The sequence below is a fragment of the Panthera onca genome, chromosome A1 (assembly GCF_046562875.1).
Source record: "Panthera onca isolate mPanOnc1 chromosome A1, mPanOnc1 haplotype 2, whole genome shotgun sequence".
NCBI lineage: Eukaryota > Metazoa > Chordata > Mammalia > Carnivora > Felidae > Panthera > Panthera onca.
Genome location: NC_138339.1, coordinates 151,860,694 through 152,004,872, shown reverse-complemented (window position 1 = coordinate 152,004,872; position 144,179 = coordinate 151,860,694). Strand labels below are relative to the sequence as shown.

The 144,179-nt window shown below is 43.4% G+C and overlaps 3 protein-coding genes and 1 long non-coding RNA gene across 6 annotated transcripts; 3 read left to right on the top strand and 1 right to left on the bottom strand.

The window, feature by feature from the left end:
* The first annotated feature begins 37,150 nt into the window (after positions 1–37,150).
* LOC132675408 (butyrophilin subfamily 1 member A1-like) lies at positions 37,151–85,150 on the top strand. Its single transcript, XM_078433392.2, is given in 13 exon segments — positions 37,151–37,378; positions 45,988–46,088; positions 71,622–71,626; positions 75,996–76,171; positions 76,914–77,038; positions 77,997–78,188; positions 80,181–80,437; positions 80,906–81,184; positions 81,517–81,529; positions 82,289–82,479; positions 83,193–83,258; positions 84,037–84,605; positions 84,607–85,150. Coding segments are annotated over 13 exon segments (2,292 nt in total). The 3' UTR covers positions 84,697–85,150.
* LOC144612758 (putative butyrophilin-like protein 10) lies at positions 79,716–118,219 on the top strand. 3 transcript variants are annotated; one of them, XM_078452514.1, is made up of 8 exons: positions 79,716–79,797; positions 107,633–107,826; positions 109,220–109,312; positions 109,612–109,965; positions 110,559–110,837; positions 111,928–112,107; positions 112,821–112,844; positions 117,166–118,219. In XM_078452514.1, exons 3-8 carry the CDS (start codon positions 109,222–109,224, stop codon positions 117,762–117,764), a joined length of 1,527 nt encoding a protein of 508 aa, XP_078308640.1. In that variant the 5' UTR covers positions 79,716–79,797; positions 107,633–107,826; positions 109,220–109,221; the 3' UTR covers positions 117,765–118,219. The 3 variants fall into 3 exon arrangements, with proteins under 3 accessions (XP_078308640.1, XP_078308634.1, XP_078308642.1); XM_078452508.1 differs by having other exon boundaries at positions 109,201–109,312; XM_078452516.1 differs by lacking the exon at positions 109,220–109,312.
* Positions 118,220–131,219: 13,000 nt separating this feature from the next.
* Positions 131,220–133,505, top strand: LOC132681757 (uncharacterized). Its single transcript, XR_009611231.2, has 2 exons — positions 131,220–131,754; positions 132,821–133,505. It is a non-coding gene; the product is annotated as an uncharacterized LOC132681757 (long non-coding RNA).
* Positions 133,506–136,988: 3,483 nt separating this feature from the next.
* On the bottom strand, positions 136,989–140,635 carry RNF187 (ring finger protein 187). The gene is made up of 5 exons (XM_060634156.2): positions 140,611–140,635; positions 139,392–140,173; positions 137,878–137,970; positions 137,455–137,676; positions 136,989–137,313 (listed from the first exon to the last, which is right to left on the bottom strand). Exons 1-5 carry the CDS (start codon positions 140,633–140,635, stop codon positions 137,311–137,313), a joined length of 1,125 nt encoding a protein of 374 aa, XP_060490139.1. The 3' UTR covers positions 136,989–137,310.
* Between the last annotated feature and the right edge of the window lie 3,544 nt (positions 140,636–144,179).

Below are 144,179 nucleotides of genomic sequence, written 5' to 3'. Positions count from 1 at the left end.
CCTTGGGGAGGCAATATACCCTCTTTCTGAAGTACTCCATCCAAGAAGGGGACTGTTCTCTCCCAGTGTTCCCTAGAGATCCCTACACCAACCTATGCACTCCGGGGCCAGGTCCCTCCTCCCCAGGAGAATGTGCCACAGCTCCACTCTTGAGAAAGTTGTACAAAACCAAGAGTTTGAGGTCTAGACACTTGAAAAAAGAACTGGGACACTGGTCCAGAGAGGTTTTCCTCTTGTGCTAACTCAATGCTGCATTTTATAACCCTTTTTCATTCTCTCCCCTTTGCCTCTCCACATAAGGAGTTCCCTCCTTTCTACACGACGGCCACTTTTTCTCTACCCCCGTACACCATACCCCCGTACATCTCGCACCTGTCAAACTGTGTCCTTCCAATTATGGAGATCTTTCTGAGTCTACAGATTGATTTCCGGGGTATTCCAAGTGATCTGATCTCAGTACAGCTGTGTTTGAGGGATGAAGAAAGTTGAGGGTCCCCCTACAGATGGAGGGGTGGTGGAGGGTCCCCCACCATCTTAACTCTTCCTAGACCATTGTGTTTTTATTTTAATTTGTCTCTATATATTTTTAAAATTTACTCTTTGCTTTTTGGCTGACCCATTCATTGTTTAGCAGAATGTTATTTAGCCTCTAGGTATTTGTGTTCTTTTGAATTTTGTTCTTGTGACTGATTACTGGTTTCATACAGTTGTGGTTGGAAAAGATGCTTGATATTATTTTAATTTTTTGAGTATGTTGAGACTTGTTTTGTGCCCTGATATTTGCTCTGTTCTGGACAATGTTTCACGTGCACTTGCATAAAATATTTATTCTGTATTTTTTTTTTTCTACGGAATGTTTTCAATATGTTTGTTATGTCCATCTGGTGCAGTGAAAGACACTGTTGAAAAACACTGTTTCTTTGTTGATTTTCCGTCTGGATGATACATACATTGATGTATGCATTAATACTGCAGTATTAAAAGCCCTACTATTATTGTATTACTGTCGGTCTCTTGTTTCACTTGCTTCCCATATTTGGCTGCTCCCTTTTGAGTGCATCAGTATTTATCATTATATCCTCTCGCTCAGCCATTCACTTTATCATTATTTAGTGTTCTTCTTTGTCTCTTGCAACAGTGTGTGTTTTAAAGGATGCTTTGTCTGATATAAGTATTCCTCCTCCAGATTTCTTTTAGCTTCCATTCTCCTGGAGCATCTTTTCATATACCTGCTTGCCAAGTGGACATTTTCTTTTGAAAAGTATTTATTCATGTTTGTTGCACATTAAAAAAATGTTTATTTGTTTATTTGGAGAGAGAGAGAGAATCCCAAACAGCCTCCCTGAGTCAGTGCAGAGCCAGATGCAGGGCTTGACCTCTTAAATGCTTGATCAACTGAGCCCCAGGTGCCCCATTTGTTGCCCATTTTTAATCATTTTTATATCTATCTATCTATCTATCTATCCATCAACCTTCTGTGTATTATGTGTCTATCTACTGGTCTTTTTGTTTATTTATTTTTTGTTTTGTTTTGTTCTGTTTTTTTATGAAGAGAGCTCTCAGATTTCTAAGCATTCAAGGAAGTCACCTGAATCTGAACAATTCCATCTCTGTCCATGAGGTGGCAATCAGCATTTCTCTCTCAAGCCCATTTCTTTTGTTTTTGTTTTTGTTTTCGTATAAATATTTTAAAATATTTTCTCAAACACTACTTTTTTAAGTTTTTGTCTTAATTCCAGTTAGTTAAAATACAGTGTTATATTACTTTCAGGTGTACAGTATAGTGATTCCACAATTTTATACAACAACCTATGTTCATCACAAGTGCATTTCTAAGTCCTTATCACTTATTTAACAAAATCTCAACCCCCCTTCTGTGAACCATCAGTTTGTTTTGTATCATTAAAAGTCTATTTATTGGTTTGTATCATTCCTTTCCTTTTTTCTTTTGCTTTTTTGTTTTGATTCTTAAATTCCACATATGAGTGAAATCATATGGTATTTGTCTTCCTCTGAGTTACTTATTTTGCTTAGCTTTATACCCTCTACCTCCATCCATGTCATTGCAAATGGCAAGATTTCATTCTTTTTTAAGGATGAATAATATTCCATTATGTGTGTGAATATACATATAAACATATGGCATATATATGTGTGTATGATGTATAAACACAGATATATATGGCACATCTTTTTTTAAAATTTAGTGATTCATCACTTATACATAACACCCAGTGCACATCATAACAAGGATAACACAGCTTCTTTATCTACTGACCTAACTAATGGATACTTGGGTACCACTGCTTCTTTACCTACTGTTCAACTGATGGATACTTAGGCTTTTCCACATTTTGGGTACATAAAAATGCTGCCATAAAAATAGGAGTGCATGTATCCCTTTGAATGAATGTTTTTGTATTCTTTTGGTAAATTCCAAGTAGTGTGATTGCTGGATTATAGGGTAGTTCTGTTTTTAACTTTTTAAGGAACCTCCAAACTGTTTGCCAAAGTTGCTGCACCACGTTGCATTCTCAAAAACAGTGCATGAGGGCTCATTTTTCTATACAACCTCACAACACCTGTTGTTTCTTCTGTTGTTGAATTAAGCCATTCTGAAAGGTGTGAGGTGATATCTCATTGTAGTTTTGATTTGCAGTTCCCAGATGCTAAGTGATGATAAGCATCATTTCATGTGCCTGTTGGCCATCTGCATGTCTTCTTTGGGGAAATATCTATTCATTTCTTCTGCCAATATTTTTTTAACAAAAAAATGTTTATATATTTATTTTGATAGAGACTGAGCAAGTGAATGGGGAGGGCAGAGAGAGGAGAGATAGAGAATCCCAAGCAGCTCTGCACTATCAGCATGGAGATCAATCTTAAAAACAATGAAATCATGACTTGAGCTGAAATCAAGGGTCAGTCACTTAATCAACTGAACCATCTAGATGCCCCAATATTTTTTTTAATTTTTAACTTTAATTCCAGTTAGTTAACATATAGTGTTATATTAGTTTCAAGGGTACAATATAATGATTCAACACTTCTATACCACAACACACCCTTCTATACCACCACACCCAATGCTCATCACAACAAATGAACACCTTAATTACCATCATCTATTTAACCCATCCTCCCACCCATCTCCCCTCCAGTTACCCTCAGTTTGTTCTCTAAAGTTAAGAATCAAGAATCTGTTTATTGGTTTGCCTTCATTTCTCCCCCATCACTTATTTAACCAACTCTCAACACCACTTCTGTGAACCATTGTTTTGTTTTGTATCATTTACAGTCTATTTCTTGGTTTGTGTTTCCTCTTTCACTTTTTTCTTTGTTTTTTTTTTTTTGTTTCTTAAATTTCACATATGAGAGAAATTATATGGTATTTGTCTTTCTCTGACTTATTTTGCTCAGCATAATATACTCTAGGTCCATCCACATCATTGCAAATAGCAAGATTTCATTATTTTTGATGGCTGAGTAATAGTTCATCATATATATATATATATATATATATATATATATATATATATATATACGTACATACCACATTTTCTTTATCCATTCATCAGTCAATGGACACATCAGCTCTTTGAATAGCTTGGCTATTGTTGATAATATTGTTATGAACATTGGAATTCATGTACCCCTTCAAATCAGATGTGTCATTTGCAAATATCTGCTTCCATTTCATGGGTTGTCTTTTAGTTTTGTTGATTGTTTCCTTCACTTTTGAGAACTTTTTATTTTGTTTCCAACAGATTATTTTTGCTTTTGTTTCCCTTACCTCAGGAGACATATCTAATAAGAAGTTGCTATGGCTGATGTAAAAAATACTGCCTGTGTTGTCCTCTATGGTTTTAATGGTTTCCTATATCACATTTAGGTCTTTCGTCCATTTTGAGTGTATTTTTTGTAATTGTATAAGAAAGTGGGACAGTTTCATTCTTTTGCATGTTGCTGCCCAATTTTCCCAACACCGTTTGTTGAAGGGACTGCCTTTTTTCCACTGGATATTTTTTCCTTCTTTGTCAAAGATTAATTGACCATGTAGTTGTAGGTGCATTTCTGGGTTTTCCATTCTGTTCCATTGATCTATGTGTCTGTTTTTGTGCCAGTACCATACTGTCTTGATCACTACAATTTTGTAATACAACTTAGTCTGGAATTGTGATGCCTCTAGCTTCGCTTTTCTTTTTAAGGTTGCTTTGGCTATGAAGGGCTGTTTTTGGTTCCATATAAATTTTAGAATTGTTTGTTCTAGCTCTGTGAAAAATGCTGGTGGGATTTTGAAAAGGATTGCATTAAATGTGTAGATTGCTTTCAGTAATGTAGACATTTAAACAATATTTATTCTTCAAATCAATAAGCATGGAATATTTTCCATTTATTTGTGTCTTCTTCGATTTCTTTCATAAGTATTCTATAGTTTTCAGAGTATAGATTTTTTACCTCTTTGGTGAGGTTTATTCCTTCGTATCTAATACACACACACACACACACACCACCTCTTCTTTACCCATTTATCAGTTGATGGACATTTGGATTCTCTCCATTCTCCATAGTTGGAGATAATGATGCTATTGTTGATAATGTTATAAAAATTGAGGTGAAAGTACCCCTCTGAGTCTGCATTTTTGTATCCTTTGGATAAATATCTAGTATTACAATTGTTAGGTCATATGGTAGTTCTATTTTTAGTTTTTGTGAGGAACCTAGACACTGTTCTCCAGAGTGGCTGCACCAGTTTGTATTCCCACAAACAGTGTAAGATGGTTCCCCTTTCTCTGGATCCTCACCACCACCTGTTATTTCTTATGGTGTTAATTTAGACATTCTGACAGGTATGAGATGGTGTCTCTTTGTGGTTTTGATTTGTGTTTCTCTAATAATGAGTGAGGTAAGTATCTTTTTACATGTCTGTTAGCCATCTGGATGTCTTCTTTGGAAAAGTGTCTATTCATGTTTTCTGCCCATTTCTTAACTGTGTTGTTTGGTTTTGAGTGTTAAGATATTTATAGTTTTGGACACTGACCCATTATCTGATGTGTTATTTATAAATATCTTCTCCCATTCTTTAGACTACCTTTTAGTTCCTTCACTGTGCACAAGGTTTTATCTTGAAGTCCCAATATTTCATGTTTGCTTTTGTTTCCCTTGACTCCAGAGATGTGTCTAGTAAGAAGTTGCTCTGGCCAAAGTGAAGGAGGTTGCTACCTGTATTCTCCTCTAGGTTTTTGATGATTTCCTGTCTCACATTTAGGTCTTTCATCCATTTTGAATTTGTTCAAACACCACTTGTTGAACAGACTGTCTTTATCTCATTGGATAGTCTTTCCTGCTGTGTCAAAGATGAGTTGACCATATAGTTGTGGGTCCATTTCTGGATTTTCTATTCTGTTCCATTGATCTGTGTGTCTGTTTCTATGTCAGTACCATGCTGTCTTGATGATTACAGCTTTGTAATATAGCTTGACATCCAGAATTCTGAAGCCTTTAGTTTTTTTTTTTCTTCAGGATTGCTTTAGTTATTTTCTTCCAACCCAGGTGAATTGAATCCTTTTCCATTTCTTTGTGTCCTCTTCAATTTCTTTTCTAAGGTTCTATAGTTTTCAGAATAGAGATATTTCAGTTCTTTATTTAGGTTTATTCCTTAACATCATTGTTTTTGGTGCAACTGTAAATTTATCAATTATTTTATTTCTTTTACTGCTGCTTCAGTGTTGATATATAGAAATGCAACAGATTTCTGCACATTGATTTTATATTGTGAGACTTTGATGAATTCATGTATTAGTTCTAGCAATTTTTTGGTGACGTCAGTCTTCTACATACAGTAGTATGTAGTATGTAGAAATCACATCTGCAAAGAGTGAAAATTTGACTTCTTCATTGTCCATTTGTTGCCCTCTATTTCTTTTTGTCATCTTATTGCTTAGGGTAAGACTTCCAGTACTACGTTACATAGTAATGGTGAGAGTGAGCATCCACATCTTATTCCTGATCATAGGGTAAAGGCTCTCACTTTTCCTCATTGAGATGATATTACCTATGAGTCTTTTTTTTTAATAGTGTAGTATTGGTTTCAGGAGTAGAAGTTAGTGATTCATGACTTACATATAACATCCAGTGCTCATCCCAACAAGTGTCCTTCTTATTGCCCATCACCCACTTGGCCCACACCCTCACCCACCTCCCAATCCAGAAATTCTCAGTTTGTTCTCTGTCTTTAAAGGTCTCTTATGGATTGCATCCCTCTATTTCATCTTATATTCCCATCTCTTCTTATCTGTTCATCTGTTGTATTTCTTAAATTCTGCATATGAGTGAAATATATGATACTTGTTTCTCTCTGACTTATTTTGCTTCACATAATACACTCTAGTTCTATCCACATAGTTGTAAATGGCAAGATTTTATTTATTGTTTGATTGATCTCTGAGTAGTTTTCCATCTTCTTTACCTCATCTTCTTTATCAATTCATCAGTCAATGGACATTTGGCTCTTTCCATAATTTGGCTATTGTTGATAGTGCTGCTATAAACATTGGGGTGCATATGCCCCTGTGAATAAGCATTTCTTGTCCTTTGGATAAATACCCAGTAGTGCAATTGTTGGGTCATAGGGTAGTTCTATTTTAATTTTTTGAAGGACCTCCATATTGTTTTTCAGAGTGACTACACCTCTTTGCATTCCTCCCAACAGTGCAAACAGATTCTGCTTTCTCTGCTTCCTCTCAAACATCTGTTGTTGCCTGAGTTGTTAATTTTAGCCATTCTTACAGGTGTGAGGTGGTATCTCATTGTGGTTTTGATTTGTATTTCCTTCATGGTGAATGATGTTTGAACATCTTTTCACATCTCTGTTCACCATCTGGATGTCTTCTTTGGAAAAGTGTCTATTCATGTCTTCTGTCCATTTTTTTCACTGGGTTATTTATTTTTTGGCTGTTGAGTTTGGTAAGTTCTTTATAAATTTTGATACTAACCCTTTATCTGATATGTCATTTGGAAATGTCTTCTCCCACTCCGTTGGGTGTCTTTTAGTTTTGTTGGTTGTTTCCATTGCTGTGCAGAAAATTTTATCTTGATGGGGTCCCACGAGTTCGTTTTTGCTTTTATTTCCATTGCCTTCAGAGACATGTCTAGTAAGAAGTTGCTGAGGCCGAGGTCAAAGAGTTTGTTGCCTGTGTTCTGCTCTTGAATTTTGATAGTTTCCTGTCTCACATTAAATTTTTCACCCATTTTGAATTTATTTTTGTGTATGGTATAAGAAAGTGATCCAGTTTTATTTTGCTTGTTGCTCTCCAGTTTTCCTAGCACCACTTGCTTAAGAGACTGTCTGTTTTCCATTGGATATTCTTTCCTGTTTTGTTGAAGATTGCTTGGCCATACATTTGTGGGTCCATTTTTGGGTTCTTTATTCTGTTCCATTGAACTATGTGTCTGTTTTATGCCAGGACCATACTGCCTTGATGGTTGGAGCTTTGTAATACAGCTTGAAGTTTAATACAGCCTGAAGTCCAGAATTGTGATGGCTTCAGCTTTGGTTTTCTTTTTCAATATTGCTTTAGGTATTTGAGGACTTTTATGGTTCCATACAAATTTTAGAATCACTTGTTCTAACTCTGTGAGGAATGCTGGTGTTATTTTGAATAGGGACATTGAATATGTAGATTGCTTTGGACAGTACCAACATTTGAACAACATTTCTTCTTCTAATCCATGAGCATGGATGTTTTTCCATTTCTTTGTGTCTTCTTCAATTTCTTTCACAAGCTTTCTACAGTTTTCAGTGTATAGATCTTTTATCACTTTGGTTAGGTTTATTCCTAGGTATTTTACAGTTTTCGGTGCCATTGTAAATGGAATCAATTCCCTAATTTCTCTTTCTGCTGCTTTGTTATTGGTGTATGGAAATGCAGCCAATTTCTGTACATTGATTTTACATCCTATGACTTTGCCAAATTCATGTATCAGTTCTAGCAATTTTTTTTGGTGGAGTCTTTTGAGTTTTCCTCATAGAGAATCATGTCGTCTGCAAAGAATAAAAGTTTGATTCTTCCTTGCCAATTTGTATGCATTTTTTCCTTTTTGTTGTATGATTGCTGAAGCTTGGATTTCCAGTATGATGTTGAACAACAGAGGTGAGAATGGACATCCTTGTCATGTTCCTGACCTTAGGGGGACACCTCTCATTTTTCCTCCATTGAGGTTTATATTAGCTGTGGGCCTTTTGTATATGGCCTTTATGATGTTGAGGTATGTTCCTTCTATTCCCATTTTCTTGAGGGTTGGTATCAAGAAAGGATGCTTTGTTTTGTCAAATGATTTTCCTATATCTGTTGACAGGATCATGTGACTCTTAACATTTCTTCTATTAATGTGGTGTATCACACAGATTGATTTGTGGATATTGAAGCAGACTTGTTCCCAGAAATATATCCCACTTACTCATAGTAAATAATTCTTTTAATGTGCTGTTTGATTAGATATGCTACTATCTTGTTGAGAGATTTTGCTTCCATGTTCTTTAGGGTAATTGGTCTGTAATTATCCTTTTTATTGGGGTCTTTGTCTGGTTTTGGAATCAAGGTTATTCTGACTTCATAGAATGAGTTTGGAAGTTCCCTTTCATTTTTTGGAACAGCACCAAAGAATAGGTATTTACTCTTCTTTAAGTATTTGATAGAACTCCCCTGGTGAGCCATCAAACCCTGGACTCTCGTTGTTGGGAGATTTTGATTACTGATTCAATTACTTTTTTGATCATAGGTCTGTTCAAATTTTCTGTATCTTCCTGTTTCAGTTTTGGTAGTTTATATGTTTCTAGAAATGTATCCATTTCTTCCAGATCATCCAATTTTTTGGCGTATAATAGTTCATAATATTTTCTTATTATTGTTTGTATTTCTGTGGCATTGGTTGTGATATCTCCTCTTTCATTTGTGATTTTATTCCTTTGTTTTTTTCCTTTTTATTTTTGATAAATCTGGATAAGAGTTTAATGATTTTGTTAATTCTTTCAAAGAACCAGCTCCTAGTTTTGTTGATCTATTCTACTGGTTTTTTTTTTTTAATTTCAATATAATCGATTCCCCTCTAATCTCTTTATTTCGTTTATTCTGCTGGTTTGGGGCTTTATTTGGTATTCTTTTTCCAGCTCCTTTAAGTGTAAGGAGAGGTTGTGTATTTGAGACATTTCTTCTTTCTTCTTCTTCTTCCTCTTTCTATTATTAGTTTATTTATTTATATTCAGATTGAGAGAGTAGGAATGAGGTAGGGACAGAGAGGGAGTGAAAGGATCCCAAGCAAGCTCCACCCTATCAGCATGGAGCCTGATGCAGGCCTCAAACTCGTGAACTGTAAAATAATAACTTGAGTGGAAAACAAGAGTTGGATGCTTAACTGACTGAGCCACTCAGGCACCCCAAGATTACATCTTGTTTGTAGCATTTTTAATTTTGGCCTGACTAGATTTTAGTTATTTTCTCTCTGCAGAAAGGTATTCTCTGTTGTCTTCTACGTTTTTTTTTTCAACCCCAGCTGGTATTTTTATAATCATGGTTTTAAATTCTTGTTCAGACATCTTACTTATATCTGTGTTGATTAAATCCCTGACTGTCATTTGTTCCTGTTCTTGCTTTTTGAGTTAATTCCCCCATTTTGTCATTTTGGAGGTAGAAAAAATTAATAAAATAAAATAGTTAATAAAATGAAACAAATCAAATAAAAGAAGGTAGATCCTAGGTATGTTTTGGTCTGCCTGTTGAGAGAAGCTTGATAGAAACTAGCAAAAAAGAGAAAGGAAATATATAGTTAATTTTTTTAATCAAAAAAAATAAAATTATGCAAAATAAAATAAAATAAAATAGAACAAAAATTTGCTATTTCTGTATCCAAGAAAGAAAAAGATAAGAAACAAAGAAGAAAGAAAACAAGAGTAAAGCAGAAACAAGAGTAAAGAAAACAAAGGAACAAGCAAATGGAATGAAACCTGAATGAAGCTAGATTCAGTCTCACTTTTGCAGCACCCTATGGTCTATAGAGTAAGTAAGTGGAAGGGACTTGTGCTGGTCTTCTTGGGGATGTGCTTGGAGGGTGCAGGTGGGTGGGGTTTGATGTAATGGCTCCATCTCCACTTGGTGGCACTCATTAGCTCACTGAGGTCATTCTGTGTGTGTGTGTGTGTGTGTGTGTGCGCTAGAGGTGAATATAGCTTCACTCTGCTCTCTAGTCTCTGGTGTGGGAATATCGTGCACTTGCAGACACACGATCAATCAGCCTTTCTTTGCTTCAGGCTTCTGTCTGCTCCCCACATTTACCTTGTCTGTGTTCAAGCTGTATACCTGCCAGGTGGTGCCTCCTTCCAGAGTTTTATCTCATATGGGGCTCTGTTTCAAAACTCACACTTCATAGACCCCTGAAGCTTGGAGTCACACTGATTCTCTGGGGAAGGGCCTCAGCAAACAATGGCTGGGTATCAACTTTTCCCAGAAAATGTTTGTGCACTTGCATGGTGGCAGAGGCTCAGAGATTATGGTAAATCACAACATACAACTGGCATCAGGTTTTGTTGCACTCTGGCAACTTGATTCCAATATCAGTAAACATAGCAACTCTCTGGGTTCTCCTGGGACTTGTGCCTGCAGGGAGGCTGTATGGCCACTACCAAATGCACTCCAAGCAGAGGAACCACTTCCCCCCTTGTGCCACACAGATCCCTCAGACTGCATATCCTGCTCCTGGGGATTCACTATAGTTCCTCACCAGAACACCGGTAGGCACTGTGCTCTGAAATTTCAGACTCTGTGCTCCAATGTATAGAAAAATGGCAATACTGAAACCCTCTCTTTTCTCCTTGTTAATGGCTTTGGGGAACATAATTCTTGTCCACTTCCCTGCGAGTTTGTTCATTCTTTCTCTCTCTCTTTCTCTCCAGCTACTTTCAGGGGGAGTGCATTTCTTATTTGATTCCGATGCACTCTCTCTCCCTTTCACTTTCTCCATTTTCTTTCCACAAAAATGGCTCCCTATCTTCTGTGGCACAGAAGTTTTTTCTCTCCCCCAATTCACCTCTCTGCATTGTGTAGCTGCCAAGTTCTCTTGCTCAAGTTATACAGAGTGTTGCATTAATCCTCAGACAAGTTTCCTAGGTGTTCAGAATGGTGCTGATCTGGCTGTGTTTCAGGAACAAGACAAGCTCAGGGTCCTCTTACTACTCTGCCATCTTAACTCCTTTCCTAGCTGTATGTCTTTCTTATGTTGCTTTTATGATGTTGAGGTATATTCCATCTATTTCTATTTTGTGAGGTTTCTTATCAGGAATTGTATTTTGTCAAATGCTTTTTCTGCATCTATTGAGAGGATCATATGTTTTCTTTCATTAACATGGTGGATCACATTGATTGATTTGCAGATATTGAGTCATTGCTGCAGCCCAATAATAAATCCCACTTGATCGTGGTGAAGAAATCTTTTAATGTACTGTTTATTTCAATTTGTCAGTATCTTGAAAATATTTGCATCGATGTTCATCAGGGATATTGTCCTGTAATTTCCTTTTTAATGATGTCTTTGATTGGTTTTGGAATCAAGGTAATGCTGGTCTTGAGGAATGAGTTTGGAAGTTTTCCTTTCCTTTCCTTTCCTTTCCTTCTATTTTTTTTTTTTTTGAACAGCTTGAAAAGAATAGGTATTATCTCTTTTTTTTCTTAAAAATATTTATTTAAATTCAACTTGGTTAAAATAAAGAGTACTTATGGTTTTAAGGGTAGAGCCCAAAGTGCCCTCCTTAATGCCCATCACTCATTTTGCCCCTTCCTTAGCCACCTCCCTTTCAACAACCCTTAGTTTGCTGTCTGTATCTAAGAGTCTCTTATGGTTTGGGGTGCCTGGGTGGCTCAATTGGTTAGGTGACCAACTTCAGCTCAGGTCATGATCTCACAGTTCATGGGTTTGAGCCCCGCATTGGGCTCTGTACTAAACACGTGCTTGGAGCCTGGAGCCTGCTGCAGATTCTGTGTCTTCTTCTCTGCCCCTCCCTCATTTGTGCTGTGTCTCACTCTGTCTCTCAAAAATAAATAAATGTAAAAAAAAAATTTTTTAAGAGTCTCTTATGGTTTGCCTTCCTCTGTTTTTATCTTATTTCTCCTTCCCTTCCCCTATGTTTATCTGTTCTGTTTTTTAAATTCCACATCTGAGTGAAATAGTGAAATCATATGATACTTGTCTTTCTCTAACTTATTTTGCTTAATATAATACAGTCTTGTTCCATCCACATTGTTGCAAATGGCAAGATTTCATTCTTTTTGATTGCGTAGTAATATTCCATTGCATGCGTGCGTGCGTGTGTGTGAGCACGTGCACGTGTGTGTGTGTGTGTGTGCACACACATACCACATCTTCTTTATCCATCTATCACTTGATGGAAATTTGGCCTCTTTCCATACTTTGGCTATTGTGTATTGTGCTGCTGTAAACATTGAGGTGCATGTGCCCCTTTGAACCAGCATATTTGTATCCTTTGGATAAATACCCAGTTGTGCAGTTGCTGGCTTGTAGTGTAGATCTATTTTTAAAATTTTTCGAAGAACTTCCATACTGTTTTCCAGACTGGCTGCACCAGTTTGCATTCCCTCCAACAGTGTAAAAGTGTTCCATTTTCTAGGCATGCTCATCAACATCTGTTTTTTCCTGAGTTGTTCGTTTCAGCCATTCTGACAGGTGTGAGGTGTTATCTCATCATGGTTTTGATTTGTATCTCTCAGAGGATGAGTGATATAGAACATCTTTTCATGTGTCTGTTAGCCATCATCTTCTTTGGAAAAGTGTCTATTCACGTCTTCTGTCCATTTCTTTTTCACTGGGTTATTTGCTTTTTAGGTGTTGAGTTTGGTAAGTTCTTTATAGATTTTGGATACCAACCCTCTGATATATCATTTGCAAATATCTTCTTCCATTCTGTTTGGTGACTTTTAATTTTGTCTATTGTTTCCTTTTTTGTGCAGAAGCTTTTTATCTTGATGAAGTACCAAGAGGTAGTTGTTACTTCTCTCCCATTTATTTGAGTGATACCAGTTATAAATAAAGTGATACCATTTATTTGAGTCCATCTCTTTTTTTCTTGTTAAGTCTGGGTAGGGTTTTTTCAGTCTCCTTATTTTTTTTTAAAAGAACCAGCTGCTGGTTTTGTTCGTCTGTTCTACTGTTTTTTGTTTGTTTGTTTCTATACCATTTATTTCTTTTCCAGTCTTTATTATTTCCATTCTTCTGCTGGCTTTAGGCTTTATTTGCTGTTCCTTTTCTATCTCCTTTATGTATAAGGATGGATTGTGTGTTTGGGACCTTTATTGCTTATTGAGATAAGCCTTAATTGCAATGTAATTTCCTCTCAGGACTTTCTTTGCTGTATCCCAAAGATTTTAGGCTGTAATGTTGTTGGTTTTTTTTTTTTTCATTTACTTCCATGTATGTTTTAAAAATTCTTCTTTAGCTTACTGGTTATCCCATTCATCCTTTTATAGGGTGTTCTTTAACCTCCATGTTTTGAGGACTTTCCATATATTTTCTTGTGGTTGATTTTGAGTTTCATAGCATTGTGATATGAAAATATGCATGGTATCCATCTTCTATACTTCTTGAGGCCAGTTTGTAACCCAGTGTGTCATCTATTTTGGAGAATGGTCCATGTGCACTCAGGAATAACGTGTATTCTGTTGCTGTAGGATGAAATGTTCTGAATATATCTGTTAAGACCATCCAGCCTAGTATGTCATTCAAAGCTATTGTTTCCTTGTTGATTTTCTGGTTAGATGATCTGTCCATTGCTGTAAATGGGATGTTAAAGTTCCCTACTGTTATTGTATTTTTATGAATGAGTTTCTATATGTTTGTGATTAATTGATTTATATATTTGGGTGCTTTCAAGTTGGGGACATATATATTCACAATTGTTAGATCCTCATGATGGATACACCTCTTAATTATGATATAATGCCCTTCTTCATCTCTTGTTATAATTTTTTATTTGAAAATCTAGTTTGTCTCCAGGACGCCTAGGTGGCTCATTCAGTTAAGCACCTGTTGATTTTGGCTCAGGTCATAATCTCACGGTTCACGAGATAAAGCTCTGCACTGACAGCATGAATCCTGCTTGGGATTCTCTCTCTACCTTTCTCTCTGCCTCTCCTCCAATATCCTTCTCTCTCAAAATAAATAAATCAACATAAAAAAATAAAATCTAGTTTGTCTGATATAAGTATGGGTAGTCCAGCTTTCTTTCGTCTTCCACTAGCATTATTGATAGTTCCCCATCTCCTTAATTTCAGTCTGCAGGTGTTTTTAGATCTTAAGTGAATCTCTTGTAGGCAGTGTATAGATAGATTTTGTTTCTTTATCCATATTTACACCCTATGTATTTTGATTGGAGCATTTAGTCCATTTACATTCAGAGTGATTCTTGAAAGATACAGACTTAGTGCCATATTGTTGCCTGTAGAGTTGGTGTTTCTGGTGATGTTCTCTGGTCCTTTTTAGTCTTTGCTACTTTGGTCCTTTTTTTTCTCCACTCAGAGAGTCCCTCTTAAAATCTCCTGTAGAACTGGTTCAGTGGTCATGAACTCCTTTAGTTTTTGTTTGTCTGGGAAAGTCTTTATCTCTCCTTGTATTTTGAATGACAGTCTTGGTGGGTAAAGAAATCTTGGCTCCATATTTTCCCCATTCAACATGTTGAATATTTCCTGCCACTACCTTCTAGCCTGCCAAGTTTCAGGGACAGTTTTGCTGCCAACCTTATGTGTCTACCCTCATGGGTTATGAACCTTTTGTCCTGGTCTACTTTCATAATTCTCTCTTTATTTTTGTATTTTGCAAGTTTCACTATGATATGTTGTGGTATTGGCCTGTTTTTGTTGATTTTGAAGGGAATTCTCTGTGCCTCTTGGACTTGGATGCCTGTTTCAGAGTTAGAGTTTGGTGAAATAAACCTTCTGCCCCTTTTCTTTCCTGCTCTTCTTCTGGAATTCCTATGATACGGATAGTGTTTTCTTGATTGAATTGCTGTGTTCCTTAAGTCGTCTTTTGTGATGTAATTGTTTTCTTTCCCTCCTTTTTTCAACTTTATTATTTTCCATTATTTTATCTTCTATATCAATTATTCTCTTCTCTGCTTCTTCAATCCTTGTTGTGAATTTATCCAGTCAGTTTTGCATCTCATTTATAGCATTTTTTTACATTCCAGCCTGACTAGTTTTTAGATCTTTTATCTCTACAGCAAGGGTTTCTCTGGTGTCTACTATGCTTTTTTTTTTTCAAACCCACTAGTAGTCTTATGACTGTTATTCTAAATTCTTGTTCAAAAATATTACTTATATTTGTTTTGAGCAAGTTCCTGTCTGATTTCTTCTCGACTTTTTTTTTTTTTTTTTTTTTTTGAGGCGAATTCCTCCATCTTCTCACTTTGGCGAAGTTTCTGTCTTTTGCATGTTTTGAAAGCTAGTAATTTTTTCTTCACATGAGAGAAATGCTATATTAAAAAGAGGTCACACACTGTCCAGGGCCTGACACTTCAAGAAGTGTTTCTGCTGTATGCCATGTGCATTATGCTGTTGAGTTTTGGTTGCTCTTTCCCACTGGTTAGTCCTCTGCACGGGTCTTCCTTGCTTGCAGTGGGAATGTTTGGACCTTTAACCAGGTGTGCTTTGATTTGTTTGTTAAAATAAGTCTGGAAAAAAAGAATAAAGAGAAAAAAGACTGATCCCCCAAAAAGAGAGAAATGGCAAAAAAAAAAAAAAAGAAATGAAACAAAAACGACAATCAAAAAAATAAGCCTGTTTCCAAATAAAAGATCTAAAAAAGAAAAAAAAGTTAGAAAAAGAAAAGAAAAGGGGCACCTGGGTGGTTCAGTCAGTTAAATGTCCAACTTCAGCTCAGGTCATGATCTCACAGTTCTTGGGTTGGAGCCCCGCATCGGGCTCTGTGCTAACAGCTCAGAGCCTGGAGCCTGCTTTGGATTCTGTGTCTCCCTCTCTCTCTGTTCCTCCCCCGCTCATGCTTTCTCTCTCTTTCTCCTTCAAAAGTAAATAAAAACATTTAAAAAATTTTTTAAGAAAAATAAAAGAAAAAAAGGAACCTGATGCATAAAAAAAGAGAAAAGGGAATAAAAAAAAATGCCCTAACAAACAAACCAAAAACTATGAGCCTAATTCCAAAAGAAGAAAAGAAGAATAAATTTTTTAAAAAGTCAACCTGGTCCTATTTCCACCAGAACTGCTGGTGGTGCTTTGAAGCACTCTATTTTCAGTGCACTTGGTCTATGTGGGGTGCTGCCTGTGCTTGTCTTCTGGAAGAGGGGCCCATTTCATTCAGTCAGAGTCAGTCTTGCCATAGTAAACAAACAGTCCCAGGCACAAGAGGGTGGGGTTTTGTGTAAGGAGATTCTACTTCCATGAAACACTGTTCCATACCTACATGGTGTGCAGAATCTATGGTGTAGTACCCCTAAAAGCAGCAATAAGGTTATATTCTTTCCATGCCCACCTCTGTCTCCTGTTGATAAAAGGCATTTTTCTGGATCCTGCAGGGTCTCTTGTCCTTGGAGAAGCAATATACCTTCTTCCCAAAGTACTCCAGGAAGGGGAATGTTCTTTCCCAGTGTGCCTCAGAGATCTCTAAACTATGATATGCATTCTGGGGCTAGCTCCCTCTTCCCCAGAAGGGCATGCCATAGCTATGCTCCAGAGAAAGCCACACACACTTCCAAAACCGCAGAGTTTGATTTCCACATGATATTTGCAATAAAACCTGTGGCAGTAAGTACTTCTTGCTCCCCAATCCATGGTCCAGAGTGGCTTTCCTTTTACCCAAACCTGATGCTGCACTCTGTCTCAAGCTCTCTCACTTTCTCTTCCTTTGGTCTCTCCTTGGAAAAAGTTTCCTCCCTCCATGGCTCTGTCATTTTTCTTTCTCCAATTTACATCTACACACCTTGAACCTGCCATGCTGTCTCTCTCCAGCTGTGGAGATCCTCCTGCCAGTCCAAAGATAAATTTCCTGAGTGTTCTAAGTGATCTGGCCTCAATACAGCTGTATTTGAGGGATGAAGAAAGTCCAGGGTGCCCCTACTTTTTTGCCATCTTAGCTCCTCCCAACCATGTTAGGCTTTATTGTAAACATGGTTCATGTATATATGGCCATGATACTTAATAGTTTATAATAAAGAATGTATAGATTCATAATAAATAACAAATTACCAAATTTCCAATAACATAAGGTGACATTAAAATCATAAAAATCAGCTGATTGAGTGTATAATAAAAAAACATAAATAAGGTTAAGTAACTTTATTCAAATATTGGTTAATCAAGAAAAATGCACATTTTTTACAAATTGAAAAAAAGCACATTATTTTCAAATATCATATATAAATATTTTAAATGGAAATGCTTTAGGCTTAAATAAAGCATTGAATTAATGACAGAAGAAATCCAATAGGTCATATCTTCTGGGCACCATGAAATGAATAGAAACTATCAATTTACAGTAGAAACTATCAATTTAAGTATAATTATAAAATACCTAGCCCCATGCAAATTTCAATTAAGACTCTTTGTTTATTTTAGATTAAACATAAAATATAAAGATAAGGAAGTGCTAATGAAGACATTCAAAGATTGAAGAAAAATACATGAATTCAAGTAAATAAATTTCTATTAGTTTAATCTTACAAAAACGCAGTAATTCTGACCACACATAGTTACTATTAACTTCACTGGAATATAATCATTTCAGAAATTTTTGCAAAGCATAGATTAATTTTCTACCATTAAGAAATTACATTCTAGATCTTATGATGATATAGTATATTCAGTGATGTTTTTCAAATGAAGAAGTTTAGGATTACTTATGAGATGTAGTTCACAAACAATATATGTGAAACATTTACTTATGTGTACACTGTTGATATTTGTGTTGGGGGAAAATATACAATCTAAAAAAATTTTTAATGTTATTAGCCAAAATCCTCAGGATATGAAAGAATATTTAAAATGGTCAATAAGAAAATATCAGAACACTCCAGGAACAAAATCAAATTCAGTGAATGATCTTGAGAAGTAATGAAACTAAGAAGTAAATTCTCCATTCAGAGGTTAGCTGATTTAAAGGTTTTAAGTCCACATAGTTTATCCAACAAACCACAGGGAAAATGCAATAAGCAAAGAAACTGTGACTGTAGACATCCAAAATGTGGTACCTTCCAAACCTGAGCACCAAATTAAAAATAATAAACAAAAGAAAAAAATCGTGAATAAAGATTCAGGAGAAATTACCTGTCATATAAACTTCAAATATTGGAAGTACATTTAATGTTTAAGTTAACATACGGGAAAATAGGAAACCAAAATAAGGTGAAAAGAACAAGAAACTATAGCCTGACAAGCCATATTTGAAACAGTCAAATAGAAATTTAAAAATTGAGAATATTTAATATACAGTATATGGGTAAACATTATATTAGACTGAGCTGATGGGATCAATAGTGAACAGAAATATTGAGCAAAATTAATTTAGCAAAATACATTAAATTGAAGCAAATTAATAGAAAATACAAATATACTTATGTATACATAAGCCTACAAGAATAAAAATAAAGTATTAATTATCTTATTCACATATACAAAAGAGAAAGGTAATGTTAAAAGAATTGGCTAGTTAATATTTCTAAAATTAAAACCATATGTGAATCTTTGAATTCAAAGTTGAAATGTTAAAAAGTTACAAATAATTAGAAGAAATAACAATCTGCATAACACCTAAGAGGAGGAAAACACTTAAAACCGGTGCAAGAGCTTGGTATAGAGCCTGAAAACAGAGACACAAATATGAATATTTCTGAAGGATTACTACTTAAGGTAGGATTGGATGCTTAGCTAAAATATCTTTAATGACAGGAAAAGAAGTGAAAAGGATTGAGGTACAAACTTTCAGTTATAAAATAAACAAGTCACAGGAATGTAATGTACAGTGTAGGGAACATAGTCACTAACATTGTAATAATTCTGTATAGTGACAGGTGATATCTAGCCTTATTAAGGTGATTATTTTGTAATGTATAAAAATATTGAATCACTAGGTTGCATACCTGAAAGTAATGCAATATTGTGTGTCAATTATAAATCATTTAAAAATTTTAAAAATTAGAAAATAACAGGGTAAATTAAAATATTTAGAAAATTAAAAACACTGAGATATTTGATTCTCAGTAGTAGTTTCTTAAGAGTATACTTGAAGAAGAAAGAAATGTTTTCCTGTATGAAGGTAAAATAAAAATGAGAGAAAGAGGCTTCTTATGAGAATATCAAATCAATAGTGGACATTGAACAAAGGAATCACATAGCCTTTGGCAATATCAACTTCAACAAATATTTAGATAAAATACACGTGTAATTTCATATATTTTATTCCAATAAGGTTTAAAGATTTTGCAGTATTTAAACAATTTAACTGATGGTGGAAAAATCTTACAGAAAACTTTTCTTTTTTTTTTTTAATTTTTTTTCAACGTTTTTTATTTATTTTTGGGACAGAGAGAGACAGAGCATGAACGGGGGAGGGGCAAAGAGAGAGGGAGACACAGAATCGGAAACAGGCTCCAGGCTCCGAGCCATCAGCCCAGAGCCTGACGCGGGGCTCGAACTCACGGACCGCGAGATCGTGACCTGGCTGAAGTCGGACGCTTAACCGACTGCGCCACCCAGGCGCCCCTACAGAAAACTTTTCTAATAGAAACTTGTTAAAAATTGATCACACTTTTGTTGCAAATTTAGCAGAATATTGATTATCTTTTTATCAGAGCAGATTTGTACCAAAGGACTGACAGTTGCATTAGCATTGAGCACAAACCTCTGGACACTCAGCAGGACTGGGTCAGATGTCCACACCAGAGTTGAGGAAGATGAGATGATGACGTCCAACCATGTACTGACATGACCACAAAAAAGCTCACCAGCAGCAAGATGACCTTAGTGGCCCTTTTTTCTGGGGAGACTCTTGAGGCGAGGTTGGTGCTGTGAAATTGTTTGGACCGTTTTTTATGCCTAAACAAGAGAATCACCATGTATGCACTTGAACACAGCGTAATTCCTACAAAGAAGACATCCCTGGAAAATGTCAGGGTGAAAAATATTCCTCAAATGATAGAGTTCATGGAGGAAATTTAGCAGTATTTACTGACATTTAGTAGATTGGTCTGGATCCCATTGGAAGAAGCTTCAGTGTCAAAGATAATGCTTCTACTGAAAAATAAATTGAGGGACCACAGAAAGAAGCAAATATGCATAATGTAATTAGTAAGTTTATGTTTAAATCTGGCCTACCAGAAGTTGTTGGGGCTCATGGTGATGGTCTGAAACACACTCAGGAGGCAGGTGGTGCAGAGGGAAAGACCTCTAAGCACCCTGTTCATGTAAAAAAACGTCTTGCATTTAAAGTTATTCCAAAAATTTAGTGAGCCAAACAAATCTGGAGAATACCCCGGTACAGGAGGAGCAACAGAATGTGGATAAATGCTAAGTGACAGGTGATCTGGCCAGCAGGCGTCGACTTGTGGTCCAGAATAGTGTGAAGATGCAGAAGAAAAAGAGAAAGGTGTTGGCAAAAAGACCAATACCAGCTTGCAAACAAGACACATTTTTAAATAGTGAAACAAATGAAAAATGATCTTTTTAATGGCATAGATAAAACATATTTTGTTTTCCTGAAAAAAAAGAACATAGACCCCTCAACATCAAAATTATTTCTTTAGTAGTCAAAATTATCAACACCATTATGACTTTTATTTTGCTAACTATTCTTCATTAACCCTGAGTATCTCATATAAATTTTTGGCAGCAGGTTCTGCATTATATTCTATATCAAATAATTTATGATAAATTTATAATAGAACACTGTTATCATAATTACAATTCTTCCTTAAATGGTATATATCATCTATACACCTCTTGCACCTGGGCCTCTTGGCTTTGGAATGCATAACTTTAATGGTTCTTTTTCTCTCATTTTATATTTAGCACCTGAGACATCCATAGGCATATTAAATTTCTCAGAACTATATTTATTAAACTATATCTAACAAAATTTTATGATAATGGGGGAAACATTACAAAATATGCAACTGAAAAAATACCTAGTTGAGTTATCCTGACATCTCATAATTTTGACATTTTTCTATTTTTTATCATTCTTATATGTTTATGGAGTCTTGGGATTGTAATGAACCAAACCTAATAATTCAAGATAAGTGTTTTATTTTAAACCAGCAGTTTAGCAAACCTAATCCCATATGAAAAATTTGCCATGAAAATAAATGGAATCCCAGTATATGAAGAATGAGACATAAACATCATTTGGGGGGGATGTTCTTGTGCCCACAAACCCTATTAATTTTACCATATAAAACTGTCTCTGGCTATAATACATCTTCTATTTTTGTCAATTGAACTAAGTGCAGTGCATAACCAGAAGCACAATGTTTAGGGACAAGGATATTTATTATAGTAAGTCATTTACTTTTCTGAATCCTTGGAGGAAGTATAAGCAAGAAAATTATCACTGCAAAAGTAGGATACAGGAAAAAACATTTGTGGGTCTTGATCACAGATCTTTTTCCATTAATTTTGGGAACACTAGAAATCCTGTGTGATAGTGTTTTCTTTTCTGATTACCACAGCAAAGAAGATGTCACCAAAATACATTTTTTTTCTAAAGGTGTTCAAAGTCTTTTACTTTTATTACCTTTTGTACAACAGTAATCATAAGATGAGAGTCATACCAACTATGTTAAATTTTGAATTTGGAGGCATATTTGTCAATTGGAATTTGAGGGATTCTGTCTTCTGTTCTCAACTTATGCTGATTAGCATCAGTTGTTCCCTCCACCCTGACTTTGTCTTCCTTAAATGTATGAAATGCAGACTTTTAACATAAGTGATTTAATTTTTCTAGTGATCATAGCATAGATATTCTCTACTGTTAAATTTTCTTGAGGGATTGATGCCTTCATGCATCAAACAAACAATTATTATGATTATGTTTTCTTTTTTTTCCCCCTTTCTGTTTTCAACCTGTCCTAACTCCATTGGTTCTGTCTTCCAATTTAAGAGACACAGGGACTAGAAGGAACTATTCTTTTTTTTTTTTTTTTAATGTATTTATTGTTTAATTTACATCCAAGTTAGTTAGAATATGGTGCAACAATGATTTCAGGAGTAGATTCCTTAATCTTACCCATTTATACCATTTATACCATCCCCCCTCCCACTTACCCATTTATACCATCCCCCCTCCCACAACTCCTCCAGCAACCCTCTGTTCTCTACACATAAGAGCCTTTTATGTTTTGTCCCCCTCCCTGTTTTTATATTATTTTTGCTTCCCTTTCTTATGTTCATATGTTTTATATCTTAAATTCCTCATATGAGTGAAGTCATGATATTTGTTTTTGACTGACTAATTTCACTTAGCAGTTCCATCCACGTAGTTGCAAATGGCAAGATTTCATTCTTTTTAATTACCGAGTAATACTCCATTGTATATATATACCACATCTTCTTTATCCATTCATCTGTTGATGGATATTTGGGCTCTTTTCATAATTTGGTTATTGTCAATAGTGCTGCTATAAACATTGCGGTGCATGTGCCCCTTCGAAATAGCACACCTATATTAGAAGGAATTATTCTTAATGAAACCACATTGTAGCTTCTAAGTTATGACAACAAAATTCAACTATATTTGTCACATTTGTGAATGTATGTTTTAATTAGAAAATTACAAGTGAAACTTTCACAAAAAAAATAGGGATGCAAAATTTACTGGATTTTTTTCTACAAAAAGAAAGTGGTATTGTGGGGGATAAGATTAGAAATCCCTCGGGCTTACACCAATGGGTTAACAAGGCATAAAGAAACACAGAGTCATAAAATGCTCACATCTGAGTTTGGGAAAAACAGATGATCACTCCAAGAATAGGGAGGTGCAAAGGCACCCCAAAATAGGGAGAGGGTGCTGAGCCCCCCAAAATAGGGAGAGGCAAAGGTCTGAAATAGAATCAGTGCAAAAAAGGTGCCCAGTACATAGGAATAACAAGAGTAGATATTCAGGGTGGAAGCACCCCAAATTTAGTACTATAGCAGAAAGCTGATTTCATAGGAGAATAGGGCCAGGTTAGGTAAATTGGTGAATTGGACTTTGGATTGCTGCACTCCAGGTGAAGCAGCCCAGAGCAGAGATGGTTAACAAAAGAAAATGTGCCTTGTCAACCCTGAGGTTATTCCCCCTGTCTCATCCCCTAGGCTGACAAAGATAAACAGGTAGGGCACCTCCTGTCTGCTGTTAACAACCATCTACTCATCTGCCAAGCGCCAGGATTTTGTTTTATATTGACCCAAACCCCAAACACTATATATCTTCAAAACCCTCTTTTTCCCCCTCATGTCCTCAAGTTAATGTTCATAGTTTCTTTGCCTCTTTGTGCACGCATACATGTCTCTTTGTGCACGCACATCATGTTCTGATCTGAATAAATATGGGGCAAGGACCCTTATTCGGGGCTCTTGTCTTTTTCTGGACATTAACCATCTCTCATTTTAATACTGCATCTGCTCTTTTGCTAGACCAAAGAGAACTTTAAACTTAGAGTCTACAACATGGTATATTCTCAAATTTTTGCAAATTATTATTTTCTTATTGCTAAGCACTATTACCCAAATATGAAAATATCTTCTAAATTTTAGCTGATAAAATATAAAATACTGAAATTGAATTTATATTAAAGAAGTATTTGAAATCATGATGAGTATTACAAGCTTCCATTGTTGTAATGTAGTCATTTTTTTTTAAGTATGTGAAAGTCAGAATTTATTGTAATTTTACTTTTTTGGCTTTAGAGAAAGACAAATTATATTTAAAATATATTTCTTAGCTCGTTTTCAAATGAGAATATTTTATACATTTGACATTGGCTCATAATACGATGACAATCTTAAATATTTTAAAATATTAGTTCATTGAATGTCTTCACAGGTTTCTAATATGATTAGTCATGTTAAAAAAAAAAATACTAAAACCAGGCCACTACCAAAATGTACAAATGAATTTTGAACAACAAACACCACTATCAAATTTTTCTAAGAATGTAATAAGAAAATATTGTGAAGCAGCTTTAGAAGATCAAAATATAATGTTGACTTTTAAAATACCAATGGTTAAGATGAAATAATGTAGTCATTTATATGAAGATTTGATAAATGGTGAAGGTTATATTTTGTGACAGTTGTGTGATAATCAGAAAAGAAGTACTGTATTAACAATTACTGTAACAGAATCAAAAAGTGATTTTTATCATATCCTGCTAAAAAGTAATTAATTTTAATGTTGAAAAAGTCATATTTCATGATATCATAATTTTAAATGGATTTCAGATATTACAATATATTAAATTTCACCAAATTTATAACAAAGTAGTGCAAGTAAACCCTTCTGAATTAGTTTATGAACCTTGGGTTTTAAATTATGAAATTTCATTTAAATATATACAGTAAGTTAAAAATGAGAAAATTTCTTTAAAATTTTTTTAATGTTTATTTTCGAGAGGGAGAGAGACAGAATGTGAGCAGGGGAGGGGCAGAGAGAGGGAGACACAGAATCCAAAGCAGGCTCCAGGCTCTGAGCTATCAGCACAGAGCCCAATGTGGGGCTTGAACTCACAAACCACAAGATCATGCCCTGAGCCAAAGTTGGACGCTTAACCGATTGAGCTACCTAGGCACCCCAAAAATGAGAAAATTTCTAAACTGAATAATTATTATATGCAATTGCAATTCAAATACAATATCACAAAATGGCAAAAGTCCTTTCAAAAATCTATAAATGTATGGCTGTATAAGATTCATTAACTTGACTTTTTCATTTGGAATACCAACTGTATTTAATTACGATTATGGTTTCTAAGATTGAAGTTAAAGAGACTTCACCTAACCTTCCACTGAGAAAATCCTGCCTCTTTTCACCACCCACCCAGAGTCCTCAGTTCTCACTGTTAGCAAATAGACACTCACCCAGATGTGTCTTTAAAGTGAGTTGTACATGTAGGTGAGATCTGTAACACATATTTATAAGAAATTAATGCTGTCATCTCATCTCCCTTCAGACCCATAATTGTCATGTCAACTGAAGAAGACAAACCCTGACTTTGTGATTGTTGCAGAAAGAAACCTCTGGAGGGAAATCTGAACTTTCCTCATTCCTGGAAAACAGCAGGCTTGGAGCAACTGAGTTTCAAACTTTTTCAAGTAAGAGATCAGTTTCCTAGGTTACCTGGGCCTGGAGTGTTTTTATGGTTTCATATATATATATGTATATATATGTATACATGTATATATATATATACATATATATATATATATATCCAGGTCTCTCAATTACACTGACTTCAAAATGAGTAGAATGCCATTTCAGATTTCCCAATATATCCCTGATGATTCAGTGATTCCTGGTAGCCTTCACACATATTCCTAAGTAGACTCTGGCTTTTGTGGCCACAATTGGACTATAATCACCTTTGTGGGAATTAGCAATGCCCCTTCTCTCGGTCCTACTTAGGTGAAGCACTAGGCACGGGGAGCAGAACGAAGACCACTTTTCACTCACTCGCCTACAAATTGTCCAAGTGTTTTTTTGGAAAGAAAGGGCATCTCCATTCAAGATAAGATAAAAGTTAGCATATGAACTGGGGCGCCTGGGTGGCTCAGTCGGTTGAGTGCCCAACTTCAGTTCAGGTCATGATCTCATGGTTTGTGAATTTGAGCCCTGTGTCGGGCTCTGTGCTGAGAGCTCAGAGGCTGGAGCCTGCTTTGGATTCTGTGTCTTCCTCTCTTTCTGTCCCTACCCTGATCTCTCTCTCTCTCTCTCTCTCTCAAAAATAAATAAACATTTAAAATAAATTTAAAAAAAAATTTAAAAAAGTTAGGGTATGAACTGCTCTCTTCTAGACACCTTACTTTGATGTGAAATATTAAGTTCTATATTACTGTATCCTGCACCACATTCCTCAGTCACCTTTGCTGTTTCACTAGAAATGTTGTGTTTCACACACTCTGAATTACATTATGCCTACCTCAGAAACTTCCAGTTTTTTGGTCTTGGAAGACCCTTCAAACATATCTCCATTATAACTAACTCTAATCTTAGCACTAATTATGACTGCATATTTGTGATCCTTTTTCTTTAAAAAATCTTTTTTTAAGTAGGCTCCATGACCAATGCAGGGCTTGAACTCATGACCTGAGACCAAGAGTTGCACACTCTACTGGATGAGTCATCCAGGTGCCTCTGTGATCCTTTTTCTTAGCCACAAAAAATCTTATAGTGATATGGAATTTAGCACGAGGAAGCAACTAAACCTGTTTGGGCTTGACATTGTGTGCTGTTACTGTCTTCTTCAATCCTCTAAAAAAACAAAAACAAACAAGCAAAAAAAAAATCACAAGTTCTCCATTCAGCCTCAGGCAGGACCACTTGCTCCATAGACTTTTTCACATTTTTATTTATTTGTTTTCAAAAATTCTTGTGTAAAACTTACAGTGCTGTAGTTTCAGGTGTACAACATACTGCTTGAACAATTCTATACATTACTCAATGCTCAACACAGTAATTGTGTTCTTCTTAATCCCCTTCGCCTACTTCACCCATCCCCCCACCAACTTCCTCTTTGGCAATCACCAGTGTGTGCTCTATGCTTAAAAGTCTGTTTTTCTATTTGTCTCTTTTTTCCCCATGTTCATTCATTTTGTCACATATAAGTTAAATCCTATGGTATTTGTCTTTCTCTTACCGACTTATCTCACTTAGTATTATACCCTCTAGATACATCCATTTGTTGCAAATGGCAGGATTTCATCCTTTATTCCATTAGATAGATGATAGATAGATAGATGATAGAGAGATAGATGATAGATGGGTGATAGTTGATAGAGATATGCATGATAGATAGATAGATAGATACCACATCTTTATCCATTCACCTATGGATGGACTATTGCATTCCTTCCATATCTCAGCTAAGGTAAATAATGTGCGATAAACATAATAGTGCATATATCTTTTTGAATTAGTGTTTTTGTTTTCTTTGGGTAAATACCCACTAGTAGAATTACTGAATGATATAGTAATTCTATTTTTAATTTTTTGAGACACACCCATACTACTTTAACAGGGTCACACCACCCAAGACCAGTGCACAAGGGTTCCTTTATTTCCACATCCTTAACAACATTTACTGTTTCTTGCGAGTTTTTAAATTCATATTCACTTATTTTTAATTCACATGTAATTAACATGGTGTTATATTAGTTTCACATGTACAATAAATGATTCAACAATTCTGTATTTTTCTCAGTGATCATCATGATACATGTGCTTTTAATCTCCTTCACCTATTTCACTCATCACTCCACACATCTCTCCTTTGGGGACCACCAGTTTGTACTCTATAAGTCTGCTGTTTTGTTTGTCTTTTTTAAAATTCATTTTCCCTTTCTTAAATATTTTTTTAATTAATTTATGATCAAGTTAATTAACATAGAGTGTAGTTTTGGCTTCAGGAGTAGAACCCAATGATTCATTTCTTACATATGACACCCAGTATTCATCCCAACAAGTGCCCTCCTTAATGCCCATTACCCATTTAACCCATCCCCCAACCCACCTATTCTGCAGCAATCCTCAGTTTATTCTCTCTCATTAAGAGTCTCTTATGGTTTGCTTCCCTCTCAGTTTTTATCTAATTTTTCCTTCCCTTCCCCTATGATCCTCTGCTGAGTTTCTCAAATTCCACATATGAGGAAAATCATACACTTTCTCTGACTGACTTATTTTGCTTAGCATAATACCCTCCAGTTCCAAATACATTGTTATAAATGGCAAAATTTCATTCTTTTTCACTTTCAAGTAGTATTCCATTGTGTGTATATACATATATATATATATACTGCATCTTCTTTATCCATTTGTCAGTTGATGGACATTTGGGCTGTTTCCATAATTTGGCTATTGTTGAAAGCCCTGCTACAAACATTGGGGTACATGTGCCCCTTCTAATCAGCATTTTTGTATCCTTTGGATGAGTTACTAGTAGTTCAAATGCTGGGTGTAGGGTAGTTGTATTTCTAATTTTTTGAGGAGCTTCCATATTGTTTTCCAGGGGGCTGCACCAGTTTGTATCCGTTTGTCCACATCCTCACCAATATCCGTTTCCTGAGTTGTTAATTTTAGCCATTCTGACAAGTGTGAAGTGGTATCTCATTGTAATTTTGATTTGTATTTCCCCCATGATGAGCGATGTTGAGAATCTTTTCAGGTGTCAGCCGTCTGGATGTCTTCTTTGGAAAAGTGTCTATTCATGTTTTCTGCCCATTTCTTCACTGGATTATTTGTCTTTTGGGTATTGAGTCTGGTAAGTTATTTATAGATTTTGGATACTAGCCTTTGTCCAATATGTCATTTGCAAATATTTTCTTTTATTCCATGTGGACCCTTTTGTTTTGCTGATTGTTTCCTTCGCTGTGCAGAAAACTTTTATCTTGATGAGGTCCCAATAGTTCATTTTTGGTTTTATTTCCCTTGCATCTGGAAACATATCAACTATGAAGTTGCTGTTGTCTAGGTCAAAGAAGATGCTGCCTGTTTTCTCCTGTAGGATTTTGATGGTTTCCTTTCTCACATTTAGGTATTTTATCCATTTTGAATTTATCTTTGTGTATAATGTAAGAAAATGGTCTAGTTTCATTCTTCTACATGTCGTTGTTCAGTTCTCCCAGAACCACTTGCTAAGGAAACTGTCTTTTTCCACTGGATTCTCTTTCCTGCTTGGTCAAAGATTAGTTGGCCATATATTTGTGGGTTCATTTCTGAGTTCTTTATTCTGTTCCATTGATCTATGTGTGTGTTTTTGTACCAATACCATCCTGTCTTGATGATTACAGCTTTGTAATACAGTTTAAAGAACAGAATTGTGATACTTCCAGCTTTTTTTTTTTTTTTTCAACATTACTTTAGTTATTCTGGGTCTTTTGTGGCTCCATACAAATTTTAAAATTGTTCTGGCTCTGTGAAGAATGCTGGTGTTATTTTGATAGGGATTCTATTGAATATGTAGATTGCTTGGGTAGTATTGACATTTTAATAATATTTGTTCTTTCAATCCATGAACATAAATGTTTTTCCATTTCTTTGTGTCTTCTTCAATTTCTTTCATAAGCTTTCTATGTTTTTTTAATGTTTATTTATTTTTGAAAGAGAGAGAGAAACAGAGAGTGAGCAGGAGAGGGGGCAGGGAGAGAAGGAGACACCAAGAGAGAGGGAGACACCAAATCTGAATCAGGCTCCAGGCTCTGAGCTTTCCATGCAGAGCCCGACACGGGCTCAAACTCACAAACTGTGAGATCATGACCTGAAATTGAAGTCGGGCACTTAACCGACTGAGCCACCCAGGCGCCCCATCTATGGTTTTGGGTGTACAGGATTTTACCTGTTTGGTTAGGTTTATCTCTAGGTATTTTATTGGTTTTGGTGCAATTGTAAACGTGATCAATCCCTTGATTTCTCTTTCTGCTGCTTCATTTTTGGTGATTAGAAATGCAACCGATCTGTACATTAAGTTTATATCTTGTGAATTTGCTGAATTCATGTATCAGTTTTAATAGTTTCTTTGTGGAGTCTTTTGACTTTTCCACGTAGATTATCATGTCATCTGTGAAGAGTGAAAGTTTGACTTCTTCTTTATCAAAATGGATGCGTTTTATTTTGTTTTGTTGCCTGATTGCTGAAGCTAGGACTTCCAACTCTATGTTGAACAGGTGTGTTGAGAGTGGGTATCCCTGTCCTTAGATCTTAGGGGGAAAGCTCTCAGCTTTTCCCCTTTGAGGATGATATTACCTGTGGGCCTTTCATATATGTCTTTTATGATGTTAACTTATGTTCCTTCTATTCCGACTTGAGGGTTTTTCTGCATCTATTGACAGGATCATATGTTTCTTATCCATTCTTCTATTAATGTGGTGTATCACATTGATTGATTTGCAAATATTGAACCAGCTCTGCAGACCAGGAATAAATCCCACTAATCACTGTGAATAATTCTTTTAATGTACTCTGAATTCGATTTGCTAGTATATTGTTGAAATTGTTTGCATCCACGTTCATCAAGGATATTGGCCTGTAAATCTCCTTTTGAGTGGGGTCTTTGTCTGGTTTTGGAACCAAGGTAATGCTGGCTTTATAGAATGAGTTTGGAAACTTGTCTTCTATTTCTATTTTTTGGAAGAGTTTGAGAAGAATAGATATTAACTCTTCTTTATTTTTTTTTTCAATATATGAAATTTATTGTCAAATTGGTTTCCATACAACACCCAGTGCTCATCCCAAAAGGTGCCCTCCTCAATACCCATCAATCCTCCCTCCCACCCCCCATCAACCCTCAGTTTGTTCTCAGTTTTTAAGAGTCCCTTATGCTTTGGCTCTCTTCCACTCTAACCTCTTTTTTTTTTCTTCCCCTCCCCGATGGGTTTCTGTTAAGTTTCTCAGCATCCACATAAGAGTGAAAACATACGGTATCTGTCTTTCTCTGTATGGCTTATTTCACTTAGCATCACACTCTCCAGTTCCATCCACGTGGCTACAAAGGGCCATATTTCATTCTTTCTCATTGTCACGTAGTACTCCATTGTGTATATAAACCACAATTTTTTTTATCCATTCATCAGTTGATGGACATTTAGGCTCTTTCCATAACTTGGCTATTGTTGAAAGTGCTGCTATAAACATTGGGATACAAGTGCCCCTATGCATCAGTACTCTTGTATCCCTTGGGTAAATTCCTAACACTGCTATTGCTGGGTCAAGGGGTAGGTCTATTTTTAATTTTCTGAGGAACCTCCACATGTTTTCCAGAGCTGCTGCACCAGTTTGCATTCCCACCAACAGTGCAAGAGGGTTCCCGTTTCTCCACATCCTCTCCAGCATCTATAGTCTCCTGATTTGTTCATTTTGGCCACTCTGACTAGCGTGAGGTGATATCTGAGTGTGGTTTTGATTTGTATTTCCCTGATGAGGAGCGACATTGAGCATCTTTTCATGTGCCTGTTGGCCATCCGGATGTCTTCTTTAGAGAAGTGTCTATTCATGTTTTCTGCCCATTTCTTCACTGGGTTATTTGTTTTTCGGGTGTGGAGTTTGGTGAGTTCTTTATAGATTTTGGATACTAGCCTTTTGTCCGATATGTCATTTGCAAATATCTTTTCCCATTCCGTTGATTGCCTTTTAGTTTTGTTGGTTGTTTCCTTTGCTGTGCACAAGCTTTTTATCTTCATAAGGCCCCAATACTTCATTCTTGCTTTTAATTCCCTTGCCTTTGGGGATGTGTCAAGTAAGAAATTGCTACGGCTGAGGCCAGAGAGGTCTTTTCCTGCTTTCTCCTCTAGGGTTTTGATGGTTTCCTGTCTCACATTCAGGTCCTTTATCCATTTTGAGTTTATTTTTGTGAATGGTGTGAGAAAGTGGTCTAGTTTCAATCTTCTGCATGTTGCTGTCCAGTTCTCCCAACATCATTTGTTAAAGAGACTGTCTTTTTTCCATTGGATAATCTCTCCTGCTTTGTCAAAGATTAGTTGGCCATACTTTTGTGGGTCTAGTTCTGGGGATTCTATTCTCTTCCATTGGTCTATGTGTCTGTTTCTGTGCCAATACCATGCTGTCTTGATGATTACAGCTTTGTAGTAGAGGCTCAAGTCTGGGATTGTGATGCCTCCTGCTTTGGTCTTCTTCTTCAAAATTACTTTGGCTATTCGGGGCCTTTTGTGGTTCCATATGAATTTTAGGATTGCTTGTTCTAGTTTCGAGAACAATGCTGGTGCAATTTTGATTGGGATTGCATTGAATGTGTAGATAGCTTTGGGTAGTATTGACATTTTGACAATATTTATTCTTCCAATGCATGAGCACGGAATGTTTTTCCATTTCTTTCTATCTTCTTCAATTTCTTTCATAAGATTTCTATAGTTTTCAGCATACAGATCTTTTACATCTTTGGTTAAGCTTATTCCTAGGTATTTTATGCTTCTTGGTGCAATTGTGAATGGGATCAGTTTCTTTATTTGTCTTTCTGTTGCTTCATTATTAGTGTATAACAATGCAACTGATTTCTGTCCATTGATTTTGTATCCTGCAACTTTGCTAAATTCATGTATCAGTTCTAGCAGATTTCTGGTGGAGTCTATTGGATTTTCCATGTATAATATCATGTCATCTGCAAAAAGTGAAAGCTTAACTTCATCTTTGCCAATTTTGATGCCTTTGATTTCCTTTTGTTGTCTGATTGCTGATGCTAGAACTTCCAACACTATGTTAAACAACAGCAGTGAGAGTAGACATCCCTGTCGTGTACCTGATCTCAGGGAAAAATCTCTCAGTTTTTCCCCATTGAGGATGATGTTAGCTGTGGGCTTTTCATAAATGGCTTTGAGGATCTTTAAGTATGTTCCTTCTATCCAGACTTTCTTGATGGTTTTTATTAGGAAAGGGTGCTGAATTTTGTCAAAGGCCTTTTCTGCATCGATTGACAGGATCATATGATTCTTATCTTTTCTTTTATTAATGTGATGTATCACATTGATTGATTTGCAAATGTTGAACCAGCCCTGCAGCCCAGGAATGAATCCCACTTGATCATGGTGAATAATTCTTTTTATATGCTGTTGAATTCGATTTGCTAGTATCTTATGGAGAATTTTTGCATCCATATTCAACAGGGATATTTGCCTGTAGTTCTCTTTTTTTACTGGGTCTCTGTCTGGTTTAGGAATCAAAGTAATACTAGCTTCATAGAATGAGTCTGGAAGTTTTCCTTCCCTTTCTATTTTTTGAAATAGCTTGAGAAGGATAGGTATTATCTCTCCTTTAAACGTCTGGTAGAACTCCCCTGGGAAGCCATGTGGTCCTGGACTCTTATTTGTTGGGAGATTTTTGATGACTGATTCAATTTCTTTGCTGGTTATGGGTCTGTTCAAGCTTTCTATTTCTTCCTGATTGAGTTTTGGAAGTGTGTGGGTGTTTAGGAATTTGTCCATTTCTTCCAGGTTGTCCAGTTTGTTGGCATATAATTTTTCATAGTATTCCCTGATAATTGCTTGTATTTCTGAGGGATTGGTTGTAATAATTCCATTTTCATTCATGATTTTATCTATTTGGGTCATCTCCTTTTCTTTTGAGAAGCCTGGCTAGAGGTTTATCAATTTTGTTTATTTTTTCAAAAAAACGAACTCGGTTTCATTGATCTCTACAGTTTTTTTAGATTCTATATTGTTTACTTCTGCTCTGATCTTTATTATTTCTCTTCTTCTGCTGGATTTAGGCTGTCTTTGCTTTTCTGCTTCTATTTCCTTTAGGTGTGCTGTTAGATTTTGTATTTGGGATTTTTCTTGTTTCTTGAGATAGGCCTGGATTGCAATGTATTTTCCTCTCAGGACTGCCTTTGCTGCATCCCAAAGCGTTTGGATTGTTGTACTTTCATTTTTATTTGTTTCCATATATTTCTTAATTTCTTCTCTAATTGTCTGGTTGGTGCATTCATTCTTTAGTAGGATGTTCTTTAACCTCCATGCTTTTGGAGGTTTTCCAGACTTTTTCCTGTGGTTGATTTCAAGCTTCATCACATTGTGGTCTGAAAATATGCATGGTATGATCTCAAATCTTGTATACTTATGAAGGGCTTTTTTGTGACCCAGTATGTGATCTATCTTGGAGAATGTTCCATGTGCACTCGAGAAGAAAGTATATTCTGTTGCTTTGAAATACAGAGTTCTAAATATATCTGTCAAGTCCATCTGATCCAATGTATCATTCAGGGCCCTTGTTTCTTTATTGACCGTGTGTCTAGATGATCTATCCATTTCTGTAAGTGGAGTGTTAAAGTCCCCTGCAATTACCACATTCTTATCAATAAGGTTGCTTATGTTTGTGAGTAATTGTTTTATATATTTGGGGGCTCCTGTATTTGGTGCATAGACATTTATAATTGTTAGCTCTTCCTGATGGATAGACCCTGTGATTATTCTATAATGCCCTTCTTCATCTCTTGTTACAGCCTTTAATTTAAAGTCTAGTGTGTCTGATATAAGTATGGCTACTCCAGCTTTCTTTTGACTTCCAGTGGCATGATAAATTGTTCTCCATGCCCTCACTCTCATTCTGAAGGTGTCCTCAGGTCTAAAATGAGTTTTTTGTAGACAGCAAATAGATGGGTCTTGTTTTTTTATCCATTCTGATACCCTATGTCTTTTGGTTGGCGCATTTAGTCCATTTACATTCAGTGTTATTATAGAAAGATATGGGTTTAGAGTCATTGTGATGTCCGTAGGTTTCATGCTTGTAGCGATGTCTCTGCTACTTTGTCTCACAGGATCCCCCTTAGTATCTCTTGTAGGGCTGGTTTAGTGGTGACGAATTCCTTCAGTTTTTGTTTGTTTGGGAAGACCTTTATCTCTCCTTCTATTCTAAATGACAGACTTGCTGGATAAAGGATTCTCGGCTGCATATTTTTTCTGTTCATCCCATTGAAGATCTCCTGCCATTCCTTTCTGGCCTGCCAAGTTTCAGTAGAGAGATTGGTCACGAGTCTTATAGGTCTCCCTTTATATGTTAGAGCACGTTTATCTCTAGCTGCTTTCAGAATTTGCTCTTTATCCTTGTATTTTGCCAGTTTCAATATAATATGTCGTGCAGAAGATCGATTAAAGTTACATCTGAAGGGAGTTCTCTGTGCCTCTTGGATTTCAATGCTTTTTTCCTTCCCCAGTTCAGGGAAGTTCTCAGCTATTATTTCTTCAAGTACACCTTCAGCACCTTTCCCTCTCTCTTCCTCCTCTGGGATACCAATTATGCGTATATTATTTCTCTTTAGTGCATCACTTAGTTCTCTAATTTTCCCCTCATACTCCTTGATATTTTATCTCTCTTTTTCTCAGCTTCTTCTTTTTCCATAATTTTATCTTCTAGTTCACCTATTCTCTCCTCTGCCTCTTCAATCCGAGCCATAGTTGTCTCCATTTTATTTTGCAGTTCATTGATAGCATTTTTTAGCTCCTCCTGGCTGTTCCTTAGTCCCTTGATCTCTGTAGCAAGAGATTCTCTGCTGTCCTTTATACTGTTTTCAAGCCAGCGATTAATTTTATGACTATTATTCTAAATTCACTTTCTGTTATATTGTTTAAATCATTTTTGATCAGTTCGTTAGCTGTTGTTATTTCCTGGACATTTTTCTGAGAGGAATTCTTCTGTTTCGTCATTTTGGATAGTCCCTGGAGTGGTGTGAGACTACGGGGCACTTCCCCTGTGATGTCTTGAATAACTTGAGTTGCTGGGCAGGGCCACAGTCAGACCTGATGTCTGCCCCCAGCCCACTGCTGGGGCCACAGTCAGACTGGGGTGTGCCTTCTCTTCCCCTCTCCCAGGGGTGGGATTCACTGTGGGGTGCCGTGGCCCGTCTGGGCTACTTGCACACTGCCAGGCTTGTGGTGCTGGGGATCTGGTGTATTAGCTGGGGTGGATTGGCATGGTGCACAGGGGTGGGAGGCGCAGGCTCAGCTCACTTTTCCTTCAGAGATCCGCTTTAGGAGGGGCCCTGAGGCACCGGGAGGGAGTCAGACCCGCCAGAGGGATGGATCCGCAGAAGCACAGCGTTGCGTGTTTGCGCAGTGCAAGCAAATTCCCTGGCAGGAACTGGTTCCCTTTGGGATTTTGGCTGGGAGATGGGCGAGGGAGATGGCACTGGGGAGCACCTTTGTTCCCCACCAAGCTGAGCTCTGTCGTCCAGGGCTCAACAACTCTCCCTCTCATTGTCCTCCAGCCCTCCCATTCTCCAAGCAGAGCTGTTAGCTTATAACCTTCCAGATGTCAAGTCCCGCTTGCTGTTGGAACGGAACATACTCCCTCCAGCCCCTCCATTTTTTCAAGCCAGACTCGGGGGCTCTGCTTGGCTGGTGGGCCACCCCTCTGCCCTGGCTCCCTCCCACCAGTCCGTGGAGCGTGCACTCCCTCGCCACCCTTCCTACCCTCTTCCGTGGGCCTCTCGTCTGCACTTGGCTCCGGAGACTCCATTCTGCTAGTCTTCTGGCGGTTTTCTGGGTTATTTAGGCAGGTGTAGGTGGAATCTAAGTGATCAGCAGGACGTGTGGTGAGCCCAGCGTCCTCCTACGCTGCCATCTTCCCCTAATTCAAATTCATTTTTATCTTAACCAGCTTGACCACGCACTAAAATTTGTTCTCAAATATTCCTTTTCCACAACACTTCTACAATTATTTTTAATTCAGATTTTGTCCTAAGTTTTCCCTCCTTAAATAATCAGCCTCACTTTCAGAAACTGCTTTTGCTTTTCTTTAACATAAAATGATTTCCTTTGATTTTCTTTAAAGCAAGCATCCAACTTTTCTGCAAAGAGAATTGTTTCCCTTATTCATTCTAGTAACTTCAACCGGATATAGAATTCTTAACCCTTAATTCCTAACAGAACTAAGTGGTAAGTAATTGTGAACTGTAAGCTGTACCACCATCTGTTCGAGGGGAAACTTTCTGAATATATCTCATAAGTCCTAGAAATGTGTTCTTCTTTGGTACAATCTTTCATTAAAGCACAAGACATGTTTACTAAGAGACCCAAATTTATCTTGAGTTTCTCTGTATTGACAAAGCCAAAAGTATGTAACCCTGTGTTCACTAATGAACATTTCATTATTTCATCTTATTTGGAAATGGTCCAGATATGCAGTAGAGAATTTAACTTCACCCTTAAATTCACCCTAATTTAAGATTTCAGGTTACCAAAAAGATGTGGGGAAATTATGTGAAAAGTGTTCCTAAAATTTTTGGTGTGATGTCAGCGTGAAGTTGACACAGAGGGCCTGGAGGTGAGTGAGGTTGTGACCACTGCTGAGGGGTGAGATGGCCCTGGGTCAGTGTGGAGGTCCCAGGAAGCAGCTGGATGAAAATGCAGGTTCGCATGTTCCATCCCATCACAGGGAATGACCCACTCTGGAGATGGGGAACGTGCTTTCACCTGCTTCTGATGGGAGCCAAGAGCTGAGACATGCTGGCAAGGACCTAGTGGCAAGGACCCACTCCACAACAGTGAGTGAGGCTCAGTCACACCAGTCTCCTTCACTTACCTGCAGGGACTCTGGGGACTCCCATCACCTGGCCCTGTTCCTCCAGGTGCAGATGGACACTGATGTGAAGACCCCTTTTCAGGAGGAAGTGAGGTGTCAAGTGAGCCACCATCTGGGTCAGCATCACAGAAGCTGTCTCTTAATCCTGGAGAACACAAATTCCATGTGATCTCAGTGCAGTGTGTTCCCTTTATGAGACCCAGGGAGTTCTTGGAAACCAGAGCATGGGGTAATCACACCTCCTTGGCACTTTCTCAGAAGGTTTTTTTCATGGCCATAAAGTGACAATCCAACACATCAGGAGGTTTCACTGCTGCTGCCAAGATCATTTACATTAATGACTTGTTTGTTCTGGAAAAGTAAATGGAAGCCACGTGCACAAAATCACTACCTTACAGAGACAACAGAGTGGGGAAGGAAACCAAGAACAAGGAATCCAGCTAATTCTGACTCATCAGCAGGCCACCTGCTCCTCCTGCCCAGTGCACCTGCATGATGACCCCAGGTGAAGTTTTTGCTCTTCAAGGTGTCAGGAGAAAGGTACTGGGTTTTCATTTAGCAGTTCATTCTGGGAACTCAGTCCAAGGATATCTGGTGCCTTGTACCAGCAGCACACAACTGTGAGGAAGAGACAAGGCCTCAAGCTAAGGATTCCAAATTCATGGTGCTCCTCCATGCTCCTTCTCCTCATGCATGCTTGGTTGTGGTGGGTTTAGGATTCTGAAAACCCAGATCTATTAGTGCCCAGAGGGAACCATGGGTTCCCTGGAGCCCTGGTCATGGCCAGACCCCTTTCTTCCTGAGGACGGAGGCTCCATGCTGGGGGACAGATTGAGAGGTATCACCACACCCCATCTCCAAATCCTCTGTCCTGTGATTTCCTGTGACCCCATCCCTGACTGCACTGAGGGTGGGGAGTCCAGGTTCTGGTGCTGATGCTGACGGTGCTGGAAGTCCCACAGTGTCCAGTCTGGGTCTGTTAGTGGATGTGTAGGTGGAGGAGTTCTGGGGGCTGAGGGTCCAACCTGGCTCTCAGTGAGACTCTGATATTGGCTCTCAGTACAGCTGAGGTCCCTTTCTCTAAGTAGAGGATTCAGCAGGGACCAGAGGCTGCAGTCCGTTTCTTACTATGTGAGCATTGCTCATCCCAGGAAGATCTTCACCCACAGCTGGCATAGCCAGCTGACATCAGCCCCACTGAGACCTTAAGAGTCACAAGGCATCAAAGACTTTCCCTAAATGATCATGTGGTTGAAGAAACGTGGGAGCAGAAATGGTGACAGGCAGCAGAAATTTAACTTATAAGATAAAGGGCACTAGAGTAGTTAAAATAGCTACCTGTTCATTACCCAAGGTGAGAAGCCAGTTAACCTGCCATTACACCCACCTTTGTCCAAGCTCTTGTTATGCCCAGTAGCTTATGTTGAAGGAGCCGGAAAGCCTGGGATGTGGGGAGATGCCAGCTCATGGACTCTCCTGTCCTGTTTGAATACAGAGACATCTCCAGCCTCATCCTGTGTCTGCAGTGTCCTCACAGCTGTCCTGGCTGGGAGAAGTGCTTCCCCAATGACCTACAAGTCCACCTGAAAAACGAGCCAGAGACTGTATCCTGCAGAGTCACCATATGATTATGGAGGGTTCTGGGAAGAAGTTACTCCTGCATCCCCAAGGCCAGCTAGCCAGAGACTCAGGGAGCCCTGGGGACTTAGGGGACTCAGGGACCTACCTGGCAGGAACTTTAGTCCCTGAACCACTAAGTGGCCTTAGTGAGCTGGCTATGCAGAGTAGTCCATGCAGCAGGCTGCAGGGGCTCAGGATGCAGGAGCTGGAGATTGAATACTGAACCCAAAGAGGGACACGAGAGCACCAGTAGTCACCTCATTCCACCTGCTGTGTTGAGGAGCATGGACTGAGATGTGTCCATGGGCAGTGCACACTTGATGTCTATGTGAAGCACTCAGGGTCTGCAATGTGCCCAACATGTTTGGTCAAGAGTCCCTCGGAGTTGTGAATTTACTCCCCAACACCTATCATGGTCCTGTCCTGAAGCTCTATCTGCCCGGTCTCATGTCCATATGGATTTTTTTCTTTCCTTTTTTTCTTTTTTTTTTTTAAATCTACATCCAAATTAGTTAACATATAGTGAAACAATGATTTTAGGAGTTGATTCCTTAGTGCCCCTTACCCATTTAGCCCATCCCCCCTCCCACAACCCCTCCAGTAACCCTCAGTTTGTCCTTCATATATGAGTCCCTTCTGTTTTGTCCCCCTCCCTGTTTTTTCTATTATTTTTGTTTCCCTTCCCATATGTTCATCTGTTTTGTCTCTTAAAGTCCTCATATGAGTGAAGTCATATGATTTTTGTATTTCTCTGACTAATTTCACTTAGCATAATACCCTCCAGTTCCATCCACGTAGTTGCAAATGGCAAAATTTCATTCTTTTTGATTGCCAAGTAATACTCCATTGTATATATATACCACATCTTCTTTATCGATTCATCCATCAATGGACATTTGGGCTCTTTCCATACTTTGGCTATTGTTGATAGTGCTACTATTAACATGGGGGTGCATGTGTCCCTTCGAAACAGCACACCTGTATCCCATGGATAAATACCTAGTAGTGCAATTGCTGAGTTGTAGGGTAGTTCTGTTTTTAGTTTTTTGAGGAATCTCCATACTGTTTTCCAGAGTGGCTGCACCAGCTTGCATTCCCACCAACAATGCAAAAGAGATCCTCTTTCTCTGCATCCTTGCCAACATCTGTTGTGGCCTGAGTTGTTCATGTTAGCCATTCTGACAGGTGGAAGGTGGTATCTCATGGTGGTTTTGATTTGTATTTCCCTGATGATGAGTGATGTTGAGCATTTTTTCATGTGTCGGTTGGCCATCTGGATGTCTTCTTTGGAGAAGCATCTAGTCATGTCTTTTGCCCATTTCTTCACTGGATTATTTGTTTTTTGGGTGTTGAGTTTGATAAGTTCTTTGTAGATTTTTGATACTAACCCTTTACCTGATATGTCATTTGCAAATATCTTCCACTCTGTCAGTTGCCTTTTAGTTTTCTTGATTGTTTCCTTCACCATGCAGAAGCTTTTTGTCTTGAGGTCCCAATCGTTCATTTTTGCTTTTGTTTCCCTTGCCTCCGGAGACATGTTAAGTAAGAAGTTCATGTCGCCGAGGTCAAAGAGGTTTTTGCCTGTTTTCTTCTCTAGGATTTTGATGGTTTCCTGTCTCACATTATGTCTTTCATCCGTTTTGAATTTATTTTTATGTATGGTGTAAGAAAGTTGTCCTGTTTCATTCTTCTCCGTGTTACAGTCCAGTTTTCCCAGCACCATTTCCTAAAGAGACAGTCTATTTCCCATTGGATGCTCTTTCCTGCTTTGTCAAAGATTAGTTGACCATATATTTGTGGGTGCATTTCTGGGTTCTATATTCTATTCCATTGGTCTATGTGTCCATTTTTGTGCCCGTACCATACGGTCTTGATGATTACAGCTTTGTAATACAGCTTGAAGTCCAGAATTGTGAATGCTCCAGCTTTGGTTTTCTTTTTCAACATTACTTTGGCTATTCAGGGTCTTTTCTGGTTCCATACAAACCCTAGAATTATTTTTTCTAGCTCTGTGAAGAATGTTGGAGTTATTTTGATAGGGACTGCATTGAATGTGTAGAATGCTTTGGGTATCATAGACATTTTAACAATATTGATTCTTCTTTTTTTTAATGTTTATTTATTTTTGAGACAGAGAGAGACAGAGCATGGATGGGGGAGGGGCAGAGAGAGAGGGAGACACAGAATCGGAAGCAGGCTCCAGGCTCTGAGCCATCAGCCCAGAGCCTGACATGGGGCTCGAACTCATGAACCGTGAGATCGCGACCTGAGCTGAAGTCAGACGCTCAACCGACTGAGCCACCCAGGCGCCCCAACAATATTGATTCTTCTAATCCATGAACATGGAATGGTTTTCCATTTCTTTGTGACTTCAATTTCTTTCATAAGTTTTCTATAGTTTTCAGCATGTGGATCTATTACCTCTTTGATTAGGATTATTCCTTGGTATCTTATGGTTTTTGATGCAACTGTAAATGGGATTGATTCTTGATATCTCTTTCTCCTGCTTCATTATTGGTGTATAGAAATACAACTGATTTCTGTACATTGAGTTTATATCCTGTGACTGCTGAATTCATGTATTAGTTCTAGCAATTTTTTGGTACAGCATTTGGGTTTTCAATGTAGAATATCATGTCATCTGTGAAGAGGAATCTTGACTTCTTCACTAATTTGGATGCCTTTTATTTCTTTTGGCTGTCTGATTGCTGAGGCTAGGACTTCCACACTATGTTAAACAACAGTGGTGAGTGGACATCCCTGTCGTATTCCTGATCTCATGGGGCACTCAGTTTTTCCCCATTGAGGATGATATTAGCTGTGGGCCTTTCATATATGGCTTTTATGATGTTAAGGTGTGTTCCTTCTATTCCAATTTTCCTAAGAGTTTTTATCAGGAAAAGATGCTGTATTTTGTCAAAAGGTTTTCTACATCTATTGACAGGATCATATAGTTCTTATCCTTTCTTCTATTAATGTGGTGTATCACATTGATTGACTTGTGAATATTGAACAATCCCCGCAGCCCAGGAATGAATCCCACTTGATCATGGCAAATAATTATTATTTTTTAGTTTTTTAATCTTTATTTTTTTAGAGAGAGAGAGAGAGAGACAAATTGCGAGCATGGGAGGAACAGAGAGAGAGGGAGACACAGAATACAAAGCAGGCTCCAGGCTCTGAGCTGTCAGCACAGAGCCCAGTGCTGGGCTTGAACTCATGAACCATGAGTTCATGATCTGAACCAAAGTCAGAGACTTAGCCAACTGAGCCACCCAGGCACCCCTGAATAATTCTTTTAATACACTGTTGAATTCCATCTGCTAGTATCTTGTTGAGAATTTTTGCATTGATGTTCATCAAAGATATTGGCTTGCAATTCTCCTTTTAAGTGGGGTCTGTCTGGTTTTGGAATCAAGGCATTGCTGGCTTTATAGAATAAGTTTGGAAGCTTTTCTTCCATTTCTATTTTTTGGAACTGTTTGAGAATGATAAGTATTAACTGTTCTTTAAAACTCTGGTAGATTGGCAATGAGAAAGAATGAAATCTGGCCATTTGCAGCAATGTGGATGGAACTAGAGGGTATTATGTTAGGTGAAATAAGTCAGGCAGAGAAAGACAGATACCATATGTTTTCACTCATATGTGGATCCTGAGAAACTTAACAGAAGACCATGGGGGAGGGGAAGCATAAAAAAAGAGTTACAGAGAGGGAGGGAGGCAAACCATAAGAGACTCTTAAATACTGAGAAGAAGCTGAGGGTTGATGGGGGGTGGGGGAGAGGGGAAAGTGGGTGATGGGCATTAAGGAGGGCACCTTTTGGGATAAGCACTGGGTGTTGTATGGAAACCAATCTGACAATAAATTATATTTAATATAAAAAATAAAATTAATTTTAAATACATTTTTAAAAAGTCTGGTAGAATTCCCCTGGGAAGCCATCTGGCCCATGACTCTTATTTATTGTGAGGTTTTAGATAACCAGTTCAATTTCCTTGCTGGTTATGAGTCTTTTCAAATTTTCTATTTCTTTCTGTTTGAGTTTTGGGAGTGTGGAATTTGTCCATTTCTTCCAGGTTGTACATTTTGTTGGCGTATGTTTTTTCATAGTATTCTCTTATTATTGTTATATTTCTGTGATGTTGCCTGTGATCTCTTCTCTTTCATTCATGTTTTTATCTATTTGGGTCCTGTCTCTTTTTTTTGAGAAGTCTGGCTAGGAGTTAATTGAATTTTTTTTTTTTTTTTATTCTTTCAGAAGACCAGCTCTTAGATTCATTGATTTGATCTAATTTTTTGGTTTTTTGGATTCTATATTCTTTATTTATCCTCCAATCTTTATTATTTACCTTCTTCTGCTGGTTTTGGGCTTTATTTCCTGCTGCTTTCCTAGCTCCCTTAGTTGTAAGGTTAGGTTGTGTATTTGGGACCTTTCTTATTTCTTGAGATAGGCCTGAATTGCAATGTATTTTCCCTTTATGACTGCTTTTGCTGTATCCCAAAGGGTTTGAACCCTTGTGTTTTCACTTTCACTTGCTTCCATGTATTTTTTAATGTCTTCTTTAATTTCCTGGTTAACCCATTCATTCTTAAGTAGGATTTTTCTTTAACCTCAATGTATTTAGCATTTTTCGATGTTTATCTTATGGTTTATTCCAATTTTCATAGCATTGTGATCTGAAAATGTGCATGGTATCTTGATGTTTTTTTAAAAAAAAATTTAATGTTTATTTATTTTTGACAGAGGGAGAGAGAGAGAGAGAGAGAGAGAGCGAGCACAAGTGGGAGAGGGGCAGAATGAGAAGGAGGCACAGAATCCAAAGCAGGCTCCAGACTCTGAGATGTCAGCACAGAGCCTGACACAGGGCTTGAACCCACCAACTGTGAGATCATGACCTGAGCCAAAGTTGGATGCTCAACTGACTGAGCAACGCAGGCACCCCAATCTTGATCTTTTTGTAACTGTTGAGGGCTATATTGTTACCCAGTATGTGATCTGTTTGGAGAATGTCCATGTACACTCGAGAAGAATATGTATTTTGCTGCATTAGGATGAAAAGTTCTGAATATATCTGTTAAGTCCATCTGTTCCAATGTGTCATTCAGAGCTGTGTTTTCCTTATTGATTATTTGCCTAGATTACCTGTCCATTGGTGTGAGTAGAATATTAAACTCCCTACAACTAAAGTATTATTATCTATACATTTGTTCATGTTTGTGATTAATAGAGTTATATATTTCTGTGCTTCAAGTTGAGGGCATAAACATTTATAATTGTTAGCTTTTCTGGATGGATAGATCCCTTAATTATGATATAATACTTTTTCATCCTTGTTACAGTCTTTAGTTTAAAATCTAGTTTGTCTGATGTAAGTATGGCTATTTCACCTTTCTTTTGACAACAAGTAGCATGATAAATGGTTCTCCATCACCTTTCAATCTGGAGGTGTCCTCAGATCAAAAATGAATCTCTTGTAGGCAGCATATCTATATGGATCTTGATTTTTTAACCATTCTAATACCTTATGTCTTTTGATTGGAGAATTTAGTCCATTTAAATTCAGTGTTATTATTAAAAGATACAGATTTAGTGTCATTGTGTTATCTGTAGGTTTCATGTTTGTGGTGATGTCTATAGTCTTTTGTAGTCTTTCCTGCTTTCCACTCACAGAGTCCCCCTTAAAATCTCTTGCAGGGCTGGTTTAGTGGTCATTAACTCCTTCAGTTTTTCTTTGTCTCAGAAAGCCATTATCTCTCCTTCTATTCTGAAAGACAGCCTTTCTGCATAAAGAATTCTTCGCTGTATATTTTTCCTATCAGCACAATGAATATTTCCTGCCACTCCCCTCTGGCCAAACTAGTTTCAGTGGACAGGTCTGCTACTACCCTTATGTGTTTACCCTTGTAGATTAAGGCCTGTTTGTCCATAGATGCTTTCAGAATTCTCTCTTTATCTTTGTATGTTTCCAGTTTCATTATGACATGTTGTGTTGTTGAACTATTTTGGTTGATTTTGAAGGGAGTTCTCTGTGCCTCCTGGACTTGTTTCTTTCTACAGACTGGGGAAGTTCTCAGCTATAATTTGTTCAAGTAAACCTACTGCCCTTTTCTCCCTCTCTTCTTCTTCTGGCACTCCTATGATATGGATATTATTTTGTTTCATGGAATAATTTAGCTAACTCTCCCTTCATGATCTAGTAATTTCCTTTCACTCTTTTTATCAGCTTCATCATTTTACATAATTAAAAATTTTTTAACATTTATTTTGAGAGACAGAAACAGGGCACAAGCAGGAGAGAGGCAGAGAGACAGGGAGACACAGATGCCGAAGCAGTCTCCAGACTCTGAACTGTCAGCAGAGAGTCCGACACAGGGCTCGAACTCAAGAACTATGAGATCATGACCTGAGCTGAGTCGGTCACCTAACCAAATGAGCAACACAAGTGCCCCATCATGTTACGTAATTTTATCTTCTATTTCACCTGTTGTCTCCTCTTTTTCTTCCATCCTTGCTGTCACTGTATCTACTTTATTTTGCCTCTCATTTACAGAATTTCTTAATTCACCATGACTATTTCTTAGCTCTTTGAAATCTGTAGCAATAGATACTCTCCCCTTACTCCTCCTCCTGCCAACCCCTCCTCCCCCCGTCCTCATCCCTCATTGTCTCCCCTCCCCTCCCCTCCTCTTCTCCCCTCTCCCACTTCTCCTCCTCCCTTCTGATTCCTCCCCTCCACCTCCCCATACTCCTTCCCTTCCCTTCCCCTCCTCTACCTCTTCTTCCTACTTCCCCTCTTTCTCCCCATCCTCCCCTTCCCCTCTTCCCTCACTTTCCCCTCTTACCTTCCCTGCCCTCATCTGCTTCTTCTCCCTCCTCCCTTCCCCTCCTCTCCTTTCCACTCCTCCTCCCCTCCCCCTCCTCCCTTCCTTGTCCTCCTCCCTCATTCTCCAGCTCCCCTCTACATCCTCCCCTCCCCTCCTCCACCTGCTCCCCAATACACTCTGTGGCTCCCACGCGACTTGGCAGACTTAGAATTCTGCTTCCTTTACAGCCTAGTTGCTCTGCTGATCCTTCTCTGGCCTCCAGGGCATCTGGGCCTGGTGTGGGCTAGGACTCAGCGCTACTGAGTTGCAGGATAAACAGGACCCAGGGACAGTTCCAGCAAGCCCCCCAATATCTGGTGAAGGGTGAGCTCCTTTACCTTCTAGTTGCCATTTTAAACTGTGGCTTTGTTTCTGTGTCCTGCACAGGTGGATCTACACACAGCCCCTCCCTGCTGTCCCTCCCCATGCAGTTCCCAGAGCCAGGAGTGGGGTCCCCGCACTGCCAGAGTCTGTCTGTCCTGATGCTCAGTTCCTCCGGAGACATTGCTGTATGAGTAGGCGTGGATTCTGCGTGTCCCTGGAAGAGCTGAGTTCAGGGTCCTTCTCATCTCCGTCCTAGACTGGGCCCTCCTGAGCCGCTTTCTTTCTCATCTCCTGACACTGTGTGGATTGCCTCTAATCTGCAGTTTTAATGGTTTATGGCACGTTGACCTTTCTGGCTTTATCCAGCGTCAGTTCCTTTTCCTAGCAGCCTGGGGCCTTCTCTGCTTTCCCTGTACCAACAAGGCAGTATGTCAGTGCTCCCTGACCAGCTGACACTTTGCCCTCCTACAGCTTCCCACGTGTCAGATATGAAATCAGCAAGAACTGGAAAATAAAAACCTAGAAACAAAAATCATCTCAGCTGATAATCAAAGAAAGAGGATAAATACAGATAAATCTAGCTGCAAAGTTAATAGGAAACCTCATGTAGCCCATGGTCATGCAGCAGGTGTGAAAGGGCCAGAAACAACCCCCGTTTTAATAACTCCTGTTTCATACAAGTGAGGCCTCGTATCCCCTTTCCTGCAGTCCATTACCTGGGATGATCTACTACTCATCTACCCTTGCCTCGTGACCACAGGCCATGTTTAGTTAGTCACTGCTGTTCCCAGTCTTGCCTCAGACACAGCGTCTGCCCCCAAGTGGCCTTCACATCCCTGGACCCTCCTCAGAATCCTTCAGTGGGAACCTACACCTGACCAGGAAGATTCACCGCCCCCTTTTGTCAAGTGCACACCCACAACACTCAAGACACCCTCCCTCACTGTACAGGTTGGGGAAATCTGGCTTTGGTCCTGGCGGTCCTTCCTGCTTTGGCTTACACAGACCATCCTTAGAATGCCCCTGTGGGGTTTGTCTCATCTTGTTCACCCATACTGTATATGGATCTAAGTCTTGGGCATATTTTCAGAGATGATGTACATGTTTTCTACTCTACTATCTCATAAAAATCTCAGGTCTCTATCTAGTAATTATCTTGTAAATAAGCTGCTTGATACATTTTGTTTTGGGTTTCAAAACTGCTTGGTTGAAACATATATCATATGTGTGACACACACACACACACACACACACACACACACACACACACACACGTGTTCTGTGAAAGTGTCAGCATAATGAGCATCCATCTCTCCCAAATTTTCCTTGTCTCCCTTTGTGATCTATCCCTCCGGTCCCTGCTGCTGATTTCCAGGGCCCACTGACCTGCTTTCTTGTCATGATAGATTAGGAAATACAACCTGCCCTATAACGACAGGAAACAGCCCATGGTTAGTGACTGACTAACCACACTAACTGATGAGGAAGTCAAGGTTCACACAGAGGCCATCTAGCACTCTGGAGAAAGTCACAGCAACAATACTCTTTTTGTCTATCCCTCATCTGTTTCCCAACTTTATTCATACATTTCTAAGATCCTGAAATCCCTCTAAGATTGGCTTCTGGCAAAAATAATACAGGCCTAAGTTTTGATCTTTTCTAAAATTTTAGGAGTTTTTTTTTTTTTTTTTAATTTTAGGAGGTTTAAAGCTAAGTGTTGTGACATTTAAAATTTTCCCAACCTTCCTGTGAAACGTGGACAAATGCTACATACCCCATAACTCATTGGAATAAGGGAGTTCAGAGCAGAAGGTCGTGAAAAAAGAAAAAGCCGACACCAGGCATAGCGATAAGTAAGGAGAACATCGCTGCTGAGGAAGGAAGCTGGACTCCAGCCAACAGTCCAGGTGGAATCTGAGGGGCTGAAAGAGAATCCAGAGATGGGAGTGACAGATGTAGCTTTTTGAATCATTCATAAGCTGCATCAAAGAAAGTGGAGATTTCTTTTTGGAACCCTAATTTTCCTGTCAAATAAAATGGGGTGTTGTCAGTAATGTGCTGACGTTGCTGTATTTTGATGAAGGTAGCAAGCACAGCTTCTTTATTTCCAGCACCGTGTAACTTGGAGACCATGGCAACCAAATACAGTTCAAAAAGACAAAGGGTATAGGAAGTATATGTTGTGACTGCTGTGTTGGAAGACCCTCAAAACCAACATACATAAATAGGCTCAGAATGGGAGAAGAATCTGGGGTCAATAAAAACGCTGTGAATGGGAACTTCCTGTCTGGACAAGATGGTATAGACACACTTTCTCTGGTCTCTCCAGTAAGCACCAATATAAACCCTGAAAGTAACATGGGGATCACCCAAAGTAGAACTCTGGAAAGCAGTGAGAAGGAACAATGGAATGGCAGGGTGTCTTATTCTTCGCACCCATCCTACGAAGGGACTCATCTGGCGTTTCTCTCGATCAAGCAGCACAAGACAGCCATGTAGCCTCATTCTTCTCTGGATTGACTGGAGAACCGCTGACACCGAAGGGGACCCCCCAGCCCAGTTCAGTCTGGATGGGATAGACCTGGATCCTGGAAATGATGAGCACCACTGGAGCTGCCTTCTTCCCTGTGGGAACTCAGGTGTCCCTTCCTGTTGGGAGATGCTGAGGCACCAGACAGCACCTGGAGAAAGCACCAGCACACCCAGGAAGCAACTGCAGGAGGGACCACTAGAACCAGCAGCACCTGCAGGAAGGACCTACCAGAACCAGGCAGTATCTGCAGGGGGCCTCCCACAGCAGCAGCCATTCCAGGGAGACACACACTCACATACATACACACACACACACACGCACGCACGCACGCGCACACACACACACACACACACACACACACACCACATCATGTCATAATGTATTCTTCCTGCCTTCTGCCCTCCAGGGGATCCTGTCCAGGCTTTATGCTCACAGATGTTGACAAAGGGGCTCTGGGAGTCGAGGGTTCAGGGCACTTAGAAGCACGTGGACCCAGGAAAGTTCTCCATGTAAGGGAAACTGCTCCTGTACTTCATGCACTTTCAGGGCTGCCCTTCCTGCTGCCTCTCCATGCTCCTCACCTTGCTCTCCTCAGGATTAAGGCAGAAGCTCTGAGCACCCGCCAGAAGTAGCAGATCGCAGTACTCAGAGCAAACCAGCCAGGCACTGGAGAAAACAAAGCCTCTGGTCCAGGCAAGAGCAGCCCAGTAATATTCATTGTAGTCAAATGAGAACTCCTGGAAGCCTCTTCTGATTCGATAAGAAGGATTATGCATGCTAATTGGATAATCCTATTGGGCATCAACCAACCAGTGAGGAAATAGAACATTGAGTCAGCTCTACCTACAGGACTTTCCAAAGATGCCAGTGTTATAGCACCTGCATGCTTACAATTCATTTTAATGATTTTTAAAACCTTAAAAAAATAATGAATGAGGCCAATGCATAGACACACACACATGCAGAAAAAAACAGCATCCTTAGCCTTATGAGGAGCTTTGAACTTTAACATTATTATCTCAGGCTGTTCCATTTTATTGCATTTTTCTCTTTTTTTCCTATGCCATTGGAAATCCTTGGGGGCCCTACCAACTCTCACCTCTATATCTGCGTTTCTTTACCAGACTGCCCCTAGGCACAAGTACATCATCACCTGATGTTTGGACAAAACACTGAGATGCTGGGAGGCACTAGTCATAACTGTGGCCTCCACACTGTCCACAGGCTCAGGCACTAAAGGAAATTCTCCACCTGCTGATACAGAAGACCATGGGGGACGGGAAGGAAAAAAGAAAGATTAGAGAGGGAGGGAGCCAAAACATAAGACACACTTAAAAACTGAGAACAAACTGAGGGTTGATGGGGGGTGGGAGGGAGGGGAAGGTGGGTGATGGGTATTGAGGAGGGCACCTGTTGGGATGAGCACTGGGTGTTGTATGGAAACCAATTTGACAATAAATTTCATATTTAAAAAACAAAACAAAACAAAGCTGAACTTTTGAAGTGAAATAAAGGGTTAGATTCCCCCCCCCCCCCGAAAAAAAAAGTAATTTAGATTTATGCTGACATACTGATTTTGTTACTGGTAACAAAAGAAAACGTTAGTGTACAATGAACAGGAAAAAAAATTGGGGAAGAAATTGTTTTCATACAGATGTTTAATAACTGATTATTGCTTGGATATATTTCTACAGTTATTTTCTCCCTACTTCTAGCATTTCCACTTTCTAAATTTAATAAATAAAATAAATTTCATAAAAATCAAAATGAAAGTCAATTACCCACATAGTCACAATCCAGAAATAATTTTACAAGTAGTATCATAACATAGATTCTTTTCAGTTTTAATAAGAAATGCGTCTATAGGTAGAAATTAGAGTCCTCTTTATCTGTCATCCTAGGTCATCCTCATTATCTCCATGGGGGAAATTTGTAATCATTTCAAGGTGTCCTTCCAATCCCTATTATTTTTTAAACTATAATTTAAAATTATACATTTTATTATATGTATAGTTTTTATAAACCTTCTTGTTCTTCACTATTTCTGATATTCAGAGTAATTTCCTAGGAACACACATTAATTTAGTTGCACTTAACGTTGAGACAGTGCTTTATCAATGAACATATTTTGCAATTATCCTATTTCATTTTGTGACACTTGGACCTTAATGCTATTTCTACTTTCCTGTCATCACACATCCTTCCTAGTGAAGGCAGTGGTGCAGAGCTTCATGTATTCTCCTGTAGAGTCTTTCTGAGGATATTCTCATAGGAAAGATTTCTGGTTCATTTGTTGTCTGTGGTCATTTTTTTTCTTATTTTCATCCATTTGCATATATATTTTCTACTGGTTTCAGCATCTTGCCTTTGTGCATTCTGAAAATATAGATGCGGTGAGTATATAATTGTACTATATAAACTTTTCATTCATGATGGTTCTGTTGAAAAACACTGGTGCCCCTACAACACAACAGTAGAAACATAACTTACCACAGTATGTAAATAACATGAGCATCACTCTCCCTGACGTATCGTGTCGCTTCTTTCAAAGTCTGTTGGGGATTGGTCACTGTGCATCTGTTATTAAGTTCACACATAGCTAGAAAAGCTTGTAGTTGTGTTGCCCCCTTTGATGCTTAGTGATGAGTCCACAAAATTTTTGCAAAATGGATTTTCCAAAGAGGAAATTGGTCAACAGAGATTCAAGTGCAGTGAAGACATGCAAAGAGAGTTTAGATTAAAATCCAATGTAAGTGGACTCATACAAACACAGTTGTTCATGGGAATGTGGACATAACCTATGTTCAGTTGTCTCCAGACATCCATCCAGAAGAACTCAGTGTAAATAGCACGTTCAAAATAATGAAGGAAAGCAGTTTTGACAAAAAGGTGGAGATATCCTAAAGTAATTGATGCGACCAAAAATATTCACATTAAAGTAATTTTCAGAGATATGTCACAACATTTAAAATGCAAAGGATAAAAGGTTGGATGCTGATTCAAAACTAGGAGGAAAATGACAATTTTCCAAGGCATAGAAAAGATGCTCACTCCGTTTTATGTAACATGCCAAAAAGTAGAAAGGTGCAGGAGTTTTGACCTTCCCAAACTATGTTACAAAGAAAGGCTGCCTGTGACTGTGTGTATGGACATCTATGGAGTAGGGCAGTGGCTCTCTACTGGGGTAAATTTGTCTTCCCGGGACTTTTGTCAGTGTCTGGAAATGTATGGGATTGCCCCAGTTGGTGGCTTCTACTGTCTGACAGTTTTCTTGAGTGTGGAGGGACCTGTGACTTGTTCTAGACAATTTAATACGACAAAGGCCATAGGAAGGCACCCCTGTGATTACAATTCATCATATAAGGACGGACTTAGTACACTGGAGAGATAGACCCTTTGCTAGACTAGGAAACATGCCATGTCAGGAGACTTCAGGTGCCCTCTCAGATCTACAGTGGACCCATATGAAATTCAGTAAGAAGCTGGGGCTCTCAGTCATGCAGCCACAAGGAAATGAATTCTGCTAAGAAGCCAAGTGACAATGGAAGCAGAGTCGTCCTAGGTTGATCCTTCAGATGATAACACAATGAACTGTTACATAGCTGAGAAAAGAATACCGCCTGTAACCCCTGAGCTTCTCTGGAAGCTTGTAAATGGGGGTTTATTTCTGTTGCCTTAGGGCAAGGCTTGGGGAAAGAATTAGGGAATTACTTCAGGAGAGGATAGAGTTTAGGGAAAGAGAAATCTTTCCAAAAGAGAGGTCTTACAGCCAAGTGAATCTCTTCCAAATGGAATGTCAGAGGTTGGGGATTTCTGGCATGGGGTTTTGGGGAGAAGATCAGTGGAAGCATCAGTGTTCAGATCCTGATGGAACAGGGCCTCCCAGGTCCCCACTCCCCCTTCAGGAAGGATCCAGAAAGATCCCAAATTTGGCCTTATAGACACTAGATGCTGGACAGATGGTCCCGCATCTCTGGGTCAAGTGAGTGTGAGTTGGGGGCTGCTGAGGAGCTGTGTTCCTGGGGACCAGTGGCTCTTCTGACATAAAGGAAGGGTGAGGTGGCGGGGTACAAGGAATGGATGTGCTGTGGGCATGGCTGGAAACACTTCCCACTGGTGATATTCCTAGTTCTTGGAGATGTAAGCGCCCCCCTCATTCAGGGCTGGGGGAGGTGGTCTCAGAACCAATACTAGGAAACCCAAAATTTCTGTGTCCTCTGGGCTTTCATTGGCTATTTTTAAAAAAATGCTTATTTAATTATTTTATTTGAGAGATCGAGAGAAAGCTCGAGCAGGGGAGGGGCCGAGAGAGGGAGACAGAGAATCCCAAGCAGGCTCTGCATCATCAGCATGAAGCCCGATGCAGGCTTCAACCCACCAACTGTGAGATCATGACCTGAACCGAAACCAGGAGTTGGATGCTTAACTGACTGAGCCACCCAGGCGCCCCGCCTTGACTCTTTTTGTGTGTGTTTCATTTACAATAATGGTGATGTTTGCCATCTTCAAAATACCTTCAAAATACCTGTAAAGAATAAGAGTACTTAGTCACGCTCTGTTGGCCAGAGCATACAGTAGGAAACATGCTTGGTATTGTGACTTTTCATTAATACATCTAACTTCATGAAACCAGGGTCACCAGGATTATATGAGATGCATTTAGTCTATTCTTATTTTTTAATCTATTCTATTTGTGTAAAATGCTGCTTTTCATTTCCCAAGTATATTTCACTTCTCACTCATTGCTGTCATTACCTTAATAGGAGACGACATTGAAATTCATGTTCTAAGTCTTTACTGGGGTAGGCTTTCTGTCAGAACAGTGAGGGACAAAGGCAAAGATCTTGGCTCTCCTATTCATGGGAAAGATACAAACTTACATGTTTCACTGGTGGCCAGTTTGCGTTTAGTGACCACTGTGCCCTAATTCAACCCCAGTGCTTTGGAGGTCGGAGGTGACACTATAAGTCACAGTTTCCTGAAATCTCAGCACCACATGACAGGGTTGGGTGTTAAAATTTGCATGCACATTCTGTTCTGATTTATGATAAGTTAAATGAAAAAGCCACCTTCTTTCTACAACTTACTGTTCCCTTCTGTTTCTCCACTTACTTATGTCTTCTTCTTATTATTAACCCAGGGATTCTAAATTATATGAAAAGTGGATATTGATCATCATCTGAGAACACCATTTTTATTATTCTTAAAAAGGTCATATCTAAGTTTTTTTCTTGAAGGACCCTAACTCCTGATGTTGCTCTTTCCCCCCTCCTTCAGTTCTTTCCTATAATGCCATGTCCAATGGAGCTGAAACCTGATTAGAAGCTGAATGCTCTCTGAGAGCTGAAAACGGTTTTCATCTGGGATTTTCATCAGTTTCCCTTAACATTGAACACACATTTCTTCCTCTCATGTTTATTTTTACACTCATTGGGTTGGTGATATCTGGCCACTAATTTGACATTTTTCCTACCAAACAGTGCATGGCCCTTTATCCATCATCAAATATGTTCACTTCTTGATCCTCTAGGGGGTTCACTTTGGACCCTCTAGGTAAATATGAGACTTAAAATGTTATTTCATGCAAAGTATGTGCTGGTTGGAGAACCCTAGAGTTTCAACCATTAAAAACTACCTGAATCTTACATGGTGTTTAAAAGTCTTTGTGTTTGAGGTCCAGTCCAAGTTGGCAATGTAGGAAGACTTTGAATTCACGTCCTGCATGCAGACACCAAATCTCCACCTACTTATAGAGCAATTCCTCCTGAAGAAGACCTGAGGGCTAACTGAACAGCTTCTTCACAACAAAACATACAGAGACAACACAGAGTATGAGAGAGAGACATGGTAATGAAGAGAACCCCCACCCCTGACACTGTGTACTGCAGTGAGGAGTGATAGCACATGAGCAGACTTGTTTGTCTTGGGGCACAGAAAAGAAACCCATGGTTTAAGGAGCCCTTAGAATGTAGAAGGGCAAGCCTTTGAGTCCTGCCAAACAGCAGGGACCTACTGGAACTCTCTCTGCGTGGAGCGGCTGGTGAGCACCATGGTTTACATTCTCCCTCCACCTTCATGGCATGGATGGAAGCAGGATCCAGGGGCTGTCAGTGGCCTGAGCCTCTAGCCCACACCAGTCCCAGCCATCCCACCAAGGTGGTGCCCGCACGGCACCAATGGAGACAATCCTGATCAGTGCTCAGTACATCTCCAACTGTCATGCCAAGGTGACACGTGCACAAAGCACCCAGAACACTCCAAGCCCACACCACTTAGGCTGCAGAAGGCTTGCTACAACATGTCAGGGGGAAGAGTGATCCAGATCCACTTGGGTCATGTCTGTGTCAGCTCCAGCCGCCCTGTCAGGGGACTGACTGAATGAAGCACCTCAGCAACCTCCAGCCCACACCCTGCTTCAGTTCCAACCACCATACCAGGAGCACCCCAGGACATTCTGGCCCATGCTGGCCTCAGCTCTAGTTGTCTGCAGCATTGAACACCTCAGGACAACCAGTCATGCCCAGTTCAGCTGCTGCTGCCCTTCTAGGGTCCCCTCTGCAAGGAGCAGCACAGGAAGCCTGCATCTGCCCCACCTCATCTTCAGCCAATCCTCAGAATGCCCCCTGTGCAGAGCACCTGGGACCACCCCGCCACCACCCTACATCAGGTGCAGACACCCCACTATAACCACACCCTGAAGAAAAAGTTCTAAGACACTTACACTGAGATGTGCAAGGCTGCCCCTGCCAACCAAACAGCAGCAGAGGCAAATGGCACATAGCCTTTATTTCATGTTCTCCAGGAATAAACATCAAAGCATGTCAAAGCATGGGAGGAAAACACAAAGAGCTTCCAGACATAGACCACACATACATCTGTTGTATATGTGAAACGGGTGGATGTGCAGTTTCAAGGTCTGCCAGGTGATTATAGTGGGTCTGTTCCCTCACTGGCTCCTGGAAGATCATGGGTCTCTCTTCTTATACTATCACCTTCAACAGCCTTGAGACCAGAACATTGCTGACCTTTCAGCAATTACCCCATTCACTTTCCCAGGGCTTACAATACACTCAATAAAAATAACTCCAAATCTCACCCCTTTTGTTTTTCATTAGCAGGACCAGAAGTTGTCATGGAAGTGGTGAGCATCTGGGTATTGGTAAGAACACCTTGGGTGACTTGTTAGAGGAGCAAATAGACATCATCATTTTGAACAACTGCAACAAAAAAACATAGGATTATTAGCAGTAGTATAATAGTGTTAAACCAGGAGTATAGTTTGAACCTGGAGAGCCAGTTTTTTTAGTTTTTCCAGTTAGAAATGTCATTGAGAATGTTAATGAGGCCTGTTGGCCTTCTTGCTGAGGCTCTTGTAATTGCTTTTGCAATCTATTTTTAAATTGTCAGTGGGGGGGGTTCCGGGAAGATGGCGGCGTAGGAGGACGCGGGGCTCACAGCGCGTCCTGCCGATCACTTAGATTCCACCTACACCTGCCTAAAGAACCCAGAAAACCGCCAGAGGATTAGCAGAAGGGAGTCTCCGGAGTCAAGCGCAGACGAGAGGCCCACGGAAGAGGGTAGGAAGGGCGGCAAGGCGGTGCGCGCTCCACGGACTGGCGGGAGGGAGCCGGGGCGGAGGGGCGGCTCGCCGGCCAAGCAGAGCCCCCGAGTCTGGCTGGCAAAAGCGGAGGGGCCGGACAGACTGTGTTCCGACAGCAAGCGCGACTTAGCGTCTGGGAGGTCATAAGTTAACAGCTCTGCTCGGAAAGCGGGAAGGCTGGAGGACAAAGGGAGGGAGAGCTGCTGAGCCCCCGGACGGCAGAGCTCAGCTTGGCGGGGAACAAAGGCGCCAGCGCCATCTCCCCCGCCCATCCCCCAGCCAAAATCCCAAAGGGAACCAGTTCCTGCCAGAGAACTTGCTCGCTCCGCGCAAACACCCAACTCTGTGCTTCTGCGGAGCCAAACCTCCAGCAGCGGATCTGACTCCCTCCCGCTGCCACAGGGCTCCTCCTGAAGTGGATCACCTAAGGAGAAGCGAGCTAAGCCTGCCCCTCCAGCCCCCGTGCACCTTGCCTACCCACCCCAGCTAATACGCCAGATCCCCAGCAACACAAGCCTGGCAGTGTGCAAGTAGCCCAGACGGGACACGCCACCCCACAGTGAATCCCGCCCCTAGGAGAGGGGAAGAGAAGGCACACACCAGTCTGACTGTGGCCCCAGCAGTGGGCTGGGGGCAGACATCGGGTCGGACTGCGGCCCCGCCCACTAACTCCAGTTATACACCACAGCACAGGGGAAGTGCCCTGCAGGTCCTCACCACGCCAGGGACTCTCCAAAATGACCAAACGGAAGAATTCCCCTCAGAAGAATCTCCAGGAAATAACAACAGCTAATGAACTGATCAAAAAGGATTTAAATAATATAACAGAAAGTGAATTTAGAATAATAGTCATAAAATTAATCGCTGGGCTTGAAAACAGTATACAGGACAGCAGAGAATCTCTTGCCACAAAGATCGAGGGACTAAGGAACAGTCACGAGGAGTTGAAAAACGCTTTAAACGAATTGCAAAACAAAATGGAATCCACGATGGCTCGGCTTGAAGAGGCAGAGGAGAGAATAGGTGAACTAGAAGATAAAGTTATGGAGAAAGAGGAAGCTGAAAGAAAGAGAGATAAAAAAATCCAGGAGTATGAGGGGAAAATTAGAGAACTAAGTGATACACTAAAAAAAAATAATATACGCATAATTGGTATCCCAGAGGAGGAAGAGAGAGGGAAGGGTGCTGAAGGGGTACTTGAACAAATTATAGCTGAGAACTTCCCTGAACTGGGGAAGGAAAAAGGCATTGAAATCCAAGAGGCACAGAGAACTCCCTTCAGACGTAACTTGAATCGATCTTCTGCACGACATATCATAGTGAAACTGGCAAAATACAAGGATAAAGAGAAAATTCTGAAAGCAGCAAGGGATAAACGTGCCCTCACATATAAAGGGAGACCTATAAGACTCGTGACTGATCTCTCCTTTGAAACTTGGCAGGCCAGAAAGGCTTGGCACGATATCTACAGTGTGCTAAATAGAAAAAATATGCAGCCGAGAATCCTTTATCCAGCAAGTCTGTCATTTAGAATAGAAGGAGAGATAAAGGTCTTCCCAAACAAACAAAAACTGAAGGAATTTGTCACCACGAAACCAGCCCTACAAGAGATCCTAAGGGGGATCCTGTGAGACAAAGTACCAGAGACATCACTACAAGCATAAAACATACAGACATCACAATGACTCTAAACCCATATCTTTCTATAATAACACTGAATGTAAATGGATTAAATGCGCCAACTAAAAGACATAGGGTATCAGAATGGATAAAAAAACAAGACCCATCTATTTGCTGTCTACAAGAGACTCATTTTAGATCTGAGGACACCTTTAGATTGAGAGTGAGGGGATGGAGAACTATTTATCATGCTCCTGGAAGCCAAAAGAAAGCTGGAGTAGCCATACTTATATCAGACAAACTAGACTTTAAATTAAAGGCTGTAACAAGAGATGAAGAAGGGCATTATATAATAATCACAGGGTCTATCCACCAGGAAGAGCTAACTATTATAAATGTCTATGCGCCAAATACCCGAGCCCCCAGATATATAAAACAATTACTCATAAACATAAGCAACTTTATTGATAAGAATGTGGTCATTGCAGGGGACTTTAACACCCCACTTACAGAAATGGATAGATCATCTAGACACACAGTCAATAAAGAAACAAGGGCCCTGAATGATACATTGGATCAGATGGACTTGACAGATATATTTAGAACTCTGCATCCCAAAGCAACAGAATATACTTTCTTCTCGAGTGCACATGGAACATTCTCCAAGATAGATCATATACTGGGTCACAAAACAGCCCTTCATAAGTTTACAAGAATTGAAATTATACCATGCATACTTTCAGACCACAATGCTATGAAGCTTGAAATCAACCACAGGAAAAAGTCTGGAAAACCTCCAAAAGCATGGAGGTTAAAGAACACCCTACTAACGAATGAGTGGGTCAACCAGGCAATTAGAGAAGAAATTAAAACATATATGGAAACAAACGAAAATGAAAATACAACAATCCAAACGCTCTGGGATGCAGCGAAGGCAGTCCTGAGAGGAAAATACATTGCAATCCAGGCCTATCTCAAGAAACAAGAAAAATCCCAAATACAAAATCTAACAGCACACCTAAAGGAAATCGAAGCAGAACAGCAAAGGCAGCCTAAACCCAGCAGAAGAAGAGAAATAATAAAGATCAGAGCAGAAATAAACAATATAGAATCTAAAAAAACTGTAGAGCAGATCAACGAAACCAAGAGTTGGTTTTTTGAAAAAATAAACAAAATTGACAAACCTCTAGCCAGGCTTCTCAAAAAGAAAAGGGAGATGACCCAAATAGATAAAATCATGAATGAAAATGGAATGATTACAACCAATCCCTCAGAGATACAAACAATTATCAGGGAATACTATGAAAAATTATATGCCAGCAAATTGGACAACCTGGAAGAAATGGACAAATTTCTAAACACCCACACTCTTCCAAAACTCAATCAGGAGGAAATAGAAAGCTTGAACAGACCCATAACCAGCGAAGAAATTGAATCGGTTATCAAAAATCTCCCAACAAATAAGAGTCCAGGACCACATGGCTTCCCAGGGGAGTTCTACCAGACATTTAAAGCAGAGATAATACCTATCCTTCTCAAGCTATTCCAAGAAATAGAAAGGGAAGGAAAACTTCCAGACTCATTCTATGAAGCCAGTATTACTTTGATTCCTAAACCAGACAGAGACCCAGTAAAAAAAGAGAACTACAGGCCAATATCCCTGATGAATATGGATGCAAAAATTCTTAATAAGATACTAGCAAATCGAATTCAACAGCATATAAAAAGAATTATTCACCATGATCAAGTGGGATTCATTCCTGGGATGCAGGGCTGGTTCAACATTCGCAAATCGATCAACGTGATACATCACATTAACAAAAAAAAAGAGAAGAACCATATGATCCTGTCAATCGATGCAGAAAAGGCCTTTGACAAAATCCAGCACCCTTTCTTAATAAAAACCCTTGAGAAAGTCGGGATAGAAGGAACATACTTAAAGATCATAAAGGCCATTTATGAAAAGCCCACAGCTAACATCATCCTCAACGGGGAAAAACTGAGAGCTTTTTCCCTGAGATCAGGAACACGACAGGGATGCCCACTGTCACCGCTGCTGTTTAATATAGTGCTGGAAGTTCTAGCATCAGCAATCAGACAACAAAAGGAAATCAAAGGCATCAAAATTGGCAAAGATGAAGTCAAGCTTTCGCTTTTTGCAGATGACATGATATTATACATGGAAAATCCGATAGACTCCACCAAAAGTCTGCTAGAACTGATACATGAATTCAGCAAAGTTGCAGGATACAAAATCAATGTGCAGAAATCAGTTGCATTCTTATACACTAACAATGAAGCAACAGAAAGACAAATGAAGAAACTGATCCCATTCACAATTGCACCAAGAAGCATAAAATACCTAGGAATAAATCTAACCAAAGATGTAAAAGATCTGTATGCTGAAAACTATAGAAAGCTTATGCAGGTAATTGAAGAAGATATAAAGAGATGGAAAGACATTCCCTGCTCATGGATTGGAAGAATAAATATTGTCAAAATGTCAATACTACCCAAAGCTATCTACACATTCAATGCAATCCCAATCAAAATTGCACCAGCATTCTTCTCGAAACTAGAACAAGCAATCCTAAAATTCATATGGAACCACAAAAGGCCCCGAATAGCCAAAGTAATTTTGAAGAAGAAGACCAAAGCAGGAGGCATCACAATCCCAGACTTTAGCCTCTACTACAAAGCTGTCATCATCAAGACAGCATGGTATTGGCACAGAAACAGACACATAGACCAATGGAATAGAATAGAAACCCCAGAACTAGACCCACAAACGTATGGCCAACTCATCTTTGACAAAGCAGGAAAGAACATCCAATGGAAAAAAGACAGTCTCTTTAACAAATGGTGCTGGGAGAAGTGGACAGCAACATGCAGAAGGTTGAAACTAGACCACTTTCTCACACCATTCACAAAAATAAACTCAAAATGGATAAAGGACCTGAATGTGAGACAGGAAACCATCAAAACCTTAGAGGAGAAAGCAGGAAAAGACCTCTCTGACCTCAGCCGTAGCAATCTCTTACTCGGCACATCCCCAAAGGCAAGGGAATTAAAAGCAAAAGTGAATTACTGGGACCTTATGAAGATAAAAAGCTTCTGCACAGCAAAGGAAACAACCAACAAAACTAAAAGGCAACCAACGGAATGGGAAAAGATATTTGCAAATGACACATCGGACAAAGGGCTAGTATCCAAAATCTATAAAGAGCTCATCAAACTCCACACCCGAAAAACAAATAACCCAGTGAAGAAATGGGCAGAAAACATGAATAGACACTTCTCTAAAGAAGACATCCGGATGGCCAACAGGCACATGAAAAGATGTTCAACGTCGCTCCTTATCAGGGAAATACAAATCAAAACCACACTCAGATACCACCTCACGCCAGTCAGAGTGGCCAAAATGAAGAAATCAGGAGACTATAGATGCTGGAGAGGATGTGGAGAAACAGGAACCCTCTTGCACTGTTGGTGGGAATGCAAATTGGTGCAGCCGCTCTGGAAAGCAGTGTGGAGGTTCCTCAGAAAATTAAAAATAGACCTACCCTATGACCCAGCAATAGCACTGCTAGGAATTTATCCAAGGGATACAGGAGTACTGATGCATAGGGGCACCTGTACCCCAATGTTTATAGCGGCACTCTCAACAATAGCCAAATTATGGAAAGAGCCTAAATGTCCATCAACTGATGAATGGATAAAGAAATTGTGGTTTATATACACAATGGAATACTACGTGGCAATGAGAAAAAATGAAATATGGCCTTTTGTAGCAACATGGATGGAACTGGAGAGTGTGATGCTAAGTGAAATAAGCCATACAGAGAAAGACAGATACCATATGGTTTCACTCTTATGTGGATCCTGAGAAACATAACAGAAACCCATGGGGGAGGGGAAGGAAAAAAAAAAAAAAAAAAAAAAAGAGGTTAGAGTGGGAGAGAGCCAAAGCATTAGAGACTGTTAAAAACTGAGAACAAACTGAGGGTTGATGGGGGGTGGGAGGGAGGGCAGGGTGGGAGGGAGGGCAGGGTGGGTGATGGGTATTGAGGAGGGCACTTTTTGGGATGAGCACTGGGTGTTGTATGGAAACCAATTTGACAGTAAATTTCATATATTAAAAAATAAAAAAATAAAAAAATAAAAAAAAAAAATAAATTGTCAGTGGGGACATTCAGGGGCGAGTCAAATGCCCGATTAGGATGTCTATACATTTGATTCCAGGTCTCATTGTGTAAAGTGGAAGTGATGCAGTAAGTTGCAAAACCTGAGTCACATATAAGTTGTGATAAGGTCCATAAGGCCTGTTGATGTTCTCCTAGCCTGGCAAACAATGACCTTTAATGCCTGAAGTCAGGAAAGAATTTGTTGATCAATTCTTGTTTTTTCTAAATCTAATGTTGTGTTTTGCATATATTGATTTATTTGATGTGCAGTCTGTAAGGAGATAGCTAAGGAGGAAACTGCTGTAGCTGCTGTTGCTGCAAGAGCTGTAGTGGTTAAAATAGCCATCAACAAATGCCTAGAAACCTTTTGGTTTCTCATAATGCTATTGCATTCAGCAGCCTTGAGACCAGAACATTGTTGACAATGTAATGATTATAAAGATGCTCAGTGAACTGAATAGAACAGTGGGAGAACTCACGGAGAGCTTCATACAAGATATAAAAGATTAAAAAAAACAACCAAACAGAGTTGAAGAATACAATAACTGGAATAAAAAATACACTCCAGGGAATCAACAATAGATTAGTAGATGCAAAAAATGGGTCAACAATGTGGAAGAAACAGTAATGGAAAGTACACAAGATGAATAACAAAAATGAAAAAGAATTTTTAAAAAATGAGGACAGGCTAAGGGAACTCTTGGACAACATTAAGTGAACAAACATTTGTATTGTGCATCAGCTGGAGAAGAGAGACAGAGAAATAAAGGGACAGAAAAATTATTTAAAGACATAATAGCTGTAAAATTCCCTAATCTATGTAAGGAAACATTCAGGTTCAGGAATCACAAAGAGTTCCAAACAAGATGAACTCAATGAGTTTCACACCAAAATATAATAATAATGTCTACAGTTAAGGAAAAAGAGATTATTAAAAGTAGCAGGAGAGAGGTACCAGATTACGTACAAGGGAAACCTCATAAGGCCATGAGATGATTTTTACTAGGAACTTTGCAGACAAGAGAGAAATGGCATAATATATTCAGAGTTGAAAGGAAAAAAACATATAACGAGGAATATTTTACTTGGAAAGGTTATCATTTAGAATTGAAGGAGAGAGGGACAGTTGGGTGGCTCAGTCAGTTAAGCATCTGACGTTGGCTCAGGTCATGATCTCAACAGTTCGTGAGTTGAGCCCGGCATTGAGCTCTGTGCTGACAGCTTAGATCCTGGAGCCTGCTTCACATTCTGTGTCTCCCTCTCTCTCTGCCCCCCCTCCCCAAAACTAAATAAACATTAAAAGAATTAGAGGGGCACCTGGGTGGCTCAGTTGGCTGGGCGTCCAACTTCAGCCCAGGTCATGATCTCGTGGTTATGAGTTTGAGCCCCACGTCAGGCTCTGTGCTGACAGCTCAGAGCCTGGAGCCTGCTTTGGATTCTGTGTCTCCCTCTCTCTCTGCCCCTCCCTAGCTCATGGTCACACTCACTCTCTGTCAAAAATAAATAAACTTACAAAAACATTTTTTTAAAAGTTAGAATTGAAGGAGAGAGAAAAATTTTCCCAGACAAACAAAAATAAAGGAGTTCATCACCACTAAGCCAGTCTTCCAAGAAAAGTTACACAGACTTCCTTTTTTTAAAAAAAGATTTTATGTTAATTCCAATTATCTAACATAGAGTGTAATACTAGATTTGGGTGTACAATATATTGATTCAACACTTTCATACAATACCCTCATCACAAGTGCCCTCCTTAATCCCCATCACCTGTTTAACCCAACCCCACACTCACCTTTGGGAATCATCAGTTTGTTCTCTATAGTTAAGAGTCTGTTTCCTGGTTTACCTCTCTCTCTCTTTTTCTCCCTTTGCTTGTTTTTTTTTTCCCTTAAATTACACATGGGAGTGAAATCATATGGTATTTGTCTTTCTCTGACTTATTTCACTTAGCATACTACTCTCTAGCTTCATCCATGTCATTGCAAATGGCAAGATACCATTCTTTTTAATGGTTGAGTAATATTCCTCTGTGTGTGTGTGTGTGTGTGTGTGTGTGTGTGTGTGTGTGTCTGTGTGTGTAGCACATGTTTATCCATTCATCAGTCAACGGACATTTGGGCTGTTTCCATAATTTGGTTATGGTAGATGATGCTGCTATTAACATCAGGATGCATGTATCCCTTTGAATTAGTATTTTTATATTATTTGGGTAAATAACTAGTAGTGCAATTTCTAGATTATACTTCCATTTTTATTTTTTTTAAGTTTTTATTCAAATTATAGTTAGTTAACATACAATATAATGTTAGTTTCAGGTGTAGAATTTAGTGATTCAAAATGCACATACAACATGCAGTGCTCATCACAAGTGCCCTCCTTAGCCCCCATCACCTATTTAACCCATTCCCCCACCCACCAGGGTAGTTCTATTGTTTCCACAGTGTTTCCTTCATATTTTTTCCACAGTATAAAGGGACTTCTTTAAGTGGAAAATAAAACATCATAATTAGAAGAAAATGATGAATAAAAAGGTATAAAATATGATAACATACACAAAATCTGGAGGGAGGTGTAAGAAAAAGTTCTTTTACAAAATGTTTGACTTAAGTGACCATCAACTTAATATAGACTGCTATATAGTGAAGATGCCCTATATAACCTCGTGGTAACCCCAAACCCCAAACCTATAATAGAGACATAACAAAAAATAAAGAGAAAGAAAATCAAACATAACACCACAGAAAGTCATCAATCACAAGGACAAAAAGGAAAAGAAGAAAATAACAAAGAAGAACCACAAAAAAATTCCATAAAACAATTAACAAAATGGCAATAAGCACCTAATTATCAGTAATTACAAATGGAAATAGTCTGAATGCTCCAATCAAAATACAGAGGGTAGTATAATGGATAAAAAAAAATGAGAACCATCTATATGCTGTTTTCAAGAGACTCACTTCATACCATAGATACATACTGGATGGAAGGATGAAATAAAAATATTGTCTGCAAGAGAGGGGAGTTAAGATGGTGGAATATTAGAGGGGCCCTATGCTTCCCTTGTCCCTTGAAAACAGAAAATTATCAAATACTTCTGAACACCCAAGACATCCATCTGAGGACTGAGAGAACAAGCTGCACAACTGGAGGGACAAAAGAGGCCACATCATGGAAAGTAGGAGCTGCACAGAGGTGAATTGGGGGAGGAAAGAATTGCAGATGCTGCAGAGGGGAAGGAGCCCTGATCAGAACCATACAGAGAGAGAGAGAACACAGTGTGCAGGTGATTGCATAAGAAAAACTCTCTCCCAAAATCATCGACTGGGGAAATGAGAAGGACTGATTATCACAAGTTTTTACAAGTAGCAGAGCTCGAAGTCTTAAGTTTTAGAAGTCTACAACATCAACTGAAGTCGACTCTGCTAGGTGTAGCAGTGCTCCTGCAGAGAAGGAAAGCAGGCACATTTTCACTCTTCACAGATGACATGATATTTCACATTCAAAACCTGAAAGTCTTCACCAAGAAACTGCTAGAGCTGATACATGAATTCAGCAAAGTCAAAGGATATAAGTTCAATGTACAGAAATCGGTTGCATTTCAATACACCAATAATGACACAGAAAGAGAGTTTTCAAGGAATCAATCCCACTTACAATTTCACAAAAACCATCAGATACCTAGGAATAAATCTAACCAAAGAGGTAAAATATCCTAAAATTTCTTAAATATCCTAAAGTCTTAAAATATCTGAAACAATCCTAAAATTTTTATGGGACCAGAAAAGACCCTGCATAGCAAAGTAATGTTGAAAAAGAAAACCAAAGCTGCAAGTATCACAATTTCAGACTTTAAGCTGTATTACAAAGTTGTAATCATCAAGACAGTATGGTTACTGGCACAACAACAGACACATAGATCAATGGAATAGAAAAGAGAATTCAGAAATGGACCCACAAATATATAGCCAATTAATCTTTGACAAAGCAGGAAACAGTATCCAATGGAAAAAAGACAGTTTTTTTTTCAGCAAATTGTGCTGACAGAACTGTACAGCAACATGCAGAAGAATGTACACTTATGCCATACACAAAAATAAATTCAAAATGGATGAAAGTCCTAAATGTGAGACAGAAAATAATCAAAATCCTAGAGGATAAACAGGTATCAACATCTTTGACCTACGCTTCAGCAACTTCTTACTTGGCATGTCTTTAGAGGCAAGGGAAACAAAAGCAAAAATAAACGATTGGGACCTCATCAAGATAAAAACTTCTTCACAGTGAAGGAAACAATTCAACAAAACTATTAGGCAACCAATGAAATGGGAGAAGATATTTACAAATCACATACCAGGTAAAGGTTTAATATCCAAAATCTATAAAGAACTTAACAAACTCAACACCCAAAAAAAACAATCAAGTGACGATATGGGCAGAGGACATGAATAGACACTTTTCCAAAGACATCCAGATGGCTAACATTACTCATCATTGGGGAAATACAAATCAAAACCACAATGAGATACCACCTCATACTAGTCAGAATGGTTAAAATGAACAACTCAGGAAACAACAGATATTGGTGAGGATGTGGAGAAAGGGAACCCTCTTGTACAGTTGATGGGAATGCAAACTGGTGCAGCCACTCTGGAAAACAATATGGAGGTTCATGAAAAAATCAAAAATAGAACGACCCTATGACCCAGCAAATGGCTCTACTAGGAACTTGTCCAAAAGACACAAAAATGCTGATTCAAAGGGGCACATGTACCCCCAATGTTTATAACAGCGCTATCTACAACAGCCAAACTGTAGAAAGTGCCCGTATGCCCATCGACTGAATAGTGGATAAAGAGATGTGATATATATATATATATATATATATATATATACACATATACATACATATATATTATATATATATATACACACACGCGCACGCGCATGCACACACACACACACACACACACACACACACAGGAATACTACTTCACAATGAAAAAAATGAAATCTTGCCTTTTTTTATCATTTAATAGGTAGAATTTTTCTTCTTTTGTTTTTTTTAATGAAATTTATTGTCAAATTGATTTCCATACAACACCCAGTGCTCATCCCAACAGGTGCCCTCCTCAATGCTCATCACCCACCCACCCGTCCCTCCTACCCCCCACAAACCCTCATTTTGTTCTCAGTTTGTAGGAGTCTCTTATGTTTTGGCTCCCTCCCTCTCTAACCATTTTTTCTTTCCTTCACCTCCCCCATGGTCTTCTGTTAAGTTTCTCAGGATCCACATAGGAGTAAAAATATATGGAATCTGTCCTTCTCTGTATGACTTATTTCACTCAACATAACACTCTCCAGTTCCATCCACGTTGCTACAAAAGACCATATTTCATTCTTTCTCATTGCCACGTAGTATTCCATTGTGTATATAAACCACAATTTCTTTATCCATTCATCAGTTGATGGACATTGAGGCTCTTTCCATAATTTAGCTATTGTTGAGAGTGCTGCTATAAACATTGGGGTGCAAGTGCCTTATGCATCAGCACTCCTGAATCCCTTGGGTAAATTCCTAGTAGTGCTACTGCTGGGTCGTAAGGTAGATCTGTTTTTAATTTTTGGACGAACATCCACACTGTTTTCCAGAGCTGCTACACCAGTTTGCATTCCCACCAACAGTGCAAGAGGGTTCCCGTTTCTCCACATCCTCGCCAGCATCTGTAGTCTTCTGTTTTGTTCATTTTAACCACTCTGGTGTGAGGTGATATCTGAGTGTAGTTTTGATTTGTATTTCCCTGATGAGGAGCAATGTTGAGCATCTTTTCATGTGCCTGTTGGCCATCCGGATGTCTTCTTTAGAGAAGTGTCTATTCATGTTTTCTGCCCATTTCTTCACTGGGTTATTTGTTTTTCGGGTGTGGAGTTTGGTGAGCTCTTTATAGATTTTGGATACTAGCCCTTTGTCCGATATGTCATTTGCAAATATCTTTTCCCATTCCGTTGGTTGCCTTTTAGTTTTGTTGATTGTTTCTTTTGCTGCGTGGAAGCTTTTTTATCTTCATGAGGTCCCAATCATTCATTTTTGCTTTTAATTCCCTCGCCTTTGGGGATGTGTCAATAAGAAAGTGCTGCGGCTGAGGTCAGAGAGGTCTTTTCCTGCTTTCTCCTCTAGGGTTTTGATGGTTTCCTGTCTCACATTCAGACCCTTTATCCATTTTGAGTTTGCTTTTATGAATGGTATAAGAAAGTGGTCTAGTTTCATTCTTCTGCATGTTGCTGTCCAGTTCTCCCAGCACCATTTGTTAAAGAGATTGTCTTTTTTCCATTGGATATTCTTTCCTGCTTTGTCAAAGATTAGTTGGCCATACTTTTGTGGGTCTAGTTCTGGGGTTTCTATTCTATTCCATTGGTCTATGTGTCTGTTTCTGTGCCAATACCATGCTGTCTTGATGATGACAGCTTTGTAGTAGAGGCTCAAGTCTGGGATTGTGATGCCTCCTGCTTTGGTCTTCTTCAAAATTACTTTGGCTATTCGGGCTTTTTGTGGTTCCATACAAATTTTAGAATTGCTTGTTCCAGCTTAGAGAAGAATGCTGGTGCAATTTTGATTGGGATTGCATTGAATGTGTAGATAGCTTTGGGTAGTATTGACATTTTAACAATATTTATTCTTCCAATCCGTGAGCATGGGATGTTTTTCCATTTCTTTATATCTTCTTCAATTTCCTTCCTAAGCTTTTTATAGTTTTCAGCATACAGATCATTTACATCTTTGGTTAGGTTTATTCCTAGGTATTTTATGCTTCCAGGTGCAATTGTGAATGGGATCAGTTTCTTGATTTGTCTTTCTCTTGCTTCATTATTAGTGTATAAGAATGCAACTGATTTCTGTACATTGATTTTGTATCCTGCGACTTTGCTGAATTCACATATCAGTTCTAGCAGACTTTTGGTGGAGTCTATCAGGTTTTCCATGTATAATATCATGTCATCTGCAAAAAGTGAAAGCTTAACTTCATCGTTGTCAATTTTCATGCATTTGATTTCCTTTTGTTGTCTGATTGCTGATGCTAGAACTTCCAACACTATGTTAAACAACATCGGTGAGAGTGGACATCCCTGTCATGTTCCTGATCTCAGGGAGAAAGCTCTCAGTTTTTCCCCATGGAGGATGATATTAGCTGTGGGCTTTTCATAAATGACTTTTATGATGTTTAAGTATGTTCCTTCTATCCCTACTTTCTTGAGGATTTTTATTAAGAAAGGATGCTGAATTTTGTCAAATGCTTTTTCTGCATCAATTGACAGGATCATATGGTTCTCATCTTTTCTTTTATTAATGTGATGTATCACATTGATTGATTTGCAAATGTTGAACCAGCCCTGCAGCCCAGGAATGAATCCCACTTGATCATGGTGAATAATTCTTTTTATATACTGTTGAATTCGATTTGCTAGTATCTTATGGAGAATTTTTGCATCCATATTCATCAGGGATATTGGCCTGTAGTTCTCTTTTTTGCTGGGTCTCTGTATGGTTTAGGAATCAAAGTAATGCTGGCTTTATAGAATGAGTCTGGACGTTTTCCCTCCCTTTCCATTTTTTGGAATAGCTTGAGAAGGATAGGTATTATCTCTGCTTTAAATGTCTGGTAGAATTCCTCTGGGAAGCCATCTGGTCCTGGACTCTTCTTTGTTGGGAGATTTTTGATGACTGATTCAATTTCTTCATTGGTTATGGGTCTGGTCAAGTTTCTATTTCTTCCTGTTTGAGTTTTGGAAGTGTGTGGGTGTTTAGGAATTTGTCCATTTCTTCCAGGTTGTCCAGTTTGTTGCCATATAATTCTTCATAGTATTCCCTGATAATTGCTTGTATATCTGAGGGATTGGTTGTAATAATTCCATTTTCATTCAATGATTTTATCTATTTGGGTCCTCTCACTTTTCTTTTTGAGAAGCCTGGCTAGAGGTTTATCAATTTTGTTTATTTTTTCAAAAAACAAACTCTTTGTTTCATTGATAGGCTCTACAGTTTTTTTTTAGATTCTATATTGTTTATTCCTGCTCTGATCTTTATTATTTCTCTTCTTCTGCTGGGCTTGGCGTGTTTTTGTTGTTCTGCTTCTATTTCTTTTAGGTGTGCTGTTAGATCTTGTATTTGGGATTTTTCTTCTTTCTTGAGATAGGCCTGCATTGCAATGTATTCTCCTCTCAGGACTGCCTTTGCTGCTTCCCAAAGCATTTGGATTGTTGTATTTTCATTTTCATTTGTTTCCATATATTTTTTTAAATTTCTTCTCTAATTGCCTGGTTGACCCATTAATTCTTTAGAGGGTGTTCTTTAACCTCCATGCTTTTGGAGGCTTTCCAGACTTTTTCCTGTGGTTGATTTCAAGTTTCATAGCATTGTTGTCTGAAAGTGTGCATGGTATGATCTCAACTCTTTTTTACTTATGAAGGGCTGTTTTGTGACCCAGTATGTTATCTCTCTTGAGGAATGTTCCATGTGTACTTGAGAAGAAAGTATATTCTGTTGCTTTGGGATGCAGAATTCTGAATATATCTGTCAAGGCCATCTGATCCAATGTATCATTCAGGGCCCTTGTTTCTTTATTGATCCTGTGTCTAGATGATCTATCCATTACTGTAAGTGGGGTATTAGAGTCCCCTGCAATTACCACATTCTTATCAATAAGGTTGCTTATGTTTGTGATTAATTGTTTTATATATTTGGGGGGTCCCGTATTTGGCACATAGACATTTATAATTGTTGGCTCTTCCTGATGGATAGATCATGTAATTATTATATAATGCCCTTCTTCATCTCTTCTTACAGCCTTTAATTTAAAGTCCAGTTTGTCTGATATAAGTATGGCACTCCAGCTTTCTTTTGGCTTCTAGTAGCATGATAAATAGCTCTCCATCCCCTCACTTTCAATCTGAAGGTGTCCTCAGGTGTAAAAGAGTCTCTTGTAGACAGCAAATAGATGGGTCTTGTTTTTTTGTTTTGTTTTGTTTTGTTTTGTTTTTTTATCCATTGTGATACCCTATGTCTTTTGGTTGGAGCATTTAGTCCATTTACATTCAGTGTTATTATTGAAAGATATGGGTTTAGAGTCATTGTGATGTCTGTAGGTAAGCACTTCATGCTTGTAGTGGTGTCTGGTAGTTTGTAGTCCTTGCCACATTTCACTCACAGAATCCCCCTTAGGATCTCTTGCAGGGCTGGTTTAATGCTGATGAATTCCTTTAGTTTTTGTTTGTTTGGGAAAACCTTTATCTCTCCTTCTATTCTGAATGACAGACTTGCTGGATAAAAGATTCTCGGCTGCATATTTTTTCTGTTCATCACATTGAAGGTGTTCTGCCATTCCTTTCTGGCCTGCCAAGTTTCAGTGGATATGTCTGCCACTAGTCTTATGGGTCTTCCTTTGTAAGTTAGAGCCTGTTTATCCCTAGCTGCTTTCAAAATTCTCTCTTTATCCTTGTATTTTGCTAGTTTCAATACGATATGTCATGCAGAAGATCGATTCAAGTTACATCTGAAGGGAGTTTCTGTGCCTCTTGGATTTCAATGCCTTTTCCTTCCCCAGATCAGGTAAGTTCTCAGGTATGATTTGTTCAAGTACACCTTCATCCCCTTTCTCTCTCTCTTCCTCCCCTGGAATTCCTATGATACGGATATTGTTCCATTTAATTGCATCACTTAGTTCTCTAATTCTCCCCTCATACTCCTGAATTTTTTTATTTCTTTTTCTCAGTTTCCTTTTTTTCCCATAATTTTATCTACTAATTCACCTATTCTCTCCTCTGCCTCTTCAATCCATACTGTGGTCTCCCCCATTTTATTTTGCGGCTCATTTATAGCATTTTTTAGCTCCTCATGACTATTTCTTGGTCCCTTGATCTCTGTAGCAATAGATCCTTTGTTGTCCTCTATGCTTTTTTCAAGCCCAACATTAATTTTATGACTATTAGTGTAAATTCTTGTTCAGTTATATTGCTGAAATAGGTTTTGATCAATTCGTTAGCTTTGTTTTTCTCAATTGAGGATGATATTAGCCATGGGTCTTTCATATATGGCCATATTATGTTGAGGTATGTTCCCTCTAGCCCTACTTTGTTGACTGTTTTTATCAAGAATAGATGCTGTGTTTTGTCAAATGCTTTTTCTGGATCTACTGAGAGGACTGTATGGCTTTTACTCTTTCTTCTATTAATGGCATGTTTCACATGGAATGACTTCCAAATATTGAATCACCTTTGCAGCCCAGGAATAAATCCCACTCTATAGTGATGAATACTTCTTTTAATGTACTGTTGGATTCTATCTGCTAGTATCTTGTTGAGATGGTTTGCATCCAGTTTCATCAGGGATTTTAGTGGGGTCTTTGGTTTTGGAATCAAGGTAATCCTGGCCTCATAGAATGAATTTGGAACTTTTCCTTCCATTTCTACTTGTTTGGAACTGTTTGCGAATAGTATTAACTCTTCTCTAAATGTCTGGTGTAATTCCACTAGGAAGTCATCTGGCCCTCGATTTTTGTGTCCTGGGAGATTTTTTATTACTGATTCAATTTCTTTGAGAGTTATGCATGCATTGCTTTGAGATGAATATGGATGCAAAAATTCTCCATAAGATACTAGCAAATCGAATTCAACAGCATATAAAAAGAATTATTCACCATGATCAAGTGGGATTCATTCCTGGGCTGCAGGGCTGGTTCAACATTTGCAAATCAATCAATGTGATACATCACATTAATAAAACAAAAGAAAAGAACCATATGATCCTGTCAATCGATGCAGAAAAAGCATTTGACAAAATTCAGCATCCTTTCTTAATAAAAATCCTCAAGAAAGTCGGGATAGAAGGAACATACTTAAACATCATAAAAGTCATTTATGAAAAGCCCACAGCTAATATCATCCTCCATGGGGAAAAACTGAGAGCTTTCTCCCTGAGATCAGGAACATGACAGGGATGTCCACTCTCACCGCTGTTGTTTAACACAGTGTTGGGAATTCTGGCATCAGCAATCAGACAACAAAAGGAAATCAAATGCATGAAAATTGGCAAAGATGAAGTCAAGGTTTCACTTTTTGCAGAGGACATGATATTATACATGGAAAACCTGACAGACTCCATCAAAAGTCTGCTAGAACTGATACATGAATTCAGCAAAGTCGCAGGATACAAAATCAATGTACAGAAATCAGTTGCATTCTCATACACTAACAAGGAAGCAACAGAAAGCCAAAAAAAAAAAAAAAAACCGATCCTATTCACAATTGCAACAAGAATCATAAAATACGTAGGAATAAACCTAACCTAAGATGTAGAAGTTCTGTACGCTGAAAACTATAGAAAGCTTAGGAAGGAAATTGAAGAGGATATAAATAAATGGAAAAAGACATTCCATGCTCACGGATAGGAAGAATAAATATTGTTAAAATGTCAATACTACCCAAAGCTATCTACACATTCAATGCAATCCCAATCAAAATTGCACCAGCATTCTTCTCTAAGCTGGAACAAGCAATCCTAAAATTTGTATGGAACCACAAAAAGCCCGAATAGCCAAAGTAATTTTGAAGAAGAAGACCAAAGCAGGAGGCATCACACCCCAGACTTGAGCCTCTACTACAAAGCTGTAATCATCAAGACAGCATGGTATTGGCACAAAAACAGACACATAGACCAATGGAATAGAATAGAGACCCCAGAATTGGACCCACAAAAGTATGGCCAACTAATCTTTGACAAAGCAGGAAAGAATATCCAATGGAAAAAAGACAATCTCTTTAACAAATGGTGCTGGGAGAACTGGACAGCAACATGCAGAAGAATGAAACTAGACCACTTTCTTACACCATTCACAAAAACAAACTCAAAATGGATAAAGGGTCTGAATGTGAGACAGGAAACCATCAAAACCCTAGAGGAGAAAGCAGGAAAAGACCTCTCTGACCTCAGCCGCAGCACTTTCTTATTGACACATCCCCAAAGGCGAGGGAATTAAAAGCAAAAAATGAATGATTGGGACCTCATGAAGATTAAAAGGTTCTGCACTGCAAAGGAAACAATCAACAAAACTAAAAGGCAACCGATGGAATGGCAAAAGATATTTGCAGAAGATATTTGCGTATCGGACAAAGGGCTAGCATCCAAAATCTATAAAGAACTCACCAAACTCCACACCCAAAAAACAAATAACCCAGTGAAGAAATGGGTAGAACACACGAATAGACACTTGTCTAAAGAAGACATTCAGATGGCCAACAGGCTCATGAAAAGATGCTCAACGTCGCTCCTCATCAGGGAAATACAAATCAAAACCACACCTAGGTATCATCTCATGCCAGTCAGAGTGGCTAAAATGAACAAAATCAGGAGACTATACATCCTGACAAAGATGTGGAGAAATGAGAACCCTCCTGCATTTTTGGGGGGAATGCAAACTGGTCGAGCTGCTCTGGAAAACAGTGTGGGTGTTCGTCCAAATATTAAAAACGGATCTACCCTATGACCCAGCAGTAGCACTGCTAGGAATTCACCCAAGGGATACAGAAGTGCTGATACATAGGGGCACTTGTACCCCAATGTTTATAGCAGCATTTTCAACAATAACCAAATTATGGAAAGAGCCTCAATGTCCATCAACTGATGAATGGATAAAGAAATTGTGGTTTATATACACAATGGAATACTACATGGCAATGATAAAGAATGAAATATGGCCTTTTGTAGCAACGTGGATCGAACTGGAGAATATTATGCTAAGTGAAAGAAGTCATACAGAGAAAAAGATACCATATATTTTCACTGTTATGTGGATCCTGAGAAACTTAACATAAGACCATGGGGGAGGGGAAGGAAAAATAAATTAGATAGGAAGGGAGCCAAAACATAAGAGACTCTTAAAAACTGAGAACAAAATGAGGGTTGATGGGGGGTGGGAGTGAGGGGAGGGTGGGTGATGGATATTGAGGAGGGCACCTGTTGGGATGAGCACTGGGTGTTGTATGGAAACCAATATGACAATAAATTTCATATAAAAAAAAAAAGGAAAGAGAGCAGGTGAAGGGAGGAGAGAGAAGAAGCAGATGAGGACAGGGAAGGTAGGAGGGGGAAGTGAGGGAAGAGGGGGAGGGGAGAATAGGGAGAAAGAGGGGGAGTAGAATGAAGAGGTGGAGGAAGGGAATGGAGGAGAAGGAGTATGGAGAGTAGGAGGGGAGGGGAGGAATGAGAGGGGAGGAGACGTGAGGGAGGGGAGAAGAGGAGGAGGAGGGGAGGGCAAAGAATGAGGGAGGACAGGGAGGGGAGTAGGGGTGGGGAGGTGGAGGAGTAAGGAGAGGAGGATTGGGAAATGAAGAGGAGGAGGGGGAGGGGAGGTCGGAGAGGTGAGCACCAGGAGGAGGAGGAAGGCGAGGGAAGGGGAGGGAAGCCAGACATTAACCGCCCCTCTCCACCACTCCACCCCCACCCCACCCCGGCTCCATAGGAGGTAAGGGAGAGTTTCCTCCTTATACTCATGAGAGCCTTCCCAGGACCACAAAGGCCCACACAGAGGGTTGTGGGTAAGAACCACCACCAGGCACTGGATGACCCAAGCCCTTGCCTTCCCAGGGCCACAAAGACCCCACACAGAGGTGTGTGGGTAAGGACAACCACCAGGCACTGGATGACCCAAGTCCTTAACCCAGGACCACAAAGGCCCCAGGCTGAGGGTTGTGGGAAAGAACTACCACTGGGCACTGCATGAACCAAGCACTTGCCTTCCCGGGGACACAAAGGACCCATGCAGAGGAATGTTGATAAGAACTACCACCAGGAACTGGATGACCCAAGCGCTTCATTCCATTGATACCGCGGTATTTCTCTGAGGACATCTCACCTTTCCTCCCCGCCCCAACCACATGGCACCTGCACCGTCCGCCTAAGGGACGCTCCCCTCCACCCCCAGCTGCTTCTTTCCCTGGAGGAGTCCCCGAGGATCTTCCTGGTGGAGGCATTGCCCTCTTGTTCACTGAGGTCAGTGCAGAGGCGCAAGGACCTCTCGGAGATCACGTGACAAAGGACCTAATGTGCAGAAGGAACCCTCCCATTGTAGGACTGGAGGCCAGGGAGCCAGAGGAGGGGGTGGGTCCTGCAAGGGGGTGGCCCAGGTGGTGCCTGCGGCCAAGCCATAAGTCCCAGTGGACTTGGAGAGCTGAGCCAAGTACCCGTGATGGGGTGGGGGGAGGGCACACACCAGCTTAAATGCTGGGAGGACCCAAAAAGACACTGTGAACACAGCCCAAGGCAGGAAGCAAGAGGCTGGCGTGTGGCAGGGGCAGGTGGGCGCGGGGTGGGGGTGGGGGGGACGGGGAGGGGCCCTTCAGCTCTCCTAGGGCCTCTGCCCTCTGTAGGACAGACCCTGCAGGGAGCCAGGCTCAAGGCAGGTGCAGGTGTGCGTGGACCACGCAAGCTCACTGGGTCCTGGCGCATCCCTGGAGCAGAGTGCTGGACTGCACACGCATCCCTGCAGGGGGCGCCCGGGAGCCTGCAACTTGGAGATTTCCCTTCTACCTTATGTGTTTTCCATTTGTTTTTTTCTTTTTTTCAAGTTGCGGTGACATTCCCATAACACAAAGTCAACCACATTGAAGTGAACGATCCAGTGACATGCAGCACACTGATACAGGCTTGTACGGCCACCACCTGGGTTTCGTGCCAGAACAAACCCCGAACTGCTTTGTGGTTATATTTCCCCCTCATCCCCACTGCCTGACGACCATCAATCTGCTCTCTGTCTGTCTGCATGTACCTGTCCTGGACATGCCATGGCAATGGGACACTACAGTCTGGGGCCCCCTGTGTCCTTCCTTCCACCTTGACTCAGGGAGCCCGTCCCCATCTGGGGTTTATCACTACCCCTGAGGGCCTTGGTGCCATCTCCAGGAGCTCTTCCCACTCAGGTAAAAGGCTGCGGACCATGTGCATGCTCACCAAGGACCACTTGTCCAGGTGCGCCCACCTTCAGGATCCATTCCATCACGGCTGCCAAACCCCTTAGGTGCTTCCTCTAATGTCACATCCCCAGTCCTCCATCCTGACTCAGAAGTATACCCAACCTGGGTTTTAGATGATGTCATTATCCGCTTAAAGCAATGCACGGGGAGATGAAAATGAGTGGCAGCATAACTCTTCGTATTTATATAGAACAGGGGAGCAACTTGATTACCAAATAGTTCGCTCTCCTTATAGGAACACAGAGGACGGTGTGGGTTGGCAGCATCAGCCCCTGTGTGAGCACGGATTTGGGAAGGGGACACAAAACTCAGTCCATAAAAATCTGCTGAATTCAACCAAATATCCCACCTCCAGGAGGGACACAAACTTTCCCTGTTTTTTTTCCCTCCAAAACTCTCCCAGAAAATGTGCAGACTTTTGGGTCAACAGGAGGGAAGAACAGGTAGAGTTCAGGCCAGTGTCTTACTCACACAAGGGGTAATGGGGCCGAGTGTTCTGAGCCCAGCCCAAGTCAGGTCCCCAATGAGGAAAGACTGTCATGGCCCCAGACATGGAGGAGGAGGTGGCCTGATTTCCTGCACAGGAGTCTGGGGTGGGGGGCAAATGCTAGAATTTGACCAACTTCAACCTGAACATGAGAAACTTTCCCAAAGGGACCAGGCCCAGCCTGTCCAGGACTGGAGGTGTTTGATAATGCAGAAACTTTATCTGAGTCCTCCAGCCTCTGCCCTTGGCCTGCATCCACGCACTCAAGAGCCAGGTCTCCACCTAGGGGCTCCTGGCACCAGCCCAGACAGCCATCCCCACCCCAGGGGTTCCTTGCTGGGTCTTTCTCTCTCCCCTTATCTCCTGCTACCAGGGCCTTGCTCCCCAACACTCAGTGTGTTCAGTTCTGTCAAACACACCCTTTAAGAAGCCCTTGGTTTGTTTATTTTTTTGTTGCACCTTCCAGAAAGGCACAGTTGATCATTTTTCCAGAAAGTCCTAGGATTCTACAGAAGCTGGGGAGCTCAGCCGCTGTTCTCTCCTATCACATCTGGAAGACTTGTTCTACACCTTTCCTGGAACTTGTGGAGAAGTCAAGCGATCCCCTCAAGGCCACAGAATCTCCCTGGGAAGCCCTCCAGCCCTACTACTTGGAAAGGTGAGTACTTTCTATTTTAAGGGCACTCATCCACATGTCTGTGTTCTCCACCTCTCCCCTATTCTTGAGTGACAGGGAGACCCCAGTGGCTTTGACCAAAGGAAGGCAAACACGGAAGAGAATGAGGGCAAGTGCCAACATACCTCCTCATGCCAGTCCTGCATGAGGAGGTGCTGGGCCGAATCGCCCAGACCAGCACATGTGGTTCAGAACACTTGTTCTCAAAGCTGAGTTCATAAATATAAATCTTTGGAGCATGCTGGCCTCAGGCCATGTCTGTCTAGGAGCCCTCTGGCTCGAGTGCTCCTTCCTCCAACTGCAAGTTTCCTTGGGCTGTAAGGGGGTTGACAGAGGTACTTCTGGCCTTGGAGTCACCCGACTAGGGGGTGGCTTTTCTCTCCCAGCGTGCTCATGTTCCATGACAGAGCACAGCCAGAGGTCGGGCAAGGCTCCTACACAAACAGGTGAGGAGACAGAGCCCGTTCACAGGAGGATGTGTCCATGGTGTTTTGCAGACACATGACCACAAGAGAAAGGTCATCCACAAGTAGGTGGACACAAGAGCAGGTGGCCACTGTTGTGTCTCTGTCTCTAGGGTAAGCAACTTGTGCAGGAGTAAGAGGGGCCAAGATAGTGAAAAGGGACCTTTCTCTCCCCTAGCCATGTTTCCTTCACTTCTGTTAGCCTCCCAGTGTTGACTCATCCCCCACCAAGACAGAGAGAGAGAGAGAACAAGAAAGAGAGACAGAGAGAGATAGAGTAGTAGAGAGAAAGAGAGAGAGAGAGAGACAGACAGGGACAGAGAGAGAAACAGGGAGAGACAGGGAGAGAAGCTGAGAAACACAAAGACAGAAACCGAGACTAACAGAAGCAGACAGACAGACTGGAACAGAGAGAGACAGAGACAGAAACAGAGACAGAGACAGAGACAGAAACAGAAACAGAGAGAGACAGAGATAGAAACCAAGAGAGACGGTGACATACAGAGATAGAGACAGAGACAGGAACAGAGAGAGACAGAGACAGAAACAGAAACAGAGAGAAACAAAGGGAGACAGAGACAGAGAGTGACAGAGACAGAAAAAAAAAGGAAAGAGACAGACAGACATAGTTGGAGAGAGACATAGAAACCAAGAGAGGCTGAGATACAGAGAGAGACAGATACAGAAACAGAGAGACAGAGACAGAGACAGGGAAAGACAGAGATGGACAAAGAGACACACAGACAGAGACAGACAGAGACAAAGACAGAAATAGAGACAGAGACAGAGAGAGATAGAAACAGAGACAGAGACAGAGAGAGACAAAGATAGAAACAGAAGGAGAAAGACAGAGACAGAAACTGAGAGAGACAGAGACAGAAAGAGAGTCAGAGACAGAGACATAGACAGACAGGTACAGAGAGAAACAGAGAAATACAGAGAGACAGAGACAGAAACCAAGAGAGACAGAAATTAACTCAGTCCTGCCCTGTCTCCAGTGTCTGGGGCTCAGGCCTCTCTGTCTCCAGCAGCCATGGCAAACACACAAGGTCGAGACATCTTTCCACCCAGCTGCTCCATCATCTTCCTCCTCCTGCAGCTTCTGTCCTACAGCCTCTCTGCAAAGGGTAGGAGAGCTCCCCATGTCCCTTCCCCATGTTAGGAGGGAACCCCATGCATGGACAGGAACACAGTAGAGGGCTGAACTTGATCCAAGCAGTCCTTCCCTAGGGACCCTGGGCACCAGCATGGGGTGGTGGTGGGGAACCTGGGCGTGGGTGGGTGTCCCCTGGGCATGGGCAGGGGGAGACACTGGGCACAGTTTGGGGGGGGGACCTTGTGCCCGGTGGGGTGGATGGCCCGTGGTTTCCTCTCATCTGGCCTAACCCATGCTTTCTGCTATGACCTCATAAGGGAAAACCGATTTCTCTGTCTCTGGTCCCGGCCAACCGGTCCTGGCTATGGTGGGGGAAAGTGCGAAGCTGCAATGCCATCTGTCCCTCAATATCAGTGCGGAGGACATGGAGGTGAGGTGGTACAGGGAGGAGCCGTCCCCAGCCGTGCACCTGAGCAAGAAAGGCACGGACATGCCTGAAGAGCAGATGTGGCAGTATAAGGGCAGGACGACCTTCCGGACAGCTGGCCTGGCCAAGGACCAAGCTGTGCTGACCATACACAACGTCACCGTGTTCGATAACGGGACCTTCCACTGCGAGTTCAAAGACAGCACAGGGTCTGCAGATGCCACCCTGTGGCTGAGAGTGGCAGGTGAGGGTTGCTGCTGGGGCCCCTGACCTTCTCCTGGTCTGCCTGAGACCTTTTTCCCCCAGCTGCAGATCGTCCCATTATGACCCAAGCCTGGGCGCTTCCTACAGCGGGCGCTAATGTGTTTCACAAGGACAGGTACATTCAGGACACCTGGCTCCTTTTCAAAGTTACCCCCACTGTCCCGGAGAGAGGGATAGCAGAGGTAGGGATGGGAGGACAGAGGCAGAAAGAGACACAGAGAGGAAAAGACACCGATTTTGCAATACAGGAAAGGTATTTGATCTTCCTGGGCCTTTTCTGTTTTGTTCTGTGGTTTCTCAGAAGAGGGTAGCATATATGGCATATAAATATTACACAAAGCAAGTAGTCTGAAAAACCCTGATACCTGTTGGAAATTTTCAGGATCTGTGCTTTTCTGTCAGAAATGGTAATGGTTGCAGAGGCTGCAAAGCCTGTCTCTTCCCACAGGGCTGGGCTCTGAGCCCAGAATCCAAGTGCGAGCTGGCCGGGATGAAGGTATCAGGGCAGAGTGCACCTCGGAGGGCTGGTACCCAGAGCCCCGGGTGGAGTGGAGAGACTTCAGGGGACAGACCCTACCTTCCACGACCAACCTCACAGTGTCACCGACGGGCCTCTTTGCGGTGGTGTCCAATGTGACTGTCTGGGACAGGGGCATGGGGACCCTCTCTTGCTCTATCTCCAACTCCCTCCTCCAGGAGAGGATAGAGACCAAGAGCCACCTACCTGGTAAGTGTTCTGCTCCATTCGACCTCAAGATCTCTGAGCACCCCAGACAGTCAGTAGTTAATATCCAATACTCCCCATAGTTCCTTGTGATGAGACCTTGTGAGATCTAGTCTGTCAGCTTCCAGCTATACAACACAGTAGTTAACTATAGTTTCCATGCTGTATGTCACCTCCTTGGGACTTATTTTATAACTGAAAGTTTGCACCTTTGACCCTCTTCACCCATTAGCTTCCCGATCTCTCACCTCTGGAAACCACCAATCTGTTCTCTCTGTCTATGACTAGGCTTTCTGGTTTTCTGGAGGTTTGGATGGTGTTTTGTTTCATTTTAGATTTAACTTATCGGTGAGATCCTACACATTTTTCCCTGTCGAACCTCACTTAGCAAAGTGCCCTCAGGTGCATCCATATTGTAGAAAATGCCTGGATTTCCTTCTTGGTTATAGCTGAATAGCAGCCCTTTGTACAAATATATATATATATATATATAATTTTCTTTATCCTTTCATCCATAGGTGGACACTTGGGCTGTTTCCATATCTTGACTATTGTAAATAACACTGCAATAAATGTAGGGGTGCATTATCTTTCTCAGTTAATATTTTTGTTTTCTTTGGATTAATACCCAGAAGTGGATTGATGTGGTAGTTCTATTTTTATTTTGGGGGGGGGGGGGATGTCCATCATCTTCTCCACAGTGACTGCACGGATAGCTCCTTTCGTATTAGCAGTAAACAGTATTCCCTTGTCTGGATGAACCACAGCCTGTTTATGCATTCACATTCTGAAGGACACCTGGGGGCTTCCAAGTTTCACTCTGTATAAAATTTTCCTTCTAAACAACCTCAAGTTTCATAAAATTTGCAGGAATGATACACAGAATGCAGACCCACTCAGTATTTAACCTTTTGCCATTTGTCTACCATCTCTCTCCTGTGTGTCTGTCCATGTCTGTCTGTGCAAAGGCACACACATGTTTTCAGGTCATGTTAGGTTAGTTCACAAGCACCTGTCCCCTGACTCATTAACCCTGTGGCTTGTGTGCCCTAAGAACACAGGTGCTCTCTTACCCTGGTATTCTTGCCTCCCCAAACTCTCTTTTAGCTCAGGTGCCCAAAAGTTTCCCATCAATGGCATGGAGGGCAGTGGTGCCTGTGATCCTCATTGTGGTGGGGCTTGTAGCAGCTGTCTTGTGGCAGGAGCCACCTGTCTTTTCTGGAAACGTCAGAGGGACAGGAATAGGGTGCAGCTGGAAGAAGAGAGACTGAACAGAGAAGAGGAACAGCTGTCCCAAGGTAAGCAGGCCCCAGTGGGACAGACGTGCCCCTTCCAGCCAGAGCACTTATGTAGAGCCCTGCATGAAGGCTCTCCTTTGTGCACCCTCAAGCACAGGAGGAATGGGAGAGACCTGCCCAGGCCCCAGCTCAGGGACTTCCCACCTACCATATGCCCAGTGAGATCCTCCATCACTAAGAGGTGCTTGGCTGCTCTTCACTGGGTGACTTGGGGAAGGCTGGCAGGTCTCTGCTGTGGAGACAGATGTGAGCTTGAACCTGGGAAAGTCTATCAGTCGAGGGTGATGACAACATCCTGAAAATGCTCAAGCAACAAATACAGCAGCAAGCCTGTCACCTGAGAGAATCTTGTTGTGAGCGCGGGGATCATCATCAGTATGGATCATTCCACTCGCCTGTCTGCTCTCCTCCCTGCCTCCTGTGTCCTTGCTCATAGCTGTCAGGCCCCAATCTGGGGAACAGGTCAGAGATGTGTCTTTATGACAGACATGGGAAGGCTGGGCCATCAGGCCTGCCCCACAAAACCTTTCCCTAGGAATACAGTGACCTGGATTGTTTTTTGGGCACTGAAGAAGGGATATTTGCTCTTCCTTTACAGGGTCCTTGCGAGAGCTCATTACATCCTGTTTTGACTTAGCTTCACAGAACATGAGCTTTCACCCCATCTGGTCAGTGCAAACCCTACAGTTTCACATCTTTCTGTTTCATTTCAGGCTGGCCAGAGGACGTCATCTATGGTGAGGACCATGCTGGGGGCTGGAAGGGTCTGCTCCCTGCATGTGTGTTTATGGGTGCATGTGTGAGTGCATGTATGTGTGGGTGTTATGTGTGCATGTTGTACATTTATGTGCTCATGTGTGTGTGCATGTTATGCACATATGTGCATGTGTTTCCGTGTGTGTGTGTGCAGTGTGTACAAGTATGTGCATTTGTGCATGTGTGTTCATGTGTGCCTTGTATGCACATGCACTCGTGTTTCTGTGTGTATGTGCATGTGCATATGGGTGCTGTGTTTGCATGTTGTACATCTATGTGCATGTGTGTGTTTGTGTGTATGTGTGCACATACACTCATGTGTATGCACATGGGCTCATGTGTATGTGCACGTGTGTGCACACATGTGTGATCCATTCTATTGCAGAGTGCAGGAATGCTGTGCTAAATGCTGGTTCCATGGCTGTAAACACCACGTTTAGGTGCCCTGAGAGACCTTAGCTCCTGTTTACTACCTGAGGGACAGACGGGGTGCAGAGCCTGGGCAGCAAGAGAGCCCGATCTTCTGAGGCACAGTCACTGTGGGGGACACTGTTAACACAGAGAGTGCAGAGCCAGGACACTGTCTCAGTGGGAAGTGTGGGGTGTGTGCACAGGGTCCTGGACAGAGAATGGTGACACACAGGGAGCCACCTCTGCTGCTCTGGGATGGCCTGTGTGCACAGGGTCCTGGACAGAGAATGGGGACGCACAGGGACTCCCAAGGAGGCATGGTTCCACCTCCATGCAGGAGCATAGGTGGGGACCCTAACCCCTAAATCTGATCCTCTTCTCTTCCCGCAGTGAGCCCATCCCTGGACCCCGACACTGCAAGCCCCAAGCTCGCTCTCTCTGAGGACAGGAAGACTGTGAGGCGGCTGTTCTTTGAACAAGAGCTGCCCAACGCCCCCAGCAGATTCGACCGGGACCCCTGTGTGCTGGGCCTGGAGCAGTTCTCAGCTGGGAGGTATTACTGGGAGGTCCAGGTGGGGCACAGGAAGACCTGGAACCTGGGCGTGTGTCTGGAGAGCTTGGATTGGATGGGAAGGATCCTCAAGGCCCCCCAGCATGGACTCTGGGCCCTGGAGCTGTACAAGAAGGGGTTCTGGGCGCTTGCCTTCCCAAGAGTTCACCTGCACCCTTCGGGGCCCCTGCATCGTGTGGGCGTTTTCCTGGACTGTGATGCAGGCAGAATCTCCTTCTACAGCATGGGCAATGGATCCTTTGTCTACGCGTTCTCTGGACTGTCCTTCTCGGCACCCCTGAGGCCATTCTTCTGCCTCTGGACACACGACCCCAGCCCCCTGACCATCTGTTCAGAACGGCAGCCCCCAGAGGCCTTGAGGCCTCCTCAGGGTGAGGGACAGGACAGGGTGGGAACCCTCCTCCAGCAAGACCCATGATCTCTCTGCTCCAGCCTGTCACCGATTTGGGGGAGATGTATACATTCTAAGTCCCAGCTAGATCACATACAAGGCTAAACCTTTCTGAATAATCCCCTATTACCTTCATTTTCCTTCCCTGTAAAATACTGGCAGTATATTATGGGCTGAATCATGTCCCCTCCAGTTCACATGTTGAAGCTCCAACCCCCAGGGCCTCAGAATGGGGCTATATTTGGAGATGGGGTTTTACAGAGTTGGTTCAGGTAAAAGGAAGTCACTAGGGTAGGCCCTGATCCCATCTGATCCCATGTGACTGGGGTCCTTAATAGAAGAGGGGATCAGGGCATAGACACACACAGGGGGCAACCGTGTAAGGACATGGGGAGGAGATGGCATGTGCACGCCAGGGAGAGAAGCCTCAGGAGGAACCAGCCCTGCCCACACCTGGATCTCATGCTTCCAGTTCCCAGGACTGGGAAAAAATAAATGCGTTGTTTAAACCTCCCAGTCTGTGGTATTTGTTACAGAGACCAAGCTGACTGTTACACCATATCATTACATGCTGTGGGGTGATTTTCTGAAATGAATTTGGGGCATATGTTTAATGTTGAGCCTAGTGCCAGACATGAAGTAGTTGCTCTGTAAATACTAGCCTTGCTCATTCCCTCCTCTCCCACCTTCTTCCTGCCCACCCCCCCCCTCCTACCTACCCACTTCCCCTTCTCCTCCACTCTCCAACACTCACAAAGTCCTAGTCATCTGGTCTACCCTGGATGCCTCTGTCTTCCCACCCCATGGCAGGTCGGTGCAGACAGAACTACATTGAGTCGAAGCCAAAGATTCCAGGGCTCCCTAAGGTTGGTCAAGGTCAAATCAGGGCATGTGGGCAGAGAGAGTAGCCTAGACACAAGTGTGGATGTGGAATCAAACAAGGCATGTACATGGAGGCAAGGTAATACTCGAACCACCACCAGAAGCCACTTCCATCCTGCCTGTGATATTTACAAATGACATACTGGATAAAGGGCTAGTGTCCAAAATCTATAAAGAACTCACCAAACTCCACACCTGTAAAACAAATAATCCAGTGAAGAAATGGGCAGAAAACATGAACAGACACTTCTCTAAAGGAGACTTCCAGATGGCCAACAGGCACATGAAAAGATGCTCAACGTCACTCTTCATCAGGGAAATACAAATCAAAACCACACTCAGATACCACCTCACGCCGGTCAGAGTGGCTAAAATGAACAAATCAGGAGACTATAGATGCTGGAGATGATGTGGAGAAATGGGAACCCTCTTGCACTGTTGGTGGGAATGCAAACTGGTGCAGCCACTCTGGAAAACAGTGTGGAGGTTCCTCAAAAAATTTAAAATAGATCTACCCTAGGACCCAGCAATAGCACTACTAGGAATTTACCCAAGGGATACAGGAGTGCTGATGCATAGGGGCACTTGTACTCTGATGTTTATAGTAGCAATTTCAACAATAGCCAAATTATGGAAAGAGCCCACATGTCCTTATAATTGTTTTAAATTTTAGTTCAGACATCTTACTTATATCTGTATTTATTTAATCTCTCTGCATCATTTCTTCCTGTTCTTTCTTTTGAGGTGAATTCCTCTGTTTTCTCCAATTGTCAAGGTAATATAAAAAACAGGGATCCAGAACCTAGGATCATTTGGTCTGATAGATGAAAAAATAAATATAAAATAAAATAAAGTAAAATAATTTACACAATTGCTTTCTGTATCCATGGGAAATTTGCTTTTTTTTATATCCCATGGGGAAGAAAACATAAATGCAGCGGAATTCTATTTTCTCTAGAGCTGAAGCTTTGAGGCACTCTATGATCAGTAGACTTGAGCTGTGTGAGGGTTTTGTGTTGGTCCTCTGGTGAAGGGGCTGTGTGCTGATTCTCAGCCAGACTTGCCATAGTGCAGATGCACCTGCAGGGCCCAGGGTGGTGGGCCTTGGTGTAAGCTACTCCAGCCTCAACTTGGTGGGGCTATTATTCTCACTGAAGTTGGTTATTACAGATGGGTGGGGTGAACATGGCATCGCCCTGCTCTCTTGTCCCCAACAGCAGGGAGTCTGTGCCCACCACTCTTCAGGAAGCCCTCACAGAAGAGCAAATAATCACCTATCTTGTATCTCTGACTTTAGCCAGATCCCTGCTTTCACCCTCCTGCTTCTGATCTATCTACCTGTCTCAGCATAGCACTCCTGTGTTTTATCTCAGGCACATGGCTGGGTTTCAAACCTCCAAATTGTAGAGATCTCATGGTGTTCTGATCCTCTGGGGGAGATTCTCACTGCACTGTGGCCATTGCTGGCTTGTCCCACAAATTGGTTGCATAACTACACAGTGGCTTGGAGTTTATGGTAAAGAGAGCAGAAATCTGACACCAAGGCTCACTGCCCTCAGCAAGCATCCCTGTTCTATGTTAGTGAATGGGGAAGCCCAATGGCACCTGCTGGATCCTTTGTCACCTGACAGGCAGTGCCACCTCTGCCAAATGAACTCCAAGCAGGGAAACTGCTTCTTCCCATGTGACCCAGGGGATCCTCAGACCACACTGCCTGCTCCTGGTCCTGTCCTCCTTTTCTACCAGAGCACCATAAGCCCACCAGGCACGACCCTTCCAATGGCGTGGATCCTTGAAACCTAAGTCTCTGCGCTCTGCTGTTTGTAAAAACTTGTGGTGTTCAGCCCCTCTCCTTTTCCCGGTGGGTTTGGGGAAGATGTTTTTTCTTGTGCAGTTCCCTTTCACTCTTTCTCTCTTTCTTTCTCTCTTGCTCCTTTCTCCACAATTAGGGCTCCCTTCCCATCACAGCGCCCTCAGTCATCTCTTCCCCAATAAACTATGCACACCTTCTACCTTCCACAATGTGGTGGCTTTTTTCACCTATAATTGTGTATTTTTGCTTTCTCGGTCCTCAGATTGATTTCTTGGGTGTTCAAATGATTTGATATTTGGGGTTTCAAAATGATTTATCTAGCTGTGTTCAAGTAATGAGGCAAGCTTAGAGTCTCCCAGCTCCTCTGCCACCTTAACTCTGATCTATAAGTTCTTTATATATTTCAGATACTAACCTTTATCAGATATATCATTTGCATGTATCTTCTCCCATTCTGTAGGTTACCTTTTAGTTCTGTTGATAGCTTCCTTCACTGTGCAGAAGCAGAAGCATTTTATCTTGATAAAGTACTAATAGTTCATTTTTGCTTTTGTTTCCCTTGTCTCGGGAGACATATCTAATCAGAAATTGCTATGGCCGGTGTCAAAGATGTTGCTGCTTGTGTTCTCCTCTAGGATTTTAATGATATCATGTCTCACATTTAGGTCTTATTTTTTTTAACGTTTATTTATTTTTGAGAGACAGAGAGAGACAGAGAATGAGCAGGGGAGGGGCAGAGAGAGAGGGAGACACAGAATCTGAAGCAGGCTCCAGGCTCTAAGCTGTCAGCACAGAGCCCGACAAGGGGCTGGAACCCATGAACTGGAAGTCATGACCTGAGCCGAAGTCTCAGTTGCTTACACGACTGAGCCACCCAAGCGCCCCTCACATTTAGGTCTTTAATCCATTTTGAATTTATTTTTGTATATGGTGTAAGAAAGTGTCCAGTTTCATTCTTTTGCATGCAGCTGTCCATTTTTTCCCAACACCATTTATGAAGAAACAGTCATTTTCCCATTTGATATTCTGTCTTGCTTTATCAAAGATTAATTGTCCATATAGCTGTGGGTTTATTTCTGGGTTTTGTATTTTGTTCCATTGTTCTGTGTGTCTATTTTTGTGCCAGTACCATACTGTTTTGATCACTACAGCTTTGTAGTGTGACTCGAAGTCCAGAATTGTGATGCCTCCAACACTACATTTCTTTTTCAAGGTTGCTTGGGCCATTTGTGGTCTTTTGCTGTTCCAAGATTTTAGAAGTGTTTGTTCTACCCTGTGAAGAATGCTGGTGGTTTTGATAGGAATTGAATAAAATCTGTAGATTGTTTTGGGTTGTCTAGACATTGTAATAATATTTGTTATCCTGATTCATTATCACAGAATGCCTTTCCATATCTTTGTATCATCTTTTATGTCTTTCATCAGTGTTGTATACTTTTCAGAGTACAAGTCTTTCACCCCTTTCATTAGATTTATTTCTAGACATCTTATTGTGTTTGGTGCAATTGTAAATGGGATTGATTCCTAGTTTCCCTTCTGTGGATTCATTATGGTATGTAGAAATGCAATAGATCTCTATGCTGATTTTGTATCATGGGACTTGGCTTTGAGGAAATGTTCTCTTTGTGCACATCCCTGTGCACTCTACTCTCTCTTATCTTTCTCCTAACCAGAGCTCCCTCCCTTCCACCGCATCTGTGATCTGTTTCTCCCCCAAACCATATCTCCACACTTCCTATCTTCCTTGATGTGACCTCTAGTTGTGCATTTTGATCTGTCAGTCCTCAGGTCAATTTCTTGGATATGCAGAATGATTTGATAGTTATCCAGCTGTGTTTGAGGGATGAGGCCAGCCCAGGGTCCTCCTGCTATGCCATCATCTGAGCTCACCTCCAGGAAGCAACTGATTTTTGTTTACTCACATAATAATAGACATATATAGGCAAAAAAAAAAAAAAAAAAAAAAAAACTAGGTAGTACATCCATACAATTGAATAGTGTTCCACAATGTAAAGAGATAAAGAGATAACACTTCACGTCTCATGTATGAACCTCAAAAATGTATTATATGAACTGAAATAATACAGATATCCTATATCATTTTCACCGAATAAAGTGATCTGTTAAAAAATCACTGTTTCAAAAAAGAAAGTAGACTGTTTAGGGATGAAAGTGAAAATATTCTAAGCTTATCATGTTGTTATGATTGTAATAGTCACTACAAATTTCAAAAGCATTGAATTGTGTATTTAACATCTGTGATTTGTACTTAAATTATATAGTAATATATCTATTAAAATAAATCTATATGTATATTTATGGCATTGAACTGATTATGTTATGCTTTTTTTAGATTTTAGTTTTTTGTGAAAAGAATACCTAACATGAAACCAACCCTCTTAACAGAATTTTAAGAGTACAGTGCATTATTGTTGAATATAAGTAATATGTTGAGCAGAAGATTTCTTTCTTTTAAAGCTTATTTATTTTTTAGAAGAAAGAGAGAGAAAGCATGAGCAGGGGAGGAGCAGAGAGAGAGGGAGACACAAAATCCAAAGCAGTCTCCAGGCTCCAAGCTTTCAGCACAGATCCTGACACAGGGCTTGAAATCACAAACTGTGAGATCATGACCTGAGCCAAAGTCAGATGCTTAACTAACTGATCCACCCAGGGGCCCCTGTACAGCAGCTTTCTAGAGCTTATTCATCTTGATTGACTGAAGTCTTGTGCTAATGTGCTTTTGGGGTCATATCTATGAAATAATTTCCATGACCAAAGTCAAGAAGATTTTCCCCTTTGGTTCTAAAGGATTTACAATTTCAGGTGTTTTGTATCAGTTTTAGTTTACAGTTGATTGTGGTATCAGAATATAGTGCAATTTAATTCATTTACATGTTGATATTAAATTTCCAAAACAGTATTTGTTGAGGAGATTATCCTTTCCCCATTGTATACTCTTACCCCTCCTGTCAAAGATCAGTTGACTCTATATGTGTGCATTAATTTCAAGATTCTCTTTGGTCTGTTTTGTATGTCTAAATGCCAGTGCTACACTTTAGCCTTGTAATATATGTTGAAAAGAGGAAGGAAGTGTGATTCCTCCAACTTCGTTCGTTTTTGTCGAGGCTTATTTGCATATTCATTATATGTGATGGTTGCAAATAACTTTTAAGTGTATTTATTTATGTCTGTAAAAACAAAAGTCATGGGGTGGGGGAGCGTCTGGGTGGCTCAGTAGGTTCAACACCCAACTTTAGCTCAGGTCGTGATCTCAAGTTCATGAGGTCAAGCTCCATGCTGGGCTCTGTGCTAACAGCTCCCAGTCTGGAGTCTGCTCCAGATTTTGTGTCTCCTTCTCTCTCTGCCTCTCCCCTGCTCATGCTCTCTCTCTCTCTCTCAAAAATAAACATTAAAAAGAGTCATTGGGATGTTGATAGGAATTGCACTGAATATGTAATTTACCCTGTTAGTATGGATATTTTGACAATATTAATGCTTCCAGTTTATAAACACAAGATATATTTCCAATTACTTGTGTCCCTTTCAATTTCTTCAATGTTTTATAAGTTTTAGTCTGTAGTTATTTTTCCTCCTTGACTAAGTTTATTCACTAGTATTTTATTCTTTTTGATGCTGTTGAAAATGGGATTGTTTTGTGGTCTACTTTTCAGATATTTCATAAGATTTGAGGTGTTGATCTCGAATCCAGAAACTTTACTAAATTCATTTATTGGTTCTAATTTTGTGTGGTCACTTTGTGTGCATATATATAGAACTTTTTAAACTTCTTCAATTTCCTGGTTAACCCATTCATTTTTTAGTAGTATATTCTTAACATCTATGTATTTGAAGAGCTTTCCAATTATTTTTCTTGTGCTTGATTTCACGTTTCATAGTGTTGTGATCTGAAAATATCCATGGTATGATCTCTATCTGTTTGAACCTGTTGAGGGCTGATTTGTAACCCAAAATGTGATCTATTCTGGAGAATGTTCCAGGTGAACTCAAGGAGCATGAGTATTCTCCTGCTTTGGTATGAAATGTTCTGAACATATCTGTTAAGTCCATCTGGTCCAATGTGTCATTCAGAGCCATGGTTTCCTTGATTTTCTGCTTAGATGATCTGTTCTTAGATGTTTGTTGTAAGTGGGGTGTTAAAGTTACCTACTATTATATTATTGTCAATGAGTGTCTTTCTGTTTGTTAGTAATTGATTCATATATTTGTGTTCTTCCACGTTGGGGACATAAATATTCACAGTTGTTAGATCTGGTTGTTGGATAGACCCCTTTATTATGATATAATGCCCTTCCTCATCTCTTGTTATAGTCAGTGTTTTAAAATCTACTTTGTCCACAGTTTATTTTTTATCCATTACACTGCCCTCTGTATTTTGATTGGAGCATTCAGACCATTTCTGGTTAAAGTAATTATGGATAAGTAGGTGCTTATTGCCATTTTGTTAATTGTTTTCTAGAATTTTTTGTGGTTCTTCTTGTTCTTGTCTTCTCTTCCTTTTTTCCCCTTGTGATTGATGATTTTCGGTAGTGTTATGTTTCACTTTCTTTCTCTTTATTTTTTATAAATTTTTAACATTTATTTATTATTGAGAGACAGAGAGACACAGAGCATGAGCAGGGGAGGGCAGAGAGAGGGGGAGACAGAGAATCTAAAGTAGGCTCCAGGCTCTGAGTTGTCAGCACAGAGTCCGATGTGGAGCTCAAACTCACAAACCATGAGATCATGACCTGAGCTAAAGTGGGATAATTAACCGAATGAGCCACCCAGGCACCCCTCTTTATTCTTTAATGTCTCTATTATGGGTTTGGGGTTTGGAGTTACCATGAACTTCATATAGAGTACCTTCACTATATAGCAGTCTATATTAAATTGATGGTCACTTAAATCAAACACTTTCTAAAAGAACTTTTTTTTACACCTCCCTCCACATTTTATGTGTGTTGTCATATTTTATAATTTTTGCTCATCATTTTCTCAAATTATGATGCTTTATTTTCCACTCAAAGAAGTCCCTTTATGCTGTGGAAATAGTATGGAAGTTCCTCTAAAAATTAAAAATAGAACTGGTGGGTGGGGATATAGATTAAATAGGTGACGGGGATTAAGGAGGGCACTTGTGATGAGCACTAGATGTCATATGAAAGTTTTGAATCACTAAATTCTACATCTGAAACTAATATACTGTATGGTAAAAAACTGGAATTTAAATAAAAAATTAAAAAATAAAATAAAAATAGAACTACCATACAATCCAGCAATTGCACTACTAGTTATTTACCCAGAGAATACAAAAATACTAAATCAAAGGCATAAATGCACCTCAATGTTTATAGCAGCATTATCTACCATAGCCAAACTATGGGAACAGCCCAAGTGTCCATTGACTGATGAATCAATAAAAATATGATACACACAGAAACAGACACACACACACACACACACACACACACACACAAACACACACAGTGGAATATTACCCAACCATAAAAAAGAATGGTATCTTGCTGTTTGTAATGACCTGGATGGACTAGAGAGTTTTATGCTAAGAGAAATAAGTCAGAAAAAGACAAACACCATACGATTTCACTTATATGTGTAATTTATGAAAAAAAAAAACAAGCAAAGGGGGAAAAATAGAGAAAAAGATGTAAACCAGGAAACAGACTGTCAACTATAGAGAACAAACTGATGATTCCAAGAGGGAGGTGGGTGACAGGATGGGTTAAATAGGTGATGGAGATTAAGGAGTGCACTTGTGACGAACACTGGGTACTGTATGCAAGTGTTGACTCAGTATATTGTACACCTGAAACTACTATTACACTGTGTATTAACTAACTGTAATTAACATAAAAACTTTTTTAAAAAAGGTATTCCATTTATCTTTTCTTGGAAGGCTGGTTTTGTGGTGATGAACTCCTTAAATTTGTGTTTGTCTCAGGAAATCTTCATCTCTCTTTCAATTCTGAATAACATTGCCAGGTAAAATATTCCACATTGTAGGGTTTTTTTTTTTTCCTTTCACCTCTGGGTATATTATGCCACTTCCTTCTGGTCTGCAAAGTTCCTAGTAAAAATCAGTTGATGGTCTTATGAGGTCTCCTTTGTATGTAACTGGTTGCTTCTCTCTTCCTACTTTTAATAATCTCTTTTTAACTATTGACATTGTAATTATTACATTTTTGTGTGAAACTAACCTCTCCAGTTCATCTTGTTTGAAACTCTTTGTACTTCCTGAACCTGGATTAACTCTTTCCTTACCTAGATTAGGGGATTTTTCAGCCATTATTTCTTCAAATAATTTTTCTGCTCCTTTCTCTCTCTCTTTTCCATCTGATATTCCATAATATAAATGTTTGTTCACTTAATGTTGTCCAAGAGTTCCCTTAACCTAATTCTTTTTTTTTCTTTTTGCTGTTCATTTTGTGTGCTTTCCATTATTGTGTCTTCTAGGTTGCTGATCCATGTTTTTGCATCTATTGATCTACTGTTGATTTCCTGGCGTGTATTTTTTTATTCCAATTATTGTGTTCTTCAACTCTGATTGGTTGTTTTTTATCTTTTCTATCTCAGTTGACATCCTTTCTGAGTTATTGCACTGTTCTTGGCAGTCCAGTGAGTATCTTTATAATCATAACTTTTTTTGGAAGTATAACTGGGTATTTAACATTCAAAAGAAATGGTGTGTTGTATAAAAACAATTTTCTCTTGGCAAGTGGGACTTTACTTTTGAAATTTTGTGGTGTAAGGTTAAACAAGCCTTTATCACCATTTCAACACTGTATTTCAAAACAAACCTAGAAGTGTTTTGTACTCATTTGGTCCTAAGATGACAGACAGATTGATGGCCCCACTGAGGAGAAACGATGTGTATATTCTCATAGAATAAGGTGATGTCACCATTCAATGGAATGTCTCCAACCCCTTGCTCTGTTCCCTGGGTGCACATGTGTATGTATGGACATGTGTGGGGAATGTACATTCCATCTGGTTAAATATCTACATATTCGAACAATGGCGAAGAACTGTATAATCATAACTTTAAACTATTTTCAGGCATATTGCTTATCCGCATGGTATTTACTTCTTTCTCTGAGATTTGTTTTGTTCTTTTGTTTGGAGCACATCCGTCTGTCTCCCAACTTTGCTTGACTTTCTCTTTTGTTCTGTGAATTAAGTGCATCATGTACCATCTTAAAATGGAAAGAATTGTCTTCTGTCCTCTGTGTAAATTGGGTACTTGGTGACTTCAGCTGGCTGGCTGTAGTAGTGTGTAACATGGGTTGGGATTACTGGAAGTCTGTGATGGGCCTGCCCTGGTAGGATGGCTGGAGCTGAAGTGGAGGTGGGTTAGGGCATCCCTAATACTCTTCATAGAGAGGGTACTCTGACAAGACAGCTAAAACTGAAGTGGGTACGTGTGAGGGTGATCTTGGGGCAATCTCTTCAGAGGGCACCCTGGCAGGATAGCTGAAGTTAAAGTGTTCACAAAGCAAGGTGTCTCACATCTTTCTGTGCAGACGGAACCCTGGTGGGGCGGCTGGACCTGAGACAGGGCAAGGGTATTCCCAGGTGCTCTGCACAGGGGATACTCTGGGGTTTGGCTGAAGCTGACGAGGGGCAGGGACAGGCTTCCTGGGTTTCTGTGTGAATGGAAGGTGCTGGTAAAGTAGCAGCAGATGAACTAGGTGCAAGCCAGGGTGCTTGAAGGCTCTCTATGCAGAGAGTAACCTGGTAGGACAGCTGAAGGTGAAGTGGGTGTAAGCTGGGTAGTCCTGCAGTGCTCAATGCCGGAGACAACTGGAGCTGAGGCCAGCATGGGCCAGAATGTCCTGGGGTGCTCCTGGTATGGTGGTTGGAACTGAAGCAGGGTGTGGGCTGGAGGTTGCTGAGGTGCTTCATTCAGTCAGTCCCCTGACAGGGCGGCTGGAGCTGACACAGACATGACCCAAGTGGATCTGGATCACTCTTCCCCCTGACATGTTGTAGCAAGCCTTCTGCAGCCTAAGTGGTGTGGGCTTGGAGTGTTCTGGGTGCTTTGTGCACGTGTCACCTTGGCATGACAGTTGGAGATGTACTGAGCACTGATCAGGATTGTCTCCATTGGTGCCGTGCGGGCACCACCTTGGTGGGATGGCTGGGACTGGTGTGGGCTAGAGGCTCAGGCCACTGACAGCCCCTGGATCCTGCTTCCATCCATGCCATGAAGGTGGAGGGAGAATGTAAACCATGGTGCTCACCAGCCGCTCCACGCAGAGAGAGTTCCAGTAGGTCCCTGCTGTTTGGCAGGACTCAAAGGCTTGCCCTTCTACATTCTAAGGGCTCCTTAAACCATGGGTTTCTTTTCTGTGCCCCAAGACAAACAAGTCTGCTCATGTGCTATCACTCCTCACTGCAGTACACAGTGTCAGGGGTGGGGGTTCTCTTCATTACCATGTCTCTCTCTCATACTCTGTGTTGTCTCTGTATGTTTTGTTGTGAAGAAGCTGTTCAGTTAGCCCTCAGGTCTTCTTCAGGAGGAATTGCTCTATAAGTAGGTGGAGATTTGGTGTCTGCATGCAGGACGTGAATTCAAAGTCTTCCTACATTGCCAACTTGGACTGGACCTCAAACACAAAGACTTTTAAACACCATGTAAGATTCAGGTAGTTTTTAATGGTTGAAACTCTAGGGTTCTCCAACCAGCACATACTTTGCATGAAATAACATTTTAAGTCTCATATTTACCTAGAGGGTCCAAAGTGAACCCCCTAGAGGATCAAGAAGTGAACATATTTGATGATGGATAAAGGGCCATGCACTGTTTGGTAGGAAAAATGTCAAATTAGTGGCCAGATATCACCAACCCAATGAGTGTAAAAATAAACATGAGAGGAAGAAATGTGTGTTCAATGTTAAGGGAAACTGATGAAAATCCCAGATGAAAACCGTTTTCAGCTCTCAGAGAGCATTCAGCTTCTAATCAGGTTTCAGCTCCATTGGACATGGCATTATAGGAAAGAACTGAAGGAGGGGGGAAAGAGCAACATCAGGAGTTAGGGTCCTTCAAGAAAAAAACTTAGATATGACCTTTTTAAGAATAATAAAAATGGTGTTCTCAGATGATGATCAATATCCACTTTTCATATAATTTAGAATCCCTGGGTTAATAATAAGAAGAAGACATAAGTAAGTGGAGAAACAGAAGGGAACAGTAAGTTGTAGAAAGAAGGTGGCTTTTTCATTTAACTTATCATAAATCAGAACAGAATGTGCATGCAAATTTTAACACCCAACCCTGTCATGTGGTGCTGAGATTTCAGGAAACTGTGACTTATAGTGTCACCTCCGACCTCCAAAGCACTGGGGTTGAATTAGGGCACAGTGGTCACTAAACGCAAACTGGCCACCAGTGAAACATGTAAGTTTGTATCTTTCCCATGAATAGGAGAGCCAAGATCTTTGCCTTTGTCCCTCACTGTTCTGACAGAAAGCCTACCCCAGTAAAGACTTAGAACATGAATTTCAATGTCGTCTCCTATTAAGGTAATGACAGCAATGAGTGAGAAGTGAAATATACTTGGGAAATGAAAAGCAGCATTTTACACAAATAGAATAGATTAAAAAATAAGAATAGACTAAATGCATCTCATATAATCCTGGTGACCCTGGTTTCATGAAGTTAGATGTATTAATGAAAAGTCACAATACCAAGCATGTTTCCTACTGTATGCTCTGGCCAACAGAGCGTGACTAAGTACTCTTATTCTTTACAGGTATTTTGAAGGTATTTTGAAGATGGCAAACATCACCATTATTGTAAATGAAACACACACAAAAAGAGTCAAGGCGGGGCGCCTGGGTGGCTCAGTCAGTTAAGCATCCAACTCCTGGTTTCGGTTCAGGTCATGATCTCACAGTTGGTGGGTTGAAGCCTGCATCGGGCTTCATGCTGATGATGCAGAGCCTGCTTGGGATTCTCTGTCTCCCTCTCTCGGCCCCTCCCCTGCTCGAGCTTTCTCTCGATCTCTCAAATAAAATAATTAAATAAGCATTTTTTTAAAAATAGCCAATGAAAGCCCAGAGGACACAGAAATTTTGGGTTTCCTAGTATTGGTTCTGAGACCACCTCCCCCAGCCCTGAATGAGGGGGGCGCTTACATCTCCAAGAACTAGGAATATCACCAGTGGGAAGTGTTTCCAGCCATGCCCACAGCACATCCATTCCTTGTACCCCGCCACCTCACCCTTCCTTTATGTCAGAAGAGCCACTGGTCCCCAGGAACACAGCTCCTCAGCAGCCCCCAACTCACACTCACTTGACCCAGAGATGCGGGACCATCTGTCCAGCATCTAGTGTCTATAAGGCCAAATTTGGGATCTTTCTGGATCCTTCCTGAAGGGGGAGTGGGGACCTGGGAGGCCCTGTTCCATCAGGATCTGAACACTGATGCTTCCACTGATCTTCTCCCCAAAACCCCATGCCAGAAATCCCCAACCTCTGACATTCCATTTGGAAGAGATTCACTTGGCTGTAAGACCTCTCTTTTGGAAAGATTTCTCTTTCCCTAAACTCTATCCTCTCCTGAAGTAATTCCCTAATTCTTTCCCCAAGCCTTGCCCTAAGGCAACAGAAATAAACCCCCATTTACAAGCTTCCAGAGAAGCTCAGGGGTTACAGGCGGTATTCTTTTCTCAGCTATGTAACAGTTCATTGTGTTATCATCTGAAGGATCAACCTAGGACGACTCTGCTTCCATTGTCACTTGGCTTCTTAGCAGAATTCATTTCCTTGTGGCTGCATGACTGAGAGCCCCAGCTTCTTACTGAATTTCATATGGGTCCACTGTAGATCTGAGAGGGCACCTGAAGTCTCCTGACATGGCATGTTTCCTAGTCTAGCAAAGGGTCTATCTCTCCAGTGTACTAAGTCCGTCCTTATATGATGAATTGTAATCACAGGGGTGCCTTCCTATGGCCTTTGTCGTATTAAATTGTCTAGAACAAGTCACAGGTCCCTCCACACTCAAGAAAACTGTCAGACAGTAGAAGCCACCAACTGGGGCAATCCCATACATTTCCAGACACTGACAAAAGTCCCGGGAAGACAAATTTACCCCAGTAGAGAGCCACTGCCCTACTCCATAGATGTCCATACACACAGTCACAGGCAGCCTTTCTTTGTAACATAGTTTGGGAAGGTCAAAACTCCTGCACCTTTCTACTTTTTGGCATGTTACATAAAACGGAGTGAGCATCTTTTCTATGCCTTGGAAAATTGTCATTTTCCTCCTAGTTTTGAATCAGCATCCAACCTTTTATCCTTTGCATTTTAAATGTTGTGACATATCTCTGAAAATTACTTTAATGTGAATATTTTTGGTCGCATCAATTACTTTAGGATATCTCCACCTTTTTGTCAAAACTGCTTTCCTTCATTATTTTGAACGTGCTATTTACACTGAGTTCTTCTGGATGGATGTCTGGAGACAACTGAACATAGGTTATGTCCACATTCCCATGAACAACTGTGTTTGTATGAGTCCACTTACATTGGATTTTAATCTAAACTCTCTTTGCATGTCTTCACTGCACTTGAATCTCTGTTGACCAATTTCCTCTTTGGAAAATCCATTTTGCAAAAATTTTGTGGACTCATCACTAAGCATCAAAGGGGGCAACACAACTACAAGCTTTTCTAGCTATGTGTGAACTTAATAACAGATGCACAGTGACCAATCCCCAACAGACTTTGAAAGAAGCGACACGATACGTCAGGGAGAGTGATGCTCATGTTATTTACATACTGTGGTAAGTTATGTTTCTACTGTTGTGTTGTAGGGGCACCAGTGTTTTTCAACAGAACCATCATGAATGAAAAGTTTATATAGTACAATTATATACTCACCGCATCTATATTTTCAGAATGCACAAAGGCAAGATGCTGAAACCAGTAGAAAATATATATGCAAATGGATGAAAATAAGAAAAAAAATGACCACAGACAACAAATGAACCAGAAATCTTTCCTATGAGAATATCCTCAGAAAGACTCTACAGGAGAATACATGAAGCTCTGCACCACTGCCTTCACTAGGAAGGATGTGTGATGACAGGAAAGTAGAAATAGCATTAAGGTCCAAGTGTCACAAAATGAAATAGGATAATTGCAAAATATGTTCATTGATAAAGCACTGTCTCAACGTTAAGTGCAACTAAATTAATGTGTGTTCCTAGGAAATTACTCTGAATATCAGAAATAGTGAAGAACAAGAAGGTTTATAAAAACTATACATATAATAAAATGTATAATTTTAAATTATAGTTTAAAAAATAATAGGGATTGGAAGGACACCTTGAAATGATTACAAATTTCCCCCATGGAGATAATGAGGATGACCTAGGATGACAGATAAAGAGGACTCTAATTTCTACCTATAGACGCATTTCTTATTAAAACTGAAAAGAATCTATGTTATGATACTACTTGTAAAATTATTTCTGGATTGTGACTATGTGGGTAATTGACTTTCATTTTGATTTTTATGAAATTTATTTTATTTATTAAATTTAGAAAGTGGAAATGCTAGAAGTAGGGAGAAAATAACTGTAGAAATATATCCAAGCAATAATCAGTTATTAAACATCTGTATGAAAACAATTTCTTCCCCAATTTTTTTTCCTGTTCATTGTACACTAACGTTTTCTTTTGTTACCAGTAACAAAATCAGTATGTCAGCATAAATCTAAATTACTTTTTTTTTCGGGGGGGGGGGGGGAATCTAACCCTTTATTTCACTTCAAAAGTTCAGCTTTGTTTTGTTTTGTTTTTTAAATATGAAATTTATTGTCAAATTGGTTTCCATACAACACCCAGTGCTCATCCCAACAGGTGCCCTCCTCAATACCCATCACCCACCTTCCCCTCCCTCCCACCCCCCATCAACCCTCAGTTTGTTCTCAGTTTTTAAGTGTGTCTTATGTTTTGGCTCCCTCCCTCTCTAATCTTTCTTTTTTCCTTCCCGTCCCCCATGGTCTTCTGTATCAGCAGGTGGAGAATTTCCTTTAGTGCCTGAGCCTGTGGACAGTGTGGAGGCCACAGTTATGACTAGTGCCTCCCAGCATCTCAGTGTTTTGTCCAAACATCAGGTGATGATGTACTTGTGCCTAGGGGCAGTCTGGTAAAGAAACGCAGATATAGAGGTGAGAGTTGGTAGGGCCCCCAAGGATTTCCAATGGCATAGGAAAAAAAGAGAAAAATGCAATAAAATGGAACAGCCTGAGATAATAATGTTAAAGTTCAAAGCTCCTCATAAGGCTAAGGATGCTGTTTTTTTCTGCATGTGTGTGTGTCTATGCATTGGCCTCATTCATTATTTTTTTAAGGTTTTAAAAATCATTAAAATGAATTGTAAGCATGCAGGTGCTATAACACTGGCATCTTTGGAAAGTCCTGTAGGTAGAGCTGACTCAATGTTCTATTTCCTCACTGGTTGGTTGATGCCCAATAGGATTATCCAATTAGCATGCATAATCCTTCTTATCGAATCAGAAGAGGCTTCCAGGAGTTCTCATTTGACTACAATGAATATTACTGGGCTGCTCTTGCCTGGACCAGAGGCTTTGTTTTCTCCAGTGCCTGGCTGGTTTGCTCTGAGTACTGCGATCTGCTACTTCTGGCGGGTGCTCAGAGCTTCTGCCTTAATCCTGAGGAGAGCAAGGTGAGGAGCATGGAGAGGCAGCAGGAAGGGCAGCCCTGAAAGTGCATGAAGTACAGGAGCAGTTTCCCTTACATGGAGAACTTTCCTGGGTCCACGTGCTTCTAAGTGCCCTGAACCCTCGACTCCCAGAGCCCCTTTGTCAACATCTGTGAGCATAAAGCCTGGACAGGATCCCCTGGAGGGCAGAAGGCAGGAAGAATACATTATGACATGATGTGGTGTGTGTGTGTGTGTGTGTGTGTGTGTGTGCGCGTGCGTGCGTGCGTGTGTGTGTGTGTGTATGTATGTGAGTGTGTGTCTCCCTGGAATGGCTGCTGCTGTGGGAGGCCCCCTGCAGATACTGCCTGGTTCTGGTAGGTCCTTCCTGCAGGTGCTGCTGGTTCTAGTGGTCCCTCCTGCAGTTGCTTCCTGGGTGTGCTGGTGCTTTCTCCAGGTGCTGTCTGGTGCCTCAGCATCTCCCAACAGGAAGGGACACCTGAGTTCCCACAGGGAAGAAGGCAGCTCCAGTGGTGCTCATCATTTCCAGGATCCAGGTCTATCCCATCCAGACTGAACTGGGCTGGGGGGTCCCCTTCGGTGTCAGCGGTTCTCCAGTCAATCCAGAGAAGAATGAGGCTACATGGCTGTCTTGTGCTGCTTGATCGAGAGAAACGCCAGATGAGTCCCTTCGTAGGATGGGTGCGAAGAATAAGACACCCTGCCATTCCATTGTTCCTTCTCACTGCTTTCCAGAGTTCTACTTTGGGTGATCCCCATGTTACTTTCAGGGTTTATATTGGTGCTTACTGGAGAGACCAGAGAAAGTGTGTCTATACCATCTTGTCCAGACAGGAAGTTCCCATTCACAGCGTTTTTATTGACCCCAGATTCTTCTCCCATTCTGAGCCTATTTATGTATGTTGGTTTTGAGGGTCTTCCAACACAGCAGTCACAACATATACTTCCTATACCCTTTGTCTTTTTGAACTGTATTTGGTTGCCATGGTCTCCAAGTTACACGGTGCTGGAAATAAAGAAGCTGTGCTTGCTACCTTCATCAAAATACAGCAACGTCAGCACATTACTGACAACACCCCATTTTATTTGACAGGAAAATTAGGGTTCCAAAAAGAAATCTCCACTTTCTTTGATGCAGCTTATGAATGATTCAAAAAGCTACATCTGTCACTCCCATCTCTGGATTCTCTTTCAGCCCCTCAGATTCCACCTGGACTGTTGGCTGGAGTCCAGCTTCCTTCCTCAGCAGCGATGTTCTCCTTACTTATCGCTATGCCTGGTGTCGGCTTTTTCTTTTTTCACGACCTTCTGCTCTGAACTCCCTTATTCCAATGAGTTATGGGGTATGTAGCATTTGTCCACGTTTCACAGGAAGGTTGGGAAAATTTTAAATGTCACAACACTTAGCTTTAAACCTCCTAAAATTAAAAAAAAAAAAAAAACTCCTAAAATTTTAGAAAAGATCAAAACTTAGGCCTGTATTATTTTTGCCAGAAGCCAATCTTAGAGGGATTTCAGGATCTTAGAAATGTATGAATAAAGTTGGGAAACAGATGAGGGATAGACAAAAAGAGTATTGTTGCTGTGACTTTCTCCAGAGTGCTAGATGGCCTCTGTGTGAACCTTGACTTCCTCATCAGTTAGTGTGGTTAGTCAGTCACTAACCATGGGCTGTTTCCTGTCGTTATAGGGCAGGTTGTATTTCCTAATCTATCATGACAAGAAAGCAGGTCAGTGGGCCCTGGAAATCAGCAGCAGGGACCGGAGGGATAGATCACAAAGGGAGACAAGGAAAATTTGGGAGAGATGGATGCTCATTATGCTGACACTTTCACAGAACACGTGTGTGTGTGTGTGTGTGTGTGTGTGTGTGTGTGTGTCACACATATGATATATGTTTCAACCAAGCAGTTTTGAAACCCAAAACAAAATGTATCAAGCAGCTTATTTACAAGATAATTACTAGATAGAGACCTGAGATTTTTATGAGATAGTAGAGTAGAAAACATGTACATCATCTCTGAAAATATGCCCAAGACTTAGATCCATATACAGTATGGGTGAACAAGATGAGACAAACCCCACAGGGGCATTCTAAGGATGGTCTGTGTAAGCCAAAGCAGGAAGGACCGCCAGGACCAAAGCCAGATTTCCCCAACCTGTACAGTGAGGGAGGGTGTCTTGAGTGTTGTGGGTGTGCACTTGACAAAAGGGGGCGGTGAATCTTCCTGGTCAGGTGTAGGTTCCCACTGAAGGATTCTGAGGAGGGTCCAGGGATGTGAAGGCCACTTGGGGGCAGACGCTGTGTCTGAGGCAAGACTGGGAACAGCAGTGACTAACTAAACATGGCCTGTGGTCACGAGGCAAGGGTAGATGAGTAGTAGATCATCCCAGGTAATGGACTGCAGGAAAGGGGATACGAGGCCTCACTTGTATGAAACAGGAGTTATTAAAACGGGGGTTGTTTCTGGCCCTTTCACACCTGCTGCATGACCATGGGCTACATGAGGTTTCCTATTAACTTTGCAGCTAGATTTATCTGTATTTATCCTCTTTCTTTGATTATCAGCTGAGATGATTTTTGTTTCTAGGTTTTTATTTTCCAGTTCTTGCTGATTTCATATCTGACACGTGGGAAGCTGTAGGAGGGCAAAGTGTCAGCTGGTCAGGGAGCACTGACATACTGCCTTGTTGGTACAGGGAAAGCAGAGAAGGCCCCAGGCTGCTAGGAAAAGGAACTGACGCTGGATAAAGCCAGAAAGGTCAACGTGCCATAAACCATTAAAACTGCAGATTAGAGGCAATCCACACAGTGTCAGGAGATGAGAAAGAAAGCGGCTCAGGAGGGCCCAGTCTAGGACGGAGATGAGAAGGACCCTGAACTCAGCTCTTCCAGGGACACGCAGAATCCACGCCTACTCATACAGCAATGTCTCCGGAGGAACTGAGCATCAGGACAGACAGACTCTGGCAGTGCGGGGACCCCACTCCTGGCTCTGGGAACTGCATGGGGAGGGACAGCAGGGAGGGGCTGTGTGTAGATCCACCTGTGCAGGACACAGAAACAAAGCCACAGTTTAAAATGGCAACTAGAAGGTAAAGGAGCTCACCCTTCACCAGATATTGGGGGGCTTGCTGGAACTGTCCCTGGGTCCTGTTTATCCTGCAACTCAGTAGCGCTGAGTCCTAGCCCACACCAGGCCCAGATGCCCTGGAGGCCAGAGAAGGATCAGCAGAGCAACTAGGCTGTAAAGGAAGCAGAATTCTAAGTCTGCCAAGTCGCGTGGGAGCCACAGAGTGTATTGGGGAGCAGGTGGAGGAGGGGAGGGGAGGATGTAGAGGGGAGCTGGAGAATGAGGGAGGAGGACAAGGAAGGGAGGAGGGGGAGGGGAGGAGGAGTGGAAAGGAGAGGAGGGGAAGGGAGGAGGGAGAAGAAGCAGATGAGGGCAGGGAAGGTAAGAGGGGAAAGTGAGGGAAGAGGGGAAGGGGAGGATGGGGAGAAAGAGGGGAAGTAGGAAGAAGAGGTAGAGGAGGGGAAGGGAAGGGAAGGAGTATGGGGAGGTGGAGGGGAGGAATCAGAAGGGAGGAGGAGAAGTGGGAGAGGGGAGAAGAGGAGGGGAGGGGAGGAGAGACAATGAGGGATGAGGATGAGGGGAGGAGGGGTGGGCAGGAGGAGTAATAAGGGGAGGAGGATTGGGATATGAAGAGGAGGAGGGGGAGGAGAGGAAGGAGAGGTGAGCACCAGCAGGAGGCGGAGGAAAGGGGGGAGAATGAGGGAGGAGGAGCGGGAGGGGAGGAGAGGAAGTGGGGAAAAGGGGAAGGGGAGGAGGGGAGGAGGAGGCGGAGGAGGAGGGGAGGGGAGTAGTGAGAGGGGAAGAGAAGTGGGAAACGGGATTGAGGGGAAGGAGAAGGTGAGGAGTGGGAGGAGACCATGGAAGGGAAGAGGGTGGGGAGGAAAGATGAGCATGCGGAGGGCAGGGTAGGAGGGGAGAGGACGAAGTGGGGGGAGGAAGAGGGGTAGGGAGACTGATGGGGAGGGGAGAAGGGGGAGGAGCCAGAACATAAACTCCCCTGGAGGAGGGAAAAGAGTTTCCTCCCTATTTCACTAGAGCCTTCCCAGGGCCACAAAGGCCCCACGCAGATGTTTGGGGGTATGAAATACCATCAGACACTGGATGACCCAAGCCCTTCCCTTCCCAGGGCCACAAAGGCCCACACAGAGATTTGTGGGTAAGAACTACCACCAGGCACTGGATGACCCAAGCCCTTGCCTTCCCAGGACCACAAAGGCCCACACAGAGGTTTGTGGGTAAGCACTACCACCAGGCACTGGATGACCCAAGCCCTTGCCTTCCCAGGACCACAAAGGCCCACACAGAGGTTTGTGGGTAAGAACTACCACCAGGCACTGGGTGAGCCAAGCGCTTGCTTTCCCGGGGACACAAAGGCCCCATGCAGAGGTATGTGTATAAGAACAACCACCAGGAATTGGATGACCCAAGCGCGTCATTGCATTGACACCACGGTGTTTCTCTGGGGACATCTCACCTTTCCTACCCGCCCCAACCACATGGCACCTGTGCCATCCGCCTAAGGGACGCTCCCCCACCCCCAGCTGCTCCTTCCCCTGGAGGAGCCCCTGAGGATCTTTTGGTAGAGGCACTGCCCCCTTGTTCACTGAGGCCAGTGCACGACACCGAGGGCCTCTCAGAGATCACGTGACAGGGGACCTAATGTGCAGAAGGAGCCCTCCCATTGCAGGACTGGAGGCCAGGGAGCCAGAGGAGGGGGTAGGTCCTGAAGGGGGTGGCCCAGGCGGTGCCTGCAGCCAAGCCATAAAGTCCCAGTGGACTTGGAGAGCTGAGCCAAGTACCCGTGATGGGGTTGGGGGAGGGCACACACCAGCTTAAATGCTGGGAGGACCCAAAAAGACTCTGTGAGCACAGCCCAGAGCAGGAAGCAAGAGGCTGGCGTGTGGCAGGGGCAGATGAGCGCGGGTTGGGGGGGGACGGGGAGGGTCCTTTCAGCTCTCCTAGGGCCTCTGCCCTCTGTAGGACAGACACCGCAGGGAGCCTGGCTCAAGGTAGGCGCAGGTGCGCATGGACCACGCAAGCTCACTGAGTCCTGGCGCATCCCTGGAGCAGAGTGCTGGACTGCACACTCATCCCTGCAGGGGGCGCCCGGGAGCCTGCAACTTGGAGATTTCCCTTCTACCTTATGTGTTTTCCATTTGTTTTTTTCTTTTTTTCAAGTTGCGGTGACATTCCCATAACACAAAGTCAACCACATTGAAGTGAACGATCCAGTGACATGCAGTACACTGACACAAGCTTGTACGGCCACCACCTGGATCTCGTGCCAGGACAAACCCCGAACTGCTTTGTGGTTATATTTCCCCCCTCATCCCCACTGCCTGACGACCATCAATCTGCTCTCTGTCTGTCTGCATGTACCTGTCCTGGACATGCCATGGCAATGGGACACTACAGTCTGGGGCCCCCTGTGTCCTTCCTTCCACCTTGACTCAGGGAGCCCGTCCCCATCTGGGGTTTATCCCTGCCCCTGAGGGCCTTGGTTGCTTTCTCCAGCAGCTCTTCCCACTCAGGTAAAAGGCTGCGGACCATGTGCATGCTCACCAAGGACCACTTGTCCAGGTGCGCCCACCTTCAGGATCCATTCCATCACGGCTGCCAAACCCCTTAGGTGCTTCCTCTAATGTCACATCCCCGGTCCTCCATCCTGACTCAGAAGTATACCCAACCTGGGTTTTAGATGATGTCATTATCCGCTTAAAGCAATGCACGGGGAGATGAAAATGAGTGGCAGCATAAGTCTTCATATTTATATAGAACAGGGGAGCAACTTGATTACCAAATAGTTCGCTCTCCTTATAGGAACACAGAGGACTGTGTGGGTTGGCAGCATCAGTCCCTGTGTGAGCACGGATTTGGGAAGGGGACTCAAATCTTCAGTCAATAACATTCTGCTGAATTCAACCAAATATCCCACCTCCAGGAGGGACGCAAACTTTTCCTGTTTTTTTCCCTCCAAAACTCTCCCAGAAAATGTGCAGACTTTTGGGTCAACAGGAGGGAAGAACAGGTAGAGTTCAGGCCAGTGTCTTACTCACACAAGAGGTAATGGGGCTGAGTGTTCTGAGCCCAGCCCAAGTCAGGTCCTCAATGAGGAAAGATTGTCATGGCCCCAGACATGGAGGAGGAGGTGGCCTGATTTCCTGCACAGGAGTCTGGTGTGGGGGGCAAATGCTAGAATTTGACCAACTTCAACCTGAACATGAGAAACTTTCCCAAAGGGACCAGGCCCAGCCTGTCCAGGACTGGAGGTGTTTTGATAATGCAGAAACTTTATCTGAGTCCTCCAGCCTCTGCCCTTGGCCTGCATCCACGCACTCAAGAGCCAGGTCTCCACCTAGGATCCTGGCCCAGCCCAGACAGCCATCCTCACCCCGGGGGTTCCTTGCTGGGTCTTTCTCTCTCCCCTTATCTCCTGCTACCAGGGCCTTGCTCCCCAACACTCAGTGTGTTCAGTTCTGTCAAACACACCCTTTAAGAAGCCCTTGGTTTATTTATTTTTTCTATTGCACCTTCCAGAAAGGCACAGTTGATCATTTTTCCAGAAAGTCCTAGGATTCTACAGAAGCTGGGGAGCTCAGCCGCTGTTCTCTCCTAACACGTCTGGAAGACTTGTTCTACACCTTCCTGGAACTTGTGGAGAAGTCAAGCGATCCCCTCAAGGCCACAGAATCTCCCTGGGAAGCCCTACAGCCCTACTACTATTTGGAAACGTGAGTACTTTCTATTTTAAGGGCACTCATCCACATATCTGTGTTCTCCACCCCTCCCCTATTCTTGAGTGACAGGGAGACCCCAGTGGCTTTGACCAAAGGAAGGCAAACACGGAAGAGAATGAGGGCAAGTGCCAACATACCTTCTCATGCCTGTTCTGCATGAGGAGGTGCTGGGCGGAATTGCCTAGACCAGCACATGTGGTTCAGAACACTTGTTCTCAAAGCTGAGTTCATAAATAATAAATCTTCGGAGCATGCTGGCTTCAGGCCATGTCTGTCTAGGAACCCTCTGGTTCGAGTGCTCCCTCCTCCAACTGCAAGTTTCCTTGGGCTGTAAGGGGGTTGACTCTGGCCTTGGAGTCGCCTGACCAGGGGGTGGCTTTTCTCTCCCAGCGTGCTCATCTTCCATGACAGAGCACAGCCAGAGGTCGGGCAAGGTTCCTACACAAACAGGTGAGGAGACAGAGCCCGTTCACAGGAGGATGTGTCCATGGTGTTTTGCAGACACATGACCACAAGAGAAAGGTCATCCACAAGTAGGTGGACACAAGAGCAGGTGGCCACTGTTGTGTCTCTGTCTCTAGGGTAAGCAACTCGTGCAGGAGTAAAAGGGGCCAAGATAGTGAAAAAGGACCTTTCTCTCCCCTAGCCATGTTTCCTTCACTTCCGTTAGCCTCCCAGTGTTGACTCATCCCCCACCAAGACAGAGAGAGAGAGAGAGAGAACAAGAAAGAGAGACAGAGGGAGATAGAGTAGGAGAGGGAAAGAGACAGAGACAGACAGGGACGAAGAAAGAAAGAGACAGAAACTGAGATAGAGACAGACAGAGACAGGAACAGAGACACACAGAGACAAAAACAGAGAGAGACACACACAGAGACAGAGAGAGATGAGACACAGAGTGAGACAGATAGAAGCCAAGAGAGACAGAGACAGAGAAGGATAAAGACAGAGACAGGAACAGAGACAGAGAGAGACAGAGACAGAAACAAAAAGACACAGAGAGAGACAGAGACAGAGAGATACACATAGAGACATAGATAGCCAGGTACAGAAACAGAGAGACAGAGAGAGAGACAGAGACAGAGAGATAGAGAGAAAAAGATAGAGACAGAGACAGAGACAGAGACAGAAACAGAGAGAGACAGGACAGACACAGACAGAGAGAGACAAAGACAGAAAGAGACATAAACAGAGAGAGACAGAAGCAACATACAGAGACAGAGAAACAGGCAGAGAAACCGAGACAGAGACAGGCAGAGATAGAGAGAGACAGAGACAGAGAGACAGAAACAGAGGGAGACAGAGACAGAAACCGAGAGAGACAGAAATTAACTCAGTCCTGCCCTGTCTCCAATATCTGGGGCTCAGGCCTCTCTGTCTCCAGCAGCCATGGCAAACACACAAGGTCGAGACATCTTTCCACCCAGCTCCATCATCTTCCTCCTCCTGCAGCTTCTGTCCTGCAGCCTCTCTGCAAACGGTAGGAGAACTCTCCCCGCCCTCCCATGAGCCATGTTAGGAGGGAGACTGTGCATGGACAGGAACACAGTAGGGGGCTAAACTGGATCCAAGCAGTCCTTCCCTGGGGACCCTGAACAAGGCATGGGGTGTTGTTGAAGAACCTGCGTGTGGGTGGGTGTCCCCTGGGCGTGGGCAGGGGAAGACACTGGGCACAGGCTGGGGGGGGTGCAGGGCGGGGACCCTGTGCCCGGTGGGGGGGATGGCCCATGGTCTCCTCTCACCTGGCCTAACCCATGCTTTCTGCTATGACCTCATAAGGGAAAGCCGATTTCTCTGTCTCTGGTCCCGGCCAACCGGTCCTGGCTATGGTGGGGGAAAGTGTGAAGCTGCGATGCCATCTGTCCCTCAATATCAGTGTGAAGGACATGGAGGTGAGGTGGTACAGGGAGGAGCTGTCCCCAGCTGTGCACCTGCGCAAGAAAGGCAAAGATGTGCCTGAAGAGCAGATGTGGCAGTACAAGGGCAGGACGACCTTCCTGATGTCCGGGCTGGCCCAAGAACAAGCTGTTCTGACCATACACAATGTCATGGTGTTCGATAATGGGACCTTCCACTGCAAGTTCAAAGATGGCATGGCATCTGCGGAGACCACCCTGTGGCTAAGGGTGGCAGGTAAGGGTCGCCACTAGGGCCTCTGGTCTCCCCTAGCACTTATCCTCCAGCTGCAGATCGTCTGATCATGGCCCAAGCCTGAACGATCCCACGGCATGCACTAACGCATATGTGGTGGCCTGGGCCTGTCCCACAGCTTGCGCTAACATGTTTGGGCCTGGCCTGAGTGCGTCCCACAGCATGCTCTAATGTGTTTGTGTCGGTCTACACGTGTCCCACAAAATGCGATAATGCACTAGAACAGGCAGGTTCTGGGCGCCTGGCTCATTTTCTAAGTCGGCTTCTGTTACCCACACTGACCCCAGAAAGAAAGGAATGGAGGTATGGAGAGAAGGAAAGAGGCAGAAAGAGATACAGAGAGAAACAGGAAAAGACACCAATTTTGCAATACAGGAAAGGTATTTGATCTTCCTGGGCCTTTTCTGTTTTGTTCTGTGGTTTCTCAGAAGAGGGTAGCATATATGGCATATAAATATTACACAGAGCAAATAGTCTGAAAAACCCTGATACCTGCTGGAAATTTTCAGGATCTGTGCTTTTCTGTAAGAAATGGTAATGGTTGCAGAGGCTGCAAAGCCTGTCTCTTCCCACAGGGTTGGGCTCTGAGCCCAGACTCCAAGTGCGAGCTGGCCGGGATGAAGGTATCAGGGCAGAGTGCACCTCGGAGGGCTGGTACCCAGAGCCCCGGGTGGAGTGGAGAGACTTCAGGGGACAGACCCTACCTTCCACGACCAACCTCACAGTGTCACCGACGGGCCTCTTTGAGGTGGTGTCCAATGTGACTGTCTGGGACAGGGGCATGGGGAACCTCTCTTGCTCTATCTCCAACCCCCTCCTCCAGGAGAGGATGGAGACCAAGAGCCACCTACCTGGTGAGTGTTCTGCTCCATTCGACCTCAAGATCTCTGAGCACCCCAGACAGTCAGTAGTTAATATCCAATACTCCCCATAGTTCCTTGTGATGAGACCTTGTGAGATCTAGTCTGTCAGCTTCCAGCTATACAACACAGTAGTTAACTATAGTTTCCATGCTGTATGTCACCTCTCTGGGTCTTATTTTATAAGTGGAAGTTTGCACCTTTGACCCTCTTCACCCATTAGCTTCCCGATCTCTCACCTCTGGAAACCACCAATCTGTTCTCTGCATCTATAAACTAGGCTTTCTGGTTTTCTGGAGGTTTGGATGGTGTTTTGTTTCATTTTAGATTTAACTTATCTGTGAGACTGTATACATTTTTCCCTGTCTAACTTCACTTAGCAAAGTGCCCTCAGGTGCATCCATATTGTAGAAAATGCCTGGATTTCCTTCTTGGTTATAGCTGAATAGCAGCCCTTTGTACAAATATATATTTTTTTCTTTATCCTTTCATCCATAGGTGGACACTTGGGCTGTTTCCATATCTTGACTATTGTAAATAACACTGCAATAAATGTAGGGGTGCATTATCTTTCTCAGTTAATATTTTTGTTTTCTTTGGATTAATACCCAGAAGTGGATTGATGTGGTAGTTCTATTTTTATTTTGGGGGGGGGGATGTCCATCATCTTCTCCACAGTGACTGCACGGATAGCTCCTTTCGTATTAGCAGTAAACAGTATTCCCTTGTCTGGATGAACCACAGCCTGTTTATGCATTCACATTCCGAAGGACACCTGGGGGCTTCCAAGTTTCACTCTGTATAAAATTTTCCTTCTAAACAACCTCAAGTTTCATAAAATTTGCAGGAATGATACACAGAATGCAGACCCACTCAGTATTTAACCTTTTGCCATTTGTCTACCATCTCTCTCCTGTGTGTCTGTCCATGTCTGTCTGTGCAAAGGCACACACATGTTTTCAGGTCATGTCAGGTTAGTTCACAAGCACCTGCCCCCTGAGTCATTAACCCTGTGGCATGTGTGTCCTAAGAACACAGGCGCTCTCTTACCTTGGCATTCTTGCCTCTCCAAACCCTCTTTTAGCTCAGTTGTCCAGAAGTTTCCCATCAATGGCGTGGAGGACAGTGCTGCCTGTGATCCTCATTGTAGTGGGACTTGTAGCAACTGGAGCCACATGTCTTTTCTGGAAACATCAGAGGGACAGGGATAGGGTACAGCTGGAAGAAGAGAAACTGTACAGAGAAGAGGAACAGCTGTCCCAAGGTAAGCAGGCCCCAGTGGGACAGACGTGCCCCTTCCAGCCAGGGCACTCGTGCGGAGCCCAGCATGAAGTCCCTCCTTTGTGTACCCTCAAGCACAGGAGGAATGGGAGAGACCTGCCCAGGCCCCAGCTCAGGGACTTCCCACCTACCATATGCCCAGTGAGATCCTCCATCACTAAGAGGTGCTTGGCTGCTCTTCACTGGGTGACTTGGGGAAGACTGGCGGGTCTCTGCTATGGAGACAGATGTGAGCTTGAACCTGGGAAAGTCTATCAGTCGAGGGTGATGACAACATCCTGAAAATGCTCAAGCAACAAATACAGCAGCAAGCCTGTCACCTGAGAGGATCTTGTTGTGAGCGCGGGGATCATCATCAGTATGGATCATTCCACTCGCCTGTCTGCTCTCCTCCCTGCCTCCTGTGTCCTTGCTCATAGCTGTCAGGCCCCAATCTGGGGAACAGGTCAGAGATGTGTCTTTATGACAGACATGGGAAGGCTGGGCCATCAGGCCTGCCCCACAAAACCTTTCCCTAGGAATACAGTGACCTGGATTGTTTTTTGGGCACTGAAGAAGGGATATTTGCTCTTCCTTTACAGGGTCCCTGCGAGAGCTCATTACATCCTGTTTTGACTTAGCTTCACAGAACATGAGCTTTCACCCCATCTGGTCAGTGCAAACCCTACAGTTTCACATCTTTCTGTTTCATTTCAGGCTGGCCAGAGGACGTCATCTATGGTGAGGACTATGTAGGGGCTGGAAGCATCTGCTCCCTGAATGTTTATGTGTGCACATGTGTGTATGCAGTGTGCATGAATGTGTGTATGTGTGAGTGCTGTGTGTGCATGGTATACATGTATGTGTTCACCTGTGTGCCTGTGTGCCATATGCACATTTGTTAGTGTGTGCACATGCACATGTGTGGTGCTTTGTGCACATAAGTGCACATGTGTTCTCATGTGTGCAGTGTGTGCATGTGTATTTATGTGTGCATGTGTATGCACATGCACTTGTGTCTGTTCATATGTGTGCACATGTGTGCACGCATGTGTTTGTATGTGCACGTGCACTTGTGGACACATATTGCACACATGTGTGCACATGTACTTGTGTGTGCACCCACGTGCACATGTGTATTTGTGTGTGCACATGTACTCATGTGTGTGTGTGTGCATGTGCATGTATGCGTGTGTTCTCCTTTCTATTCCAGGGTGCAGAAATGCTGTGCTAAATGCTGGTTCTATGGCTGTAAACACCAAGTTTTGCTGCCCTGAGAGACCTTAGCTCCTGTTTACTGCCTGAGGGACAGACAGGCTGCAGAGCCTGGGCAGCGAGAGAGCTAGCTCTTCCAAGGAACAGCTACTGTGGGGACACTGTTAGCACAGAGAGTGCAGAGCCAGTGCCTTTCTGCCCTAGGGCACAATATAGGTGGGAAGCATGGGGGGAGAGTCTGGCTGTGGAGAGAGACCCCCAAGGACAGGAGGGGCAGTACTGCGAGCCACGAGCTGGGCAGATGAAAGCAGGTAGGGGATCTGGGGACACCTGTCCCACCACAGCCACATGGTGAGGGCCCAGGAAGAGACAGAAAGAAGCCAGTCTCCATTCATTCATTCAGTTACAACCATGACCAGATATCTTCTGTGCAAGCAACTGGCCTCCATTAGTGAATGTACAGCTTCCTCCTGTCCTCATGGAGCATAGAGTCTATGTGGGGATGTGAGCCACAAGTCAGCATTTGTTTTTTTTAATTATTAAATCTGGAATAACTATGATAGGAAAGAGCCAGAATACTAGGAGGATGGCCAAGAGCATGTTCAAGTGGGATGTCCAGACCCCTGGGAATGGTGGGGTGCCAACATCTAAATGAAGGAGTGGGTGATGGCAAGACCACAGCTATACGAGGAGGGGTGAACTCACCCCTGTGGCAGGGAGAGTGGGGTCTGTGGTGTGTGACAGCTGGGCATGTGGAAGATGTACCAACAGGGCAGGAAGGCTTGTGTGTGCCCCTGCAGAGCCTGGGAGGCTGAGGTAGAGGCCTGGACTTTACATGAAGCACCATGCAATATGAGTGAGAACCTGTAAGCAGGGGAGCAGCACTGATGGAGGAGAGGATACAGCCCCGAGATGGGTCCTGGGGCCACAAGCAGCAGAGTTCAGAAGGGGCAAGGCAGAGGGAGCAGCCCAAGGTGACCCCCAGCTGCATAAGTCTCTAGCCCTTCTGGCTCCATCTAACAGAAGGTTTGGGGCAGATTTGGGCCAAATAAGTGAAAATCACCATGGACCTCCTAAGACTGAGCTGTTCTCAGACATCCTGCTAAGGACGTCAGATGAATCATTGGATATGCGAGTCTGGAACTCTCAGGAGAAATCAGGACTGGAGACAGGAATTGGGGTCCATGGCAAATATCTGGTATAACTGAACGTGTGAGTGATACATTTTTTGCTACACCTAAAATTATTCTTTAAAAATTTCTCTTTGGAAAAGAATTAAGATTTTTTAAAAAGGGAAGATACAGGGAAAGAAGAAAGATCCAAGATCTAGCATTGGAGAACGCTGGTATTTGAAGGTTAGAGCAGTGGTTGTGGGAGGGCCAAGGGAGACTTCACTGTGGAAATGTGCAGGTGCAGTGTGTTGAAGGAGCATTAACTTTCGTGCACCTGAGAAGTAGAGTCAGGTGAACCCGGGAAAATGGCCCAGAAAAACTGGTAAGCATGGTACAAAGAGAGGCGTCTCCTGTGGAGAGAACTGGGAGGGAGGTCTCAAATTTATTGCCTGTGTAGTTGAGCTAAGACTTGGTGAGTGGGGAATGGGAAGGTTCTGTTTGTGTTTGCTGTGGTTTTACTTTGAGGTCCGTGGCAGGAGAGCATGCCTGTTGCCTAAAAGGAACCATGTGGCGTGAAGATGCCTGAAGCCTGAAGGGAGGAAGAAAACCAGTGAGAGAATGACGATGCAGAGAAGATAGTCAGCAGCTGTGGATGGGATGGAGCACAGGTCTACACTGTGGCCAGGTGGGGGGTGGTGTGCAAGGGTCCAGCGCATACATGATGGACAGCACAGGAGAAGATTCACAGCCAGGTGTGGGTGGTGTGCAAGAGGAATCAGTGTACACAGGACACAGACTGAGATCCAGGGACAGGTGTGGGTGGTGTTCAAGAGAAGCCAGTGCACCAGGACACAGGATGAGCTCCAGGGACAGGTGTCAGTGTGTGCAAGAGGAGTCAGTGCACAAGGACACAGGATGAGCCCCAGAGACAGGTGTGGGTGGTGTGCAAGAGGAATCAGTGGACAAGGACACAGGATGAGCTCTAGGGACAGGTATGGGTGTGTACAAGAGGAGTTAGCACACAAGGACACAGGCAGTGCTCCAGGGACAGGTGTGGGTGGTGTGCAAGAGGAGTCAGCACACAAGGACACAGGATGAGCTCCAGGGACAGGTGTGGGTGGTGTGCAAGAAGAGTCAGCACACAAGGACACAGGATGAGCTCCAGGGACAGGTGTGGGTGTGTACAAGAGGAGTCAGCACACAAGGACACAGGATGAGCTCCAGTGACAGGTGTGGGTGGTGTGCAAGAGGAATCAGTGCACAAGGGCACAGGTGGTTCTCCACAGTCAGGTGTGCAAGAAGTCACTATAGAATATTTTTGTATCAATGTCAATTGTACGGTTTTGATCCTATTAGTGTGGGCTATATGAGATGTTATCATGGGCATATTGTGTATGGTATTTTGCAACCTCTTTGTAAGTCTCAAACTGTTTTTTGTCATGAATATTTTTTAATGATGTGGGAATTTGGAATAGAAGGAGCCGGGCCCATTGTTCAGCTAGTGAGTCCATGTTTGGCCATCATAGATATGAACATGAGTGGGCTCAATCTGCATGGCCCAGACTCTACAGGGAAAGGGTTTGCATGGAGCAGAGGGTACAGACTTCAGGAAGCAGCAATGAGAAATCGGGGAGAACATTTAGTCTTTGCTGGAAAGCAAAAGGGAGCAGGGTTCCTTCCAGAAGGAAGTAGAGACCGGGGAGAAAGTTGTGGTTCTGTTAGGAGGAGAGCGTGTGTGCTGTCCAGCTGACAGGGATGGATGGTCAGGAAACATGAGTGTCTGGGGCATCGTATGCAGACCCCAGCAACCAGCAGCATGCCTACTGAATGGGCAAGGGTGGACACCAGCCAGGAGGTTTCTGTTGTCGTGAAGGTGTCTGCACAGGCAGCTGGGGCTCCCAGCTGATCCCCACCCTCCCTGCCTCTCAGGTGTAGACAGACCCTCCCCCAGGTGACATGATGAAGGCCTGAGGGCTCTGAGAAGGACAGTGGGACAGGAGAGAAGGGATCTGTTTTGGAAGGTGTTCATCTCAGTTTTTGAGGCTGCTAAGGTGTCTCTCAGGGTTTTCCAGATGGGATCTCCCCTTCAGTGGTTGACCCCAGAGCTGTCCAATGGCATCAATGCACCTGTGACCTCATCTCATGTCACCCTGTCTCTTCACGTGTCCTCCTATGTCTTTCTCTCTATCTCTGTCTCCCTGTGTCTTTCTCTGTGTCTGTCTTCCTCTGTCTCTGTCTGTGTCCATACCTTTCTCAGTCTCCCTCGATCTCTCTTCCTGTGTCTCCCTATGTGTATCTCTCCTTGTTCTCCTTGTCTCTCTGTCTCTGTCTCTCTCTTTCCTTGCCTCTCTCTGTCTCTGTCTCTCTATCTCTCTCTCTATGTCTACCTGTGTCTGTCCCTGTCTCTGTCTCTCACATGCACGCCCACATAGCCCCCACACACACAAGTGCATATGCACACACACATGCACATCCACATCCATCCTGACACACAGGGCCCTGGGAGCAATGCCTATCTCACAGTGTGCCCCCCTGTCCCCTCATAGGAATCCCCCCTGGCTCTCCCTGGCTCCCGCTGGAGTCGCCTCCACTGCTCTGGGATGGCCTGTGTGCACAGGATCCTGGACAGAGAAAGGGGATTCACAGGGATTCCCAAGGAGGCACGGTTCCACCTCCATGCAGGAGCATAGGTGGGGACCCCAACCCCTAAACCTGATCCTCTCCTCTTCCCGCAGTGAGCCCATCCCTGGACCCCGACACTGCAAGCCCCAAGCTCGCTCTCTCTGAGGACAGGAAGACTGTGAGGCGGCTGTTCTTTGAACAAGAGCTGCCCAACGCCCCCAGCAGATTCGACCGGGACCCCTGTGTGCTGGGCCTGGAGCAGTTCTCAGCTGGGAGGTATTACTGGGAGGTCCAGGTGGGGCACAGGAAAGCCTGGAACCTGGGCGTGTGTCTGGAGAGCTTGGATCGGAAGGGAAGGATCCCCAAGTCCCCCCAGCACGGACTTTGGGCCCTGGAGCTGTACAAGAAGGGGTTCTGGGCGCTTGCCTTCCCAAGAGTTCGCCTGCACCCTTCGGAGCCCCTGCATCGTGTGGGCGTTTTCCTGGACTGTGATGCAGGCAGAATCTCCTTCTACAGCGTGAGCAATGGATCCCTCATCTACGCGTTCTCTGGACTGTCCTTCTCGGCACCCCTGAGGCCATTCTTCTGCCTCTGGACACACGACCCCAGCCCCCTGACCATCTGCTCAGAACGGCAGGCCCCAGAGGCCTCGGGGCCTCCTCAGGGTGAGGGACAGGACAGGGTGGGAACCCTCCTCCAGCAAGACCCATGATCTGCTCCAGCCTGTCACCGATTTGGGGGAGATGTATCCATTCTAAGTCCCAGCTAGATCACATACAAGGGTGCACCTTTCTGGATGATCCTGTGTTATCTCCACTTTCCTTCCCTGTAAAATACTGACAAAATATTATGGGCTGAATCATGTCCCCTCCAGTTCACATGTTGAAGCTCCAATCCCCAGGGCCTCAGAACGGGGCTGGATTTGGAGATGGGGGCTTTACAGAGGTGGTTCAGGTAAAATGAAGTCACTAGGGTAGGCCCTGATCCCATCTGATCCCATGTGACTGGGGTCCTTAATAAAAGAGGGGATCAGGGCATAGACACACACAGGGGACAACTGTGTAAGGACACAGGGAAGAGATGGTGTGTGGACGCCAGGGAGAGAGGCCTCAGGAGGAACCAGCCCTGCCCACACCTGGATCTCATGCTTCCAGTTCCCAGGACTGGGAAAAAATAAATGCATTGTTTAAACCTCCCAGTCTGTGGTATTTGTTACAGAGACCAAGCTGACTATTACACCACATCATTACATGCTGTGGGGTGATTTTCTGAAATGAATTTGGGGCACATGTTTAATGTTGAGCCTAGTGCCAGACATGAAGTAGTTGCTCCATAAATGCTAGCCTTCCTCATCCCCTCCTCTCCCACCTTCTTCCTGTTCACACCCCTCTCCTACCTACCCAGTTCCCCTTCTCCTCCACTCTCTGACACTCACAAAGTCCTAGTCATCTGGTCTACCTTGGATGCCTCTGTCTTCCCACCTCACCATGGCAGGTAGGTGCAGACAGAGCTACATTGAGGCCAAGCCAAAGACTCCAGGGCTCCCTGAGGTTGGTCAGGGTTGAATCAGGGCATGTGGGCAGAGAGAGTATACTAGACACAAGTGTGGATGTGGAATCAAACAAGGCATGAGCATGGAGGGAAGATGAGACTAAAACCACTGCCAGAAGCTGCTTCCACCCTACTTACGGGTATGATGATGGAGGGAAGCTGGAAGGAGCCCGCGAGCTCCTGGGGAGAGCGCTCAGGGTTCCCCAGTGAGGCTGGTCCCCTGAGACCTCGCTAGGAGAGGCTAATGGGGGCATGAACAGGATTGGGATGGTCCATCATGTGCCTCCCCTGGCTGCAGCTGCCAGATCTGATGTAGAGTGAAGACTTGGCCCCCAGACATGGAAGGGGTCTTTCTCCCAAGGAGGGTCCCTGGGCTGTGACCCCATGTGACCTTGAGGGTAACTCAACACTCACTCTGTGCACATTCTGTTGGTTAGTGTGTGTGCTCACACCCAGACATGAAAGAGAGATTCTACCTTAAGCAAGTTGTGTGCATTTGCACATACATGGGAATGTCTCATTTCATCCCAATGCCCCCCACCCCAGAGGGCTGTGTTGCTGCTCCCTAGAGATGGGGACCCAGGATATGCACAGTAAGGGCCCCATGGTGGCCATGATGCACCTGCATCCACTGCTGTACTGGGAATGCCCTCCGATTTCTCCCAAGCCTACCCGTGGTCCCATGATGCCCTTCTGCCATGGGGCACAGGCCTCCCAGTGCCCACCTGCAGGGCTCATGGGGGCAGAAGGGTGCCCTACAGAGGGGTCACAAAGTGGAGAGGCAGCTGTGGGGGTCCACGTGGGCCTCCAGCTCCTCCTGGGTTCAAAGGGCATCAGGCAGTCACAGGTCAACATCACAATGTAGGGACAGCATGGGTCATGGTGAAGGATGCACTTGTGTTGGAAAAGAAGAAGGAAGGAAGAAAACTTGGGGAAACTTGGAGCAGATGTCTGCCGAGCAGATGTCCAGGCAAACACTTGCAGCTCCTGAGAAACTGCAGTGAGTTCAGTTGTAGACCCCAGAGGATTTGCCCACCCAGGACCTCAGAATGTGGCCTCATGTGAAAATGGGGTCTTTGCAAAGGTGATAAGGTTGGGGGTGGATCTTGAGGTGAGAGCATCCTGGATCAGGGAGGATCTTTATGAGAGAAGGGAGGGGGTTTGAGACAGCCATGTGGTGATGGAGGCCACAAACCCACAACGCCTGGGAGCTCGGCAGCTGGGAGAGGCAGAAGGGACCCTCCTGAGCCTTCAGAGGGAGCACAGCCCTGTGACATCTTGACTTCAGACTCCTGGCCTCCACAGCCCTGAGAAAACGCATCTCTGTCATTGTAAACCACTGGTTTAAGGTAGTCTCAGGGCAGCCAGAGAGGCTAATACTTATATCTTTGAGCCCAAATTATGCAGGAGGAATGGGACCTGTCCACAGCAGGGACTGTCCTTTGAGAACAGGACACACAGAGTGGAACCCAGGTTCCTGCTAGCCTGAGAAGGTGTTTTGAAGCTGTTCCCTTTCCAAATAAAGTCATTGTGGTGGTTTCTCCTATGTCCACTAGATGGGGCCCTGGAGTGAGCATGATTCTGGGTGTGTCCATGAGGTGGTTCTGCATGACATTCACAGCGAATCTGCAGACTGAGGGAAGAAGATGGCACTCCCTAATGTGGGTGGGCCTGATCCAATTAGGCTGACCACCCAAAGAGGGCGTTCTGAAGAGGACATCAGCTTCCTTCCTCCCCTTGGATATGAACAGACACACGACAGATCCACTCTTCTGGGTCTCCAGCCAGCAGACACCCTGTAAACCTTGGGATTTTCCAGCTTCCATAATCATGTGCACCATTCTTTAAAAATGTATAAGGAATTTTGGGAGCGCCTGGGTGGCTCAGTCTGTTAGCATCCAACTTTTGATCTCAGGGATGTGAGTTAGAGCTTTGTGTTGGGCTCTCCACGGGGAATGGAGCCTGCTTTTAAAAAAACACGCTTAAGGAATTTTTATAAATATTTATAAAATGTTTCATCTATCTAAATAAGAAGTGCTATAAAATGTGTATATTTCTACACATATATAAATATAAATATTTATGTTAAAATTTATTAAAATGTTTAGATTTATAGGGGCGCCTGGGTGGCGCAGTCGGTTAAGCGTCCGACTTCAGCCAGGTCACGATCTCACAGTCCGTGAGTTCGAGCCCCGCGTCAGGCTCTGGGCTGATGGCTCAGAGCCTGGAGCCTGTTTCCAATTCTGTGTCTCCCTCTCTCTCTGTCCCTCCCCCGTTCATGCTCTATCTCTCTCTGTCCCAAAAAATAAAATAAACGTTGAAAAAAAAAAAAAAAAAGTTTAGATTTATAAATATAAATATGGAATATTCATGAAGTATTTTAAAATATTTTGTATCTATATAAATAAATAAGATATGTTATACAATGTGTATATTTCTATACATATATAAATATTTACATTATTTATTAAATGTTAATTTTATAAATATAAATATGGAATATATATACAGTATTTATAAAAGTTTTATATCTATGTAAGTATAAGTAAATAAGAAATGCTACAAGATATGCATATTTCTGTAAATATATAAATGCAAAACAATTACTGAAATGCTTATATTTATATATATGAATAAAATGGACTATTTATAAATATTTTGTAGCTATATAAATATAAGTAAATAAGAAATGGTATAAAATGTGTATATTTCTATAAACATATAAATACAAATAATAATAAATAATAAATAAAAAGTCGAGGCCAAGTCGAGAAGGGGGTTCAGAGAAGCCTGACCAGAGTCTGGTCCAGGAGACAGCATTTGTCAGAGGGAGGAAGGCCCAGTGCTCCATGCAGCCAGCCCCTGCCCAGCCCAGTGGGCTCCTCATGGAAGGTCATGTCCACTTCCATAACCCAGTGGGCTCCTCCTAGAAGTTCGTGTCCACTTCCAGACCCAGTGGGCTCCTCCTGGAAGGTCGTGTCCATTCTCCAACCCAGTGGGCTCCTCCTGGAAGGTCATGTCCACTTCCCAACCCAGTGGGCTCCTCTTGTAAGGTCGGGTCCACCTCCCCAGCACAGTGGGTTCCTCCTGGAAGGTCGGGTCCACCTCCATGTGGGATAGAGAAGGCCCTGCATGTGGAAGGGTTGGATGTGAGCTCTGCATACACATGCAGTTAGAGCCAAGATGTGTAACCTGCCTCCTTGTCCCACACTGCTTCCTGGGAAGACACACCTTCCCATGCCACATTTTACCTGTCAACAGGAAGCAAGGTGAGGCAGTCAGTTCCTTGGGCCACGTTTATTCTCCTACTTATGGAAAGAGTGTTTTTTAGGCTTGACACAGATTTGTATCATAAGGTCAAAGCCAGGCCCAGAGCCTGGAAATGTTTGTTTCAAGGATGACCCCAGAAATGCAGCAAGGAAGGTAACACTGGGAGAGGAGGAAGACTGTTTTCCCTGTAAATTTGACTAACCAGAGACACAACAGGAGAAAAACAAACAGAAACTGATTAGCATGTGCATGATGCATACACGTGGGGGACTTGCAGGACTGCTTGGAACTTGGGTCTAAAACCTCACTTAAGACAGGAAAGTGGGAGTAGGTAGGGAGCTTATGGAAAAGCAAATGTCTTTTTGGAGAGATGAATGAGCCCTCAGGAAATAGACCAGAGATGTGCCCGTTTGGGACCAAGTTCATCTGGGATTGAGGCTGGCTTCTCTCCTCCAAGAAGAGATTAGGATTGTTCTTGGGGCGTATTTAGGACCCCTGAAGTTTCCTTTTTTCAGGCGGCCCTGCCTTAGGCTGATGTATGATTTCAGGATCTCAAAGGCCTTAAACTGAAAATAATTATGCCGCAGTCCCATATTTTGGGGTGGCATGCCCCATCTCATCTCCAAGAAGCATACAAGTCTTATTCCAGCTGTGATATGACTCAAAACCACACCTCCAGTCATAGAGAAAATTAGCAATTTTGTCCTGAAAGAGTGAATGTAACAGTGTCTATAAGATATACAGAGGCTTTTACTAACTGAAAGAAATCTGAAGAGGACTTTTGCTTTTACTAAAAAGGTGAAAAGCAAAGATAGCATTCAGCATTTGATTGCAGCAATCTGTCCAGAGGCAGTGCACAGCAGACCAGTGAGAGTGGCGCCACCCAGCTCCTTCCCCGGGAACCACACTTAGCATCTCAGCATCCAGCCGCCAGAAACTTGAACTATCTATGAGCATCTGTGCTTTATCTTGATTTATATTGTGCATCTGTTAGCAAGGGGTCAACATGGTGGAGAAGTAGGGGGATCCATACTTCCCACGTCTGTCAAACAAAGAAGTTCAGAAGCCAAAGGACTTTGAAAAGCAGAGCCTGGGAGAAAAAAAGAATCTACTAGGAAGAAAATGGGAAAGCTGGAAAAAAGAAACGACTACTCCAAGGAACAAATCAAAGCACAGGTGGAGGGTCCTGGTAGAGGGTCCAAAATATCACTATGAGTAGGGTAATAAAATAATCAAAGTCACAACAATAGACAGCATGTAACAATCTCCAAAAAAACACCTCCTGAAGGTGCCAGGACCTGGGCAGTGTATGACCCTCCTTTAATATAGAAGTGCTTGCAGGTGCAGAGCAGACAAAAAGCTTTTAAAATGTATAAGGGACAGAAAACGAGACAAAATGATGAAATGGAAGAATGTTCCTCAAAAGAAATTCCAGGAAGTAGCGACAGCTAATATATTGATCAAAACCTTTTAAGCAATATAACCGAACAAGAATTCAGAGTAATAGTTATAAAATTAATTGCTTGGCTTAAAAAAAGCATAGAGGACAGCAGAGAATCAATTGCTACAGAGATCAAGGGACTAAAAAATAGTCATGATAAATTAAAAAATGCTATAAATGAGGTGCAAAATAAAATAGAGGTAGCCACAGCATGGATTGAAGAGGCAGAGGAGAGAATAGGTGAATTAGAATATAAAATTATGGAAAAAGAGGAAGCTGAGAAAAAGAGAGATAAAAAAATCCAGGATTATGAGGGGAGAATTAGAGAACTAAGTGATGCAATCAAGCAGAACAATATCCCTATCATAGGAATTCCAGAAGAAGAGAGAGAGAAAGGGGCTGAAGGTATACTTGAACGAATCATAGCTGAGTACTTCCCAGATCTGGGGAAGGAAACAGGCATTGAAATCCAAGAGGCATAGAGAACTCCCTTCAGATGTAACTTGAATCAATCCTCTGCATGATATATCATAGGGAAACTGGAAAAATACAAGGATAAAGAGAAAATTCTGAAAGCAGCTAGGGATAAACGGGCCTTAACATACAAAGGTAGACACATAAGGGTGGTAGCAGACCTATCTACTGAAAGGAGGCCAGAAAGGAATGGCAGGAAATCTTCAATGTGATGAACAGGAAAAATATGCAGCCAACAATCCTTTACCCAGCAAGTCTGTCGTTCAGAATAGAAGGGAGAAGTGTCTATTCATGTTTTCTGCCCATTTCTGCCCATATTTTATGATTCTTGGAGCAATTGTGAACAGGATCAGTTTCTTTGTTTGTCTTTCTGTTGCTTCATTATTGGTGTATAAACATGCAGCTGATTTCTGTACGTTCATTTTGTATCCTGCGACTTTGCTGAATTCATGTATCAGTTCTAGCAGACTTTTGGTGGAGTCTGCTGGGTTTTCCATGTACAGTATCATGTCATCTGCAAAAAGTGAAACCTTGACTTCATCTTTGCCAATTCTGATGCCTTTGATTTCCTTTTGTTGTCTGATTGCTGATGCTAGAACTTCCAACACTATGTTAAACAACAGCGGTGAGAGTGGTATCCCTGTCATGTTCCTGATCTCAGGGAGAAACCTCTCAGTTTCTCCCCATTGAGGATGATATTAGCTGTGGGCTTTCCATAAATGGCTTTTATGATGTTTAAGTATGTTCCTTCTATCCCAACTTTCTTGAGGGTTTTTATTAAGAAACGATGCTGAATTTTGTCAAATGCTTTTTCTGCATTGATTGACAGGATCATATGGTTCTATTCATTTGTTTTATTAATGTGATGTATCACATTGATTGATTTGCAAATGTTGAACCAGCCCTGCAGCCCAGGAATGAATCCAACTTAATCATGATGAATAATTCTTTTTACATACTGTTAAACTCGATTTGCTAGTATCTTGTTGAGAATTTTTGCATCCATATTCATCAGGGATATTGGCCTGTAGTTCTGTTTTTTTGCTGCGTCTCTGTCTGGTTTGGGAATCAAAGTAATGCTGGCTTCATAGAATGAGTCTGGAAGTTTTCCTTCCCTTTCTATTTTTTGGAACAGCTTGAGAAGGATAGGTATTATCTCTGCTTTAAATGTCTGGTAGAATTCCCCCATGGAAGCCCTCTAGTCCCAGACTCTTATTTGTTGGGAGATTTTTGATAACTGATTCAATTTCTTTGCTGATTATGGGTCTGTTCAAATTTTCTATTTTTTCCTGTTTGAGTTTTGGAAGTGTGTGGGTGCTTAGGAATTTGTCCATTTCTTCCAGGTTGTCGAGTTTGTTGCCATATAATTCTTCATAGTATTCCCTGATAATTGCTTGTATATCTGAGGGATTGGTTGTAATAATTTCATTTTCATTTGTGATTTTATCTATTTGGTTCATCTCCTTTTCTTTTTGAGAAGCCTGGCTAGAGGTTTATCAATTTTGTTTATTTTTTCAAAAAACCAACTCTTGGTTTCATTGATAGGCTCTACAGTTTTTTTTAGATGCTATATTGTTTATTTTTGCTCTGATCTTTATTATTTCTCTACTCCTACTGGGTTCGGTGTGTCTTTGCTGCTCTGCTTCTATTTCCTTTAGGTGTCTGTTAGATTTTGTATTTGGGATTTTTCTTCTTTCTTGAGATAGGCCTGCATTGCAATGTATTCTCCTCTCAGGACTGCCTTCGCTGCTTCCCAAAGCATTTGGATTGTTGTATTTTCATTTTCATTTGTTTCCATATATTTTTTTAAATTTCTTCTCTAATTGCCTGGTTGACCCATTAATTCTTTAGAGGGTGTTCTTTAACCTCCATGCTTTTGGAGGCTTTCCAGACTTTTTCCTGTGGTTGATTTCAAGTTTCATAGCATTGTTGTCTGAAAGTGTGCATGGTATGATCTCAACTCTTTTTTACTTATGAAGGGCTGTTTTGTGACCCAGTATGTTATCTCTCTTGAGGAATGTTCCATGTGTACTTGAGAAGAAAGTATATTCTGTTGCTTTGGGATGCAGAATTCTGAATATATCTGTCAAGGCCATCTGATCCAATGTATCATTCAGGGCCCTTGTTTCTTTATTGATCCTGTGTCTAGATGATCTATCCATTACTGTAAGTGGGGTATTAGAGTCCCCTGCAATTACCACATTCTTATCAATAAGGTTGCTTATGTTTGTGATTAATTGTTTTATATATTTGGGGGGTCCCGTATTTGGCACATAGACATTTATAATTGTTGGCTCTTCCTGATGGATAGATCATGTAATTATTATATAATGCCCTTCTTCATCTCTTCTTACAGCCTTTAATTTAAAGTCCAGTTTGTCTGATATAAGTATGGCACTCCAGCTTTCTTTTGGCTTCTAGTAGCATGATAAATAGCTCTCCATCCCCTCACTTTCAATCTGAAGGTGTCCTCAGGTGTAAAAGAGTCTCTTGTAGACAGCAAATAGATGGGTCTTGTTTTTTTGTTTTGTTTTGTTTTGTTTTGTTTTGTTTTTTTATCCATTGTGATACCCTATGTCTTTTGGTTGGAGCATTTAGTCCATTTACATTCAGTGTTATTATTGAAAGATATGGGTTTAGAGTCATTGTGATGTCTGTAGGTAAGCACTTCATGCTTGTAGTGGTGTCTGGTAGTTTGTAGTCCTTGCCACATTTCACTCACAGAATCCCCCTTAGGATCTCTTGCAGGGCTGGTTTAATGCTGATGAATTCCTTTAGTTTTTGTTTGTTTGGGAAAACCTTTATCTCTCCTTCTATTCTGAATGACAGACTTGCTGGATAAAAGATTCTCGGCTGCATATTTTTTCTGTTCATCACATTGAAGGTGTTCTGCCATTCCTTTCTGGCCTGCCAAGTTTCAGTGGATATGTCTGCCACTAGTCTTATGGGTCTTCCTTTGTAAGTTAGAGCCTGTTTATCCCTAGCTGCTTTCAAAATTCTCTCTTTATCCTTGTATTTTGCTAGTTTCAATACGATATGTCATGCAGAAGATCGATTCAAGTTACATCTGAAGGGAGTTTCTGTGCCTCTTGGATTTCAATGCCTTTTCCTTCCCCAGATCAGGTAAGTTCTCAGGTATGATTTGTTCAAGTACACCTTCATCCCCTTTCTCTCTCTCTTCCTCCCCTGGAATTCCTATGATACGGATATTGTTCCATTTAATTGCATCACTTAGTTCTCTAATTCTCCCCTCATACTCCTGAATTTTTTTATTTCTTTTTCTCAGTTTCCTTTTTTTCCCATAATTTTATCTACTAATTCACCTATTCTCTCCTCTGCCTCTTCAATCCATACTGTGGTCTCCCCCATTTTATTTTGCGGCTCATTTATAGCATTTTTTAGCTCCTCATGACTATTTCTTGGTCCCTTGATCTCTGTAGCAATAGATCCTTTGTTGTCCTCTATGCTTTTTTCAAGCCCAACATTAATTTTATGACTATTAGTGTAAATTCTTGTTCAGTTATATTGCTGAAATAGGTTTTGATCAATTCGTTAGCTTTGTTTTTCTCAATTGAGGATGATATTAGCCATGGGTATTTCATATATGGCCATATTATGTTGAGGTATGTTCCCTCTAGCCCTACTTTGTTGACTGTTTTTATCAAGAATAGATGCTGTGTTTTGTCAAATGCTTTTTCTGGATCTACTGAGAGGACTGTATGGCTTTTACTCTTTCTTCTATTAATGGCATGTTTCACATGGAATGACTTCCAAATATTGAATCACCTTTGCAGCCCAGGAATAAATCCCACTCTATAGTGATGAATACTTCTTTTAATGTACTGTTGGATTCTATCTGCTAGTATCTTGTTGAGATGGTTTGCATCCAGTTTCATCAGGGATTTTAGTGGGGTCTTTGGTTTTGGAATCAAGGTAATCCTGGCCTCATAGAATGAATTTGGAACTTTTCCTTCCATTTCTACTTGTTTGGAACTGTTTGCGAATAGTATTAACTCTTCTCTAAATGTCTGGTGTAATTCCACTAGGAAGTCATCTGGCCCTCGATTTTTGTGTCCTGGGAGATTTTTTATTACTGATTCAATTTCTTTGAGAGTTATGCATGCATTGCTTTGAGATGAATATGGATGCAAAAATTCTCCATAAGATACTAGCAAATCGAATTCAACAGCATATAAAAAGAATTATTCACCATGATCAAGTGGGATTCATTCCTGGGCTGCAGGGCTGGTTCAACATTTGCAAATCAATCAATGTGATACATCACATTAATAAAACAAAAGAAAAGAACCATATGATCCTGTCAATCGATGCAGAAAAAGCATTTGACAAAATTCAGCATCCTTTCTTAATAAAAATCCTCAAGAAAGTCGGGATAGAAGGAACATACTTAAACATCATAAAAGTCATTTATGAAAAGCCCACAGCTAATATCATCCTCCATGGGGAAAAACTGAGAGCTTTCTCCCTGAGATCAGGAACATGACAAGGATATCCACTCTCACCGCTGTTGTTTAACACAGTGTTGGGAATTCTGGCATCCGCAATCAGACAACAAAAGGAAATCAAATGCATGAAAATTGGCAAAGATGAAGTCAAGGTTTCACTTTTTGCAGAGGACATGATATTATACATGGAAAACCTGATAGACTCCACCAAAAGTCTGCTAGAAGTCTGCTAGGAGCCACATAAGAGTTCAGAAGTGAAGTGATGAACTTTGTTATGTGAATTTCACCCCAATTAAAACACACACATATGCACACATGCACACACACACACACACACACACACACACACACACACACACACTATGGCAATCCCTTACTCCAGAGTTCAACTTGGGAACATTTACAGGATGGCCAATTGGCCATAAGTCCTTCCATCCATGTAGATGCCTCCAGGCTTCAAGTTCAGACACATCCAGGTTTTCCACATGCTGTGACTGGGTGTCTGTGTTCCCCATGTGGCACTTTTCTGCATTTTGCACTAGCAGGACCTCTCACGTTCAGCAATGTTCTGGACTGTGTCTGCTGCCCTGAGCCTTTCCAACCAACCCCTCCTCTTGGGATCCCTGCCCACCAAGTAGAGGGACTGGAGATGCTCCAATGGTCCCACCACCTCTGCCTGTCTACAGAGCATTCCTCCCCAGACTCACTAGGGCGTGAGCCTGTAAGAAGCCACCATCCTCTGGGATTCTGTGCACATATGTGGCAGGGGCTTCTGATATCCTACATCCAGACCACGTACCTTCCCAGAGATTCTGGTCTCTGTCAAAATCTCCCATGGGTACTCAACTCCATTTCTGGTAGACAAGAGTCTGTGGTCCCATGACCCTAGAGTGTAAGGTGGTTGGAGGATCCAGTGGGATCACTGATGATAAGAAATCCACAGTGCTGCCCAGAACTCAGTGATACACTCCCCAGGGACAAGCAGGTTCAGTTGCTACATGTCGCCCACCAGGCTCTGCTGCTTTGACGGGTCATATAACATCTCTAAGCTCCAATAGCCTCTTCTGAAATGCTTGGAAGTGTCACTCCATGGTGCCACTGGAAAGCATAACTATTTGCAACTGTTCTGGGAGCAGTGAACTACAATTCACAGGGAAGGCAGTATCATTACACTGTCAGGAGGAACATAAGCAGATTGCCAAACCAGGACCAGTGGCAGCCAGGTGAAAAAACAAAACAAAACAAAACAACACACAGATAAAAAATTAAGCAACTTTCACAAGGAAAAAAAAAAGTCAGTCAAAACCAATCTGCTCAGGGCAGTCTGCTGCCTGCAGGTGAAACACACACAGGTCAGCACAAACTTTTCAGAAAGCTTGGGGTCCAGGTAACTGCCTGGAGGGTGCAGAAGGGGTAAGAGCAGCCAGGACATAAGAAGCCCAGGAGGCCAGAGGGAGGAGGCAGTGTAACAAGGCCCCAGAACTATTTGGGTTTGTTTTTTTTTTTTTTCAAACCTGCTTTTCTTGCAGGCTGCCAGGTTGACCTGTTGACCTAGGTTTCTTTGCTAACTCAGCTAACAGGCACCTCTAGACTTCTCCACTTTTGTCCTGGTTCAGAACGGGCCAATACGGACCCACGTGACTGGGAGATTCTGGAAGAGCTCAGACCCTGTCTGGGGGGGGGGGGGGGGCGGCGGGGGGAACAGAAGTCAGCAGTACAGAGGAAGGCACCTGCAGTTTCTGCTTCCTGCTAAAATCAGTTGTGGCCTTTGGGGACTGAAAACCATCCTGCAAGGGCTCCTGAGTGGCCTCCTCAGTTGGACCTCCGACTTGGGCTCAGGTCATGATCTCGAGGTTGGTGGCTTCCAGCCCCGCATTGGTCTCTGTGATGACAGCTCAGAGCCTGGAGCCTGCTTCAGACTCTGTGTCTCCCTCTCTCTCTGCCCTTCCCCCACTGATTTTCTCTCTCTCTCTCTCTCTCTCTCTCTCTCTCTCTGTCTCAAAAATAAACATTAAAAAAGTTAGTAAAAAAAAAAATTAAATTAAAAATTAAAAAAAAAACAAAAACCACTACCTTGGAAGCTCACACATTTTACGTCCTTACCTTTCTCTGCCTCCGCCCATCCAGGGCCGGCTGGGCCAGACTCAGGGAGGCTAGATTAAGGCTCACCTCTGGAGTCCTCTGCGCCAGACTGTTTCAGGCCATGGGCACTTGGAAGAACCTAAGTAGGGTCTTAGTTGAGGAGGAGCCGAGAGTACAACACTAGGTGGGAAAAAGGGGGTGAGCGGCAGGGGAGGGGTGGGGGAAGAGGGAAGTTTTCCTCAACCCTCTTAGGAGTCCCTGGCCGCGTCTGAAAATGAAACCGACAGAGGCAGTGTCACAGGAGAAAAGCCTACGACCTCATTCAATAGAAGCTTTAAGGGAGACACGCAACCTTCCTAGGAGACAGACCGGTGTATTGAAGGCTAGGCTCAAGAAGAGTGCGCAGCCCTGGAGGAACAGGATTAAGAGCCTGGGGTTAGCTTTGCACCCAGGTGAGGAGCTCAGCAAGGCCTGCCTTGGGGTTCCCCGTATTCGGAGATAAGGCGTTAAGGGCCTGGGCCATTACCAGCCTGTGTGCCAACCTTGGCTGTAGGACTTCAGCCGCACAAAGACAAGGAAGGACAAGGACAGACGAGACGGGAAGAGACAGCAGTAGGTCTTCTGGCTGTGTTCGGTGTTGTAGCAGCACGGCCTGGACGATGGTCGCGCAGCCCAGCAGCTTGTGCAGCTGGGGGTCGTAGCGGGTGGCCAGTTGCAGGCTGACTGGATGATGCGCGCCCTCTTGCCTGCGTGCACCTTGCAGCCCTGCAAGTCTTGGTTACATGCCTCCCAGTCAGTCGCCGGCCAGAGAGCTTTATATTCCGGGAGCGCCGCCACTGGATGCTGTATTCATCAATGGAGTGTGGGGACTTGCGGCCCTGGATCCTCATTGGCTGCTGTGCGACGCCATGTCCTGAGCTTTGTCCAATCAGACGAGATCTGGAAAGTCGCTTCATTTGCATACAGCCCGGGAGTGCGGTCCTAGCTGAGCTCCCGGCTGGGCTCGCGCGCTTTGAAGGCGCGTGCTTTGGAGACGCCTGCGGCTCTCCCGCCTCCCGGTCGCCCCTGCGGGCTTGTCTGGCATAGGAATGGGCCTTTTGGCTCGGGCACACTCCTCAGGCCCCCGTTCAGGCTCCGGTTTCCTCCGAAGTTGCTGACCCCGGCTGGCAGGCGGGGTGCGCGGTGACCGCGCAAGCCCGCGGCAAGAGAAGGCCTGCAGCGAGCACAGAAACAAGGAGCACTAGAGCGGCTGGGCTGGACTTCCCAGAGTGTCGCCTACATCCTGGTCGCCATGGCACCGGCCAGGCGCTGCGCCCCAGCTGTGCGCTCCCCTCCACCGGGGCAGGAGGGCCCGCTCGGTCACAGGAGGCGAAGAGGTGGCGCTTCGGAGCCTCGCAGTCAGAATAAAATTCCTCAAGGTAAGGAAAGAAAGGAGGCTGCGCGCAAGAGCGACCGGGAGAGGTTGCCTGTGCAAAAGGAGACCCCATCCTTGGTCACCGAACGAGTTCAGTGGTGGTTTTGCTGTGGGATTGAGACCGTTTACAAGATGATTGTTCTGCCCAGAAGGAGACATGAGTTTGTATCCATGGCCCACGTGTTGCGTTTTCTGTTGCTTTTTATGTAAATTTGCTCACTCGTTCGCGCAAAACCGACCTGAAGAAACAAGACTGTGGAGATGGTTGTCGTGTCCTTTGAAAGTTTCATTCTGACTGGTTGACCTACTTGACTATTTGTTGTGCTGATGATGTTTTAACTGACATTTTTTCCTTTCTAAGTGTTTCATACTTACTTGGCTCACTAGCACATCGCTTCGCGGAGGAAGGTTTAATAAAACCTCAGAGTCCAAAAGATTATCTTCAAAAGGGGGGTGGGGGTGGGGGTGGATTTCAGTGTATTTGTCTCATTTAAATTAGGTCTTCAGGGACGCCCGGGTGGCTCAGTCCTCTTCAGCTCAGGTCACCAACTCACAGTTCATGGGTGTGAGCCCCACATCAGGCTCTGCTATTACTGCACAGCCCAATGCAAACCTCTGCACCTCCCCTACTCACACCCTCGCTCTCAAAATAAATTTTTAAAAAATATTTAATAAATCATGACTCCAGAGTAAGATTCCTGTTAGGAAATGAATGAAACACCTCAACTTTGATAAGCCATCTGACTGAGGGGACTCCCGAGCGCCTGGCAGCTACTTTACTGCTTTTTTATTTCAACATATTTATTTTGAGAGCATGCTCCAGAGCGGGGGAGGAGCAGAGAGAGAAGCAGAGAGAATCCCAAGCAGGCTCAGTACTGTCCTGGAGGAGCCAGAGGCAGGGCTCGAGCTCACAAACCTCAAGATGGTGACCTGAGCTGAAATCAGGAGTCAGATGCTTAACCTACTAAGCCACTCAGGCATCCCTTTACTGCTTTCTTCTGCCCAAACAAATGTCACTTTCTGATGAGTTCCAGCTGTTACCCAGTTTGTGGTCTTTTGTGCCCTTCCAGGAACTAGCCTTCCCTGAGAAGATTCTGGGCACGCACTGTGCCAGGTCTTTAGATGCTCTGGGGACAGCGGCTCTGGAAGCCCAGGGAGACCCAGGGCAGGGGGCTTCTGGAAGCAGCTGCCGCTGGGGACCCCTGCCTGGCTTGGAGTCTTCAAGACAGGAAAGAAGGAAAAAGAAGACATTCCAAAGAGGATGGGCAGAGGAAGATCCCCAGAAATCTGCATGGTGCGTGGGGGGCCAGAGATCCGTGGAGTCTGTAGGTCTGGACCAGTATACATGCACATTAGAGTCGATGTTCTCTGTTCATTTATTGCAGCCCCCAACACCTTCCAGGATGCGCACCGCTGTCATATTCCAAAAGCTTCTCAGGATTTTCCCCCCCAAACACGCACAGGCACCCACACACTTGATGAGGAGCCAGTTACAGAAATCCGAGTGACTTACGCCACCCTGGAACTGACTTCCTTCCCAGGCATGAAGTCCTGTGCTAGGTAGGGACCCCCAGTCCCTGCTGGGTCACCTTGGTGCCTTTTCTTCTGCTTTGCTGTCACTTCCTTTATCTTCATTGCCCTCCCCAAAGGCACCTACTCAGACAGGTACCATTCACCAGTTTTTGGAGTGTCCTGCAACCTTGAATTGTTCGGCGTGCACACATTTTAAGTTTCAGTAAAAAGTTCGTCCTGTTGTTTTGTGTTTTTTTTTTTAGTTTAATTTTTTTAATATCTTATATTTGAGAGACTGAGTGCAAGCAGGGGAAGGGCAGAGAGACAGAGGCAGAATCTGAAGTAGGTTCCAGGCTCCAAGCTGTCAGCACAGAGCCCAATGCTGTGCTCGAACTCCTGAGCAGTGAGACCATGACCTGAGCCATTGTTGGAATGGACTGAGCCACCCAAGTGCCCCAAATAGTGCCATCTTATACTTCTTTATTTTTGTGACTCAGCATGGTGCCCTTAGACAGTCCAAGTTCCCCTGTGTCTAGTTCCTGTGTCCCCAGGGCTGCGGCCTACTCCGTGGCCTCCATCCCCCATTTGACTTCCCACCTCCCCCTTGTGGGGCACTGGAGTCTGCCCTGCCCACCCCCTCCCCCATGACAACAGAGACTTGAATGCTGGCATGTGCATCACCCTGTGGGCCTGGGGAGGACATCTTTGCAATAGGACATTTGTAAGCAGGGTTGCTGGGTCCAGGGTCACTACACCCTAAATGCCAGGACATCTGGCAGCTTGAACTCCAGAACGCAGCAGGAGAGCAGGGGCTTGGGGTAAGGGTGCGGGGGAAGGGGGGTTGCTGTCCACTGCCCCATCTCCATCCGGACATTGTTGACTTCCGGGCACTACTAACTTTGAGCATTTCTCCCTGGGCTTCTGAGCCTTCTGGCTCCTCTTCTGCACCAGCCTGGGCTGTGGGTCTTGAACCCCATTACTCTGGGCTCTTCCTGATCTGCAGGAGTTTCCTGCATGGTCTTAGTATGACCCACATCAGTTGTGACACGCCAGCCTGCGTTAACTCTGGCCGCGGGCCGCCTGGCTGAGCAGAACAGGCATTTTGTACAAGCCTTTGTATCTTACCTGAGGGGACAGTTCCAAGCACTGGGTGGCCCCACTGGCAGGCAAGGATTGACAGTATTCTCTTGCTGTGATCCCACCCCGCCGCAGGACCCCCACCGCCCACGGTGAGAGGGTGGGTGTCAGTGCCCAGGTCTACAGAGCTCTGCCCCTTGGGAGGAGCTGCACCTGCATCCAGGACACCATCGGCAGACCAGCCTCTCCCCGGACATCTCTGCTGGTCTTAGGCAAGCACATCCAGTCGGGGCACCCTGTGTGCACACCTCTGCAGGACCAGCTCCACCACACAACCCCCACACTGTAACGGGGACCCAGGTCATGCCCAACCTCTCAACACTACAAACAAGGTTCCGTGACTGTCCGAGGTGCACCAGGGCCAGAAGATGCTGTCATCCAAGGCACGCTGGAGTGCGGTGACACAGGGTACAGGGTAGCACCCGGCCCGGGGTGTAGTTGGCTGGGAGGCAATCTCTGAACCTAACCCCCAGGGCACCCTGCTAGGAATGTCTGTGTGCCCAGGGGCCCTGGGCCACTCCAGGTGGCCTGACCACGTGACACAGGGCAGGGTCTCTGGTCTGCGGCTGGACTTCATGGCACCTGTGTTGGGCACTTTTACTGGACTCTGCTGCTCCCCACTTCTCCCTTCAGCCGACCTTTACCTGTCTCCTCACCCTGTGATAAACGGTCACTGTGAGCACCACAGCCTTCAATGAGCTCTGGGAGCTTTTCTGGCAAATCGCCAAGTCTGGGGGGCTGGGGGCGGGTCCCGGGCATGGCCCCCCCCCCCCCCACTGACCTCCCAGCCAGCCTGCCTCTCCTGTTTATGGAGCTTACTCTCTCAGGCAGGCTGTTCAAAGCAGCGGTGCTGGCTCACACCCCCTCAGGGTGTCCTGACCCACATCATCCGGGTTCCTTGTTTCCAGCCCTAACAGAGAACTGGGGCGCCACCTCCCCGGCCCTTCCCAGAGCCTGTCTGACCAATGGTGTGGGCACCTCCTGCCGTGCTGCTGTCCTGCACCTGGTCAATCAGCCCCTCCGCTGGTCAATCCAGCACTCCGCAGAGTGCAAAGGGCCCCCCAGTGTGTCTCTCTGCCTGCCAGACTCAACATCCCTGAAACTGGAAACAAGCAGGTCCGCCTGGGATAGATAAGGGGGATCGGAGGGAAAGGCATTTGGGCCCTGTACAAAGGAACCAGTCCTCAAAGTGCCCCGGTCTTCTAGCAGACAAACCTCCACTTCGGGGCCTCCGTGCAGAGCGCTGCCTGCTCTCCTCGGGCTCCTGCCCCTGCACGGACCTGGATCACACGGAGGGGCACACACGAGGACCGCTGAGAGCCCACACGAGACCTTGCTTTGCTTGTCCTCACACGCAGGAGCTTGTGAAGATATTGTACAGTTTCTGTAAGATGTCATTTGAGCGCAGACTCGAAGGCAGGGGACTGGCTGGCCGCACAAATCTGGAGGAGCAACACTATTCCACAGGGGAATAGGGGCGCGAGGGTGGGGGGTGCCAGCAGGGAGCAGGCAGTTGGGGTGAGTCACGAGGCCCTGGAGGCCAGCGGGGCACTTCGAGAAACTACCAAGTGGGCAGTGGGCCTGGCTGCAACTGCAGGCCATCCACACTAGAATGTTCCTGGCTTGCTGGACACAGGCTCCCTACAGTGCCCTCCCTATGTCCACCCCACATCTAGAGCGGGACACTTCTAGCACCGTCCCTGGGTCTGAGGAGTCAGGATTATTGTTACTTGGCCATGGTCTCACGGTTTGTCCAGCACATCTCCACAGAGAAGGAAGGCAGGCAGCTGGCCAGGGTCACTCAGCGGAGGCAGAGAGCCCATCAGAGAGAAGTCCCATCTGCGGGAGCCCTCTTCCTGCAGCAGTGTGGATACAGCACGTCCCTGGAGACCCTCTGGGCGGGGGAGGAGGCAGATGGGAGGAGGGATGCCAGGCAAACCGGCTGGAGCAAGCCCTCTCTACTGGGCTCCATGAACACCAGCCACACCCAAACTCTCAGAAACAGAGGGGCAATAGTGCTGAGGCCTCATCTGGGAATGTGTGACTGCACCTACAGGCCTTAAGTCTGCACCATCTGGGAAGACTCCCAGCCTCAGCCATCCTTAATGGCCCCGTGTCAACATTCTAGGACCCCACATCCCCATCTCTGTGCTGCGTCACTACTGCCTGCCCTAATGTACATGATGATGCTACCACTAAGTCACAACTCTGCCACATTCGTCTGTTGGAGAAAACCTGAAGCAAAGGGAGCCAGAGGCAGAGCGAGAGGGAACATGGCATCCACGTGCAGGCCTGGGGGTGACCTGTACCCACACTGGACCCACACATGGTCCCCAGGACACATGCTGTAGGGAGCTCTAGCCACAAACAGTTGACCTGCCTGCCCGCCCTCCCCTCCAGGTGCCGTGAGCCTTCTCTTCCCTGCACCCTAACTGGATGCCCCACACATGTGCAGGGGTCTGGTCTGCATGTCCAACAGAGTGGCCCCATCGTGGGTGGAATTTAAATGGGGTGAGTGCCAGGCCTGCACAATCTGGGCTGCCTGGCAACCGCTGTGGGCCACGGAGACCCCAGGCAAATGAGACTCAGTGACAGCGACAAGAACTTTATGAAGAGTCGTGATACATTGGGGTCAACAGTACCCACCAGTAGCTACAGGTCTCTACGGTAAAACGGTTATAGCCTGGGGACCACGAATACCCACAGGGAAAGGGAACAGGGACACTGTTAGGGGCAGTCTTGGCCCACCCAAGGTGGCCACCCGTGGTATGCATCCTGTGTGTGCACCTCGGTGCAGACCCTCATGGGTGAAGGTCATTGCGGGTCCAGGAGGTGGTGATGGAGGAGCTGCTGGGCGACAGGCCAGGGTGGATGGAGCTGTTACCGTCTGGAGCCAGCAGAGGGCAGGACATCACTGCAGGAGGGTGTGGAGGGAGAGGAAGCTGCTGTGAAAACACCCAGGCCAGAGGCGCCCCAGCCACCTGCTGATGCCTGCCCCCAACCCCACAGGGCCTTGGCACCCTCCTCTGGGGCCCGGACACAATGGGGGGCCCACCTGAAGCAGCATGCTGAGCCCCAGGTTGCGGTGCCTCCTCTCCAGCTCCGAGACAGCCTGCAGCAGTGACCCAAAGCGCTCGGCCGGGTCTGTGTCCTCGTCCTCTGCGGACCCCTCCTCTTTATCCGCCTCCTGCAGGAAACGCTCCTCCTCCTCGGCAAAGAAGGCCCGAAGCTTCTTGTAGTCGGTCAGGGCCTTCTTCCTGCGGTCCATCACGTGTCCCTGCAGGGCAGGCAGGTGGACGGCAGGGAGGGACACCTGTGTCCCAGGGCTAACCCTGGGGCCTCCCGCCTCACCTCTGCCCACCTGGGGAGAAGGGCTGGCTGCACAGCCAGCATCAGTCCGCTGCATCCCTGCCAAATAGGGTCAGGGCTCACACCCACACCCTCTCCCTGGGCAGACCCCAGGCTGGAGGACACTTGCCTTCCAAACGGCAGCAGCAGACTCAGCCTGACCATGCAGGTCCCGGGCGTCATTCAGGTCTTTCCGCATGATCTCCACAGAACCCTTGTTCTCCTGGAAAGACACATGGTTACTGATGGGTGCAGTCAGAGGTCCAGGGTCCCCCTCACCTGGTCCGGGGGCAGACTCAGCAAAAACGGACTGCAGGGACCAGAGGGGGTCTCAACAACCTCTCTAAGCTCTCCCCAGAAAGAACTCCCGATAGGAAAGGGTCTGCCAAGAATATAACCAGGTAACCAGACATAAGGCCACCCCTTGGGGGGTGCAGGGGGCCCAGTGTTACTGTCACCGATGGGAGGGATGGAGCACGGCTTTTCAAGAGTGCGCTGACCTAGACCTAGAGTTCCCCAGCAGAAGCAGAGCCCAGCTCCTGTCCACCTGCTAGCGGCAGTGCAGCCCCTAGCCACCACCCACCAGTGCCACCGCCCGGGGCTCACACGAACCCCAGGACCCACCCCTGATAATTTGCTGCCATGCTCTCTCCTCCCTCCTCTCAGGTGGGCACGGACCACCCTGTCTCAGCACCAAGAAAGGATCCATCTTTACTCTCGGAAATAGCACTGCCCCCAGCTCTTCAGGGGGAGGGGAGGTGGTCCCCTGGGCCCACCTGCACCCAGACTCTCCAATGGCAGGTTTCTCTCCAGGGTCAGGTGCCCCACGCAATGGTCCACGGCACAGCCAAGGTTTCAGAACCAAGTGGGTGGGGGTCATGGAGCGCCAGTATGAAAATGGTCCAGGTAAAGGCAGGGGGCGGGCCGCACTGGACCACAGCAGGTGACAGCCCAGGCCGACTGCCTGGTCCACTAGACAGAACCTGGGGGGGAGCAGGGGACACTGCCACAGGGTGACGTCACGCCTGGAGGAGGGGAATGAGGTAGGTGAAATACGGGGGTGGGGTCAGCAGATGGACACTGTCTTCAGTACGGTGCAGGGAGGGGCGGAACTGTCTGAATCCTAGCTCGGAGAGGAGTGTCGGAGGTGGGGAAAAAAGAATACGGTCCAGGGATGGGGCGGGCACAGCCACCTTACAGGGCTGGGGGATAAGGGGAGAAGGCACCGTCCAGGAGAGAAAGAAGGGGGAGAGGGCACCGTCCGGCAAATGAGGGGTAACCGAGCACACTTCAGAATAAGGAATCCGGATTGGAAACAGGACAGGGTACCGTCAGAGGGTTGGGGACCGGGGATGACTGGAGGACTGGGCCCCGCTCGGAGGATGGAGACTGCACTGTCCAAGGCCAGAAAGCACGGATGGGGAACAGGACACCAAGCAAGGGGCGGGGGGGGGGGGGGGGGGGGGGGGGATCCGACACCGGCCGAGGTGTAGGGGCGGGGAGCCGGGGTTCAGGCTGGGAAACAGAACACCTGCTGAGGGTGTAGGACAGACGGCTGGGGAGGGGAAGTCAGAGCAGCCCGGGGAGGGGGAGTGGGGACGCAGGCCGGGAACGGTACGCGCACAGGTCGCCGCCCGCGCGCACCTTGCCGCGCAGCGCCTTCCTCCAGCGCGGCTCCCACTCTGGCGGCTCGGGCCCCGCGGCCATGCGGCAGGCGGCGCACAGCGGGCCCCCGTCGGCGCGGCACAGCAGCTGCAGCGCCGCTTCGGAGGCCGGGCCGTCTCGCGCGGGCGCAGCGGCCGCCTCCTCGAGCGCCAGCAGCCGGCGGCTGAGCGGCGGGCGGCCGGGCTCCACGGCGCGCTGCCAGCAGTCGTCGGCGCACTCGGGGCACGGGAAGGGCCCGTCCTCCTCGGCCCAGAAGCGCACCACGCACGCCCGGCAGAAGCGGTGGCCGCAGTCGGCGCGCACCGGCTCTCGCGGCGCGCGCTGGCACAGGGCGCAGGCGGCCTCGGCGGGCAGCGCCAGGGCGGCGGCGGCGGAGGCCCTCGGGAAGGGCGCGGGCGGAGGGACGGTGACCAGGAAGTGCGGGCGAGGCCGGCCCGAGACGCGGCGGAGACCGGGGACGGGGATGGAGAACACGGCCGGAGAGCCTAGGACGTGGACCAGGATGGCGACTGGGACGCGCGGGGCGGGGACAGCGGGGCGCCCCACGCAGGGTCCTGGCAGCGGTGCCCTCCACGCAGGGTCCTGGCAGAGGTGTGCTTCACTCCTTGGGATCCTGGCAGCCGTGCTCCCGTTACAAAGTCCTGGCAGGGGTGCGCGCTCCTCCTCCTTCGGAGTCCCGGCAGCAACGCTCTCACCGGGAAGGTCCAGGCAGCGGTGCGCGCGGCCCCTCCCGGGTCCTGGCAGCGATGTACTCCACCCCTCTCAGGTCCTGGCAGCGGTGCGCCTCACTCTCCCGTCCGTCGGCCGGCCCACGTCCTCGCACCCTGAAGTCTTACAAGGATGGTCATTTCCCCTTAAATTACTCGTAAACAAGAGGGAGAGGTGTCATATTAGTATATGAAAACTAATTTCTAAATTTTTTTTGTAAGCTGCCAGGACCTGGGCGGCGAGCACCCCGCCCCAGCGCTGTTGGGGCGGGGCTGGAAAACGGCCTCGGTGGGGCCCTCTCCTCCTGCAACGGCTGGGCACGCGCGGTCCTGCGTGGGCCTTTTCCTCGTGCAACTGCCACGCGCGGACCCTGCCGCATGCAACCGCCCTGCACGCGCCTTGTCGGGTGGGTCCTTTCCCTGTGCAGCCGCTGGGCATGCACCGTCCCGCTTGGGCCCTTTCCTCGTGCAACCGCCACGCGCTGACCTACCCTCAAGCAACCGCTCTACACGCATCGCCCCGCGTGTGCCCTTTCCTCGTGCAACCGCCACGCGCGGACCTACCGCCATGCAATCCCTCTGCACGCCCGGCCCCGCGTGGGCCCTTTCCCCGTGAAAGATCTGGGCACACGCCGCCCCGTGTGGGCCCTTTCCCTGTGCAGCAGTGCAGCCGCTGGGCATGCACCGCTCCATGTGAACCCTCCCGCAGAGCCTGTGGTCCATTCTCCTGGGCATCCCGTGGCCTGGAGGAATCCAGAGCCAGGAGTTTTCACAGATTCAGACCAAAGAGATCCCAGATGACCCAGAGCTACAGGCCCCAGGACATTTGTTAGAATTTCTTTAGGACTGGGGGGGGGGGGTCGGGAATTGAGAGGAGGAGCAATCTGTTTTGTTGTATTAAAAACAACCAAGCGTGCAGTTTAAAAAAAAAAAAAAAAGTTACTGTAATTTACCACTACATAATTTTTGTTCTTTTAATTTATCTAAATTTTAGTTAATATACAGTGCAATTTTGGTTTCAGGAGTAGAATTTAGTGATTCACCACTTACATACAACATCCACTGCTTACCCCAAGTGCCCTCCTTAATACCCATCATCCATTTAACCCATCTCCCACCCACCTCCCTCCACCAACCCTCAGTTTGTTCTCTGTATTTAAGAATCTCTTGTGGGTTATTTTTCAACAAACCCCTTTCCCATATGTTCATCTGTTGTTTTTTTTCTTAAATTCCACATATGAGTGAAATAATGACATTTGTTTTTCTCTGTCGTGTTCCATTCAGCATAATATATTCTACCTCCATTCATGTTGTTGCTAATGGCTAGGTTTCATTCTTTTTTGTGGCTGAGTAATATCCCATTGTATGCATAAGTATGTATGTGTCTGTTTATGTATACAACATACCACACTTTCTTCAACCATTCATCTCTGGTTGGACACTTGAGCTATTTCCATAATTTTACTATTGCTGACAATGCTGCTTTAAACATGGGGGAGCATGTACCCTTTGAATCTGTACTTTGTATTCTTTGGATAAATTCCTAGTGTAATTGCTGGGTCGAAGGGTAGTTCTATTTTTAAACTCTTTGAGGAACCTCCATACTGTTCTCCAGAGTGGCTGCACCAGTTTGCATTCCCACCAACAATGCAAGAGGGTTCCCCTTTCTCCAAATCCTCACCAACACCTGTTGTTTCTTGTATTGTTAATTTTAACATTACTTTTAAATGTTAAAAAATTAGTCTGTTATTCCATATGAGTGCAAAGTCTTCCGAATTACATTGGTTTCCATTTTTGTATGTTTGTAAAAACATGTCACAGACTTGAGAATACGGTAAATGGGCAGTGGGAAGTAAATGCCTGTTAGTTCTGTGGAGTAATCATCAAAAGAGGACTTCAAGCCTAGCATACCTGATTTGTTGGGTAAATTAAGAACTTAATGGAGAGAAAAGAGAGAGAAGGAAGGAAGGAAGGAAGGAAGGAAGGAAGAGAAAAAAGAACGGAAGGAAGAGAGAGACAAAGAAAGAAATTGAGCAAACTCCACGATGAAGTGGAACAATAATCAAGAACAATAAAGGTAAGTAGCCAAGCCAGGAAGTTTTCAGCCACAAATAATACAGGGTTCATAAAATTTAGTACAGAAAAATACAGTGGAGAAATACTGCCCTACCCCCCTGGGATTTGTCAGTTCACACAGTCAGCATTGCTGAGTAGATGTGGGGGTGGGGGGGAATACACCACTCTGACCAGTTATTAAGAAATAGGAACAGGTACACCTGGAAGGCTAGGTCGGTTAAACGTCTGACTCTTGATTTCAACTCAGGTCATGATCTCACAGGTCATGAGTTCCAGCCCCTGAGTCAGGCTCTGCACTGACAGCATTGACCTGCTTGGGATTCTCTCTCTCCTTTTCTCTCTGCTCAAGCTCTCTCTCAAAATTAAATAAATAAATAAATAAATAAAATTTTTTTAAAAAAGGAAATGGAACATAAGACTTTTTTCACTACTAAGTTAGCAGACCCTCCCAAAACCCTGATTTTGCAAATATTGCTTCTGTGAGACAGTGTAGTAATATGTAGTAAGCACCTTCAAATTTTTCTTAACATTGGAATTCCTTTTTTAAAAAATACGTTCTATTAAAATAGCCCAAAATGGAAATAAAGCCTTTCCTGATTTGGTTTGCTTTGGAGAAATGTTTGTCCATCCCTACTTGAGGAAAAAAACAAAAACCTCCAAGTTCCAATAACAGAATGAGCGAATCGTAGTAGCTATCCATTTGAAAATGTGTGCATGAGAGACTTGGGGTAATGAGAAATCACAAACATTGTTTCATAACCCCCTAGATCTGCTCCAAATTCCAATGCAGGCTTTTCCCCAACATCAAGTAATTCTCTGTGACATCAGCTGGGTGCTGTACAATTTTAACTCAGTTCTACCCACGGACAGGGGCAGGCCCCACAGGTGAAGGGCTCAGTCCTACAAGACTGCTCCCAAATCCAGATGCCAGTTCCAAGTGCAGGTGTCACTGGTGCTTCCGAAGGAATGGCTATAGATCAGAGGTTCCAATCACACTGTCCCATCGTCCCTCTCCTGTAAGTGCTGTGCCCCATAGACATTAATAAACTTTTTCTTTCCTTACTCTGTTTTTCTCTTGTCAGTCTAATTCTGGGGGCCCCAGCCAATGAACCAAAGAAGGGTAAAGGAAAAAGGTTTTTCCTCCCCTACACTTTTCATTACAGGAAATAGTTACTCCACGTCTGCCTTGTGTATTTGATCTGTTTTATAGCATTTGGGGTCACCCTACGTTAAGTTCTGTTCTCATAAACCAGGCTGTCCAGAGGGACGGTAACCATGTGGTCAGCTATACACCTGGGGAAATGATTGAAGACACCAGGTGTTTAAGAAGAGATGATTGGGGGGGAAGGAGTCCTGGGGGACCTCAGGGGGTTGAGCACCCCACTCTTGATTTCCACTCAGGTCATAATCCCAGAGTCATGAAACTAAGCCCTGCATCAGGCATAGGGTCTGCTTAGGATTCTCTCTCTCTCTCTCTCTCTCTCTGCCCCTCCCCACCCTCTCTGTCTAAAAGCAAGTATTTTAAAAAATGTTTTAAAAATAGGGGCATCTGGGTGGCTCAGTTAAGGGTCCAACTTCAGCTCAGGTCATGATCTTACTGCTCATGAGTTCGAGCCCCATGTCAGGCTCTGTGCTGAGAGCTCAGAGCCTGGAGTCTGCTTCAGAGTCTATGTCTCCCTCTCTCTCTGCCCCTCCCCTGCTCACACTCTTGTCTCTTTCTCTCAAAAATAAATAAACATTAAAATTGAAAAAAAAAAAAAAAAAAAAAGCAGACTCGGGCCCGCGCCTGGCTGGATCAGTCGTTAGAGTGTGCAACTCTTGATCTCAGGGTCGTGAATTCAAGACACACGTTCACTATAGAGTTTGCTTTTTTTTTTTTTTTTTTTTTTAAGTGACATGAGTGTTTTGGGTTGTTTTTTTTTTTATTTTTTATTAATTTTTTTTAACGTTTATTTATTTTTGAGACAGAGAAAGAGCATGAACG

Bases quoted from the DNA above. Each gene is read 5' to 3' on its own strand.
- RNF187 (XM_060634156.2), bottom strand. From the start codon at position 140,635: ATGCGTGTAGAGCGGTTGCTTGAGG. The intron at 140,174-140,610 runs GTAGGTCAGCGC...CCAGGACCTGAG, and splicing joins TGTAGAGCGGTTGCTTGAGG to AGGGGTGGAGTACATCGCTG. The intron at 137,677-137,877 runs GCAAGTGTCCTC...CCTGCCCTGCAG, and splicing joins CTGCTGCTGCCGTTTGGAAG to GGACACGTGATGGACCGCAG.
- LOC144612758 (XM_078452514.1), top strand. From the start codon at position 109,222: ATGGCAAACACACAAGGTCGAGACATCTTTCCACCCAGCTCCATCATC. The intron at 109,313-109,611 runs GTAGGAGAACTC...TGACCTCATAAG, and splicing joins CTGCAGCCTCTCTGCAAACG to GGAAAGCCGATTTCTCTGTC. The intron at 109,966-110,558 runs GTAAGGGTCGCC...CTCTTCCCACAG, and splicing joins CCTGTGGCTAAGGGTGGCAG to GGTTGGGCTCTGAGCCCAGA.